This window comes from Aulonocara stuartgranti (genome assembly GCF_965226115.1).
Source record: "Aulonocara stuartgranti genome assembly, chromosome: 3".
Classification (NCBI taxonomy): Eukaryota; Metazoa; Chordata; class Actinopteri; order Cichliformes; family Cichlidae; genus Aulonocara; species Aulonocara stuartgranti.
Window position 1 is genome coordinate 51,106,906 of NC_138941.1, and position 144,179 is coordinate 51,251,084.

Consider the following 144,179-nt stretch of genomic DNA (forward strand, 5'->3'; position numbering starts at 1 on the left):
CCCCAGCAGAGATGCTGCCGCCCCCGCAGACAACACCGTAGCAGATGGCCTAGGCCAGGGGTCAGCAACCTTTAACACCCAAAGAGCCACCGGGTTTCCACGCAAAAAAAACACTGGGAGCCGCAAATACTTTTTGAAATCTAAAATGAAGATAACACTGTATATATTGTTGTTTTTTTACCTTTATGCTTTGTGTGAACAACTAAAGTAAGTAAGTAAAGTTTATTTATTAAGCGCTTTTCACAGACAGTCAGTCAAAGCGCTGTACACAAATATTAAATTAAACAATACAATCAATAGACATTGTACACAATGTAAAAGATCAAATGTAAATAATATAAAGAATATAAAATATGTAGATCAACAAAAGGCTTGTTTGAACAGAAAAGTTTTTAACTGCTTTTTAAAATAATCCACAGAGCAACTAAGGTGTGTTGCTTATGAAATCCATGAAGTGCTACAGAGAAAATTACATTTTATTTATGTAATTAACACATTTTGAACTCTTAAAGGAATATAACAAAAGGAAAGACACCCAGCTGAACTAATCCATGTAGCAAACAAAAACTGTTGTGAGCTGCCACCCTCATTTCGCCTTTGGGCTTTTGGAGCCTTGACCTGACTTTTAAAAAGTAATTGGAAAAAAAGCACTATGCTTCTAAAAAAACTAGATGTTTCCAAAATTCTGCCTAAATATGTATTTTACCTGGTTAATGTGTGTGGCGGGGCGTGGTCTGCAGGGGAGTCGGACGCACCTGAGGCGCAATCACGCCTCGCCGCCTTAAAGTCTGTGCTCTCTCTGCTGTTGTGTTGTCGGGCTGTGAGCTGAAAAGCTACAGCCGGCTGTATGCGTACAGCAACCGTGTGTGAAAAGTGGTCAATAAAGAGAAGCTGAAAAGCATGTTGATGGAAACATCGCCGGGTCTGCCGTGGTATGTTTACAATAAGACTTATGGTCCCGAACCTCTGCGCACATCGGGGCTTTCATCTTTACGGAGGACTAAGCAGTCATCATTCAATATATTAAAATTTTATGAATAAAAGGGGAACTTGTGATATTATTACTTGTGACTGCATTAGTATTATAATTATTTGGCAGAAAGTTTATTTCAGGGAGAATCATACCTTATTTCCCCCCTTTCCCATGCTTCCTTTTCGCAAACTTACTCATGTCTCACAGTCACAACATAAATTATATTTTTATAATGTAAAATTAATCTGTGCAGCATTGGTGATGGGGTGTAAAAGTAATTTCACATATTAAAATTCAGGCTGTGTTATAGTAGTAAAAAAAGATATGATAGATCATCATCAAGGACATTTATATATGAGTTGTTTTCCTATGGAAATAGCGCCACCGTGTGAAAAATTAATTATAGTACACTTATCCTGCGGCCACTATAAGCCATCACAGAGAAAGATGTAGGGAAACTTCCAATAACACACTCAATAAAACATTTAGAACTCACAGTTGTATTTTTCTAAAAAGTAAACAAATTTTAAAAAAGAAAAACAAGTGCTAATTCCTTATAATAATAATAATAATAATAATAATAATAATAATAATAATAATAATAATAATAATAATATGATGCATGGAATGCGTTAGTGGAATTACGACAGTATCTTGAAAGTTGTCGTTTCCCTTCGTCCTTTTATTTTGAAGGCAGACCACTGAAACGGAACACGTTGCGCTGGGTCACGTGGTTAGCGTTTCCTTTCCGTTAGCAACGCTGTAGATTGCAAGAAGTTCTTCGTGAGGATTCATTTGAGCACATCAGAACAAACGGATTCCACACATATAAAGCACGGTATGTACCCCGAGTTGTTGTAAAAAAAAAAAAACCCCAAACAAACCTGTAAGCGATCAGCTTTTCCTTACAGCCGCTGTTTGTCGACTTGTGGTGGTAGTTTGTAAGCGGGCCTGCAGGAGGTTGTGGTGCTCCTCGGTAGCTGCATACATTGCCTTGCCTTTTTTGCCTCCTTGTGGCTGGACTGGTGGATTATGGTCTCGCCTCATATCTCACTGCTGCACGGATTTTGCGCAATCCGACTTAACTCAGTGGCATGACTGTCGTTATCCAACGTATCCCCACAGCCACCGTTTTCCTTTATTTTCATTCCAAGCTAGTTAGGTGGGAGAACCCACGGTAACAGCCACACTACACAATCCCACAACACATTTTAAATGCATTCATAAAAGGCAGCATTTACAACAAATACTGACAATATGAATTCTACTGATTGAGAAAAACAACCACTTGTCCTTCACTTTGTCCTTCACTTATGATAAGCCCACACTCCACAGACCTGGCTTGTATTAAAGTTTTCTCTCCTTTAGTGATGCACGTTCAGGGCTCGCAAAATTTCAAAATCCCTGGTAGACCTTCGGGCAGGGACTCTTCAGTTTTTGGTAGCCCAAAATAAATGTAAGTAGCCCGAATAAAAAAGCGAGCAATTTTTTGATTGATGTTTTGTTTCATTTTTTGTTTCCTTTACAATATTATACTTTAATGTATAATATTGTAACGGAACCAAAACAATCAAAAAATTGTTGAAACACAAATTACAACATTGTATAAAAATTACAATCATCAACTCAAATACTTGGTTCTAATTGAACAGAAATTTCTATAAACTTGTAAGAACTGTGTAGAACATCAATCAGTCTGTGTCAGATCCTGAATTTGAAATTTCCACTGAAATCACAGGTAAGAGGCAAGTGGAACCAAGATCGAGGACATTTGCTTTTTTTTAAAGTTTGCAAAGACTGCTAAATTTTGCCAGTGGTAGTTCACTCTTTGCAACATAGTACGCTGTTCTAAAGAGATTTTTCAGGTTTATTTTTAGTATGTTATTTGCAATTGGTGTTTGTTCTGGGAAAGATATTGCAGACTGAGCAATAATGCATTTCTCATGGGTTCTAATGGGGGCCTTTCTTAAAATTACTGGTCCCAGTAACAAAGGCGCTTGTCGACTCAGAAATCGAGAGAAAACCAACAACACACCCGGCAGAACATTATGTTATTTACACGGGTGCACATAAGTGGTCCGCATGTGCACATTCACTGTCAAAATAAAAGACGCGCACCAGATAAGAAGTTGCAACGCGCGTTTGCGTCCATATAAAAGGCACTGTTTTTGTCCGCTAGAGTGGGATTTTCACAGTACATTCTGCACCACATCTCTGTGCGTTCATCATTTGTTTGAAGCCAGCTCACCTCCTGCAACCACTTTTCTGAGAATACGTGCTTCTTTTGTGGTTCGGACTCCTGACATTTCTTTGGAGGTGGAGGAACATCACAGTAATTGCTTAAAGGAGCTTCTTGACATCTTTAAGAGTTCTAAACAAATGTCTGTCCTCCTCCAGAAAATCCTATGTGCGCAAACACGCGTTGCAACTTCTTATCTTGTGTGCGTTTTTTATTTTGACAGCAAATGCGCACCTGCGGACCACTTATGTGCAGCCCTGGTTATTTAGCTCGTCATATTGCAGCCACAGAAATTCTTTTGTCCATGAAACCATAAAGCTGCACTTTCTTTTTGCCTTATAGTCTGATTTGCCATAACTTTTCCGTTTTGTGGTAAGCTTTTCTTTGGCTGTCACTTCTTCACCCTGACCTGTCTTATTTGGCTCAGCAAAACTAAAATATATATCCTGCTGCTTTTACACACGCGCTCACATAACGCTGAGCGATTCTCTGCGCGATCAACCTATCACATGTTTAAGCTTGCTGCGGGAGATTTCACTTATCATGTTTGCATAGTAGGCTAACGACTGATAAGACGATGTCAGAGGAATTGGTGCGCAAATGATTGTCACTCACCAATCAGTACTGTCGCTCTCCATACACAGTTCGCACGATTGCAAAGTGAAAGCAAAAAACAAGCGCAAATTCTGGCTCACTGATGCCAATGACATAATTACCCAGCTACATTTCCGAAAGAATGCAAAAGCATTGACATATATTTTTCCTTCCTACAATAGCCCGACGGGCAGGGCAGAGATAGATTTTGGTAGCCCGACTGGAAAAATCGCTAGCCCCGGGACGTCGGGCTAGCGATTTTGCGAGCCCTGACGTTAACCCCGCTCTTAAGACTCATCCCAGACGTGATGGTATTGGTTATCAGTGGCCTGGCATTAGACATAGAGCTGGGCGATATAAGATTTTTTCATATCACGATATGTTTTTTTCATTTCAGGCGATAACGATATCTATCACGATATAAGCCAAATAACTATATTTGTAAGATTTAAATGTGCCGTTGCTCACAAGTAAAATGTGAAATAATCAGCAGCTTGTTTTTATTTAAATATTTATTTCCCATAATAAGTTCAACAGGATAGATGTACTTAAGGAACATGAGACTTTTTCAGATAAATAAAGGCAAATATTGCAAACTACACAAAAGGCAGCCGCTAAATCGTTTAAGTTTCAAAAGAGAACAAACGAAACAAACTAAATTGTCAATTCCACTTAGAAACAAAATATTAATTCTAAAAATAAATCTTAGTTTGTTTTACAGAAGAACAGACAAAACTGACTAACTTTTGTCAATATCAAATAAACTGAGAACTAAAAGGAAATTCTCAATCTCTCCTTGTTGTATAGCTTAGCTTTTCAAACAGTTTTAACAGTTACTTTAGTCTGACAAAAGCCGAATGACGAATTAGCGCTTCCAGTCAGAGACTGAGGCTACGTCCACACGTACACGGGTATTTTTGAAAACGGAGATTTTCCGTTTTCGTTTTAAAAAATAATCCCGTCCACACATAAAGGCAGAAATGAAGGAAAATGCTGCTATGAACATGCCAAAGCAGCAGGTGGCGCTAGATTCCTAACCGTGCAGAAATGTTGGCCAATCAGAAGTCTAGAAGCCTCGGTGGGAAAAAGTAAACAAAGCTGGGGCATAGAAGCAGAACCAAGTCGTATGTGTGGACGGACAGTAACTGTGTGTATATGTAAGCATTTAAACACTGCAGAGAGTAGAATTAACAGTATTGTAGAAATTCATTTAACCGAAACAATAACGTGGCGCACAGTGTGACGCATGCACCAGTTCATTGTATTTCCAGACTTGCTTTCGGCACAATTTACAGTGCACGCTACTCTGTTTTTTGTCAGACTTGAAATAGCCGAAATACCTTCACACTACAGAACTTCTATGGCTCTTCCGTTCGACAATCTCTCCGGCATTGGAACCATCATCTGTTTTCTCTTCGGTCACGCTCGGTTGATTTTTCTAGTCGGCACACTCATTTCCTCCATTACCCGGGCGGTACGGTGGCTGGCTGCTTCCCAAACAAATACACATGTGCGGCTTGGCACTTGTGCTATACGTAACAAGTCACGTGACGTGACGCTGCGGCTGTGATTGGTTCGGCTCTGCGCTACTTAATTTGGATTGGCTGACCCTTTTTTTTTTTTTTTTTTTTTAAGAGGACAAGAGCGGCGAGGTCTATCGCAATAGTTTAATTTCTCTATCGAGTAAAAGGTATATCGCGATACATATCGTTATCGTTCTATCGCCCAGCTGTAATTAGACATTAAGACAGTTGGACGCTCAGACTATGGAAAAGATCCCCTGTCATTAACCTGCTCCCACGCATGTGCAGTGAGCAAAAATCACTTTTCCACTGCTGCAGGTGCTTACTTAAAGGCAGTGTAAAGACGGCTGCAATGTAGGGTAGGCTGACTAAAACTACAGATGTCATTAAGGCCTGCACAATAAATTGAAAATTTATTGTCATCGCGATATCAGCCTGCGCGATGGGCCCATCGCAAAAGACGACGTAAACTGCGATAATTGGGTACCTTAAAATGTTTACACACGTGCTTTAAAGAATTTACCAATCAAAGAAACCCCTCGTGCCTAAAAAAAAAAAATAGTACCTCGCTTATTTGGAGGTACTTTGGATTTGATAAAGACGACGTTCTCCAAACACAGGTACTCTGCAAAACTTGCCGAACACTCGTGGCAACCACCAGAGGAAACATGACTAATCTGAACCATCATCTTCAATACAACCACAGAGAACTGTTTGAAGAGTTCCAGAAAGACAGGGCTAGCCAAACAAAGGTTGCTAATGTTAAGACAAAGAGCACCGCAGTCCAACAGCCGTCTCTGTATTAGAGTTTTTCAAGTGGGACTCCTTATGAGAAAACGTCAAAGCGCTACAAAGAAATAACAGAGGCCATTACACATTTTTTGACAAAGACATGATGCCTATAAATACAGTTAGCAGAGAGTGCTTCACCAGTCTGATACATAAAGTGGACCGGAGATACCGCATCCCCTCACGAAACTACTTTTCACATGTCGCCATTCCACAAATGTACGAAACATGTCGCAAAACCGTCATGTTTGAACTGAGCCAAGCGGAAAACTACGCAAGCACTACAGTAAAGTTTCCTCTCCAGTTTTGACTTACATCATAACTACTTGGTGAGTGGTAAAATGATGAACAACTGCATTGAGATAATTTGCAGTATAATTTAAGTTATGTATTTAAAACTAATTCTAGAGACCAGGAAGGATGTCTTTCAGAATTCAAGCCTCAGAAATCTTTTTATGGGGGCAATGTTTCAATGTTAAAGTGCACTTTGTTGTTACACTGCTAATACAGCAGCTTTCTTTAAATAAAACTTGCAGTAAAACAGAAATTATGTATTTGGTTTTTTTTATATTTATTTTATCGCAAGTCATATCGTTATCGCAGTATTGATCATAGTTATCGCACATCGCAGGTTTTCCTAATATTGTGCAGCCCTAATGTCATTAACAACTAATCATGTTGTGTTTAGCTGAGCTGTTGGTTAGTTGTGTTGTTCTATATTACCACTTAAGGATCTATGTTTTTTTTAAACATTTATTTCATTCTTTTCTCCTATTGCGTTATTCTTCTTTACATCTGGTAGGTGTGTGTATCTATGCAATTCACTTTCTCTTAAATTACTTTTAAGCATAACCTAGCTAACACAAGCAATACAACCGCCCGCCCCACCCCCCAAAACATACAAACAAACAAACAAACAAAAAAAAAAAACAGTAACATTGAGGGAAATCTGTTGTGTTCACTTTTGGCCTCCAAATATTGTCATTGTCTCTTATTTTGGCATTGATGTCATCATTGATGTCATCATTGATGACTGGTAGCAAGGATCTATATAGAAGACATGCACCAGTCCAGTTTTGCACTGGATAACAGTTTGTCCCTAAAATTAGAGAGCCATCATAGCACAAAGGGAGCAAACAGCAAACGTTCAGTAGTTTGTAGCTGCAGTTTTACAAACTAATTTTCTTTTGAGGTTTGCAAAGGTTTTCAGAAAATCGTCATTGGTTTTCATTCGTGACAATGCTTTCTCTCACTGTTGCTGTTGTTTAATGTAAGAATTGTTGGGACGCTTTTACTGCACTTCTCGGAACATAGCCTGTTGCATATGTGAAAAGTTTGTAAAAAGTACTTGCATAATGATCAGGTACACGGTCTGTGCAGATAGTGTACGGATTAATTAAATTATTCCACGGTGCAAAATGATTTTACAGTGACACTAAAGTCACTGAAAGTGCAGAGAGCTTATATAACCAGTTAAATTAAGTGCAAGCAGACAACAGAGCATCAATTATGGTACTCAACTTGAGTCCCTTATCTGCTGTAATTCAAGATGAGCGGAGGAGTCTAATCGTGTCCTCTGAGGAGACAGAAGATCATCATAAGCTGCTCTATGCCACCAACCTGCCACTGAGCATGCTCCTTTGGTTTATGCGATCATGTTTAGGGGGTAGGAGGATGTGTTCATGACAATGGCAGTTTGCACCGGTTGAGGTCCATCTGTGTGCTGTCATTACCAGAAAGTCAACAGCAGATCCAGCTTCCTTCACCAACTTTCCAAGCCATACGTCATCTCTCTTCTGAATGCTGCCTACCCAGCACAGCACTGCAACTTGTGGACTGGACTTGGAGATCGTCATAATAAAAAACCACACCCGTGTAGCAAAATTTGTGTGCATATGTTAGTTCGACCTTAATGGGTACTAATCATGGGTCTTGTTAGAAACATCTAGATGTTGGACGACTAGCGTGTATGTTCTGTGTCTCTATCCACAGATCAGGGACATGCAAAAGATAGAGGAGGATAAGATAAGCTGCTTTGGAAGATCTATTAAGCTTATTCTTCTAAGATTAACACCTCCTTTCTATTTTGTTGTTGTTGTCTCCTGTGTCTCTATTGTTTAAATCTCATGTTTTCTCTGTTTCTCTGTTTTTGATGCTTTTGTTTCCACCTTTCCTTCTTACTAGTTAAGACCTGAAGATGATACTAACAGAATGAATCCGTATGAATGAATGATCTTCGGGAAGCAGAGTCTGCAAATTAAGAAAAGGCCTCCCGGACGATGGATTTCATCTTTCCAAGATTCTGAGGCCCAGTACAACTGATTAACCTTTATTCTTTGTTTTCTTTATTTTTAACTTTCCAGCTTTTCCATTGTCATTGAAGCGTTACGCCCCTTCTCCTGCACCAGGGCCCCAACAGAGCCCCCTACTGGGTGGGCTCCCAGGGAGCTTTTTACTGATCGGACAGCAAGCTGCATGCTTGCGGCTGGCTCAGCTGAAAACCCACCTTGCGTTGACACAGATAAATAACGCTATTGCTGTTGATGGTCGAACCAACACACCTGCCCCATTTATACCCACAACACCCCCCTGCCCGACAGCTGCAGCCATCAGTCTACTAAACCTTCTGAAGGTTGCTAACACCATGTCCCATCCCTCATATAACCCCTATGCCTCTGGGAATCAAAGTTCAGCCCAGGGGCGCTATGGACAGTCCAGTATGCAGGCAGAGAGAGACTCTCATAAGACATCTCCTCATCTTGGGCCTGGGTCCAGCTTTAGCTCTTCTGGAGTTTCATCTGCGACTCCTGCAAAATCTGGGGGAATAATGAGCTACAGGCCAGAAGGGAGTAAGACTTCAATGGAAGAGGACATAAAGAGGTCCATAGACATGCATATAAGCAGAGCCAGAGAGGAGGTGAGAAATCAGCCTGTAGACAAGAGCAGTCATTTTACTCAAAGACATGAGTATGATTCTTCAGGCAAAGATGTGACTTCCTACATGTTGTCCTCAAACTCTCAAAGACCTCCTGATGTTGCAAGTAGCACTAGCTCCATGGACTGGTTGCCAAGCTACAAACGGAAAACTGAGGATGATTCGTCTAAATACTGTTCATCATCTGCTTCATTGAGCTATCTAAGCACTGGTGACGGTAGGTTTAATGCCTCGAATGAAAGAGAGCGCAATGTGCAATCCATTCCAGGCTTAGGTGATTATGACTACCCAGTGCCAGGCAAACCTGTGGGTTCTGCAGAGTCTACTCGTCCCAAGTACACTTCAGAAACAGCTGTGAACATCCTTATGCAGTTTGGACTTGAAAAAGAGGACCTGGAACATCTGATCTCATATCCCGAAGATCAGATGACTCCTGACAACCTGCCTTTTATCTTACGACAAATCCGCATGGAAAAGGCAAAGAGATCTGCAACAGCAGATCCATCAAAATCCTACTATGATCCTCATTCCACCACAAGTATGAGTGGAAGGGAAAGGTTGAGTACTTCAAGAGGGGAAGGGATGCGTCAGGATGAATTGTCACCTATTGTCCAACCAAGTAAAGTGATTGATTATGGACATACTGGAAAATATACTGGGAGCTTTGGGGATGAAATTGGAAGGAGCAGCAGTGGAGCTAGTAGTGGTGGAAGTGGAGGTACGCTGCTGATGGGCTCCTATGATAGTAGCGGTCACAGTCGAGAACCACTGCAAAAAAGTATGACAGAGGTGAAAAACAGCACCTTGGTTTCTTCCTGTGATCAAGGCAGCTCTTTTACCAGTCATGGCTCAATGCGAAGCAGCGATCCAGCTCAACAACTGCACACCCAACCGAACCAGTCATCTCAAGAAATCTTCAAAGGTTTCTCTCTGCCAAAGACAGACACAGACATAAGACCTCTTAAAGCAGAAGTCACTAAAGCCCTTCCGTTGAAAAATCCAGAGCCAGATCGCCATTCAGCATCAAAAAGCCAACTAACTCCTAATATAGTTCGTAGTGTGCATCCAAGCCGACCTGGCCTTGTACTCATTGGCAGCAGCAGCAGCAGCGACAGTCACATCAAAGAAAAGAGTAAGACTCACGGGCAAGTATCAAATGTTTCTGAGCAGATGAAAAAACAGCAAATGCAGCAGAAGCAGGTACAACAGCAACAGGTGAAACAGACAATGCAACAACCACCACCAAAGCAGCAGCAGCAGACGCAACAACTGAAGCAGCAGCAGACGCAACAGCAACAACTGAAGCAGATGCAACAACTGAAGCAGCAGCAGACGCAACAGCAACAACTGAAGCAGACGCAACAGCAACAACTGAAGCAGACGCAACAGCAACAACTGAAGCAGACGCAACAGCAACAACTGAAGCAGACGCAGCAGCAGCAACAACTGAAGCAGCAGCAGCAACAGCAACAACTGAAGCAGCAGCAGCAACAGCAACAACTGAAGCAGCAGCAGCAGCAGCAACAACTGAAGCAGCAGCAGCAGCAACAACTGAAGCAGCAGATACAACAGCAGCAACTGAAGCAGCAGCAGCAGATGGCCCAGGTACCTAACCTGCCGATTGGGTTGCAGCAGATGCAGAATCAGCCAGCTGTGCATATGGGACAAGCTTTGCAGTCTCAAGTTTTTTCGGCTGCAAAGCCAGTTCCACAGCCGTCCCTCATGCCAGGGCTCATGATGCCCGTTCCTCCGGGTCTCTCTCCCCTAATGCAGAACCTCATGAATTTCATTCATATACCGCAGCCCGCTTCCACCAAGCAGCTTCCAGCAAAGGTAGAAGTGACAGGGAATATCCCAGTGCTGGCCCAGATGCAAGACTACACTGCCGCTTCACCTAGGGTCTTTCCTCATACCTGCTCTCTATGTAACAAGGAATGTACTCTGATGAAGGTAAGTGGAAGATTGTTCGATGTTTTTGCTTTCTGTCGGTTTTTATTTATTTGACATGCAATGTTTTTTGTTTTTGATTTGATTTTGGATCCCATTATAGGATTGTGGTTTGGGAAAAACTTCATGTATGCTACTTTAAAGTCTATTTGGTTTGTTTTATACACTATTCCTGCATAATGATGACTGTAGGAAGACTACCAACTTGGAATACAAACATTTGGACAAATTTTTCACATATTTCTGCAATTCAGTATTCTGTACCAGAATTTCTGAAGGATTACAGTGCAGACTAAACTTAACTATATGTCTATCAGATATTGTAATTGAAAAACACTACTAATAAGAGACCTTCAGAATCTTCAGTGGTCTGTACTTGCAATTGATAGATTTAATCTCTTTTAAATTGACATAAACTGATGCGAAGACATTCAAGGCTTTTGCTAACAATGGAACCAAGGCCTCAGATGACGTGATGAGGAGAAACCTGCAAACCTGAAGAGCCTGTGCATCAGAAAATGTTGGAAGACGGCTGTTTTTTCATTTGTCTCTGTTCTTGGGCTGCTGTTCCACAGTGCACATTCAGCTTTGCTTTTTCTGGAACTGTTGCTGAATGTGAAAGTTCCCCTTTTTGTCTTTTGTCATTAGAGTTAAGAATAGTGTGTTTTGTCCTTTATTTCACATTAGTGGGCACCTTGTTTTTGTGTAATACTCGCTTCTTCTTTTTTTTTTTTTTTACTCATACTTTCTTTTTAAGTTAGTGTTTCTGTGTCCCAAAAGGCAACATCATTTACTACCACAAACATAAGCACCCGCTGCGCCCAGTCATGAGCTACACAAGCACCAGATTTGATTTGATTTGTTGTTGAATCTCTCTTTATGGATCGGCCTTCCTTCGCTGCATCAAATTTCACATTTGAGCTCCTCGTCAAAGAAACAGCACCTTCCTCTTCTGGTCTATTTCAACGTCATCTTCCTGTCGCTACTCCAACTGTGATCGTCATAGGTGGTGCATTTTGTCCTAATCCAAACTACTGCGCTGACCTTCTTGGAGCTTCGGGAAAGTTTGATGCCATAAGAAGAGCCTGAGAGTCCAGAATCCAGAGCCTAATTGACCTTTTGTTTTGGTTGTTTGTAATCAGATGTTTGACTTGTGTTTTCTATATATACTAAATAATTTCACTTTTAAAATTTTATCCCAGGAAAGGTATGATGTGTCACGCTTATTTGTTCCTGGTTTTTGGCCTATGAAGGTTTAAATACAATCCAGGCTCCTGGCTAATGTTATAATGCTCCTGCGTTCAGTGAAGGACTAACTGTTAATATTTTAAGAATTTTTTTAAGGCCACTGCAAAGTTTAGTGACCTTTTATCAGCAAGTGATGTCAATGACAAACGTTGCTCCTGATAATAATAAACCTTGTCTAAATGTTTGTTTTTTGTTGTGACCACTAGGATTGGGTCTCCCACCAGAATACCAGCCTTCACATCGAGAACTGCAAACTTCTGCGAAAGCGGTCAATCTTTCTTCTCTGTACTTCGTGATTATGAACCGATATCTTTGGGGCAGCACAACCATGGGTGTGCCAAAATGATGCCAGGGTTGTAATGCTAGGATAGCTCCCTAAGAACTGTTCATTTGTATTTTTTTAATTTAAAGCACCTTAATGATTTGCAGCATTTACCATGAGCCATTTTCCCTAACCTAAATTGTTGAAAGGCTGAATACATTTCTGAGTTTCTGGATTAATGAACAATAATATATTTTTAAGGACATTCTACCTTGCAACATCTGACAAAAATGTATCTGTGTTTTTCCACAGATACCCAGAATGGAACGGTGAAATTGCATCACTGCTAGGGTAATTATCTTCATTTCAAGTCATTTGGCGAATAAAAAAACATGCCAGCATTGGAGGCTTTCATTTTCTTTGATTTAACATGTGCCTTTCTTTTTATATGCAATTGTTAGTGCATCAGGTGCCAAGCCCTCTCCCTCAACTTCTGCTGAGACTTCCCAGAAGAAAACCAGACATGAGAGTCGTTCCCGTTCCTGCAGCCCCCGGAGCCATCGTGACTCGGAGCGTAGCAGGGACAGGCAAAGTAGCCGTTCCCGCTCTCGCAGCCCCCGCACTCATCGTGACTCGTTGCGAAGAAGAAATAGACGAAGTAGCCGTTCCCGCTCCCGCAGCCATAATGACTCGGAGCGTAGCAGGGACAGACGAAGTAGCCGTTCCCGCTCCGGCAGTCCACGTCGCCGCCGTGACTTGGAGCGTAGGAGGGACAGACGAATTAGTCATTCCCGTTCTCGATCACGTAGCCCCCGAAGGCAGAGACACAGAAGCCGATCACGATCTCCCTACAGCTCCAGACGTAATCGCAGGTCTGTCCAACATACATTTTGAGAACTAGGATCAATCAAAAAGATTTAGCTCTCAAGTGGAGAGGGCGAAAAGTAATTTATTTAATAATGTAAATTTAAAAACACTTAATTGGTGGACTATTTACCTTTTGTATCCATGCTGGATGTGTGCTTTGAGATGTTTATGAGTCATTAAGTTCTTTGATCCATACTTTTTTCAGGTCCCGGTCTCATTCTGACTCCTCATGGTATGACCGTCCTTCCTCTTCACGATATCGATCACGCTCAAGGGGACGCGAGAGACGATCCTCGCCGAGAAGAAGAGATGAGAAACGTTCATCACCAAGGAGAAGCTGGGAGAGGCGATCGTCGACAGAGAGGTCATCTCCTATGCGAAAGTTGAGCAGCTCGAAGATCTTGGCAAAGAAACTGCTGGAAACATCAGGTTTGAAAATTGCTTCATGGTATTTTTTGGTATGTACTCATTAGGTTTTTCTAAGATCAAAGTTGCCCCCCCCCCCCCCCCCCCCACACACACACACACACACACAACATTAACTTTACTAATGCAAATTATAAATAAAGACCAGTACCACCAGAAAATGTCAGTATAGTTTTTTCTACGATTATAAAACTTTCAGAAGCAGTAGATGATTTTTGAGACTTGGGACCCACCAATGTGCGAATCTCTTTTGTACCTGTGGTCTTTTAGCTCTCCAGTCCTTATCAAAACAGTCTGACCTGGAGACTGTCGTCAAAACTTTGGCTCCTGCCCTGCTGGCTGAGCTAGCCAAGATGAAGTCGTCCCCATCAACATCATCGTCCTCACGTTCTGCATCTCCAGAATCAGTTAAAGGGAGGCCTAGCACAGAGAAGACCAAGGTGACTTCACATGATGCCTTTTTTCATGAATGGACAGTTTTGGACAATTTATAATGTGGTCAGTGACAGTGACGTGATTGTTGATGCCACAAAACCAAGATTAAATCCTTCAACACAAATTTATACAAGCACAAACTTTGAGTCAAATTGTCATGATGAAATCTGCATTTGGTTTGTTCATATTTTTCTTCGCTGTGTTTCCACAGGCTGCTAAATCTTCCCCTCCAACCATGGTGAGGCTACAAGGGATTGTCAGTAGTCTCTCTCACAGTGAAGTGATTTCTGCTGTGGAGAAATTTGGAAAAACCAAGTCAGTTGTTTTGTTTAGGTCAAGATTACAGGTATGTACACTGAAATTTGCTCACTGTTATAGATGGATGAGTTCATTGACCTACTTGTGAATCTAGAGAAAATGTGTCTCCTGGTTTGCTTCTGCAATCTAAGATAGATATTTATGCACCGTAGCTACAATTCTCTATAAATGTACTGTCCATTCATTAGTTGTAGTCATGCATTCATCATGCGGTTTAAAGTCAGTTGGTTATCCTTACTTTTCTTCTGTGGTCTTGCAGCCCTCACATTCATGGCTACTTTGGATTATACTGAGGTTTTATATAGACATCGCAATGTCAGAAAGTTTCTGCTCAAGTCTAATCCTATGAAAGCATACACAATGTATTTTGTTTTTATTTTGCTGCTTTGCATTATGCATTTTTTTAATCTATATATACACATTGCACTAAAAACATCCTTGGAATCACATTGGTTGCTTGCAAGTTGTCACCGTTGCTTGTAGTTTGCTTGGAAAACTCAAACTTGTCATCAAATACTTGTAAGCTACTGACAAGTGCTCATATATGATTTTTAGTGTGAATGTAGTAACGTAATAGTTTTGGTAGTAATCCAAATTAATGTGTGTGTGTGTGTGTGTGTGTTTGTGTTTGTGCACACCCAGGCAGTTGTGTGTTTCGAGAAACAGGAAGATGCTGAGAAACTGAAGAGCTTAAAGAACTTTGACATAAAAGAAGTAACTGTCAGTGTTGTTAATGAAAAGGTAACTTTGTTTTCCCTTGAGAAATACAAATATTAACATCACTGCTCTTCTGTGGCAAAATGATCAGTAATCTGATTAATCCAAAATTATCTTTGTTTACAGGAAATTGCATCCAAGAAAACCACAAAAACTAAACTGGAAACTACAGCAAAAGTCTCTGTTTCCAAAGCGAAAAACATCTCAGCTGAGCAAAAAGCTAAAACTGTAAAAACTGGTGATAAGGCCGAAGAAGCAGCTTCAAGCCTCGAAAAATCTAAGAGTAAATCTACGAAGAGTCCCGAAAAGCAGCATAACACCAGTGATTTGAAAGGAAAACGTAAACCCAAAGGGTCTCAAACCGGTGCTAAAAAAGCTGTGGTGGCACCTAAAAATACAGCCAATACTATGAAGGCTGTTGAACCAATTAAAGGTGCTGCAGTTGATGGTGAGCCAAAAGTCTTGACTTCCAAAGGAGAAACGGCCTCAACGACGCAGAAATCTAAAACAGCAGGAACTCTGAAAAAAGAAAAAGTGGATCCTTCTAAATCAACAACGTCAGAGGATAAGCCTGATGTAGAGACAAAACACAAGAAACCTGAAACAAAGATTCATGAATCTGCGATGGGGCCTAAAGGTGAAGCACGAAAAGCATCAGCTTCTGAAAGGGAGGACCACACAGAAGTTGAAACTTCTACTGACGGCAAAGATAATCAGACGTCACCAACTATATCGAGTGAGAATCAACTACCAACTAGTGCAGCTGAGACCAAGCCAAATACATCGCCACCAAAACCCACTGATCCACCTCAGAAACCACAAACTGTCATCAAAAGTCCAGAAGATTCACTCAAAGCTTCAGAACAGACCGAGCAGAGCTCAGATTCTGCTCTACAAGAAGAAACACAACAGCAGACTGCAGGAAAATCACCTGAGATTTCTGTGGAGGCAAAGCAAAGAGTTGAAAGTGTAGAAACGGTTACAAAGGACAAAGGTAAGTGGACAGAAAACACCTTCAAGTGTGGAGTATCTTTGACAGCAGGATGTTGGACGGAATCAAAAGCTAAAGACTGTGCTTCATGACGAGAACAGTTTTCAGATTTTTATTTAAATCAGCTGGGTAATTTGCATCCTATCTAAACTACCACTATTTAACTTAACTACATTTCCTTTATTCTAAGTCTCTGTGACTGCAAAGAAGATCTCAAAGGATCAGCCGGTCGCTCCTACCCACCCAACATTTGGGGAACGGATACAAGAGCAACTGCGTCCAGAAAGAATCCGTAAGAAATCCCCAAAGATCTGTATGAAAGATTTCTCAATGTGAAGATATTTTCTATTTTATAATTATTTTCTGTTTTTCTTTTGCTCTGCACTTTACAGGTTGTCTCAAGACAGTCAGACTTCCCCATTCAAAGGTAACATTAAAAAAACACTTAAATTATACCTGTAAGAAAAACATGCTTTGTCAAAGTGGTTAAGTTTTGATCTGAAATAGTTCAATTTGTTTTAAAAGTTTATAGTTGGGTTATATCTCATTGTCAGGTGACACTCAAGTAGGTGTAAATGTAGAAAAATGTTAAAAATTCAGTAGGGATGTCGCAATAACAGAGATTTTGTAGTCAGTATAGACACTTAATAGAATTGCACGATTCTTGATTACCAATTTAGTATTGTAATAAAACAATTATCTCATGTACTAACACATACTAAAACTCCTTTATTAAAAAGCTAGTTTAAAATGTTCAAATTATATGCACAGTAAAAAGAAAGTTACCATCAGAAACATTTTGTAATAGGTATTTTATTCTGATGTACCTCATTGTGTTCATAGTTGTAGACAGTGCTCAAAGTGAGGCACAGTTTATAAGTTAATGTTTGCATTTTTCAGATTTCTGTCTGGAATTTCTTCAATTGCAATTGTAAACAGATTCTGAATTTCTTTTCTTTTGCACAGCTTGTTTCGCTTGATTACAAGGTGCTGTTAATAAGCAACCTGCCAGAGTATCACGATGGCTGTTACGCAGAGGAGGACATCGCCGGTCTGCTCACTCGACACAGATTTGAATATTACGACGATACGATCTACGTTATACCACAGGCGCGCATGGTAAGCACCAGGCCATGAATTTGCATTGGGCTGGATTATTACCTTCATTTTAATGGGATTCTAAATGTCTTTTCTAAGACGACCTAACTAACATTTAGTTAGTTAATACATATTTTGTGAGTGCCTGTCTTCATGATTATTCAGTTGAAATCAGTGTTTGGTGGTTTGTTTTTCCTTCAGGCTTTTGCCCTCATGCCGACAGCAGTGGCAGCTAAAAACATCGTGCTAGCATCAGAAAATCATGATTTTATTCTCAATGGGTCTAAACTTCGACTGCAGGTTGAGAAGGGCGACATTTTAATGACGCCGGTAAGCAATGTGTGTAGATAATGCACTTTACTGTTGTGACAGATGTTATTAAAATTATTCGAAAATAATCGGTTTCTGCTTCTTCTTTTTTTAAAGTGTGATTATAAATTTTTAAAAATATTTTCTTTTTGTAGAAAAAAAACATCTTTAAGCTGAAATAAATCAAACAATCCAAAGTGATGTAATGATTTTTAACTTTTTTTTCTTTTTCTTTCAGCTTGAGTTTTATAAGTCTCTGATGAAACGGCTGTGCTATGTAAGTAACACACATATCTCAGGAACAAAGACTACGCTAGAATACCTTTAGATTTATTGGTCAGAGGTAGAGCTGGGCGATATGAGATTTTTTCATATCACGATATGTTTTTTCATTTCAGGCGATAACGATATCTATCACGATATAAGCCAAATAACTATATTTGTAAGATTTAAATGTGCCGTTGCTCACAAGTAAAATGTGAAATAATCAGCAGCTTGTTTTTATTTAAATATTTATTTCCCATAATAAGTTCAACAGGGTAGATGTACTTAAGGAACATGAGACTTTTTCAAATAAATAAAGGCAAATATTGCAAACTACACAAAAGGCAGCCGCTAAAGCGTTTAAGTTTCAAAATAGAACAAATGAAACAGACTAAATTGTCAATTCCACTTAGAAACAAAATATTAATTCTAAAAATAAATCTTAGTTTGTTTTACAGAAGAACAGACAAAACTGACTAACTTTTGTCAATATCAAATAAACTGAGAACTAAAAGGAAATTCTCAATCTCTCCTTGTTGTATAGCTTAGCTTTTCAAACACTTTTAACAGTTACTTTAGTCTGACAAAAGCCGAATGACGAATTAGCGCTTCCAGTCAGAGACTGAGGCTACGTCCACACGTACACGGGTATTTTTGAAAACTGAGATTTTCCGTTTTAAAAAATAATCCCGTCCACACATAAAGGCAGAAATGAAGGAAAACGCTGCTATGAACATGCCAAAGCAGCAGGAGGCGCTAGATTCCTAACCGTGCTGAAATGTTGGCCAATCAGAAGTCTAGAAGCCTCGGTGGGAAAAAGTAAACAAAGCTGGGGCATAGAAGCAGAACCAAGTCGTATGTGTGGAGGGACAGTAACTGTGTGTATATGTAAGCATTTAAACACTGCAGAGAGTAGAATTAACAGTAACAGTATTGTAGAAATTCATTTCACCGAAACAATAACGTGGCGCACAGTGTGACGCATGCACCAGTTCATTGTATTTCCAGACTTGCTTTCGGCACAATTTACAGTGCACGCTACTCTGTTTTTTGTCAGACTTGAAATAGCCGAAATACCTTCACACTACGGAACTTCTATGGCTCTTCCGTTCCACAATCTCTCCGGCATTGCAACCATCATCTGTTTTCTCTTCGGTCACGCTCGGTTGATTTTTCTAGTCGGCACACTCATTTCCTCCATTACCCGCTGGCTGCTTCCCAAACAAACACACGTGCGGCTTGGCACTTGTGCTGTACGTAACAAGTCACGCGACGTGACGCTGCGGCTGTGATTGGTTCGGCTCTGCGCTACTTAATTTGGATTGGCTGACCTTTTTTTTTTTTTTTTTTTAAGAGGACAAGAGCGGCGAGGTCTATCGCGATAGCTTAATTTCTCTATCGAGTAAAAGTTATATCGCGATACATATCGTTATCGTTCTATCGCCCAGCTCTAGTCAGAGTATAAAGTCGTAACTGGAAGCACTCACATCCAAGTCAAAACACCTTGAAAAATGGGGACATACCCGTTTTTTCAGATATTCATACAGGGTTAGGAAAGGTTTGGAGAACTTTTTTTCCTGGAATAAAAATTTAAAACTGCATTTTGTATGGTTTTTTTTTAAACATTTGTTTAATGATTTGAAACGTGTGCAAAAAAACTACAAAATTGGGAAGGCGCCAAATGCGTTTTTCACAGCACTGTGTGTACATTGGTTTAAATATTTTTTCAACCAGTGTTATCAAAAACAGCACGAGCTGCAATTATAAATTTGAATAAAGAAGATAGCTGCCAGGGTGCATACCTGCTGTGTGAATATAAGTGCAAACTTATGACCTTGATCTTGGAACTGTAGTATGAGAATGTTTCGAATGTCATACTGTTTGTGGGTTTTTTGTTTTTTTCACGTTAACCCGGTTTTCTCGAAGCAGCAAGTGACTGACAATGGAGCACGAACAATCTACATCAGGAACATCTCACCAGGCGAGTCCCGGGATCTCAGAGAAGCTTTGAAAAAAATGGATTTTATAAGAAACTACCTGCCTCTTCTCAACAAGGTATAAACACTCATAAATGCCAACAAGTGCATGTGTTAGAAGTTTGTGAAAGGCCGAATGAGATATGTGCTTGTGTAAGTGTATTCTTAACCATACAGAAAAATTGACAGATTAACTGCTTACACACCAAACTAAATGACATGCACCAACCCTCATAAATCCATCCTTAAAAAGAGATAATGTGTCTGGATTTGGATGCTACTTATCTTGAGGAAAGCACAACCGCAAAACTATAGAGATAGTAAAGACAGATTGCTGTGAAGCACTAGTGTTCATCACATTAGAGCATTCGTGCAGGGGTCACGTTGAGCACGGCTCCAGTGCATCATTGAGCCAGGATTTCTGACTTTTGAATCCAGTGAACTCCACAATAAAGCTGTGCTTAGTTCACTCTTTCCACGTGTGCTTAGCACTTATTTTTAACATTTAGAAGATAAAATTAAAATGTTCAGAATAAATTTTCTTTCTTGTGTTTCAGGTGTTTATCGAATTTGAGTCTCTTCGTGATGCTGATCGCCTTGGTGTTTGGTACAGCCTTCTAAAACAGGCCACCGGCCACAAATTGTCAAGGCTGGAAATACCACACAGTGGATGTACCTCACTGCGTAAGTGTGTTTTAAATGGGATTTTAAACAAATATGATTTTTTTTTTTTTTTTTAAAGATAGGTAAAGTTAATGGAAGGTCATCTGGTAAGGCCTTTCTTTAGCTTTCTGTTTGTGAAACACTTTTGAATATATGTCTGTGAAGGTTCTCAGTCATCCAGGTCATCGTAGTCAAAGGAGCTTGCAAAGAAAGGCGTCTGGACTTCTTTAAGTTGCTTGAAGACGTTTCACCTCTCATCCGAGAAGAATATATTTTTCTCTTGAATATATTTGTCAGTTCTCCCCTGGACTGTGGATAAAGTGAAGAAAAACTCCTGCTTTATTGTTGTCCACAATAAATTATTGTGACACATTCCTTCAACTTTGATTCACTAACACTGTGATTCTCCTTCCCACAAATCCTTTGATGCTCATTTGCCTCGTTATCTCTCTGACCTCTTTTCTGGCCCCTCCAGAAATCTTTGCTCCATCAGCGGTCAATTCCCTTCTGCTTGTCTCTGCCCTAGACACATGAACCAGAGCCATTACTTAAACTCCACTTTTTCAGACTGGCATTTGATCTAACTCTCTAATCATTTTTTTTCTGATGCCTATGATACCTTGGGTATCTGTAAAGGTGCTTAAAGTTAAAATAAAAGTCAAAACATTGAAATTACTGGATCACTGTAAACATTGGGGTGGCTGTAGCTCAGGTGGCAGAGCAGGTCAGCCAGTAATCAGAAGGTTGGTGGTTCGATCCCAGGCTGCATCCTGGCTGCATGCCAAATATCCTTGGGCAAGATACTAACCCCATGTTTGCCTACTGGTGGTGGTCAGAGGGCCCGGTGGCGCCTGTGTCTGGCAGCCTCGCCTCTGTCAGTGCGCCCCAGGGCAGCTGTGGCTACAATGTAGCTTGCCATCGCCAGTGTGTGAATGTGTGTGTGAATGGGTGGATGACTGAATGTAGTGTAAAGCGCTTTGGGGTCCTATGGACTAGAAAAGCGCTATACAAATGCAGGCCATTTACCATTTACCATTAAAAACCTGTTGTGCTTTTTCCTTTTCTTTCCCCCACAAAAAATTAAACAAAACGTATTTTTGCTTGTGCAGCACCAAGATTGCCACACAAAGCTTTGCCAGACAGCGATGTTGCTGTTGACGGGGCAGCTGTCCCAACAGAAGATGTGATCATCCCACAACGCAGCACTTCACCATATTGGATCACAATGACAACTAGTCCCTTTGTGTTCCCCACTGTCGCTCCTTGGTTCACAATCCCAGGTGAGAGAAACTAAAATTAACCTCCAGATATAAAGTGTTGACTGTTACTAACTGTGTGTGTTTTACACTTCTAGAGTATTTAACTGTCAGGGAACCTGATGACATTGAGGTGAGTGCATTTTATAAACCAAGGTTTCATGTGTTAAACAGGAATCCTTGAGTAAATACCAAGAGGCGTCCATTTTTCCAAATACCGACCTCAAAAGCCACATTTCTCTTTTTCTGCTAAACTTGGTTTCATTTTGTCTTCTCTATGTGGTCAGTTATAGTAATATATTTTTTTAAAAAGTGCTGCAAAGTTTCTCTTCACATAAACTTTGGTTCTTGAACCTTGTGTCTTGTAGAAAGCCCAATCTCAAGGTTCTACGTTCTCCACGATCATGTTGACTGGTTTGCCAGAAGGAAACTACAGACAGGAGGATGTCACCAAGCTGGTGTGGCGTTACTTCCCTGATCAGACTGTTCAGACTCTGTACTACAACATAATCGTTTTATCACTGCAGAGGAGGGTGAGGAGTAGACCCAGCAGGCTGATACAGAGAAATTTGCATTTGCAAATTTAATTCAATTTAATGATTAATATTGAATGTTTCCTCTGCATCATTTTGTCCCCTTTCTTCCTCTCCAGGCCTTTGTGTTTTTTAACAGCTGGGATGCGTGCTGCGATTTCGCCAGAGATTACCTCAAAGATCCAGTTACAGTTGGAGAGTGGATGCTCAAAATCCACGTTGTTTTACAAGACGTGCATCCTGGTTCAAGTGAGGTATTAATATTGGAGCTGAAAAATCGGGGGCTGTTAAATCAGGGGCATGCTCCTGTTTCACTCAAACTATACAGATCCCAATCAAAAAAGATTCCTCCTCTAAGGAGTGAGCACAGCATCATCCTTCTCTGGGCTAATATTAATAGAATGAGACTCAGAATACTTTATTGATCCCTAGGGGGAATTATGTTGGTTACAGTACAAACAGTAACAAAGACAGATAATACAAGAAGTAAGAAATAGCACAATATATACATACATATAAGTCACTTATTGATAAATATCTGAATAAGAAATGGAAAAACTAAAAATATGCATGAATTTCATATCAAGCATTTATTATTATTTTGTCTGTATTTGTTCCTTCCTTTTTGCGACAGCAGCACAAAAGCTGCATGAACTTTATCCACTTTTCTGTTCATAGACGACAGCCCACGTCATTCCACCACCACTTTAAAGTTTCCACAGAGCTTCTTGTGAAGTCAGTCCTGTGTAAACGTTAAAGACCCAGACATAGGTTATGGAGTGTTTCACTGACTATTAAGCAATGCCCTCACTTATTTTGAAACTTCAGTTGCTGCTAACCTTCTAGCTTCAGCGTTTCCCATCTTAAGGTTCCTTGCGGGCTAGCTATTCAGGCCCTTTGTGAGATGTCTCTCCACAGCTACATGTTAAGAGGAATTGAGGTCTGACGACTGTTGCGGAAAGTCACTGAGACTCAAAAAGCATCAAATAGTTCCTGCAAAACTTTGGTTATATATTATGTCGTTACTGTCCTGAACTATGAATCCTTTGCCACAAAGATGCAAACCAGGATCGAGTTACTTCTCACTTACAGTGGAGTCCAATCTTTATCTTATCAAATGGGGTCAATAAAACATTAAAAACACTCTAACCAGGAGGAGAGTTATTCAATAGTTATTTTACAAACAGAGGATAAGTAATTGATGTGAGCCGCTTTCATCTTCTACTCTTTTCACAGGAGAGCATGTACAGAAGCATGATGAAATGGAGCAGCACTGTAAGTCAGCAGTCACATAAATCTGTCCTGTAAAAGCAGCAGGCTCGGGTCTCCCTGATCTTAACACTGGTTGTTTTTCAGCATGTTCCACAGTCTGAGTCTCTGGAGGACCGGCTGCTGATTGTGGAGGTCTCCGAGGTGAATGTGGACCTTGTCATGATGATCATGGAAGTGGTGGCGTCCATTGCTGCTTTTGTCAGATTCTTGCCGCTTGCCAACAGGGTACGATTTCATAAACACCTGCAAATTTTTCATGTTTTACATCTGCAAGGCTTGTCATGGTGTCTGCTGCTCTTTTAATATTGAGAAAATTTTTAAATGAGTCTGAAGGAGACTATATTTTTTTAACACTAGTTGAGCAAGTTTAAATATTCCATGTACAGCCAGTCCCTGCAGCAGGCAATCTGAATTTTACATGCCTTTGCAAATACTGGTGAAGGACTGCCTGAAATGCACTAAGTTCTCAACCAAGTGATAATCTTATGACCTGTTCAGCCTTTCGTCCTGGCCCATCTAGCAGGGAAGATGCCTGCAGTTTGAGGCAGCACTAAGTTATTCTTTTAGTGTTTCTTGTTCCGTGGTTTTATTGTTCAATCAAAAACTTGCAAAAGTATAGAAATATGTTTGCACTTATTTTCCATTTGCAATTTTAAAACACCAAGATTTTTTTTCTTTGCCTTGTACTATCGTAGAGGGCAGTAAAGAAACTCGCCAGGACCTCTGTCCTGTTACTTTCACAAATTGGGCCTGTAGCGCACCCTTTGAGTACCACTGTGTTGCTCGAATATCCTCAGGAAGAAAACAATTGTACTGTCACTGATGTAATATCTTTCTGTTTTCTCAGATATGCATTGAGATGGCTGAACCTGGTGGATTAACACAGGTGATGGAGAGCAATGTCACCAAGGACTATTTATCTTCTTGGTAAGTGTGTCCCACAATCAGAAGTGAGACAAAGAGGAAATTGATTTTAGATTGTGTGTTTTTTTTCTTTAAAGTGTCTTCATGCTTGTCTGACCTTGTGCTTTTTTCTCTCCTCTTCATAGGAGTAAAGTCGGACGTATTGAGTCGTGAGTATCTTTCATTTTCAGGTTTAGTGGCAGAGTCAAAACAGTCATGATGACTGCTGCACTCCTCAAGGTTGTGCTATAGTAAACAGTTCCCAAAGATGCAAAAAGAGAAGAGTGTGATTTAGACATAAGCAACTCTAGATTAGAAATTTGAAATGGAATTTCTTATTTCACATTAACATTTTGTGACAACAAACTTCTTTTCATAGTAACCTACTGGCATCTTTGCTTTTAAATTCAGTTTGAAGAGTCTGAAACAGCGTCTGCAAGACTCGGGTGAGAACACACTTAACCTCGAACTGGAAACCGAGAAGGCCGCAGAATCGACCGCTGTCCCGCAGCCAAGTGAGGAAGGCCAGAAAGCAGCAGTGAAGGAAGAGGGGCCACCACAAACTTTGGTCACTACTCCTGATGCAAACGCCGCCCCCGCCGCTTCTAGCGCTGCTCCTTCAGCAACAAGCCCAGTCAAGTCTGAGGAAAAAGACTCAAAACTTCCTCACATCAACGAGGACGTTTTCATGGCCATTACAGCGGCGCTTCGTGAGCATAGACAGGGTCGAGAAAGTAGGGCACAGAGCAAGGACAGAGAGGTAACACTTTAAATTTCACTGTGTTGTCCCAAAATATCTTAAGACACTAAAAGCCTTATGTTGGAGATCACATATGAGCATTGTATAGTAGTACACTGTCGATTGTTGCGGTAAAGCTGCAGGCTGTGTGAATAACTAATGCTGATGATACAGTTTTTAGATTTGCATTATTTCTGGAACTGATAAATTAAAGCGAAGGTCATCATTACATATAGTCTTATTTATTTTTTTGTAAGCTTGTGCATGTCCAGTCCTTAGCATCACCACTCACTAAACACATTTTAGGCCATATTTTAGTGCTTGCCAAAACCAGCACAGAATAACGCAAAATCAGTTCGGTTTAATCTTTTTTCTTATCTTATCTTCATTTCTAGAGCAAAAGCAGCAGCCCTAGTAGGGCACAGGATGAAGACGCACCAAACAGAAAGGTAAACGTTCATCAGACCCACGAGGATTTAAAATAGTAATGAAGTATTAATGTTTGGTGTTTCTTTTTGTTTTGTTTTGTTTGGTTATTGTGGGGGGGGTTGTTGGTTAACTCAAACACTTAATCACACTGACAAAATTCAATGCTGTTTTTTCAGTGTAGATTGTCTTTCACTGCCTATTCTTACATGGCCTCTTAACCATTATTGTTGTTAAATTAAAATGTGATGCTTTTCTAAGGTGTTATAGGTATGTAAATGCTACAAAATGGCCATTTCTGAGGGGCATAATTTGTTTACTGACATCCTGATCATATAGGAGGAGACATTTGGTATATTATAGTAAGTTTTCTACATACAAGGAACCATATACAATGTCAGTAAGGTTATATTTGTGATAGTTACACTCTGATTACAGGGTAAGCTGTTTCATGGCTCCACAGACTGTTTTTGGTTTTTCCATCTAGGTTCAAGTTGATAATTTAGAGAAGAAAGTTTCTTCAGAGAGCCGCCCTTTTGGTGAGCCGGATTTCAATGTAGACGACTTTGTCACTGTTGATGAAATTAACGATGACGCAGCAGACGCAGACCCCAATGGTGAAAGCTCCTCTTCAACTAAGCCAAAGTCCACAGAGAATGCGGAAAGTCAAAGCTCAGCTGCATCTCCTGCTTCCAAACGAACTTCAGCAGGGTCCTCCAAAGACTCCAGCAGCTCAGCCTCTCCCTCATCCAAGCCCACGGAATCTTCTGAGAAAAGCAGTTCAACCTCCTCACTACGAAAAAGTAAAGACTCATTTGACTCCACCAAACCCGAATCCTCTGTGAGTGTCAGTAAGCCTGTTTCCTTTTCTGGTGAGAAAACGCAGCCAAGCAAACCTCCAGACAAATTGCCGCATTCTTCGTCCTCGGGTTATAGGACCCGTTCAAAAATGGCATCAACCACTGCTGCAGAGCTAACAGAGGAGAGTGCAGCAACAAAGTCTGACCTCAAAGTGTCAGCAAAGGAAAATCAAACTAAAGTGGAAACATCATCAGAGACACAGCCACCTGCAGAGGGAGAGGGATTAGGGATGAAGAGCCAAACACAGACTCTGGAGACTGAATGTAAGGACGCACACAAAGAGTCAAAGAAAAGCAAAGGAGATGGGGAAAAAGACAATGTGGGGAAATATCCACAGGAGGAGGAGGATGATGGTGAAAGTTACCAGATCCTTGATTCGATCGATGAGCCAACAGATGAACAGATAGATGAAGACTCAAACCAAGAGACTAAAACAGAGTCATCAGGGCCTGAGCAAACCCAGAGTTTGCATGAGGGGGAAAGTCAGGTCTTGAACAGCATTGATGATAAAGGCTCAGAGGAGTCCAGTAAAACAGAAACGGATGCTCCTCTCTATGTGATAGACAACGTTAGTGAAGACCAAGCCAGTACAGTCCAAGAGGACAGTCATCTGGTCAAAGATGAAGTTGCCACAGCAAAGCAGCCGTCTGAGGAAAAGATTCAAGAACCAGATGCAGCTGATAAAAAAGAAGGGTTGGATCCAAGCATGAACCAAACTCCAAGGTCCAGTGGAGATGGAAAAGAAATGAATGAGGAGATGCTCTCAGAAAAATCAAGCAAAGCTTCCAAAGCATTTTGCCAAACTCCAAATAATGAAGAACAAGAAAACAAAGGCAGTTCAGCAGATGTTACTAAACAGAAAGCCTCTGAGAAGTTAGATTCAGTCAATGATTACACCAGAGGAGAAGATGACGAGAAGAAACTTAATACTTCGAAAGCAGTCACTGAAGGAACTGAAGAAGAGGAAGAAGCTTACCAGGTAATTGATTCTGTGGAAGAAGAGCCACCGACCACAGAGACCGAGGCAGAGGCTGAGAACAAGGAGGAAAAAACCAAGAAAGACGTTGAAGTGGCTAAACAAGCTGAAAGACCAACAAGGAGGGGTAGACCGAGAACAAGAACATCTAAAAGAGAGGAGAAAGAGACACAGGAGGAGATGATCTTTGAGGTAGTGGATTCTGTTGAAGATGAATTTGTTCAAGATGTCTCCACCACAGAGAGGCCTGGTAGAAGGAGGTCGGCCAGAGGAAACAAAGACAATAAAAAGACGCCAACTTCCACAGTTGCATGTATAAAAACCGTCAGGGAAGAGGAATCTACGTCTGAGATCCTAGACTCAGTGGAGGGTAAGGCTGCCATGAACGAACCAACCATCACAACAAGGTCAACCAGAGGAAGAAGAGAAACTAAAGAAGACGTCTCAAAAAAAGACAAGACACCAACGAGGAGGCGGCCGACACCTGCCAGAGATTCTCAGGAACCAAACAAGGAGGAACCTCAGCAAGTGAAAGAGAGCACACCAACAAAGAAGAGCGAGGGGAATGCCACCTTTACAATAGTATACCCAGTGCAGGATGAAGTTATTAAGGATGAACGGGCCATAACTCCGGAAAAAAGAAAAAGGGGAAGACCAAAGAAGGACACTAAAGTAACTAAAAAACAAGCTGCCATGAAGAATGCTGCATCTAGTAAAGTGGCTGATGAGGAGGAGGCCATTTATCAGATTGTTGACTCAGTTGAGGATGAGACGGCTGACAATGAGCCTTTGAAAGACCAGAATACAGAAGAGCCAACAGTGCCTAAAGACGATAAAGACTCAGCATCACCAAAAAATGCAGATGAGGAGGAGGTGGTCGATAAAGAGGAGTGTTTGGATCACACTGCTGAGGTTAGTGATGCTCTATCTGCTGAAGACGAGTCTGGTACAGCAACGAAGGAAGAGAAGCCAAAAACAGATACTAAAGAGGCCACTGGGTCCCAAAGTGAGGCTGCTGCACCAGAAGAAAAAACAAATCTGGAGGAAGACACCCTGGAGCTGGTCACTCTGGATGAGGTGGGAGCAGATGATGCTGGGGAGGAAAGAGCAGTGGAGGGTCAGGACTGGAGCAGGGAGATCACCAAGGGAGAACCTGCAGAGCTCATCACTCTGGATGAGATTGTTGAAGAAGAAGAAGAGGAGGAGGGGGAAAAGGCAGAGGAAAGCACAGTGGAGCCCCGCCCACCAACACAGGAGAGCCAATCGGTGGAGGCCGCAGACATAGAGGTAATGTTGAGATTTATTTGAGCATCTTTGTTTCCTCTTTAGTAAAAACAGAAAACTCGATGGTCGTGATTTTGTGTCTTTGTTTTTAGACTTTTGCGACAGCAGCTGAGGTAGAAGAGGAAGCAGAGAAGACATCAGGATCTGCTAAACGCAAACATGATGAAACAGGTCAGTTTCATTCTCCATCCATCCATTTTTTTAACTGCTTGTTCGAGTTCGGGTCGTGGGGGCAGTCGGAAGTTCAGACTTCCCTGATAGTCTCATTGCTGGATCTGCCCCGGGGCCTCCTCCCAATAGGACATCAAATGACCTTGAACAAGAAAGCCTGCTCTGCTGTTCAGTACTGAACAAATGTAAACCACAGCACCTAGGAGTTGCCCAGGAGGCATCCTAGTCACATACTCAAACCACCTGAATAGAGTTCGATTTGCACGGTCAGATTTTGTGGAGGAGAAGCGAATGTGTACAGCATAGTTTTTGTTGGCAGGGCTCTAGAGTGCGTCACAAATGTGACCAAATTTTTCAATGGTGCGACTAAAATAAACCTTAGGTCACACCGGTGCGACCAGCTGTTCGAGTAACAAAAAAAGTCTGCAACTCTTAAAGTCTCCGTGTGGTCAACAACAGACACATGATGCCCACATTATGGTCCAGATAGTCCTTCGTGTACGTTTGAAAGTGCAGGTGGATAGAGAGAGGTGAGTAGCTTGAATAAAGCGATATTGATTCATTAAATCCTGAATAGAGTTTTAAATATAAATGTATTTTGCCAGAAACGCGAGAATCTCAGGTTAAAGCTCACAAAACTATTTCAACAACCACCAAACAGTAAAAGAGAGCAGGTAAATGGATTCCACACAAAGATGTAAACACACGTATCACCCCGTCGTATCAGAATCAGCTTTCTCTTTCTCGGCTTTCTCACCGACGGCACGTAGACGGATATGCAGTCAGGACTGGGAGCCGGCAGCTCACTGATTCTGATGCGTCGGGTTTGCGCTTTGTGTTTACGTCTTTTTTTTCTAGATTCTGAGCTGCAGGTTTTGTCTCTGTCCAACCAAAATTCACTGAACCAGCAGCAAAAGAAGATCCAAACTACGCTACAGATTTGATAAACATCGTCATGAATTCCCTCTTACTTTTGCCGTTTTGCTTCCACCACAATAAAAATCGCACGTCATGTACACACTCTCTTTCTCTCTGTACTTCAAGAACAGTTTCCCATCTCAAATTAGTTTTCTGCATTATTCATTCACTTATTACCCACCAGTGTACAGCTGTTTACAGCGCTGTCGGCCGCTGTCTGTTTTTTTTTTTTTTTTTTACTTAAATGACCTTGGAGAACAAAGCCTAATTTCTGCTGTTCAATACTGAAGAAATTTAAAAAATTTTAAATTATGTAAAGTTGCAGAATATTTTTAAGGTTATCTGCTATGAGAAGCCAGGCCAGCAAAATCTCCTTCATGTTTTTCTGTGTTTTATTCTCAGTTACTTTGACACAAAGGCATCTGCTGTGATGCTCACACCTCTGATAAAGTCTCACAGTATCGGTACTGATAAATGATCAGAATTATAATATTTCTGACTGTCTGAGGCAAAAATGAGTCGAATCGAATTGGGACCTCGTGAATTGGAATCGAATGGATTATAGAAATCAGTGATGATACCCAGCCCTAGTGAGCAGCCTAGGCCTGACAGAAGTGGATGTAGCTGTGGGTAATGAGAAAAGATGAAAAGAACTATTGATACATTTTTTATTAAGGCCTGATCCATGTGAAATTCATAGCCAGTGCTCTGACACAGAGCCATCAACCTCTGAACGTTGAAAAATGTATCCAGAAAACACATTGTTTTTTTATTTTTATTATTTATCACATATGTCGTGATAAATGCACGTCCCAAGTGTCCCCTCTCCCCACTGCCTTTCAGCGGCAGCCAGCAGCAAACAGGTCATCAGAGGAGGCCAAGATGATTAAGTTTAATGTTGTCTACAATATTGCCAAAGCACTTTAAGCACAAGCACAAGATTGTTAGTTAATCATTATACAAATCAATATTGTCTGTATGGACATCAATCCCCCCCCCCCCCCCCCCCCCCCCCCCAAAAAAATGCACATGTAAAACTGCGGTGTTAAGTGATGCAGTTGAAAAATGTGGGTGCGCCTAACTTTTGTGCTGGCACCAGTGCAACCGTGGAAACAAGTTAGTGTGGAGCCCTTGTTGGTGTCATGTATTTGGATTTATCAGTCCATTTAAATAATTTTAAAGTATCTTCAGGTGTTTAAAGGCTGTTCAAATTCACTTTTTCTGTGTATTTGATCCAAAGGAAGAATCTAAAAGACTAAAGAACATGAAGTTAAAAGACAACATTAGTTTGTGTGGAAGCCGGGTTACGATTTATGGGTTGAATAACCAGAAAATCTGAAGTTTAAATCAGTTTGCTTCCATCAAACTTAATAGAGACATTAAGAGCAATCCCTGCTTCCAAAAGTGAGTTAGATTGATATTTTACTGATCCAGAGCACAATGAAATAGAAATAAAGAGCAGGAGCTGCTGATAAAGCAATAAAAAGTATTAGTGTGCAAAAACATTGCTCTACAGCGACGTGAAATACAGTCACAGTAAAGTCAACAAAGTTTGATTCATCCGTGTTTTGACAGACAACGCAAAAGACTGTTGACAATCAGACACTAACCTAATCATGTGGTTAGACCAGAGTTAGGAAGTCCTCTAGGAAAGTTGGAAAAACAGGATTTGTCTTGCTTCTGAGCAAGGTAGTCATCTACCCTGCTAAGAATTGTCTCATTCAACTAGTTCAACTTCAACAAAAGCATTTAGATTAAACTTAATCCTATATCATCTCTTAGGAGAAACAGGAAACTTTATGCTTGACAGAAATAGTTTTATTTAAATGGAGATTTTCCCACATCGCCCTCTTAGAAGACAGCATTTAACTTGGGTATATTTCAACACGAAATGAAAGTTTTTACTGTCAATACTGCCTGTGACCTCTCATTTCTTGTTTTAGAGGAGAGTTTCAATTTTGTGATGGTGGACGAGGTGGGAGAGACTGTGGAGAAGGAGGCGGTAATTACCAGGACAAGAGGTCGACCCAGGAAGAGAACCAGGCAGACCCCGGGTCAGTGTTGGGAAGGTTACTTTTAAAATGTATTCCACTACAGATTACATAATACATGCACCAAAATGTAGTTTGTAACGTATTCTGAATACTTTGGATTACTTAATATACTGTCATTGCTTTTCACAACTACATGAATGTAGCAATCACATCCTGCAAATTCCTGTTTGTTTTTGGCTTGTAAGCCCAAATCTGTCTGAATAGACAATATATTTACTGTAGGGGAGAAAAGACTTATGTTAACATACAGGGAGTGCAGAATTATTAGGCAAGTTGTATTTTTGAGGGATAATTTGATTATTGAACAACAACCATGTTCTCAATGAACCCAAAAAACTCATTAATATCAAAGCTGAATGTTTGTGGAAGTAGTTTTTAGTTTGTTTTTAGTTTTAGCTATTTTAGGGGGATATCTGTGTGTGCAGGTGACTATTACTGTGCATAATTATTAGGCAACTTAACAAAAAACAAATATATACCCATTTCAATTATTTATTTTTACCAGTGAAACCAATATAACATCTCCACATTCACAAATATACATTTCTGACATTCAAAAACAAAACAAAAACAAATCAGCGACCAATATAGCCACCTTTCTTTGCAAGGACACTCAAAAGCCTGCCATCCATGGATTCTGTCAGTGTTTTGATCTGTTCACCATCAACATTGCGTGCAGCAGCAACCACAGCCTCCCAGACACTGTTCAGAGAGGTGTACTGTTTTCCCTCCTTGTAAATCTCACATTTGATGATGGACCACAGGTTCTCAATGGGGTTCAGATCAGGTGAACAAGGTGGCCATGTCATTAGTTTTTCTTCTTTTATACCCTTTCTTGCCAGCCACGCTGTGGAGTACTTGGATGCGTGTGATGGAGCATTGTCCTGCATGGAAATCATGTTTTTCTTGAAGGATGCAGACTTCTTCCTGTACCACTGCTTGAAGAAGGTGTCTTCCAGAAACTGGCAGTAGGACTGGGAGTTGAGCTTGACTCCATCCTCAACCTGAAAAGGCCCCACAAGCTCATCTTTTTTTTTCTTTTTCTTTTTTTTTTTTTTTTTGCCTGTCCCGTTTGGCTCTTTTGCCATCAGAATTGTTGTCTAAAGGCAAAGAAAGATGCCCAACGGATTTACTTTACCAAACTGACCATCCCAGCCTTGCCGTAATGGTCCATTTGATTCACCTTTTATTGTTTTTATTTTCACTTACTGAATACGGGACAGACTTGACTGGGGGAAAGAAGGGGAGAAAGAAAGAGGGAAAGAGAAACAGCTGAGAAGAGGGACGGGGGAGAAGGGCAAAAGACAAAAACCAACAGAACGGGCAGAGAAAAAAAAAATGCATATATCAATCACCTGGATCACCTGCTGAGAAAGAAAAAAGAAAGCAAGCAGAAGAGAACAAGAGTAATAGAATAAACAACATCACAATGATATATGGGAATATGACAGTAAATACTAAATGTTAAACATTATTGTGCAGCACATAAGATCAACAGAACACAGTGTGCTTTGAGGTAGGAGCCAAAAAGGGTGTAGTTTGTGGGTGTGATCACCCGTGTGTACACCTGTGAGCATGGACGCGCTTGTTTTTTGTTTTTTAAAAGGTTCCTTCATGTAATAATCTGCTAGAGGGTGTGGGGGGGCCACAGCCCCGTCCTCCAGGGCATGAAGCAGGTGTGGAGGAGATCAAAACTCCAGACATCCAGAGGCCCCCAGAACACAAGAGACCAAGGAAGACCAACAGAGGGGCAGCCGCGCCACTGTCCCGGAAAGAGCTGAGGAGAGTCCCAGATGAGGGCTCACTCAGCAGCCGCGGAGCAGAAGCCAGGGGGAGTTGCAGTGACGCGCCCGTGAGCTCCGCCGGCAGCCAGCTGCGCCTGAGTGACCGAGCCCCAGGCCGAGAGGCCGGGGGCACCCCACCTCCGAAGTGGCCCGAGCGAGCCCCAGGCTCCAGGCCCCGACAAGCGGCCGCCAAGGAGTGAGCCGGTGTGTACCTGGACGCCCATCCCCGGACACAAAGAACCACCAACGCACCGATGTCTGAGGGAGTCTGCCACTGGCAGGGGAAGTGGTGGTAGGGGGAGACAGGCCTCCAAACCTTGGAGGGCCTGAGATGTCCCCAGAGAGGTGGCGCCTGACACCCAACCTGACATATAGACACAGACATACAGGCACACACAGACACAAACATCCATTCCCACCCTCATGCTCTCATATGCACTTACTCCACACTCAACCAACGTGGAGACAGACATAAAGAGACGTTGTACACACGATCACACTCCCCAAGCGTACTCTACAAACCGGGTCTAGGTGCCCCCGCCCCTGGAGGGGGGAACTGCACCCAGACCCAGGTGGTGTTTCCCTTTTCCCTCCGGTGGGGGGAGGCAGACCGCCCCGACTCCGCAGCAGCAGGAAGGCTCCACACTCCAGACCGCAGTCGGACGGCCAACTCCTCCTCCTAGTCCTAGCCCCCCTGCTCCAGCAGGTCGCAGAGAATGGGGGTGAGAGAAGACTCCAAACCTCCCTCCACCCGCTCATTGTAATGTTGATGCATGTGTGTTCTAAGGTGCATTTAAAACCCAGGAGGGCTTGGAGCTACCTGCCAGAGAGCAGCAGGTAAGCGCATGGTCCCTCCTGCTAGCCCTCAATGTCTACGTGTATTTAAAATTGAGAGGTGGGCAACGATGCCAGGGGTGGGGTGTACACCCTGATGGTACTTTGGACTCCGTGTATCGTGCCCACCCCCAAGATCCTATATGTATGTGTAATGAGAGTGTGAGTAATGTGAATGTCTAAGTTGTGGGATAAAATTGAGGCAGAGGCAGCCAGAAGGGGACAGAGGGGGGGGGGTAGCCTCCTCTGCACCCTGGTGACATACCCCTACTCCAAGGCCCTGCATGTGTGGGTGGTTGTGGTGGAGCGGGAAGAGGGAGGCAGCTGGAGATGGGGAGGGAAGGAAGGGAGGGGCAAGTGACCCCTCCCTGGGGCCAGCTCCCCCGCTGACCCCAGTAGGCACCCCCATACTCCGCGACCCGCCAGGGAAAGGGGGCCCAGGCCCATCCAGACCGGGCCCAGTGCAGCAGCGCCGCCCGGCCCCACAGAGCCCGGGACAGTCCACCCAACCCCACCACAGAGAAAACTGCACCCACCCCACCATCCACTCATCTTCCAGACTACATAAGACAATAAACACCCAGGCTGAGATCTTCCTCCACCTCTCCTGTATCTCCCCCTCCTGCAGAGGGAGCTCCTGAGGAGAGGAAAGCTCCTGCAAGATGTGACAATCTCCCCCACCAGTTGAAGAGCCCCCCAGGTGGCTCGATGCACCGGCGGCACCCCGCTCCAGGGCTGGGCCCCCATGCACCCACCCGCCCACAACCCCGGCAACACACCAACCAGGACCCAAGCCCCCGAGGCCCGGTCCGGGTCCCAGCCCAGAGACGGAGCGCCCCCAGAACCTCACGCCCATCCCGGACCCACCCAGGGGCAGCCAGGCTACCAGGTCAGTAACCCACGTCCGTCAGCACAGACCCTCCCCTAGCCTCCCACCCACAAGCTCATCTTTGATGATACCAGCCCAAACCAGTACTCCACCTCCACCTTGCTGGCGTCTGAGTCGGACTGGAGCTCTCTGCCCTTTACCAATCCAGCCACGGGCCCATCCATCTGGCCCATCAAGACTCACTCTTATTTCATCAGTCCATAAAACCTTAGAAAAATCAGTCTTGAGATATTTCTTGGCCCAGTCTTGACGTTTCAGCTTGTGTGTCTTGTTCAGTGGTGGTCGTCTTTCAGCCTTTCTTACCTTGGCCATGTCTCTGAGTATTGCACACCTTGTGCTTTTGGGCACTCCAGTGATGTTGCAGCTCTGAAACATGGCCAAACTGGTGGCAAGTGGCATCTTGGCAGCTGCACGCTTGACTTTTCTCAGTTCATGGGCAGTTATTTTGCGCCTTGGTTTTTCCACACGCTTCTTGCGACCCTGTTGACTATTTTGAATGAAACGCTTGATTGTTCGATGATCACGCTTCAGAAGCTTTGCAATTTTGAGACTGCTGCATCCCTCTGCAAGATATCTCACTATTTTTGACTTTTCTGAGCCTGTCAAGTCCTTCTTTTGACCCATTTTGCCAAAGGAAAGGACGTTGCCTAATAATTATGCACACCTGATATAGGGTGTTGATGTCATTAGACCACACCCCTTCTCATTACAGAGATGCACATCACCTAATATGCTTAATTGGTAGTAGGCTTTTGAGCCTATACAGCTTGGAGTAAGACAACATGCATGAAGAGGATGATGTGGACAAAATACTAATTTGCCTAATAATTCTGCACTCCCTGTAAGATAAGATGTTAGCCCGGTGGCGAGTAGCCTTCAGTAATAGTAATAAGTCACGTAGATACTGAAGTGGTGCATAACCCAGGAAGCTACCACAACTAAAGCAAGGTAGTTGCAGCAGGCTAACGTTAGTTTTTAAAAAAGAACTTCCAGACCTTTCTTTAGGTTGCAGTCTTTGGATGCTGAGAGCACCTTGGTTGCTGGCAAAGAGAGTTTGCATTACACTTTCAAATTCCCTTTCTTCTTTATGAAGTGGTGTAGGAATTTCCAAGTAAGAAATGCATTCCTGCCCATGCACTGCTGGTTCCGTTGTGCTGTCTCCGGGTCGTGTAACTGACGCACATACACAGGATGCTTACATTAGACCCTCTTATTGTGTGTTTTGTTTGGGTTTCCAGCAATGTACCAAAAGTAGAGAGGGCCTAACATATGAAACAGAAAAATACTGCAGTTTAATCCATTTATTTCAATAAATTATCACCTATTTAAGCGGTAACTATAATGGAATACAGTTACTCATATTTTGTATTTTAAATATGTAACATCCGTACATATATTCTCCAGTGGCTGGCATCTGGGATAAAGTCGTGTCAGAGCTCTGAGACATGAAGCTTAATTAATCTGTTGTTTCCTCCCACAGTGAGAAAATCTGCTAGAGGGAAACCAGAGAGCACAAAAGAGGAGACGGAAGAGGAGGAAACAACAGAACCACTGCTTCCAGCTTCTGTTAATCCCACTTTATCACAGGACCGAGACTCATCTGCGCCGCCAGGTGACGGCCAGGCGGAGAGCCAGAGGACCGAAGAGGAAGCAGAGACCCAGCCTGATGCTGCCCCTGCCCCTGCTGGACAGCAGCCAGAGTCTAAGTGTCCTGATAAGGAGGCAGAGCAGGGAGAGGAGAAGGATGGATGGAGCACGGTTGGCATTAAAGGTACAAAGAGCTGCTTTAAATCAACAAAATACATCACTCTGACAACGAAAACACAGTAAACTGAATATAAAAAGAAAAATTGTGATATTTTATGGCTCTGATCTCATGTTTGTGTTCCTCACTGTGCTACATACATTCAGCCTGCGTGATGCCTGGTAGTTTTTTTCCTTCTTCAGTGATTACCAACATCCTTGAGATGCATTACCACTACCTTGTGGTGGTAGTAATATGTTTTACATATGTGGTTGGTGCTAAGGGCCCCAGTGTGTGCCAAGAATAATACAAGGGAGGATGGATCCAAGCTTTCTGACCCTGCCATCCTAATGTCACAGCAGAAATTGAGACTTTTTTTTTCTTTTACAGCGTTGCTGAACTTGTGTGAATTGTGCCCTCAGTTTTGCGTTCTTAACTTAGAGAAGTTGAACCCAGTGTTCTTCTTCATTCTGATGCTCAGTTTGAATTTCAGCAGGTCATCTGACCATGTCTACATACCTAGATCACTGAGTTGCTGCCATGTGATTGGCCGATTAGAGATTTACATTAATGAGCAGTCAAACAAGTGTACCTAATAAAGTGGCTGACAAACATTTCACCTTTTCAAATAAATCAAAAATCATTTGTTTAATTACTTAAGTTATAATTTAATATTTTATAAACCCGGTGGCTCCTGCAGCAGATTTGTTGATGATTAAGGTGTTGCTCTTTCCATTTTCAGTTGTGGGTAAACGCAGGAGGGAGCTTGTTGGACCTGAGGCAAAGCGATCTCGCTCTCAGTCTCCGTGTGTTGTAGCAGACTTCAGACTGCCTCAGTTCAACCCCAATAGCCCCCTCGGTGAGACACACACATAAACACACATGCACGCGATTCAAATGCTGTGTTAACACTTGTCTAATTTTCCTGTTTCTACTCCTCTGCAGGTCAGGAGTTTGTGATCCCAAAATCAGGATTTTTCTGTAACATCTGCTCTGTTTTCTACCTGAATGAGAAGACCGCCAAGGAACTCCACTGCTGCAGCCAGAAACACTACAACAACCTGCAGGTACGCATGCGCACACACCATTCAGTACACAAAATCACACTCTTGGCCTAACGATGTTTGGTTTCTCACTTTTCTGTTTTTTTGTAGAAATATTATGAGAAACGTCGACAAAGAGCTTCAACAACGTCATCTCAGATGTCTCAAGGCTCCGTTTCTGACTGATGGACCTGATCTGATTATTTTAACACATCACTGTGGAGAACAAGCCAATGTTTTTGATCCTACTAGTTCAGAAACTAAACTAATCACCGTGTGGTACCTTTTGTTGTAAATGATATGTCTTCATTCATAAATTGTCTCGCAGCCTTTCAGTTAATGTTTTGTTTTTGTTTGTACAGGCTGGTGAAGAGCACAGTTTTAATTTTCTGTTTTCTATTATTCTATCTTTTATGTGAAAATATTATTGAAAAATTGTCCCTATTACTTTAGTTAACAGGTCATCAGGAGGTACCTGACAGGTGTTGATAGTTTATTAAACTTTTTTCTTTTTTTTTTTGCTCATTTAGATCTTTGGCTTCAGTTTCTTAAAAAGAAAAGGTTCCAGCATTATATGTTTGCTGCTGTTCTGTTAAACATCAATTAAAACCTGAACAAACCACCAAATTCATCGAGACATTTGTGCCTGTTGTGTTCATAGTTTTCTGGACATCAAGAAATGCTCTGCTTTTCTTTTTGGAGAGGGTTAGTTTTACAGCTCAGTTTGCAAGTTTTTTCTCTAGCCAGTTTATTTTTTTATGTTACTTGAATCCTAGCATATTGTATAAACTGCTGCATTGGGCCTGCTTTATTATTATTATTATTAATGAATCAATAAATCAATTAGTTTGTTTATTCAAGTGTTTATTAGAGATGGCACGATACCAGTTTTTAATGTCCGATACCGATATCATAAATTTGGATATCTGCCAATACCAATATGAATCCGATATAGTGTATTTCTTAATCAATAAAATGTTTTTTTTATATATTGCTGCATTTTGTATAAGTTCATACTCAAGTTTAAATAAACAACAACACTAAAGCTATGCTGTTATACCTGTATGTAAAAAATACACTACACCCAAAATATTTCATAGTTCAGCAATACTGATCAATCTAATAAACTTAAACCTACACCATCCTCCCTATTCTGGGATTTTAAAGAGTGCTTAAAAGAAATATTAAACAACCTAACTAATAGGGTTGCCAACTCCCAGCAAAAAAAAAATAAAAATAGGGAACCACCCTCCACCTTGTGATACTTAATCGGGGTAATCAACTTTAACGCATGTGGAAAAAAAATGCACAGAAATCAATTATTTTTCCACAATAATTAAATAGATTCAACATCTTTCTTCAACAAAATTGCAGACTGCACAGATGATACCGTCCCAAAGGAAAAAGTACTATAGCTTACTAGGGTATATTAGACTTAACAGTTACTATATACAGTAATGGACTTCTATACATTTTAGGTCAGATTAAAACTTTGGGTGTAAGATTCAGATAATTATTTATTAAAAGCTAGACATTTTAAATGAGAATAAGAAAGAAAAGTATGTCTTTGTGCCCCCTTTTCCCTGTTCATGCCCTATCGGCCCCCCTGGCAAAACTTTGCTAGACCCGCCCCTGCACAGTTACCAGCATCAGCTACGTAGAAAAAGATCCTGAAAGTAATATTAAATAATTTCTATGACAGCTTATCAAGCTTAAAGGTGCGGCTATTGTTTAGCCGCTGGTTTCGTCTTACTGGTGCAAAGTGGGCCAACAACAAACGAGAGACGGACTTGCGACAGAAAAGCCGATCAGCTGATCACTGATCAGTTTCATGATTGAAGTAGCAGCAGGAGAGGGAGGGGAGAGAAGAGGCAGTCGCTCCATATATCGCTTGTTAAGCTTAATGCCAGAATGCTTTACAAACATTCAGAGATGAACTTACACACACTTGCTTTACTTCTCTCTGGGATCACTTCCTCGGAGATGAAATGCTGGATGAGGCTACAAATACACACAGCCGCTCTATCACGTGAGCACACTGCTCCGACGTGCTACGGTTATGAGCCGAGTTACGCCGTGTCGAAAGTTTTGTGAGGTGCTTTTTTTGAAACATGAAAGGGAAGGGAAGAATCAGAGCTGAAATGAAAGATCCCACGACCAGGACAACTAAAACAAGCAGAAAATCGTTAAAGAACTTCTGATCAACAAAACAGATTTTTCTTTTAAAAGCACACAAAGATTTAGTCAACCTGATTGGCTGACAAATGCTGTCACAAAGTTAAGAATTATATTTATATCACCTCTGGTTACATTTAAAAAGGTGCTGAATACATAATTAAAGATAAAATAAAGTCTGGGTGGTTCTTTTATAAAAGCAGGGCCATGGCAACACAAATCCTTTTATTAGCAGGTAATATTCACAATCAGCCATAAAGTTGATTCAAAATAAACTCCGTTTTAGTTAGGTGTAGCCTTGTTAGTATTCTCCCAGTTAAAATTCAACGGTCAGATATTCAGGAACACTAGTGGTGTAGATTTGTGCTGATCTGGAAATTATTTTGAACCACCAAAAACATGTTTTTATTTATAATTGGGCTACAAGGAAACCATGTTGCTTAATGCTTAATGATCCCCCTGTTAGAGGAGGAACAGTGAATTTAAAAATGGCAACAGTGTGCCGCACCTTTAGCAGCGACTTTTTAAATTTGGTATCAAGTCTATAATGTTTTTAACAGTCAGTGTTCTCCATTTAAGTTAGTGATGAGTTTCACACTGCAAATTTTGAGGATGAAATGTTAAATATGATAACGGCCTGTTAACAGCAGAATGCGCTACTAGCAAGTTAGCTGGTAAACACCAGATCTTTCCAAAACTGGCTAACAGAAAATAATTCCTGAGCATGATAATCTATTTTCTTGGAGGCAGAAATGATTTTCTGTTAGCTATTTGCTAGCTATTTGTTGAACAGTCTGGTGTTTGCTAGTGTGGAACTTTACTTCTTTTTAGTCTTAGCTACAGTTTGATTTTAGCTAACAGGTTGAGAACAAATCAGTGGCATTTGTATAGATTTATTGAATTTAGGTATTGTGTTTTCTGTTTAATTTTGAATCCTCTGACCAGGGAATAAAATGTTAAGTGTTTAACAATTTGAATATTTTAAAATTTGAACATTTTTTTCTTGCTTTGGCTCTTGGAGGAGGTGGACGCATCTTTCACCCTCTCCTTGCCTTATCTTCCCTGCTGCTACTTCTATTTCTTTTGTCTAGTCTCGTCTAACTCTAACTCTAACCCTCAAAGAGTCTCTCAGTCTTGTTCTCTAAAACCTAAAGAATTATGGATTCGATTAACTGGTCCCGTAACGAAATTGACACCCTCCTGGGCTTTGGAGAGCCCATTGTCCTGCAGAGATGTTTGCTGTCGGATACTCGATGGTTGTTTGCATTGTGTGTCTCGCGACACTCTCGATGAAGGACAATGAATGACATCTACCAATTTGAAACCATTATAACAGAGTTCTGGCTGATTGGAGCTGGCTCGGACCTGGTTTATCGAAGAACAAGAAGCGGCTAGAGCTGTTCAAAATCCCACAAGGCTGGCCGACATGATAGACGATGGGCAGGGCTGTCAGTACTCAGACTGTGTTTACTATTGAACGCAATATGAATAACATCTTGGAGAAGAAGAACGGGAATTGAGAGAATTGGTGACTAGTGATGGACATTAGACCAACTGTAAAAACTGAATGCAGTTGTTCGCACTAAAACAAAACATTCACCATCTTCACTCATGCGGCTATCTCACTGGCACCAGCTGAAGGCCTGGCAAGTTGAAGCTGACTGGAACAACAAAAATTCTTCCCATGATAACAGGACTGTTGTGAGAACTATTTGTCCCACCTTCAAGGCCACTTGGGTCCACTGGAGACTGTTGACCTTCGCTTAACCAAGCGTGGTGACACTTTCTCTCAGCTGAACATGGGATACACGCACACACATGTACACTGATACTGATATGCACTATCACCCTCCCTCCTCTAAATCCAACGCCTCCTCCCATGCTTACCATCCGATGTGGACAGCGGATCAGCTGGAGGCGTGATCAAAGATTGCAGCGGTCCCAGATCCAGCTGTGCACTCTGGAATACTCTCCCATGTTGCTTGTCTCTGTTTTATTGTGTTATAGTATGATGATATCTGTGCATTAGTGGATTATCCTTTTGTGTTACACATTTCACTGTTTTTTTGGTTTTTTTGCTACCTAGCCTGACCTGTCTCCCCAATGTGATGATGTGTATTGCATGTATGGTTGGCAAGGTCTGTCATCTCGGTTGTGGGCAACTGCAACTGACAAATAAAGGCTATCTCTTCTCATCATCTCATAATCGACAATGATTTTAGGCTTTTTTATCTTTTCATTTCTTTTTTTTTTTAATATATATTTTTATTAGTTTTTCTGTTTTCACAAATAGTACATAATTACATAACATAATAAAGTGTACAATTCAGAACCAAAAATAAATTAATAAAAATAAATAAATAAATAAACAAAACAAAAACAAACAGACTGATAACTAAGCACAGAACACCAGCTCAGTTCCATCTAAAAAATAAATAAATAAATAAATAAAGAGAGAATACAATACAGTACAATACCTGTGGTCCCAGTAGTACATTGCAGTTTGAACACTCAAGAGAATCCTTGTGACATAATATTAGAAACATTAGGTTCCACATAATTCAAGTATGGTTCCCACACCTTAAAGAATTGATCTGTTTTTGAGTGCAGTATACATGTAAGATATTCCAATGGCACTAGATCCAACACTACTCTTTGACAACCTTTAATAGTTCGTGCTTTTTCATAAATTCATTGGAGTAGTATATTCTTCCTCGCCGCATAGGTGAGAACACAGTACAATCTCCTATTATTCTTGGATATTAACCGCCGGCTGGGGAGGCCCAGTATGAGAGACAGAGGGTCCATCTCCAATTCACAACCGAAAATCTTCTCCATTTCAGATAACACATTAGACCAATATTCTTGCAATTTCAAACATGACCAGAAGCTGTGAGTTAGGGTACCAATTTCTGTCTTACATTTGAGGCACATGGGTGAAATGGTAGGATTATATTGATGTCTGCGAGATATGGATATATGCATTCTGTGTATGATTTTTAACTGTATATCTTTTCATTTCTAATTATTGACTCTTGCAACAATATCAAAATTATTTAGAAATACCCAAATTACCGTAGTTTGAGTTGAATTAATTGAAACTGACAAAAAATGTTGCTGTTTTTATATATTTGTTAACAGTTACTTCCTGTCATTGATACTTAGAAGCTGAAGCACTGGCTGGGGCACCATTTCAAACAGTCAGACTGACACATCGAATATCTGAGTGATACTTGGTTTACCTATGGACATGAATCAGAACAGTGATTCCATTATTTCTTTCAGATTCCATTTTTATTATTATTTTAAGATTGTCTTTCCAGTTAAAGACACAAATGACATGTAGTTTGGGTCTGTTTGTTGAACATTTCAAGATGACCCTTAGTTTGATGCCAATAGAAGACTCATACACTGATCTGCCTGATTAAAGCATTTTCTGCACTGCAACTTTAAAGGACTTTTGCAGCGAGGAATGCTGCAAAAGTCCGAGACCTCTACATTGGAGAGACCAAACAGCCACTTCACAAGTGCATGGCACAACATAGAAGAGCCACATAGAAAAGCCACCTCCACAGTACAAGACTCAGCAGTCCATCTGCATCTTAAGGATAAAGGACACTCTTTTGAGGATGCCAATGTTCACATTTTGGACAGAGAGGACAGATGGTTTGAAAGAGGAGTGAAAGAAGCCATCTATGTCCACTGTGAGCGACCATCTTTGAACAGAGGCGGTGGTTTACGACACCAACTGTCTGCCATCTATAATCCAGTTTTGAGTTCCGTCTTAACGCCCACTCACATCCTGGGCCATCTGACCACAGGAATTCGCATGATAAGGTGGGGCCAGGTTTCACAACGAGCTCATCCGAAACCCTGGCTGATTGGGACCCACACCCAGTTTCACACCTTGGCTCAGGCGATTAGAGGATCATCAGGTGGTCCTTTTGTCCCTCTGTGGTGGGATACTCCCACTAGGTTTATATCTGGGACTCTCCACCATTTGATCTTAGAACTGAAGAAGCTTCTCGGATGAGAGGTGAAACGTCTTCAAGCAACTTAAAGAAGTCCAGACGCTTTTCTTTGCAAGCTCCTTTGACTACGATGACCTGGATGACTGAGAACCTTCACAGACACTTTTGCTTTCCTTTCTAACAGGTAAGATATTTTTCCTGTTTTAGTATGTTTACTTGTCTTCACGTAATCTTGTAATCTGCTCAGATAAAAAAAACTGTGAGGACAGCTAAACCAGTCAGTCAGCAGCCTTGGGTGCAACACATTCCAAAGTAACGTGTTACTGTAATCAGATTGTATTTTTCACTAAAGCAATAATATATTTTACTGTTCTAAATTTAGTAATAACATATATAGTTACAATGTTGTTGAAGGAAATTGCCTTCCCGGGTTTCCTCCGTGGCGTGAGCGATAAGCAGAGTTCTGTCCTTTCCTTCTAAGATTCCTAATTATTTAAAGTAACACTCAGGTATGCCATTCAGCGTGTTAGTACGAGCTCGGGAGCAGCTTGGGAGAACAAGAAAACAGAGACTGCTTTAGGTTGCCTTCCCAATCGACTCAAAGGTTTATTTGATACACAGCAGTTTATATAGAGGAAAAAAAGGTTCGTGTGTCAGCTTTCCCAGTTCAAACCGGTACAGACTAAATAAGGAAACGTCTTCCTGCCTTCTGAGCAAAGTATCCCTTGTGTAGTTTATCAGTTCAGCTATAATTTATGATCATCCCAGCAAAATACACTCCTAGACATAAAATACAGAGTTCTTTCATTAGTGAATTCTGAAACAAACCACCTAGCCTTTAACGAGCCTTTTCCAGGAGATAAAGAAAAAGGGAGGATGGGAGTAAGGAAGTGGTCTCATCTCTGTGGTGTTTTCGACCTTGGGGTACCAGCTTGTGAGTCCTACACATTAATTCTTGGGTCACAGAGAAAGAGAAAAACAACTAGTAGTTGGGCCTTATTGAGTAACAGTTTTCCTGTATAAAACAATCTTCTGTAAATGCTAACCGTGGTATCAAAATATCATAACAGTTCTCCCCTTTTATCATGAAATGATAACATAGTATAAAGACAGAATGTAATAACATAATATAAAGACAAATCATAAATGTGAGACAAATCATAAATGTAACTAGTCCTTTGAGGAAGCTTAATATCAAAATTTTAAAAAGAAGAAAAGAAAGAGAAGAAAACGTCATTCTTTTCTTAGACAATCGAGTAATTTACAATCTAATGCTCAATACATACATCAGGATCATCATTGATGACATCTGACACATAATCTGGGTCAATTTGTGCCAATTGCAAATACATTGAAGTAGCTGTACTAGTAGCTATACGGGTTATCATTGAACGTACACAGGGTACCACACAACAGACAATAATCATCAAAAACATGCTGCAACGGTTACAAAGGCTACAATTAGTTCCTTCCATCTTCCAAACGTGTCCTGTAGCCACTTATGTAGCCACTGACCGTGACCTGTATTGGCAATTAGTTCTATCTGCAATGCTTCAAGTTTATTCATAGCTTGTGTGAATGAACCGTTAGGGGCGGTATTATTGGGAATGAAAGTACAGCATACATCAACGGTTACTAAACCACAGGTACCGGTCCAATTAACAGGTAAAGCTAATCTAAGGGTATTATTGCACAACCAATAAGCATGTGGGATTGGTCTGGTCAGGCGCGTGACCATGTGTGATTTAACTAACTCCCCCCAGTCAGTGTCATTTAATACACCGTCTGGGGGAACAATGATCGAGTCTCTGCTCGAACTTGAACTGTGTGTGTGTTCCTCCAGATATGATAAAACTTCAGCCATAGAGACAGCTAGCCATGTCTCATTACAGCGTGCACCTGGGGAGTCAGAGAAGAATGTATAGTTATCCTTTGTATAATCTATGTGTGTGTCTGGGCCAGTTAACTTTAGTCTGCGCAGACATATCATACTAGTATTAAAATGGAGAGGGATCTGTCCTAAGGGCAGTGAGGGCTTTAACCTATTCTTAGGGCGTTTCATTGGGGCGCAGGTCCCTGCGGTGTCATTAGATAACTTCAATAATTCGCCTAATGGAGTCTCAGGGTTAGTTGGTGTGTGTGTGTGTCTAAGTAGGCAGTCGAGAGGGCTCAGAGTCAACTGTAAAGTGTCTTTAAAGAGAGCATTATTTCCGCTGATTTTCTCTAGTCCCTCAGTGAGGGGGAAACCGGATATGGGGTATCCTACTATTACCTGTTCTGGATTAGCCTTTGAACAGACATAACAGTTACTGTTTCCTAAATCACGAGCGGCTGTTCTGGCATTTTCATACCAGGCGTTAGCTCCTGTTCTAGAGGGCGCATAAGATGGTTTATTAGTGGCGTCTATGTTGCTATTTACTGATTTTAGGGAACGTGAGGAGTGCATTAAGTAGGTGTCTTGCAAAATGGAGCATGAGGTATAGTCAGCAAAATATGACCTGCAGAAATGTGAACATGGTTGCAGTTTACAATACAAAATAGCAAAGAGAAATCCTAAGGTTAATGCGATAGATATGATAAATAACCTAAATATATAAGACAATATATAAGAAAAACAGTTCTTCAGTCGTCTCCTGGCCTGGTCCCAGGTTCGAGAGACATAGAATAAGCGTCGTATGATGACAATGGGCATTTCATTTTCTCCATTATCAGGATGAAATGAGTCTGGCTTTATCAGGTTAGACATCATGTGGTACTTTTGGCTTTCTGTTCCTGCTGGATGTTTGAGTACCTTGTTGTTGTTCTTTCAGACGTTGTGTGTTAATCAGTGATTGCGTGTGTGTATGTAACTTTTGGATCCGGGCGCTGGCTCGCCTGAGATGTCATCTACCCGTGTGTGTTTATTTGCTCTGGATCCGGGCGCTGGCCCGCCGGAGATGTCATCTGCTTGATCCGACGCCTGAGATGGTCCGATTGGGCTGGTCTTAACCCTGCTGGCATGAATCCACTGAGGTTGTCCGTCTGTGAGGATGCTGGTTCTTCGTCACTGCCAGTAAAGCCTGGGGGCTGGAACACGCGCGGCCTCCCAGAGTGTCCTTGGGTTTAGTGACTTCTCCAACATGCATCTCCTTGTCTCCACTGGTGGAACTGTGGAGGGGAAAGGCTGAGAGAGACAAACTTTCTGATAGTTATTATTCAGTTTTTCTACCAGGTTGTGAACATCAGTGGACAATGCAATATACATCACCTTCTACTAGCGGTGCCCCTCTGGAAGCTGACCATGGTTTTGGAAATAGTCTTATTTCAAATGGAAATAATTTGGTTACTGCAGATTGAGTCATTCTAATCTCACAGAGGACTTGAGTAAGTAATTTGACCCAGGTCATTAAAGTTTTAGCACACTTTTGAATTACTTCTGATGTGAATGAAGATCCTCTATCACTGTTAATCTGGTGAGGTATTCCGAATCTGGGTATTATTTCATTGCTCAACTTTTGATAGACTACTTCTGCAGTTTCTTTTGAGGTTGGATAAGCTTCTACTCATTTACTAAATTGATCCACTATTACCAGTAAGTACTTGATGCTTCCTTGCGCTGGCATGTGTGTAAAATCAATTTGTAATGTATGAAATGGAAAATCTGGTTGTGGTAAATGCTGATGTTTTGCTTTTGAGCTACCTACATTAGTTCGTGCACATGTTAGACAGGTTGCTAATATGCGTTTTACTGCGTGTGATGTTTTCTCAATTACAAATCTTGATTTTATTGCCCCTATTACCCCTCTTTGTCCGACATGACTCACACAGTGAAAATGTCGGGCAAGGACTGGCATCAGGGAATATGGGAGGGCAATCAAACCCTTAAGATTTTGTATAAGCCATCTCTGTCATCTAAGGTACAGTCATTATTCTCCCAATAGGTGTAATCACATGCAGAGGCTTGCTCTTGTATAAATTTTAAATCAACATTTGTGTCTAAATAGTCTGGGAGTGTAACAAGTGGCAGCTGTATGGGCACAGATAATACTTCCTGCGGAGGTGGGAGCTGTGATGCAGCTGCAGCCTTGGCTGTCACGTCTGCTAAGGCATTACCTGTTGCTTCGTCTGTGTCAGCTGTACTGTGTCCTTTCGTTTTTACAACTGCAACGGCCGATGGCAGCTGTATAGCCTGAAAAAGTCTTTGAACAAAATCACAATTTAGCAATTTATTTTCCATCAGCAGATCTAAATCCTCTCTGTCTCCACAATGTGCCAAAGTCATGCACAACGCCAAATGCATAGCGGCTGTCTGCGTAAATTGTCACATGCTTATCCAAATGTAGCTCACAGGCGCGTATTAAAGCCATGAGCTCTGCTTTTTGTGCTGAGTGAAATGGTAATGAGTGAGCCTCTAGTATGATGTCAGGCACTGTTACCACTGAATAGCCACAAAGAAATGAGTTGTCATTCGGCCTTGAACAGGACCCGTCCACATAAACCGTGGCTGAGTCTGAGATAGGTGTTTGCTCTAAATCTGGACGTGGTGCTGTGGATTCCTGTATACGTGTCATGCAGTCATGAACGTCAAGCCTGTCTGAGCCATCCTGTCGGTCAGAAGAACACAGCATAGGATCAATAAATGTGCTGGCGAATCAGGTGTGCTGCTCGCTTTTATAGTGAGATTTGCATATGTTGTGTAGTTATGTTTGCTAGAATGGTCGTGACCTGGTGATTGGTGTATAGAATAGTGTCATGTGAGAGTGTGAGCTTCTCGCAGTCCCTTATCATGATAGAGCAAGCTGCTACTGCTCTCAGGCAGGCCGGCGGAGGTCAGCACTCCCTTTAATGCATTGAAAGAGGCAGTCATTTCTGTGGATCACAGTATTCGAGGAGGCTTCTCTTTTTTACAACAGTCACGCAGAATGTGGTCATGAAAAGAACAGTCTGGTATCCACTGTCTGCAATAGTTCACCATGCCTAAGAAGGACGACATTTCCTTCTGTGTAGTGGGACGAGGGACGGAGGTCACAGCTTTGACCCTGTCTGCAGTCATGGAACGTTTTCCGTGAGACAGTGTGAATCCCAAATATTGAACAGAAGTCTGACAGTACTGCATTTTCTTTGCAGATGCTTTGTGGCCAGTCTTTTGGAGGTGCTGGAGAAGCATGTGTGTAGCAGTTTGACACAGTTTTTCACTTTCAGCACAGAGGAGGAGGTCATCCACATGTGGATCAGGGTGCAGCCCTGGAGGAGTGAAGCACCACTGAGAAAGCAGCAGAGCCGTCCATCATGCCTTGGGGCAAACGAGTCCAAGTGTACTGCTTATTTCTATGTGTGAATGCAAATAACGGCTGTGTGTCTTCATGAGAAAAAGGAGCGGAGCATAAATCCACCACGGTAAAATGTGTATGCAATGCATGTCAATATGCTGTGAACATCTGAAACGAGAGGTGGCAGAGGAATGTTGACTGCATTAATTTGCCTTAAGTCTTGTATGAAACGCCATACGCCAGGTTTGTTAGGCTTTGGCACAGGATTGACAGGAGTGTGGGCTTTATTGCTCCTGTAGTCAATAAATCTCCTATCATGACATCTAGGACTGCGGCTTTTTCGGCAGAAATGGGATGTTGCTTGACATATACTGGCTCGTTGTGTTTTAATAGGTGTACGTGATAAAGTCAATAAATCATATATCATTCTCACTTTTTGACCACAATGTCATATTCTGGTATTCAGCTGGCAATGTAACTGCAGAAATAGTACAGTGGATAGGGTAGGTTAGATCTATGTGTCGACATATTTCGTAACTTATGTCTGAGTTATGTAACAAAATCACTGTTTGACCTTCACTTGTGTGAGCAGTTATCATGTTGTTGAACAGTGTGAGAGAAACAAAAGTGTGGCTCCCAGTCATGGGATTACCTGGTAGTGGCGTCTGCACACGTTTTTTTTTGTTTGGCACAGTGTGTGACATAGAGTACCGGACAAAAAGGATGTTGAGTTCATTCTCTGCTGAGGGTCCAGCTGACACAGAGGATGTTCCTTCTCCATCATGTCGGTACATAGGGCAGAGAAAACATAAGCTGTTATCAGTGTCAGCAAACATTTCACCCTTTGTGTTAAATTAAATACACAAATTCATTTTTGCTTTGGGTGTCTGCGGCTGCTGGAAAACTGAGCTAAATTTGCACCTCTAGCTTGTCCAACAGTGCATAAAGCGTTTTATGAATACTAGGATGGATTCATCAGGCTTCTGTTTACACATAGTTACTGCATTTAAGTCAATTTTGTCTCTGGACATTGTTAGCAGGAATTTCTTTAGATTCTTAAAGAAATCGGCGACTTTGTCATTATTTACCCTCCTTTTGTCCATAGCGGTAACATTTGATGCATCACGTCGCGGCATTCTATCATATATTTTCTACAGGACTTTTTAAGCAGACTACTTTTCTTATCACAAATGATATTCAACATTTCTACTGACCTGTTTTCTGGCGATAATCGTTCGGGATAAGGCTCCGGAAATAAATTAGAATGCATTGAACTTCTTAAGTTGTAAACAAAGTCAGTCACATAAGCACTCCCGCATGTTCTGGATACGTGATCATGGACGTCTTCACCGATTCGCGGACGTAGGTTACACGTAACCGGAAATGGGAGTTGTACTGAGCCGTTATTTGAGACTTTATTTGGTATTTTATTAATTTTTGGTTTTACAGGTACTTTAGATTTTTTTATCGGACCTGTCTGTGGTCTTTGAATTATTCTGACCCATGTTCAGTGATTTCCAGAGGGGTTTACACGCTAGGAGGATTTATGTTAGTATTTTCGCTGCGGCACAGCTGAGGTCACTTTAAATTTATTGCTAGCAATTTTTTGTTTGTGTGAGCAACTCTCACTTAGCGAGCAACTTCTCGCTTAACGAGCAACTTCTCGTAAAACAACAGGCAACTTCCTGTGTCTTTCTGCTTTTAATTTACTGCTTTTAACCCTTGTATGGTAATCGGGTCTGTGAGACCCGTTTTCAGTTTTCTTTCGTTTTTTTTTTTTTTTTTTTTTTTAACAAAATTAAATTTAATTATTTACTAGCTTTCTGTGAGTGAGCAACTTCTCACTTTTTAACGTACGTTTCAAGATAACAGGCAACTTCCTGTGTCACTCTTTGGTGAGCAACTTCTCACTTAACGAGAAGTATTTAAGACAACAGGCAACTTCCTGTGTCACTCTTTCTGAGCAACTTCTCACTTAACGAGAAGTATTTAAGACAACAGGCAACTTCCTGTGTCACTCTTTCTGAGCAACTTCTCACTTAACGAGAAGTATTTAAGACAACAGGCAACTTCCTGTGTCACTCTTTTTGAGTGAGCAACTTCTCACTTTTTAACGTACGTTTAATTAAACAATTAATTATTATTATTATTATTTTTTTTTAAACAAAATTAAAATATTCAAGACAACAGGCAACTTCCTGTGTCCACCAACACCACACAAGGGTTAATTTACTTTATTCGGGGACTGAGGAAGTCGTCAGTGTATCTCTCTGGATCACTAAGTGAAACTTCGTCAGCATATCCCGTTTCTTTATGGATCGATCACTGAGAGAGGTATAATAGGTCTTTATATAAATATGAAAGACGCATATTTACCTTCTGTCAGCCATCCCACTTCTGACACCAAAATTGAAGGAAATTGCCTTCCCGGGTTTCCTCCGTGGCGTGAGCGATAAGCAGAGTTCTGTCCTTTCCTTCTAAGATTCCTAATTATTTAAAGTAACACTCAGGTATGCCATTCAGCGTGTTAGTACGAGCTCGGGAGCAGCTTGGGAGAACAAGAAAACAGAGACTGCTTTAGGTTGCCTTCCCAATCGACTCAAAGGTTTATTTGATACACAGCAGTTTATATAGAGGAAAAAAAGGTTCGTGTGTCAGCTTTCCCAGTTCAAACCGGTACAGACTAAATAAGGAAACGTCTTCCTGCCTTCTGAGCAAAGTATCCCTTGTGTAGTTTATCAGTTCAGCTATAATTTATGATCATCCCAGCAAAATACACTCCTAGACATAAAATACAGAGTTCTTTCATTAGTGAATTCTGAAACAAACCACCTAGCCTTTAACGAGCCTTTTCCAGGAGATAAAGAAAAAGGGAGGATGGGAGTAAGGAAGTGGTCTCATCTCTGTGGTGTTTTCGACCTTGGGGTACCAGCTTGTGAGTCCTACACATTAATTCTTGGGTCACAGAGAAAGAGAAAAACAACTAGTAGTTGGGCCTTATTGAGTAACAGTTTTCCTGTATAAAACAATCTTCTGTAAATGCTAACCGTGGTATCAAAATATCATAACAGTTGTTACTAAGGTTTTTAAATTGTTTGAAAACTAAAATTTAAAAAAATTAAGCAAAACGTTTTTGGGTTTTTTCCCCACCATAGTTGCACTGTAACCAGCTGATGTCAGGAGGAAAGGGGTGGAACAACCTTAATCCTCATGAAATTCTCATGTGGATATCATTTCTGAAAACGTGTTTGGGCTTATCAGTAAATTCACACGTACTCCAAATATCATGATCTAAAGTTAAAATTTAACCATGTATAACCATATTGGAGCATAAAAGCATCACATCATAGCTTCAACAGCACAACTCCCATTTAATGTATACGATGCAGTGTAACATAAACAAGCATTGGCGTCCTGGATGCTCTTTTTATTTTCTGATAACTCACTGATCAAGTGTGAGACAAGTAACTATTCAAGAAAAGCATGAGTGGTCATCATTTTACTGTTTGATATTTGGGTAATTTTCTAGCTATGATTGGGACGGAATGGTTTTCTGATAAAGTAAGACTTTAACATTCCTGAATGTAGTTTACGGCTGGAAAATGAAGAAATGGCATCAGCCTTTTTTTTTCAGCCTCAGTTTTGTATGATAAGACAATTAAACATATCACATTCATAAAGAAACTTTCTACTTTCTCTGAATGATTTCACATATCCTCGTTGGGACTTTTTAAGGTTAACGTAAAAGTAAGGTAAAAGTTACTGACTTGGAAAGTGTGTGGACAAAAAAGCAGAAGGGCTGACTTTCTCCATCCTGTCTTTCAAACGGTGTCCATCTCAGGGTGAACTGTCCTGGTCCAGTTGTACTCAGAATTGTATTATACGGTCCAGCGATCAGCAGCTCAGAGATGTTTCAACAAAAAGAAAAGCAAAAGATTCATTAACTTAATTTTCAAAGCCTCCTCAACTACAAACAAAGTGTTTTTCTGTGAAATAGCACTACATCTCTTCTTTTCTCCTGCGATCTGAGTAATTTGACTCTTGTGTTGTCCTCGGGATTCCCATATACTTGTTTGCCATTCACCTAGGGGTCATTTTTGACCCGAGGACAACACAAGGGTTAAGCACATTTATGTATGACTAAGTTAATGAGCTAGGTTTTACTAGTGTACTTTTGCTATTCATTTATATAAAAAAAATAGCAGTATGGTGAGCTGGTTGTTAGCACTGAAGGTCCTGACTTTGACTCCACCATCTGGCATTCTGCTCCCGTGTGTGAGTTCTCTCTGGTTAGTGCGGCTTCCTCCCACAGTACAAAGACAAAAAGTCAGTGGGGTTAGGTTAACTGGTGAATCTAAGTTGCCCATAGGTGTGAGTAAATGCTAAAGGTTGTCAGTCTCTCTGTGTTAGCCCCGCATCAGGCAGGTGTACCCTGTCTCTCGCCGTATTGTGGCTAATGAGAAGCAGAGGATGATAGATGCATTAAAGTACTATTAAACGTAAAAAGCATTTGATTTCTCATTAGGTTAAATGTGTGTCTCTTGATATATGTTGCTGTATTTGTATATATCTGACCGTGTTACGCTCGTATGTGTCTTGTTAAACCTATATTGTGTGCCAGTGCAGGACTGATGCACAGATTAAACACAAAGCAACTGATAGAATCTTGACTTGATAAGTTGACAGAAACATGACAGGAACCCACTGATGTGTGAATGTATTTCTTGTCTAACCTGAAACAGTAGTACATAGTAGTTAACCTTACTGTAACATGTAACTTGTGTGTTTTTCTTTGACTTACGTGGAGCTTTGTGCATATATATATATATATATATATATATATATATATATATATATATTACTTTTAAAATGTATTCCATTACAGATTACAGAATACATCCCCTAAGATGTATTCTGTAACGTATTCCGTTACGTTACTCAATGAGAGTAACGTATTCTGAATACTTTGGATTACTTAACAAATTATCATGCATTTTACAACTACGTGAATGTACTATTGCTGTGATTTATTACTGTTACTGAAGGTCCGCGGCTCCGAACCATAGTAAAGGGACCTCTGACTAATATGGGTTCCGTGTCGGGCTCGTAGCCGAAAACTAGCTTTACTTTGTTGTCTGGGTCAACTCTGCTTGCGAGAGACAGAGAGAGGCGTTGAAAGGCTGCTCCAACGGAACTTATTGTTTCGGAGGAAAACACGAACACGGTGTACAGTCGAGTTTTAATCTCTCACCGAGGAAACACGCAGAGCGAGAGCGTCACCCTGTAACCATGGCAACCGCAACGGTGCCGCCTGGAACTACAGAACGTAGCTGTCAAACAAAACCCAAACAGTCCTGATCCGCGACAATATGAAACAGGAAAGTACCGCAGTGTAATCCATTTATTTCAACAAAGTAACTGTATTCTAAATACCACCTTTTTAAACGGTAACTGTAACGGAATACAGTTACTCATATTTTGTATTTTAAATACGTAACGGCGGTACATGTATTCCGTTACTCCCCAATATATATATATATATATATATATATATATTAGGGGTGCAACAATACACAAAATTCACGGTTCGATATTTTTTCGACACAAAAAAATTTTCATGCCTTTTTAATTTGTCATTTATTAAAATTATAAATATATATTTTAACTCAAAAGTAGAGTTTTTAAATTTAACCCTAACCCTTGTGCGCGTTTTTTATTTTGACAGCGAATGCGCACCTGCGGACCACTTATGTGCAGCCCTGGTTATTTAGCTCGTCATATTGCAGCCACAGAAATTATTTTGTCCATGAAACCATAAAGCTGCACTTTCTTTTTGCCTTATAGTCTGATTTGTCATAACTTTTCCGTTTTGTGGTAAGCTTTTCTTTGGCTGTCACTTCTTCACCCTGACCTGTCTTATTTGGCTCAGCAGAACTGAAATATATATCCTGCTGCTTTTACACACGCACTCACATAAGCTCAGCGATTCTCTCGATCAACCTCTCACATGTTTAAGCTGCGGGAGATTTCACTTGTCATGTTTGCATAGTAAGCTAACGATTGATAAGACGATGTCAGAGGAATTGGTGCACAAATTATCATCACTCACAGATCAGTGCTGTCGCTCTCTATACACAGTTCGCGCGATCGCAAAGTAAAAGCAAAAAAACAAGCGCAAATTCAAACGCGATTTCAATATGTCACATATTGACAGTGGCCCACCGATGCCAATGACATAATTACCCAGATACATTTCCGAGAGAATGCAAAACCATTGACATATATTTTTTCTTCCTACGATAGCCCGACGGGCAGGGAAGAGATAGATTTTGGTAGCCCGACTGGAAAAATCGCTAGCCCCGGGACGTCGGGCTAGCGATATTGCGAGCCCTGTATCTGATTGAGGAATCACTCATCTTTGGAAAAGAGAGTTTATTACAGAGAAATGGCTCTTTCCAAAATAAAAGCTATACTATCCGCTTCTTCTGGGCTATATTCTCAGCAGCATATTAAACATATCAGGTCCCCATAAGGAGAATCATATGCTAACGGCTGTCTAAATGACTCGGGTAAAGTTTGTAGCATGCGTGCTTGTTGTTTTTGTCTGCTTCCACTTGTCTTTGCACTAGGATGATGTCCGCGTAAATGTGCAGTCATATTCGTTGTGTTCCCGCTAGTGTTTTCAGGTTAATCTCGTTGAAATGACGTTAACGCCACAACATGGCAAATCTCCGTTAACGAGCTACCGCTGATCGCCCCGTGCATGGGGCTAGACGGCCAACACGTTAACGAGCTAACTGCGCTAACACACTAGCTCCCACCCATGTAATTGAGCATTGCGTGGCACATCCAACATACTGTTTTACTTTAGTCCATGACGCGTTTACCTTCAGGGTCATACGTCACATGAAAAGCAAAATAATTCCAAAACCAGATCTGAATGAGGGTGGGGGAGGTTCAATTTGCCATGTTGCAAGGAGAGCTTAACTTCTGTCTTGCTAGCTTGCCCTGTGCTCCTCCTTCTCCATGCTGTCTGTGTTGAGCGCTCAGTGGATCTGCGCTCGACAGTGCAGCCTAGGTGGAGTAGTCAAACGCAGATTCACTGAGTGCTCAACACAGACAGCATCGTCAGAAGGAAAGTTGATAAAATAAATTACAAATGTTGTATCGTTCGATACATATGCGTACCGAACCGAAAGCACTGTATTGAACGGTTCAATATCGATACGAATATTGTTGCACCCCTAATATATATATATATGTATATGTATATATACATACATATTTAATATACATATATATATACATACATATACATATATATATATATATGTAGGGTTTCACTTTTCTCTCTCTTTTCGCTTTGTCTCAGAATGGGAAGGGTTTGAACACAAAGAGAGGAGTTTGAAACCGACGAATAAAACAAAATGTCCACAAGAAAACCTAGAAATCACAAAATAGTCCAAAACAAAAGTCCATGAAAGGCAGTGGAGCAGAGGAAACAGTCTATAAGTATTTCAGGGTGGCAACCATAACTCCAGGCGAAGAAAGTTCAAAAGCACCACTCAGGAGGCCGACCCGGAGGACAGCTGCACAGGAGATTATAAAGTTCAGGGGGCCGACGGCTCAACAGTCCATGAATGAACAGTCCATGAATGAACAGGGGGCCGACCGCGGAGCCAGCGGTGGCAACGAAGCAGGTCAGGAGGCCGGCCATGCCGGCGAAGAAGTCCAGTCTGGAAGGTGGCCGCTGATGGCAGGACCAGGCAGGGCAGGACCAGGAGGTGGCGCCACAGATGGTGGAACAGAAGGAGGCTGGACGGGCTCCTCGGGCCCTCCAGCTGACGAGGCACGAGGCTTGTGCGGTTCTCTTGAACCCCCAGCTGACGAGGAAGGCTGCTGGAGGGGCTCTCCTGGGCCTCCAGCAGGAACAGGCAGCTGGTGCGGTTCTCCTGAACCCCCAGCTGACGAGACAGACACAGAGCCAGCAGGTACGGAGACCTCTGGCTGAAGGGATGCTAACTGAAGCTGCACAGGGCACACAGGCAGCTCAGGATGCAACAGCTGGGGATGTGCAGTGCATATTAACAGTCTGTCCGGAATTTATTAGAGAGATGCGGTCCCCTTCTGGCTGAATAAGCTCACTGGAGCTTCCAGCAGAGGATGGAAGTGACTGAGCAACTGACTGAACTGATGAAAGAGCTAATGACTGAACTGGAAACAGAACTGATGCCTGAGCAGGTAGCAGAGCTGACAACAGAGCTAAAGACTCAGCTAGAGACTGGAGCAGAGTGGTGGTTGTTGTAATGAAGTTTGTGGTGGATAAGCATTAAGCTGAACTAGTTCTCCTAAGCCTCAAGGAAAACTGCTGGACGGGCTCACTTGAGCCTCCAGCGGAAACAGGAACGGGTGCAGGCACCTGCTGGACACTAGCCACTTCCACCCGAGGAGTAGGTACGGTTGCGAAGACGGGCTATATCCTGGCTGACCTCACCCTGGGGACCGGCATGGGTGCAGGGGTGGACTGGTTCATGGCCCACCTCACCCTGGAAGCCGGGACAGGCACCGGCTGGGCAGCTGCCGTTCTCACCCGAGGAGCTGGTATGGCTGCAGACACTGACAGAGCCTCAGCGGGCCTGGAAACCAGAGCAGGGACCAACTGGACCCCAGCCTCCCTCACCCGAGGAACTGGTACTGGTGCAGGGAAACGCTGGGCCCGAGCTGCCCTGGGAGCAGGAACACGAGTAGGCAAAGGAGCAGGCTCAGAAAAAACTGTCTTAGACTGGGCAGGCTCAGGGTTAATATGTACCAGGTTAACAAAAAAAGACATATCAAAAATAAATTTAGCATTTTTCCCACCACGTTTTACAGTCTTTGTTTTAGCAGTTTTTGACGTCCTTGGGTTAACAGTCTTAGAGAAGAGCTGACTTGGGGATGACTGAAACAGACTTGACAAAACCTGAACTGAGTGTTTTAGACCTGGTAACATTGCTCACAGTTTCTCCTTTAACAGCATTTACAGCCTTTGGCGAATGATTATTGTCTTTGATTTCTCCCTGTTCAGAGGGAGCAAAACGAAAAAACTTTTCCCAGTCTATGTCATCATCCAAAAGGGAGATCCCAACAGTGTCTGGGGTGAGTTTATTGTTCTTTTCAGTTATGGCTTCAGGTGGAATGTGTGAAAGGCAGTCATTATAACTCACCACCGGGAGTTGCTCAGCAGGTGAAAAGTGACGGCGGCGTGAGCATCGCTTCCTCTGAGGTGAGGAATCTGACGGGGTGTACAGCTGAGCAGACATGACAACCTGAACTTGACAACGTAAGACACAGACATGAAACACATGAAGGGCAAGGGAGACTTAACAGGGGAGACTTAACAGACACAAGGGGAATCTAATAACAAACTATAACAACCTAGGCATGATAAAAAATGAACTTAGAAAACCTGAAGGGCTTAAACATAAACCATAAACTAAAACTCAAAACGCTGGGTCAAAAGACCCAGGATTGTGACAAGTATAGTAAAAATATTTATTTAATCATTACTGTTTAAATGACTAATATGCAACATGCATTAGTAGTGATGTTGTGCTGAGGGTTTAAATGCCTTTTTGTCTTTTCCACTGATTATTTTCATTTCATTTGATTCATGTGATATATTTTCATGCCTTTTGTTATTAATTTGAATGACTATTTAATGTCTCAGTGCTTTGTGGACATTCTCCTGTAGATTTCTTCTGTACTGGCTTCTCTTCATTGACTTCCTGTTGGCAAATAGTGACTGGTTGGGGTGAGGAGATGAAGGAGGCTTCTTGATGCATGCTCAGTGATCCTACAAAATGAAAATAAACCAGTAATATATGTCTATGCTGTGCTCGTATTTATTTTACCCTACTCAAATTCAATTTCTGATACATTTTATTTTAAAAGATTTAAGATGGTTCTTTAAAGAACCACTCAAAAAAGCTTCTTTAAAGAACAGAATCAACTTTTGGACATTTACTTACCTGGATCACTGAGCATGCATCAAGAAGCCTCCTTCATCTCCTCACCCCAACCAGTCACTATTTGCCAACAGGAAGTCAATGAAGAGAAGCCAGTACAGAAGAAATCTACAGGAGAATGTCCACAAAGCACTGAGACATTAGATAGTCATTCAAATTAATAACAAAAGGCATGAAAATATACCACATGAATCAAATGAAATGAAAATAATCAGTGGAAAATGGCATTTAATATCTATCTATCTATCTATCTATCTATCTATCTATCTATCTATCTATCTATCTATCTATCTATCTATTTTTCTTGCATTTGCGGATGTGTGGGTGATTCGATGCTTTCAGCAATATAGTGTAGGTTTCACCTAACGCTTCACGGGCTGTTCGTGAGAAGGTGATTATGAAAAATGAAAAGTGAAAGACAAAAATCAAGATTTTTTAAAAACATTTTTATCTTTGGTTTGCAAAGGAATGTCATTGTTGCAATGACAGGTAGTTAAGAGATTAACATTCCCTGCACATCACCACCTGTCATGAATTACCACAGTGCCATGAGACACTTCCTCATACCAAATCATTCAGTGAATAGAAAGCAGATAAAATGTGTGTGAGTCAAAGTGAGGCTGTGTTTGGAGGTGTTTGCGCAGAGAGATGAACACATTTATCATGTCTCTCTCTTTGCTACTGCTGCTGCTGGTTTGCAGCACGCAAGCTACTCATTTTTATGGGACAGTGATGACCTATTACCCAGGAGACACTTATGCAGATGGATCAGTTATGGTATGTAAATTTTCTTCATAAAACTATTTACTTAGCTTTTGAAATTTGACAGTGCTCAAGTACTCTTTCCACTGTAAATTTGCAGGCGAATATTCAATACAAGCTGAACTTCCACGACTGCACAAATGGTGACACATGGAGTTGCCTCCGTGGTGACTGTGGCTCTGGGAACAACACACTATATGAGGTAAAACAGGAAAGCAGTGGAGAGTGGTGTCAGAGAGAGGGAATCATGACTCGACGGGCTCCCAGCAATGCTCCGTTCGAGCTTTGGTGAGTATAGATCGCCATTTAACAAAATTAAATTTGTTGCACTTGTTTTCTAAGTTATCAGCAGAAGGTGACAAAATCCAAAGCAACTCATTCACATAATAATTAAACTGAACTGAGCTTTTTGAGAATTCCTTCAAATGCGTTTTTAATCTGGGAGATTTATAAAAAACAAATTATTGGGGTTTGGGGTAGGTCTTAATATCTACACATTCAGTTCACTCTGACTAACTTTCCCATAAATTTTCAACGAAGGTTGGATAGTGGTAACTGGATTAATGGCATTGTAAATGGCATTGTATCATGGAGAGCTGTGACTCTAGTGGAACTGAGGAACAGATCTGACACCGGCAAAGCCAACTCGTCACCCCAGACCACCATCATACCTGCTGTAAGGTAAGCCTGCGCACTGTTGTTTTATTTATATAGGTACGGTATGTATTTTTAATTACTGCAAAGAAATTACAAAATAATTCAAAAGAATCACTTGTAAATAAACTTTATCAGTTTAGAATTGAATTCTGTTAAAGTGTGCTTTAAATTCACAGAATTATTGTTGGTGACTTTCCTCTGAACTCCTTTAGGAACTTGTGAATTGAGTAACGTACAGTAAAAAATGCCAAGCTAAATACTTTCACTCAACTGAAAACTAAAATATACCTAGACATACCTTTGTCTAGTGAAGAGAGATTGAATCTCTGCTTTATTAGTGTGAACAAAGACTGTCAACAACTCTTTTTAATGCAGACTAAATGCAGGCAGTTAACCCTTAAACAGGTGAGTGCTGGTGCTGATCAAGTTTACATTCAGTAAATGTAAATGTGTAAAATCTGTACCAGATTTGTAGTATATCAAGTTTTCTAGGTCCTGTGTTAGTGTAGCTGTAGTCTGACTTCCATTGACTAATGGCATCATAATAATTGCATTTTGCTAAAATGCAATTTATAGAAGTGAACAGCAAGTGTGTTAAAACCAGCAGGTTAAAAACCTAAATGACACATAAGCAGAATTAATCTGTGAAAGAGCCAATGGAGATGGTATAAATTCTGTGGAAAAGCCTGGAGGCATCTGAGGATAGATGGAGAATGGCAGGTCTAGAAAGCCCTCAAGAAATCCACCTGGCTGAAAGAAGGTTAGGATAGGAAACCTGAACAACATAAAAAAAACCCCAATTCTGATAATCCTTTTCTATTTCTCTCTCAGAGTTCCCTCAAACTGTCAGAGAAATTTCGTCTTGTTGGCGTTCGACCCTGATGGAGATGTGGTTAAGTGCAGAAATGGAGATGCATTACTGTCAGAGTGTAATCCATGCACTCCACCATCTGTCCTCAGCCTTTCACCAGTAAGTAACTAGAACAGCTCCTTATGTTATTCTCATTTGTTTTTTTTGGTTTTTTTTTAGCGATAGACACTGGTGGCTGAGACCGAATTGAGGCAGCTACCAAGGACCCAACATCTCATCAATTTATTTTTCTTTTTTGGAGTCTTGTACTCTGTCATTCAGACCCACTGATAGCAGTAATGAAGGTCCATATGCAGTACAGCTGGTGATGGAGGACTTTCCCCGGCAGAACATAACCCTGACTCAAACCAATGGGACACAGACTAATCTAACTACCAATAATGCAATCAGCAAAATACCGGTCCAGTTTGTTATAAGGGGTAAGATTTCGTTTCTTGGCTGCTTAAATTTATAACCACAAAGAGCTGCTCTGAAATAAGAAATGATGAAAGTTGCTGAACTGAGCAAAAACATGTAGGTGTGTTTGTCTTAGTTGGTGTTGCAGTGTTGAGTCTGTTACCAAAAATATTAGGCACAATCTTCAGGAGCAATAGTTGAACAGATATTCTACTTTGGACCATCTGATGGATCAGTTTTCATTTCCATCCTATGAAGACCGGCTGAACATTGTTTCTTTTCTGTAATATTTTAGTGGATCCTGCAGTGCCATCCTGCACAGACGGACTATATCTGCCCAAGTTCCTGCCTCCAACTCCAGCCAACGGAGCTCAGCTGTATACCCCTGTTGGACAAACTCTAGAAATCAGCATCAAAGCAGAGGCAACAAATTCCATGTACGTGAAAGAGAAAACAAAATTAGAATACCAAAGTTTAAAGATAGGTTTTGTTACTGGCAGTGGTTGGACAAGAAATACCACTCTACGTTGGAAGACTTTCTATACTCTCCAAAATGTGATACAGGAAAAGACAAGACCAAGCACAAACTTGAATACCACCTAACATTCAGAGTAGTGCTGTCAGCTTTAATCTCGTTAAAATGGCGTTAAGGCCATAACTGCATTAACGTGGCAAATCTCTGTTAGCGAGTTAACACGGATTGCCCCATGCGAGGTGCTGCGAGGAGCTAACGCGTTAACCGTGCTAACGCATTGGCGCCATGCAGCCCTCGAGATTTGCCACATTAATGCAGTTATGACATTAACGTCATTTTAACGAGAATAACGCTGACAGCACTAATTCAGATACATAAAAAACTTGATAAATGTTGATTTGACTACATTTAAGTTGTAAAAAAAAAGGCTTAAAGTGGAAAAAAACAGCAACACATGAAAATTTTATCTACTGCAGCTTTCAAACCTTTTGAAAAACACTTTAATCTTCTTTAATGTAGAAATCTTACGTATTCTGTTTGTTGAAGGATCTCTGAGCTGCTCTACAGTGGGCCCTACACTATATTTCAAAATAAAACAGGACCAGAAGAGTTCATCCTCACGTGGACGCCATCTGAGAGCGAAGCGGGAGAAAGCCACCCCATCTGTTTTGTTGTCCAGGCAGTTTCTGGGTCAGTATGTTGTCCATAAATATTATCCCATAGAGAAATACAACACTGTAAGCAGTATTTGAAAAGTAAAAAAAAGCAACATTAAACAGCATAAAAGATGGATGCAGCCTCTGGGAAGTGAACCATTGGTTGTTGGACTCTGCTTTAATTGTAGTGTTTTGGTGACCTCCGTGTTGGCTTTTATGAGGTTATCATATTTGAAAGTTGTGAATTTGTTTCTTTTGTCAAGATGCATTCATAAACTTTAATGCTGGAAAGCCTGACTGTGCCTTAATGTGCCACGTTTGTAAGGACGTAAGTAAGTCAAGTATGTGAATTACACCCATGTTTATGGAAAAAAAAACCCCACTAACGGGAATCAGTGGACATAGACAATAACAGTGGTACTGAGTTCTCAGTTCTTCAGTTCCTAGCAACATAATTAAATAAATAAACCAAAACAATAAATAAAAAAAATACATTTTAAACAGGAAAACAAAAGAAAGACCTAGCAAAAAAAAGTAGATGTGCATAATTCCAGTCTAGTACTATAAAACAGAGAAAGCCTCACTTACATCCATAAATAAAATACTGTGTTGCGTGCTTGCAAGGTTGTGTGATCACATGTACACTTTATATGCTGCTTTAAACAGGAATTTTAAAATATATAAAACATATTTTTACTACATAAAACTAATGGGGCTGATTTACTTTTTACAGTATAGCGAAGTATCACTCTGACTTTCGATGCATCATTGTGACTGTTGAAGAGGGTGAGTTGAGTTTTTCCTGATTTTCGTTAGTCACCTTTTAAAATGCCATTGCCGATTTCCTTCATCATTTTTCTGCACTCGCTTCATATTTCAGTTAATTTTTAAACACACCTCTACTTTGTCTCTAGTTTATGTCGCTGCCCTGAGTGCGAGGATCTCTTTCTCATTGCCTTTTACTGCAGACAACGTTAACAGTGTCATCATACAGAAGGTGAGTCCCTTTTCATCTGTCAGAAGTACTCGTAACAGTGACAGTAATAATTAGCACCACTGCATGTTTCCTGCTGCAGATTAAAGAAGAACTGGAGAAACGAGGTCTGCCGCCAGATGCGAGTCTACGCCTAGTGAGAGGAGACCAAGTATAAAAAAACAACCACAGCGCCCTCTCACTGCACATGAGTGCACAGCTCAATAGCCTGAGAGTGTTTCTCCTGGGTGTTATAATGTGACACTTCTCAGGGTGATTATGTTTATTATCTGCACTCTGTTCAGAAAAATAAATACCAGATTATGAGCATATCTGGTATTTGAGTCTGTAACTCTGTTTTAATAACAGATGTAAACTGATCAGACTTGTACCTGAAATGTTTTTCTCCGGTTTTTAAAATGTAATTTTTTAAAGAATATTTTTTATTGTATCGCATTGGTTTCAGCTGATTATGTGTTGCATGTGTATATCTGGTGGATTTCATATATAGGTAACTGCACTTTGCAGCATCTTTCTCTAATTTCTTTAATCACCGTGAGGCTCTCTTCTGCATCTGAAATGAATTAAATTGGGCCTTGAGGATTCAGTGTTACAATAACTGATGTTAAGATGCTCACGGTGAATTCTGAGTAAATATCCATCATTACGAGTTATCCAGTTCAGGGTTGTGTGAGAGCTGGAGAACAATCTGTCAGTGAATAAGAGGCAGAGTAAACCCTGGATTGGTAGCCGCTCCATCACACAAAAAGACACACCTATAGCTAACTTGGAATCACCAATAAACCGAGCATGTGCGTTTATGGACTGTGGGAGGAAGCCTGAGTACATGAACTCGAGGCAGGCACAGGGAGAGTATGCCTAACTCAACACAGGAGCTGACTCTATCTCTGTGGAGCACTGCAAAAGAACTTCTGGTGGAGGTGTTGAAGAAGTTGCTGTTCTTTAGCTGTATTAAGTATTTAATAATGAGGCATTTAAAACATTTAGTTAGACAATTAAATATCTGCAAAGAATTCAAAATGACTAAAAGAAATATGAACATAAATAAACACAAAAGACAAAGTGAAGAAAGTGTCGTGGTCCCAGGTCATGTGACCCAGTGTTTTGTGTTGTTGTATTTTTATGTCATTTTGTCTTATAGTTTATGGCTAAGTTCATTTGGTTTGTCTTGAGTTCGTTCCTACATTGCCTAAATTGTTCTGTTTAGTTCATTGATTATTTAGTAATTTCCCCTTGTGTCTTTGCCTTCTGTGTGTCTTTGTTTAAATCAGTTGTGTGAGTTCTTGTGACTTGTTCCTCTCCTCGTGTTTCATCCATTTTTTCAGAGTCTCTCTCTGTCCCCCTCATGTTCCTTCGTGTTCCCTCGCTCCCTCTCCTCTGCCTTTCCTCTATTCGTGTGTCATGTTCCTCAGTTTCCTATACTGTGAAAGTCCGGTGTTTCCATGTTTGGTATGCTTCCCCTGTGACATCATGTTTATTCGTGTCAGTGTGTTCCCCGTGTGTTCTCACTTCCTCGGTGTTTTTATGTCAGCTTCTCCCTTGGTCCTGTGTTGCGATCTCCCTTATTTTTGTGCGTTTCCCTGTGTGCCTCTTTGTGTCCTTTGTTCATATACATTTCCGGTTTAGTTTGTATTTCCTTTGGTCTGGCAATAAAGCTCTGTTTGAGTTACTTTTGCCTCCGTGAGTCTGCATTTGGGACCTTTCCTGCCTGCTGCACAGCCAAATTCATGACACAAAGACCAAAAACACTACAAACGTTGCACACTTCAACACAAAGAAACTTCCAGGTGCACATAGGTTTATAATCCCTCAGCACAACATGGTTGCAATCTGCAGGCTGTGCACTGAAAAACACATGCATCATAAACAGTGATGAGAATAATGGTGTTAAAAGTAGCGGTATTACTTTTTTTCAGTAACTAGTAATCTAATTTCTATTTCTGTCGTTACAACACCATTACCGTTACTAACAAGAAAAAGTGGTGCGAACACGTTACTGTTTTTCAACACACAGTTGAAGTTGTCTTCAGGTTAGGGAGCTGGGGGGGTGGGGGTGGGGGGGGGGTGGCTAAGTACTGCTGATTGACTAAGGAGAAATGAAGTAGTCATGCTAAACCAATCACATAACCAATTTATATGTACGTATGGGTGTATCCGTATGTATGCAGGTGAATGTATACCTTGTACATATCTCTCTTGTGTGAATGTAAATTTGTCTGTGTTATTGTGTAAATACTTACGCTACATGGAGAGATGCCAAACTGCCTTTCATTGTTTTTGTAACAATGACAGTAAAGAGCTATTCTATTCTATTCTATCTCGTTCTCGTTGCTGGTTCGTTGTCTCCCTGAGTCTCCCTGTATCTCTGTTTAAAGGTTTCAGGTCAGTTTTGTTAGTTTCTCCAGTATAGTGGATGGGAATTATGGCTCTTTTTAGAGAACTGGCTGTTTCGGTTCAGCTCACTAAAAAGGTTCTTTGGGCTCCCAACCGGATCTTCAGGTTCTTTTGTTGCTTTATTTAATTTATTATCAACAGCAATACAAAATTATGCACAAAATGAATTACTAATGTAAAAAAAAAATGTTGTTTTATTTATATATATATTTATGTATGTTTATACATAAATATATACGGTGGCCCCTAGAGACAAAAGACATACAAACTCCAAAACAAGTACAAATTCCAAAGCATGTACAAAGCTACCTAGATCACTTAAATTACACAATTGAAAGCATATGTGTATTGTTTGTGTATTTATATACAAACACTCATTAAATTTAATAAAAATAAAATAAAAATATTGTTTTACCTGTTACTACAACACACCAAATCCGGTCATTGGTACTTCCCAATGACTGTAGAAAACATGGCTGACGCGACAGCAAGTCCTCCCATTGTGCAAAAATGAAGCCAAAATATCCCGCTTGTGGAGGCTGCCATCTTGCATTTTTGGAGCCAGCTGTGTCCCAAAACGTCGGCTGCATCCTCCGGAGGCCGCATTTGAAGGCCGATTACGTCACAGCCAGGCGATGAAGGCTGTCCCAATTCGTCGACTCCTTCAAATGCGGCCGACAAATGCGTCCTTCATTTCCCCGAATTTGAAGGATGGGTCGGGTGTGTCCTTCGTGGCCCACCATATCCCAGAATTCATAGCGCGGCCCAGCCAAATTTCAGCTGCCAACAATGGCGGGCGCTACTAAGTTTTAAAATTAGTCTTATTATTCTTTCTGGGCCACAAAATAAAATTTTAACATATTTTCAGGCGAGAAAGTAGCTGTGTAAACTTCAAATATCTGCTTGGTTTATCAAGACATCGCATATTTGCAAAAGTGTGCCGACGTTTTCGGAGACGTCTGTTACCCACCCGCTTGATAGCAAGCCGGGGGGTTCAATGGCCACTCCAGCCGGCGAGAGCAGCGGACTCCCGGCTTCATCGTTTTCAGACCCACGCTTTTTCGCTACTCAGGTTAAAACATGACATATAAGTCAATAACTTAAAAATGTAATTATTTTCCTTTTTTCTGTGTTTTATTTGTTCCGGGGTAAATCGGTTTGGCTGAGATCAGAGTTATTAGATTATTAGATTAAATACAACTTTATTAATCCATCGGGTGGGTTCCTCCGGGATTTTCACACAGCTGAATAAACATTAAACAGAAAACTGATTGAACAGAAGTGTGAGACGGTCAAGAATTTATGGCAGTCTCCTGTTATATTTTAGATAGCAAGGAGCAGACGGCAGAGTTTATAGAGATTGAAAATGTGACGTCATTCAGGGGTAAAACCGCAAAGAATTCTGGGAACTTGTGGCAAGAGGTACTAGCGCACGCAGGCTTTCAATTGAACTCAGTTATACAGCGATAAAAAGAAACACAAAAAATGGCAAGAAGCTGTTGTATTATTAACTGCAATAGCCGGTCGCATGCCAGCCACGGAAAGCCGACGGGTAAAGAGATCGATTGTTATCGGATTACGTCGTTGAAGAGAAATTGTTCAGCCATGTTTCCGAAGTAACAAAGACGCGACGGATGGCCTGGATTGCAGCCATTCAAAGACAAAATATAACGTCTCAGAACACTCCAGCTCACAGGTTAGTCTGCTCCAAGCATTCCCACAAAGGTCAGTCTGCTGTAGTAGTTAATACGTCATTTTCATAACATAATTGGTGATATAGGTTACAAGCAAGTCTGGCGCTGAACAGAAATTGTCGTGCTATGCTCCTTTGTTTATTGTGCATAAATAGTGAATTGTCCTGACACAATATTGCGTTTCGCTTCTGTTATTACCATGGTACATTGACAAAAACATATACTTTTATTCACAGGATAAAACAGGTTTTTTGTATCACTAATTGTCCAGTGCAATTACAGCATACAATATTATTGTCACTGCTACATTTCTGTAACGGCGTACCAGAAATTATTTCTACTACTAATTAATTACCATTGAGCTCAAAGGTTATATTAATAAACGTTAACGAATGTGTATTTATGAAGACGATTTGTGAGACTGGTAAACTTATGATACGTACGATGGTCTTTACTTTCTACACGGTACATTTCAAGGTCCTGTACCCATCCGTCGGTAAACTGTACCTGGGCTTGTTGCAGTGACCTGAAGTTACTAAACTTCACGAGTGTATGCACTCACTCCAAGAACCGTATGATTATAAATATGAGCGTGGTGAAAGTTGGGCAGCACGCTAACGTATTTTGCCCCTCTGTGTGCTCGCAAGGATCTAACACTTTCACTGGTTTGATTTTTTTCCTCGTATCTTTTCTTTGACTTTTCATCAAGTCTGTCTTTGTACGGACCGGCATGGTTCTCCTTCGTTTTGTACATAACTTTTTTGGGGGACAAAGAAAAAGCAAGAATTTATTGGAACCGAAGAATGAACGTTTTGCGGTGCTGCAAATGCTTGCATTTGATGGGGTACTTGGATTGTTTTGCCACGAGTTCCCAGCATGCAATGCGTGAAAGTCACGTGGTCTGTCAATCTCTATTAAACTCCACCGACACAGCGGTGACGCAAATCTGAAGGCTAGTCCGTCCCATTTCATAGCCTCGCACTTCCGGCCTTCTCGGTCTTCGAAGGACCCAGCCCACGTAGACCACGAAGGCCGGGTCCTCCGAAGGAAGCAGCCAACGTTTTGGGACACAGCTAAAGTCTGCTAGTAGTGACTTGAGGTGGAACGACTGCGTCACACTCCCGCCCACACACCCGCTAGACGTGACCGTAAACACGCCCCCCTACACTTTTTTACGTAGCCCGGCTGCTCCATTTTTTTGCTGATGGGTTTACCGCGACTGAGGACTCGTTCAATTAAGGTAAATACAATCACGTTACTGTTATGAAAAAGACACACAGCTTATCATCTTATAGTTCTACAACATCTAAAATCAGTCTGTTGTTAATTTGTTTGCTAGATTAGCCGCTACCATAAGTACTGTGTTGGAGGCTTGTCACTAGCTAGTTTGCGATGCTACACACCTGTTACTCTAATAGTCTGTGTTATTGAATGATTCAGGACTTCTTAGGTTTTGTTATCTATTTTTAAACAGCAATGAGATCATCTGCACACTCTACAGAGGCCCAGAGTTACTGTTAATATCAAAAATGTAATGCTGTCCTTTGAGATGTTAACATTTAAGACTGTGAGTGTAATGGTTTAAATCTTCATAGCCCTCTACAGCCTGGTAACATGGAAACTTTAAAAACAGCAGCATGAGGTTTAAGTAGCGTAGTGTTATTTGTTCTTTTCATTTAATAATACAGTCCATGTTATATTAACAGCTAGATTCACCCTGGGGAGAAACCAGTGAGGGAGACCATCAGGACGAAGCTGGGTTTCCTGGGTCCAGAGGTTTGGAGAAACTTCTTCCCTTTCTTTCATCACAGTTGTCCTGTGCCAGAAGTTCTGTTGACCCACTGAGAGAGGCATCATTTAAGAAACACAAGGAACACTGAAGCTCATGGCATTGATCAACAGGACTCATGACCTTCACCAGCAGCTCCCTCACAGGGAAATCTTCAGCACTCCTCCATAGGCCCGCCCCAGGAGATGGATAAACCCAGCATTTCATGAACACTGTGATGGAGACCTTTGGTTTGTGTAATGTTATAAATACTCGGATACTCCCCAGAGGCTCTGGACTTTTAAATAAAGATATTATATTCAGTCCTGTAGAAAAATATATGATCCTCTCTGGTTACTCTGGTATGAATAACTTTGAATCACTTTGTGGTAAATAACACAGTATCTGCAAAAAACTGTGAAAGAATTCCAGATCACAAGTTTGTAGTTCAACATACAAGTGATGACCTTTGACCTTCATCAGGTTTTATTTAATTGTGTCAGAGAAACTCAAACGTGCTCTTCATGCAGCTGAGTACATAAAGTGTTTAAAACGGAAGCTGTGCAGGTCTGAGATCAGCAGCTAAGTGAAACACCAAACTGAGGTCCTGTTAATGCTGATATATAGTGACACGGTTACATGAGTGATTAATCCTTTTGTTTTTTGTCTTTAACTTTATCAATAAAACAGCTGCAGCTTTCACTACAGCACATGTGGTACTTTAACTTTTGTACTGTTTTCATCAGTTCATTTTGCAGTTAACATGTGAACATGTCGGATGATCTGTCTGCTGTCACTGGGTGGTGCTGAGGTCTGAATCTGAGGGCAGCCCCTGTAGTCACAAAGAACAGAACCATAACAAACTCAAATATAAATTTTATCCCTCAAATCTGAAATAAAGCTGATCCTTCTCTGTCCCACACTCAGGATCTGAAGCTCTTCTCTTACATTTTTTTCAGTTCTACAGTTTAATCCATAGTTACTGATTAATGAGGAGTTACTGAAGTACAACCTTAAAAAATTGTGTTATTGTCTTTACACATGTGGAGACTGAAAACATACTGTTGTTTGCACATATTTGATAATCAGCTCTGTACAGGAGCTGAAGCAGAGTGCAGCCTGTTGCTTTTACAGTATAATACTTGTATTGTACTTGTATATATCTCTTGATTTCTTTAGTCGGTGTAAATGCACGGGTTAGCTAAATGAACTTTACAAAACAAGTTTCCCCACAGTTTCCCAACAGCCGAGCGCTCATCTTAGCTAGCTAGGTCTCAGGACCGAGCTAAGGACGGTAGTTACGGATTAGCTTACAAACATGTTTAACTTACCGAAAAAGTGCAGCGGGGCCTCGGGTCCTTCTGTCGGGTAGTCCAGTTTACTGAAGAACACCTCAGGCTGTCAGGTTAAGACAGTCGGTTTTGTTTTCATAACGCACACGCTGGCCCCCCTCTCAGAGCCTACGCTCTATCTGCTATTTACGAACAGAGATACGCAAGTTTCTCCGTGACTGCAGCTGCCAGTCAAAGCTGTTATGATGACGTTACACCCCAATTTAACATCACTGCGGTAGTAATTAGAATCAAACTTATGGGAGAGGAGACCCCTTGGACATCAATCAGCGTGATGAGAACTATTGAAAACAAAAGAAAGAAAAATGTATCTGAGGAGAATTTATTTATTTTAGTCTGACCCCAGTCCCATCCGCTAACATGGAGGAGGCGGGGTTTATGTCCTATACTGCAGCCAGACACCAGGGGGCGATTAGCCACTAGGTAACAAAAGCTCAACACTGTCTCTAGCATCCTGGAGCACTTCGGTTGTGTTTTGGAGTTTTGGAGATTTCACATTCTTCGGATTTTGTACATGCTTTGTCTCTAGCGGCCACCGTAAATATATTTTTATTTATTCACTCCACATAAAATATAATAAATAAATTATAAAATACAAAAAACAACTATTTAAATTAAAATTTTAAATATTCAAATTTTCAGCTTTTTCCTTTTAAACTAATTTAAAGTGAAAGAACACAAAACACTGCAAACCACAACACAATAAAATACAAATTAAAATATGTAAAAGAAAAAGAAGATGCACATGCTCTCTTATATAGGCCTGAGATGATTTTTTAAGAGAGTGTTTTCCTACTTGGAATTGCATACATAGGACTCACTGCAGGAATAAACTTTCTGAATCCTTTATCATCCCCAGTTACAACTAGCTGTGGATGATTACTATACCTTTCTAATGTGATTATGTTGTCTCTTGTTGTCAAAGGAGCTTTGCAAGCTCCTTTGACTACGATGACCTGGATGACTGAGAACCTTCACAGACATGTTGTCTCTTGTTGTTGTCCCTGGCTCTCTTTCTCTCTTCCTCCTGCTATGTTCCTGTGCTACTGCTAGTGTAACTACCACCCCTCCCCCCTCTGCTCAGCGCAAACACAAGGCTCAAGTGTGGCGTGAAGCGAAAAAAGTGAGAGAGTAAGATAAAAAAAAACACACTTCAAAGAGTCGGTTCTAAGAGCCGTTTCATTTTCACAGACACATCGCTATTTTTCTCTCCTTGTAGCTGCTGTTGTGCTCTAAATGCAAAGATTACCTCTTCATTGCCTTGGTCTGCGGATGACATCAATGTTATCGCAGTACAGCAGGTGAGATTTTTCTCATTTTTTTAACAGCTCTAGCTTAGTTTTGTTTCATCTTATGATTTATATTATATTTAAATTACAACCACAGCGGCCCCTGCTGTTTAATTATGAAAGTGCAAGTGTTTTCTGTAATTCCTTAACTTGCTTTAAGAGTCTCTCTTCTGGGCGTTCTTATAAATTATGTTTAAGGGGGGGGGGGGGGGGTCTATCCATTTGTGGAAAAATCATGGCAAATAAGTCAAAATAACACAGTAATAAAAAAAGGGTTTAGTTATTATTATTTATTGAGTGAATTATCAAAATGCACTGCAGGAAAATGTGTTCACTTTAGTTTGGTAGTTTTTCAGTAAGTTTTCTAGAGAAGGTTTGAAGCAAGTTTAGATTTGTAAAAATTTACAAATTGAATTTTTAATGAAATTATTTTTGTGGCACAATGAGCTTGGAAATATACATAAAAAGATGGCTTTATACTTTATTTGAAATATTATTTAGATATGCATATGCTTTTTATACCATATAAAAATAGACATATGGATCTGAATTTAGATCAGATCTTTTTTTGATTTATTAATTTTTTTCATATACTTGCATATAGTACATGATTGAAAGTTTCAGCTTACATAAAATCATTCAGGAAAATTGTGAATATATTCAAATTGTAATGTTTTTGTCATGTATGCAAGTTTTTTTTTTCAGAAGAAGAAAAATTCTTCCCAATCACCAGTCTTGGTAGCCGGGAATCGGTCCGCCAAGGTCTCCGCTCCTGGCTGCCCCCCGACCCACATAGCACCCAACCCCTATGGTGCCTCCTGCGGGTGGTGGGCCTGCAGGAAGATGGGCCCATGTCCCTTTTTTGGGCTGTGCCCAGCCAGGCCCCATGGACTAAGGCCCGGCCACCAGACACTTGCCCTTGGGCACCCTCCATGGGCCTGGCTCCAGGGCGGGGCCCCGGTAACCCTATCCCGGGCAGGGTGAACTGTTCCCTCGATGGTCTTTTTATAGGGATCTTCTGAATTGCTCTTTGTCTGGTCCCTCACCCAGGACCAATTTGCCATGGGAGGCCCTACCAGGGGGCAAAATCCCCCAGATAAAACCCAGATAGCAAGGAGACATTGAACAGATGTTGATTTTCCATCTGAACCATCAGAATCGTCAGGATTGAAATGTCAACACAAAACCAATGTTGAAACAACATTGAAATACTGATGAAACCTGACACTGACATTGAAATAACATTGATTCACTGTTGTTCTGTCATCGTTGATTGTTGATCTATTTATAGTTGACAAGGTGACAACAATCACGTTGAAAAACCATCGATTTATGGTTGAGCGGGAAATTAAAGCTGCTACCACTTGGACTATTCCGCAGCACCCCTATAGCTCAGTGGACAGGGATAGCTCAGTAGGTAAAGTGGTCACCCCATGATCGGAAGGTCGGCGGTTCGAATCCACTTAACGGTTACCCTGAGGTACCCCTGAGCAAGGTACCGTCCCTATACACTGCTCCCCGGGCGCCTGCTTAGTGGGCTGCCCACTGCTTCACTGAGTGAATGGGTCAAATGCAGAGAAAAACAAGTAATTTCCCCATGGGGATCAATAAAGTATCCATTATTATTATTATTATTATCACATTGGTACATCCCTCCAGGTAACCATTGTCTTGTACAGTAGAGCGGGACATTAGATTTACTCTCAGCGGAATTGACCGGAGAAGGCATCAGTTCATGCACTGCACTGGCCTGCACCACGATTAGTATAAGGTAAGAATGAATGACTTTTGTTCTATTCGTTATTTCCACGGTTGCATTTGAATAACAGTAAAAAAAACAAACAAACTTGTTAATGTAAAGTTTCAGATAAAATGTGGGAGCCCGAAATTGTGTCTACTTTCATCTTACAATCCGGCAACAAATAAATTGCACTGCAAACAAAGTCTATCAACAAAGAAAACATTTTCGTTTCATACTTTTCCGTTATATTCCCTTATAAAGCTAGCTTTAACGCTTCGAGGGTTCCTTTGTTCTTGCCGTCGCCTCGGCGCTTGACCCAGACGTTCGCTCTGTAGTTGCTTTTTAGCATAGTACTACAAAAAATTGTAAATCTGTGATATATGATTGATAAACGTAAAGGTAACTGTATAAATGTGTTCAATGACTTTGTTACTTTTAATGATTGGTGAGCACCCGCTTCGATTCGCACTCAATTCAAACTTTACGCTGCACGCTCACCTAACTTTACGCTGCACGCTCACCTAACTTGCGTTTGCACCTTTTGTCCACACGTAAACTGCGTTTAGCATTTACGTGTGGACGAGGAAGACGGAGAAAACGCAGCGTCAAAGGTGTGCGCCTATTTTGACGCCACACTGTGCGCCAAGTTTTTGTCTCGGTGCCATGAATTCCTACAATGGCAGACTTAGACAAAATACTGTTAATTTTATTATCTTCAGTGTTTAAATGCTTACATATACGGGTTATTTATTATTTAGTTCAATCAATAGATCAAGTTTTGTAGTGACTATGAAATATATTGTAATTATCTGTTTCCTGTTTATCCTAGACAGGACAAAAAAGGACTCCAAATTAAAAAAAAGATAAAAATGAAAGACTGGTGCATTGTGCAGTTTAGCACTGGTGGTACAGAAATAGTCCCTAGATCATGGATAAATGGGGAGAAATTGTCATGGCCTCCATATCCTCCGTGAGACACATTCAGGATCCACGACGCAGTAAAGAGGAGAGTTCATCCTGGTGCAACATGGCTCACCTATGCACCAGTCCGACTTCTAATAAGCCATGGTGGGTATCATCTGGATTGGTGTTGTATAAATGTAACAATAACAAGTTTTTCGTGTCCTAATTTATGTCTGGCCATACATTGTGTTTGTACTTCCAGACACATTTCACGAAGCAGAACGCAGTCTTCAGAAATATCTAAGTGAACATTGTGATACGTCTGACCTTCAGTCCGAAGCTGAAACTCAGACCAGTCATAAAAGAAAGCACAAGTAAAACTTTTTTTATTTCACAAACATATCTTTGATTGCTAAGAATTTATGAGCTTGTCTTTTATACATATCTGTGGTGCTTGCATACTGCAATATCACCACATAATATAGTCCAAAAAGTGGAAGCTTGTAAACTTTTTATAAATGCAAAGCCGTGTACACTTGTGCACTTCAAAAATTCCTTGTATACTGTACCTTCTTGCACATCTCCGTTTCCTGTGTGTGTTGTTATAAATCAAACTGTAACTTTAGGAAAAAATATTCCAAAAGCACATTTGTAATTACTTATGACCGTTTTCAACTTTTTTTCTTTAGACCAAATCCCCTGTACACATATAGTGACTCAGAGGATGAGCAGCCCACAAAAAAAATGGTTTCCCCAGGCCCCTCGAGTGAAAATACCAGGTAATAAAATACTGTCTAGTGTCTTTGTACATATCTGTGTGTGACACAAGGAAACGTTTGACAAGTTGTCTGTATTCTTAAATACTTAAAAAAAAAATTATCTTTTTCTGTCAGACCTGACGAGAGCTGTTAACGAACTCCGTGAGGAGGTCAGAGCCATCCGCAATACCGGCTGCAATGAATCGGTAGATGCTGGGGTACTGGCTCTGGATTTGCCCTTGCACAACATTGAGGAGCTAAACAATGCAGAGCCAGCTCTTCAATCACAAGAGGCAAATAAGGCAATGGTAAGTATATAAAGGTTATGTACACTTTGTAACTATAAAGTGTAATAGCTGTCAGATGTGATTTAAATACATAACAACGGCCTGTTGGTTAAACACACAAGCACTTGCATACACATTTAAGACATGAGACACGCTAATTCCATCTCTTAAAATGTGTCTATAGGTGAGACGCTTTGCCTTGATTGGAGCCTGACGCAGCAGTTAGGGGCAAACTCTATGTCCGAGTTTGTCTTTGCACAAGCAGTGCAGAAATGGCTCCGATACGCCCCAGATCGTTTGGGTGGTGCAGGACGCACATCATGCAAAAAATTACAAACTTCTGTGAATCATATAAACGTAAATAGGAAACTGTCTTTTAATAAAGTATTTAGCAAATGAAACATGCCTATTGACCTTTTTTTGTTTATTTTTTTTCTCTCTTACATCACATGCAATGCTTTCTTATTTTAGGATAATAATATTGACATGATACATTGTGAGACATTTGTTTTTTTTTATAAAGGGTGTCCAATTTAAGGAATAAGTACAATTATGTGTTTAGGTGGTTGAAGTATTGATGGAAACATGCAGTAGTTTAGTATTGGTTAAAATACCTATAAAGAAAGGTAGATTTCCAGTCATGATTTAACTGTTGTTTTAATAAAAAGCAAATATGCGAAAGAGGTGGAAAATCAACACCATAGCTCAACAGTGTTTCAATATCAGAATCTGACATTGTTTCAATGTCAGCAGTATTAGAAAATATAACATTGAATCAACGTCAGGTTTCAACATTGATTCAACATCAAAACCTGACGTTGTTTCAACGTTAAAAAAGGGTGCAAGAGTGACGTTAGGTCAACGTCACACTTCAACGTTGATTCAATGACACAGCCTGATATTGACTCAACATTGTTTCAATGTTTCCTTGCTATCTGGGAATAGCCCCTGGGACACACAAACCCCTCCCCCACGATAAGGTAGCGATTCACGGAGTCGGGGGGGGGGGGTTTCCTCCTGGCTTTGGAACACTGGACCAGCTCTTTACCCTCTCCAGGATACTCGATGGCGCATGGGAGTTTGCCATTCGACCGTGTCCCTCGAGGGGTCCTGTGAGGGGTGCTCCGGCAGTATGGGGTGTCTGGCCCATTGCTATGGGCCATTCAGTCCTTATATGACCATTGCGAGAGCTTTGTCCGTATAGCCGGCAATAAGTCGGACTCGTTCCTGGTGGGAGATGGTCTCCGCCAGGGCTGCCCTTTGTCACCGATTCTGTTCATAACATTTATGGACAGAATTTCTAGGCGTAGCCAAGTGGCGGAAGGCTTCCACTTCTCAGGATCTCATCTCTGCTTTTCGCAGATGATGTGGTCCTGGTTAAGGTTTTCCGGGCATGTCCCACCGGGAGGAGGCCCTGGGGCAGACCCAGGACACGCTGAAGAGATGCTGCTGCCCCCGCGACCCGGCCCCGGATAAGCGGAAGAAAATGGATGAATGGATGGAGAAAAATTCTTTTGCAGCTACTGTAATGAACTCAATCAGCTAACTTGGTGAAGTGGTTTAGTTAGTTTGTTAAGTATTAGCTCGTTAATTGTTAGCTAACTGTGCTGCTGAGTGAGAATTGCTTTCCTGACATTTCACTAAAGTGGAAACCGGAAATCTAAAAGAAAATTTGAATACTTATAACTCACATTTCAGAGCAAATAAGTGCAGACACATAGGTGGGCCTCGATATGTGACAGGAAATTACCTCACTAATTATGTTTTCATTAGAAGAAATACATTTTAAAAAGTTTAAAAGCTAAATACAATAAAGCCAATTGACCCATAAGTTTACCGTATGTAAGGTTTCAAAAAAGATATGAAAGCAAGCCTTTTTTAAAATGGTAAACTTTATGCATAATATCCCAGAGGACCGGACCACAATGTTGATGTCACTTCCACCAGGATCTCAAGCCTCAATGACATTACTGCTGGAAGATGTATTGATGAATTTTCATATCACAAAACGGTGGACAGAGCTACAGACTTTTAAAGTAGATTATAGGGCTTTCCCCTGCAATTCTGGAGAACCTAAAATTCTCTAAAAACTATCTTCCATTATTTTAAATTAATTACTTTATTTTTTATTTTTATTACTTTATTATTAAACCACTTTCACCTCCTGACAATATCCTAGTTTAGTGCAGTTTAGCAGCAGTCCATCCCCAACATATACAGCGTGGGTAGGAAAATGCTTCTGCATTCTGAGTCACCTGAAGATTTGCCAAGCTAAAATCTGGTTCCATGAACTCACCAGGACTTCTCTGAAATACACCTGTAATATATATGGATATGTAGATAATTCTGCCATGAAAGAGAACAGGGATTTACAGCCAAAGAGCGAAGCAGCATCCTTTCCCAACCCCCCCGGAAGGAGCTGTAAGCTTTAAGATTTAGATTTAGTGAACTGAACAGGCCCTGTGAGCATGAGTGAAACAGTTAAAAAAGGCTTTTTTTCCTCTTAACTTTTTGCTTTCACACCTCTTTAATCTGATTATTTCCTCTCTCCAAAGGTAGTTAAAAACTCCCTGGCAGCTGTCCCCGAGGAGATTCTCCTAGAGACCTAGAGACCCACAAAATATTGTGAGGCCATCGTGGTTGATGCACCTCTGCAACATCACATGCAAGTCAGGAATACTGGCTTTTGATTGGAAGCAAGTGAAAGGAGAAGGCGATCAGCTTTCTGTTTATCTAATTCCAGGCAAATGGCTCATTTGGTTACAGCTGTCACCAGCTGAGATCATCCAGGCAAAAGTAGGGTTATTTCCTTGTTTTGCCTGTTTGAGGAGGAAGATTTTTCCATTGGCTATACATTTTGCATACACATTAGTTTGTAGCCATAAAGTGTAAAAACAACAGCTCTCTGTTTGATTCACAGTCAACTGAGCTCTTCACTGTAATCCAGATCTGATAACAACTCTCTGAACAGCTCAGGAAACTGTGAGTACGACACACTGATAATCCTTTATTTAGAAATGAAATGTACAGCAAACATTGAGTATAATGCTAGCGTAAGACTTTAATGTGATTTTCTAAAGATTCTGATTTATTAGATCAGTTAATGTAATATACTAAATAAATGTTTCTATGACTGTTGCTGGCTTCACAGTGTCCTGAGAGATGATTTACTTGGGAGATGTTTAAGGTCATCACAGAGTAAACAGAAATATCTTGCAAAGTTAACCAATGAATGCAAATTACTTTGTTGAAAAGGTCCTAATGTTTCCAACTTTCCTGCAAGACACAACAGAAAATTTCAGTATTTTGAATGTGCTGTTTATATTACAATGCCTGGAATTCATACAGGTTACCCAAATACCAGCACCAGGACAAACAAGCTTAAACCATTTAGCAGCAGTTTGCAGAATGGGAAATATCCATTGCGGTTTGGCACGTTTCACCTCTTAAGGAAAGCATATTAGAATGCATATATTCCCACATGCATCCAAATGTAAACAACATACATACAGCACCAAGTTCTTGGGTGTGCACATCACAGAGGATCTCTCCTGGACGTACAACACCACAGCACTGGCCAAGAAATCACAGCAGCGTCTCTTCTTTCTCCGCAAACTGAGAAGAGCAGGAGCACCAGCCCCCATCATGTACACTTTCTACAGAGGCACCATCGAGAGCATCCTGTCGAGCTGCATCACTGTGTGGTTTGGAGCCTGCAATGCGTCCTGCCATAGAACCCTCCAACGCATAGTGAGAGCTGCAGAGAGGATCATTGGTGTCTCTCTCCCCTCCCTCCAGGACATTTACAGCACCCGTCTCACTAAAAAAGCCCTTTGCATAGCGGCTGATCCCACGCACCCAATGCAAAGCTTCTTCAAGCTGCTGCCGTCAGGGAGGAGACTGCGGAGTCTCCAGGCCAGGACCAGCAGACTGAAGGACAGCTTCATCCATCAGGCTGTCAGGAAGCTAAACTCCCTCCCGATTCTGCCCCCCTCTTCTCCACCACGGTCTCACTGAACTCTGTCACACACACACACACACACACTCACTCTCTGACGCACTCACTGGCCTGCTCCAGTCACTTTGTGGAGCATTGGACTGCTTAAGCATTGGACCTCATAAGACTTTGTTGTTACACTATCTCTTACCGTACACTACTAAATCCCCATTTGCACTATTTGCCTATTTTGCACCACTATGCCTTCTTACTTGAATATTGTATATTGTATATTGCATAGCTTTTTTTTGTTATACGTAAAATTGTATTGTATTTATTTAAATTTTTACTTTTTAATTATTTTATTTGCATTTTTCTAATCACTAGGGTTTGAGAGTAACGCAATTTCTATTCTGTGTATGTCCTGTACATGTGGCAGAATTGACAAATAAAGTTGACTTGACTTGACTTGACTTGATTAATGAAGCATGGAGGTTCAACCCTCTGTGATCTGTTGTGCACAGAAATCCCTGATTTCTAGTCTGATTTTCTAGTCTTTGGCTTGGAAGGAAATTGGTTTGGAAACATATTTGGCGATGCTTCATCTCCTGCTTTGTGTTTGTGTAGCAGTCCCGTCACAAACCTGTCCATTATGCTAACAGTGTCCAAGAGTTCTTTTTTTTTTCGTAACGCGCCTCCCCTGTAATGGCTCTGGGCCCCCCTTAGGGGGCGGGCCCCACACTTTGGGAACCTCTGTTCTAATAGGCGTTTCCTCATTCCAGGTAATTTTCTGGTTTACAAACTGAATCAACTTCCATGTGGGAAAAACATCAGACAAAAGGACAGAGAGTGAAAGTGAGGCTGTCTTTGGAAGTACAGGTGTTCATGTTGACAGTGATTTCTGCCTTTGTAGAGAGAGACACACATTCATCATGTTGCTCTCTGAGACATCTTTGGTGCTGCTGATGGTTTGCGGCACTCAGGCTTCACATTTTTTAGGCACAGTCATGACCTACTACCCAAAGGACACTTTTGCAGATGGATCTGTCACAGTGAGTACATTTTCTTTCTTAAAATAATGTACTTACTTTTAAAAATCTTACAAGACCTAAGTGAACACTTTGTGGCTGTAAATTTAAAGGTGACTCTTCGGTATAAGTTGAACTTCCACGACTGCACATCTGATAACATATGGAGTTGCCTCAGTGGTGATTGTGGGACTGGAACCTACACACTACATGTGGTAAAACAGGAGAGCAGCGGAGACTGGTGTCAGAGAGAGGGAATCATGACTCGACGGGTTTCCAGCAACGCTCTGTTCGAGCTTTGGTGAGTGTACAACAACAGGAAAAGTAATTTAAGTGTGACAAAAAAAATTCCCCAAAACATCAGCAACTTCACTAATCATAATCTTTTTGGTGACTCATAACTAATAATTTACTAAAACATGTTGTCTTCAGAGTTTGAACTGAACTGAATTTTCTATCAAGGTTGAATAGTGGTAACTGGATATCAAACATCAATAACATCATATCATGGAGAGCTGTGACTCGGGTGGAACTGAGGAACCGGTCCGACACCGGCAAAGCCAACACATCACCTCAGACCACCATCCTACCAGCTGTGAGGTAAGCCCACTTAATGTGTGTCTATGTTTGCCTAGTTTTCTTTTATAGTTCATATTTTACATTCATCCCTTTCATATTAAAATGTATTTAACAAAGTATTTATCAAATGTTCTTTACATCGAAATGAATACAGCAAATAGAGCTACAATCTTTGTTTCTCTCTCAGAGTTCCTTCAAACTGTCAGAGAGATTTCAGCCTGTTGATGTTTGACCCTGATGGAGACGAAGTTAAATGCAGATATGGAAACTCTGCACTCTCAGAGTGTAACCCCTGCACTCCACCGTCTGTCCTCAGCCTCTCATCGGTGAGCAATGATTGTTACTCTCATGTCAGATGAGACAGGCAAAGACTAAAAGCTGGCACAGACAGTCATGCAATAATGTGATGGGAATGTTTTAATTGAATTACAATTGATCTAAATTTTGTAGAAGTGAAAGTTTATCCAAAACAAACAACAACTACATTTTTTTATATCCTTGAATTGAATTGCATAACAGAAAACATTTTGGTTATTTTAACTTCAAGCCCATTTTCGTCCTCTTGCAGTCGTCTTGTACTCTGTCATTCAGCCCCACCAGCAGCAGTAATGAAGGTTCGTATGTAGTACAGCTGGTGATGGAGGACTTCCCCAGACAGACCATCACTCTAACTCAAACCAGCGGGACACAAACAACAATAACTACCAACAATGCCATCAGCAAAATACCGATTCAGTTTGCTTTGAAAGGTACCAATATACGTTTCATTATCTTACAATGAAAGCACTAAAGAGCTGCTGACGATGAACTTAGTGCTCGGCCTGATGTACAGAGATGTTTGACCACCAGTGTAATCAAGACTGATTCTCTGGACCAACAAATATTAATCTGTCCAGCAGATATTTGTCATGGCTGTTGAAGATAAGCAGGAATAGTGGACCTGAGAGCTGAACTCGAGGAGGCAAAGTGAACTCAAAACATGCGGCATTATTGTAAGATTGCAGACAGAACAGAAAACTAACTAATCTCGGAAAGCAAAACTAACAGGCAGGCAAGTTGGCTAACAGAACACACAGTGTCGTACGAACACAGAGAAGTGGCACCAGGGCAGGCACAGAACAGAAACCAAACAAATGGCAAATCTTAATGAAAGACACAAACAGAATAAACAAGAACATAAAATATTATAAATAAACAAAACACAAAGTCATCAGACTCATGACTATGACAAAATTTACCTTGGATCATCTTTGCATCCTGTGAGAATCACCTTAACTTCTCTGTATTCTTCCAGTTGATCGTGCAGTGCCATCCTGCACAGAAGGACTCTTTCTGCCCAAGTTTTTTCCTCCAACACCAGCCAACGGAGCTCAGCTCTACAACAAAGTCAGTCAGACTCTGGAAATTAACATCAATGCAGAGGCACTTAACTCCACGTAAGTAAAAACGAAAAAAAAAAAAAAGACTTTGCCTGAAACGGTAAAATATTTATTTCAGGGCAGCCTCTAGGTAGATATAAAATATAGTCCTACAAGTCATGAATCTAATAGAAATGAGTGATGTGCAAATCTAAAATATGTTTCAGGTTATTAAGTTACATATCTGACCAGATCTTTAGTAATAAAAAACTCCAGTGCTGATGTACAAGATTACAGTCAGGTGTCAATTTAGACGACACAGTAAGTGAAACACAGCCAAAACCATACAGATTTAAGGACATAAATACTTAAAGATTAGGTAAAACAACAATAATAAACATTGAAAGTTACCAACAAGAAACATTTCCATCGTTGGTTGGTTTGAGAAAAAAACATGACTAGATAAAAGAAACAAAAGAAACATGCTCCTTTTGCAGACGTGGAGATTTTGGGAAAAGAAAATTTACAAATTTTGGATTTTTGTGTTTGTTGAAGGATCTCTGAGCTGCTCTACAGCGGGCCGTACAATTTAATCAGTAGTACATCAGGACCTGGACAGTTCATCCTGAGATGGACACCATCTGAAAGTGAAGATGGACAAACCCTCCCCATCTGTTTTGTTGTCCAGGCAGTTTTCAGGTCAGTCTCATGTTTCATACTCTGTAGAAAGTTATAATATTTTTTATTTTTTGAGATTACAGTTGTTGTCAGAAGGCAACATATAAACCAGGAACCTTCCATGTTTTGAAAACATGCTCGATTAAAATACAAAGTGTCCTTGGTTAAGTAACTTGAAGTTGTCATGTGATTGAAGGGTTATATAATGAAACATTAAACTTTATCATGATTTGCCTTGGCATCGCTCAATCACGTTATTTTATAAAAAGGCTTTAAGTCTTTTTTTTTTGTCATATTTGTTGTGTTTTGATCAAATTTATCACATTTACCTTGAAAACATTTTGGCTTCGCTGATCTTTTACACAACCATTTTTACTGAAATAATTACATTCACTTCTCAAGAGCAGTTTTTACCAAACCATCAGATTTCCATTTATTGTTAACTTTTCTTTTTGAGTGCAGTGTGTCTGTGTGAATTTTGTCTTGTGATCTAACCATCATCATCAGAATCCCTTAAGGAGTGTTGAACAGGTATATTTGAAAAAGAAACTTGCACTTATTTCTGCAGTGGGACCAAGTATCACTCAGAGCTTCGATGTGTCACTGTGACTGTTGCAAACGGTGAGTAGAGTCCTTCACCATTTCAGCCACATTTAAATCTAATTTACTGGATCAGTGTAACTGAGCTATAACCTCTAATTCTGACTGTTCATAGGACCAATAATAACCACAACAACTACCACCAGTACTCCAACTACTGTACCTGCAACAACTACCACCAGTACTCCAACTACTGTACCTGCAACAACTACCACCAGTACTCCAACTACTGTACCTGCAACAACTACCACCAGTACTCCAACTACTGTACCTGCAACAACTACTACCAGTACTACAACTACTCCAACTACAACAACTACTACCAGTACTACAACTACTGTACCTGCAACAACTACTACCAGTACTACAACTACTCCAACTACTACCACTACTCCAACTACTACAACTACTACAACTATTACCAGTACTACAACTACTCCAACTACAACAACTACTACCAGTACTACAACTACTCCAACTACAACCACTACTCCAACTACTACCACTACTCCAACTACTACAACTACTACTAGTACTCCAACTACTCCAACTACAACAACTACTACCAGTACTACAACTACTCCAACTACTACTAGTACTACAACTACTCCAACTACTACTAGTACTACAACTACTCCAACTACTACCAGTACTACAACTACTCCAACTACAACAACTACTACCAGTACTACAACTACTCCAACTACTACTAGTACTACTACTACTCCAACTACAACAACTACTACCAGTACTACAACTACAACAACTACTACCAGTACTACAACTACTCCAACTACTACTAGTACTCCAACTACTCCAACTACTACCAGTACTACAACTACTCCAACTACTACTAGTACTACAACTACTCCAACTACTACCAGTACTACAACTACTCCAACTACAACAACTACTACCAGTACTACAACTACTCCAACTACTACTAGTACTCCAACTACTCCAACTACTACCAGTACTACAACTACTCCAACTACTACTAGTACTACAACTACTCCAACTACTACCAGTACTACAACTACTCCAACTACAACAACTACTACCAGTACTACTACTACTCCAACTACAACAACTACTACCAGTACTACAACTACAACAACTACTACCAGTACTACAACTACTCCAACTACTACTAGTACTACAACTACTCCAACTACTCCAACTACTACTACAACTACTACAACTACAACAACTACCACGAGTACTCCAATTACTACACCTACATCAACTACACCCAGTAAACCATCATGTGAGTATGAATGAAATGAGGTGATGTTTACTTAGCTACTTTGTCTTAGTGCAGGATATATTACTCTCACTTTAGTTCATGTCTATTAATTGCTGGTCACATCAAAACAGTAAAATTTCATAATAATAATGGACTGCATTTATAGAGCGCTTTTCGAGACCCTCAAAGCGCTTTACAATTCCACTATTCATTCACTCACACACTGGTGGAGGCAAGCTACAGTTGTAGCCACAGCTGCCCTGGGGCAGACTGACAGAGGCGAGGCTGCCATATCGCACCATCAGCCCCTCTGGCCAACACCAGTAGGCGGTAGGTTAAGTGTCTTGCCCAAGGACACAACAACCGAGACTGTCCAAGCCAGGGCTCGAACCGGCAACCGTCTGATTACAAGACGAACTGCCAACTCTTTTTTTTTTTTCTTTTTTTTTTTAATTGAAATTCGGCCTTTTCTTTCTCTGCAGATGTCAAATCTTCCCGAGCCTTGAGGTCAGTGAAGGTTCAGCTGAGGGCAGGATCTGCAGACCTGAACGACCCCACAGTGCAAGAATCCATCCTGCAGCAGGTCAGAGGACACACAGGCCCCGATACAAGGAACAGACTGCTATGACTGTTCCTTGTAGAGAGCAGTGAGTCTGTGCAGTCCAGGTTCAGGGACACGTGACAGCACACAGCTGCAGACATACGGGGCTCATTTAATGGAATCCCATCGATTTTTGTTATTTAACCTTTTTTCATTCTTAACTTGAAGAAGTCATTTAATTTCTGATTACTGTGAGGAGACGAAGTGACCCAATGACAGGCAATGAGGCCTAATAACAAACTTCAGTTTCATCACCAGCCAGTTCATTTAGTACATTTCCCCCAGAAACAGCACGAACAACGTTTTCTGCTCACTACAGAAACAACGGCTGATTAATGAGGAGCTTCTTTTAATGTGTGAAAACTGTGTTTCAGGTGAGGGAGAAGCTGCTGGAGCAAGGGATCAGAGAAGAGGTGAAGCTGAGGTGGAAGGTGCAGCCTGATGGGAAGATTTTCCACAGAGAGGAGGAGACAGCCGGTTACTGTGAGAAGGAAGACTGTGGGTCGGTTTAGTCTGAACGTTATTGGCTGATGTTCCTCAGATGATCTAATTCAACTAATTTCCATCTCTATACTCTGACTGCTGGACTATAATAGCTTTGCATGACTGCTAGTTGGAAATAATCCTTATTTATCCTAAGCTTAGATCAAAGAGTGTCTGATGAGCTGTTTTATGCCTCTGTTTTTTCTGATTGGTGAAGCTAAAGTTTGCAGGTGGACAGGTCTTATCTTTGTTCATCTCTGTTCCTGGACTTTGTGAAGCAATTCTTACCAAAGGCCATTTGTGGACAGAGCATTTAGAATAGAAATGTACCCATGCAAAGTAACTAAATGTTTAAAACTGTGTAACCTTTGACTGAAAATAAATAAAAAATATTATACAATGGAATACAAGTTATTGACCATGTTTATGAATTTTAGGGCTTTTCAAACAACATTTTTTAAGATGTAATATCTCCCACAAAGATACAAAACACAGAAATGACAAAAGCTGTCATTGACCCTGAGTTTTTTGCCTGAGTTTGGAGTTTTTGTATTTACATTTTTGCCTTTTTCTGTACATATAGTGTTCTGAGTTTTGGGGGTCTGTATTACATTTAACAAGGTTTAGCCTTAGTTTTATCTTTAGGTTTTCTGGTTTAGTTTTCTTTGTGATTATAGATCTGTTCTAAAGTTAAATAATTTTTTTGACACATTTCATTTTATTCTCAAGAAAACTATAAATATTTTTAGTTGTTGTAATGAACTGCCAACTCTTGAGCCACGAACGCCCCAAATGTGATCATATCAGTTTTATATCACTTTATTTTACACTACATAATACTCTCAATTCACAAGTTGCAAAATACTTGGTTTTAAAGTATGCTGAGTGAATTGACTAACTGCATACAAAATCAAAAGTCCAAAATAAAGGCATGCACTAATTACAGGTGATTTTCACCAGGTCACAAAACACAGGGGTTTTATCTACAATCAGGCTACGTCCACACGTACACGGGTATTTTGGAAAACAGAGATTTTCCGTTTTCGTTTTAAAAAATAATCCCGTTCACACCTAAATGCAAAAATGAAGGAAAACACTGCTAGGAACATGCCAAAGGAGCAGATTTCTAACCGTGTAGAAATATTGGCCAATCAGAAGTCTAGAAGCCTCTGACAGGTTTGTAGCTTGAACCTATTCGCTGGAACATTGAAGACAATATAATTACACAGCAAGCAAGACACGAAGTAGGCAAAGTTCTTTATGTTTCTCGTGCACGGGAGAGAACCAGACAAACGCCGTTCCTTCGCTTGACCCCAGTTGCTCTCGTCCGCTCCCCTGTAACACTGCTCTTTTATTGAGGTTACATGAATATACATAGGTTCATTAACATATGACGTCTACATACAAACAAAGAGTACCTTGCCTGTGCGTTGTGTAAGTATGTGTGTGTGTGTGTGTGTGTGTGTGTGTGTGTGTGTGTGTGTGTGGGGTCAGAGTGTGACCCCATAAATGACTTCCCTAACTCTGCTGGTCTGAAAGTCCAGCAGTTCATCTAAACAAAAGGCACTTAGACTAAAAGAGATATAGATACGTTTATCCTACCATAAAACAATAAGAGAAGGTACGACCTCTCCCATGCTCCCAGGATGTAGGTGTGAATGCCAGAACACTCTGGAATGCACACAAAGCCTTTGCAGACTATTAAGGATCAAACATCCTATCACTACACAATCGATTATACACCTCTAAGCATATATGGTTAAATATTTCTAAGCATAAATGACAATCAACAATACAAATCTATCAGCCTCGGTGGGAAATAGTAAACAAAGATGACAAAGATGGGGCATAGAAGCAGAACCGAGTCCTATGTGTGGAGGGACAGTAACTGTGTGTGTATATGTAAGCATTTAAACACTGCAGAGAGTACAATTAACAGTAACAGTATTTTGTCTAAGTCCGCCACTGTAGAAATTTATTTCACAGAAACAATAACGTGGAGCACAGTGTGACGTCAAAAAGGCGCACACCTTTGATGCTGTGTTTTCTCCGTTTTCCTCGTCCACAGGTAAATGCAAAAACTGAGTTTTCGAAAAAAGCCACCCTGGCAGGTGTTTTTAAAAATCCCCGTTTTCAGTGACTGAAAACGCTGTTTACGTGTGGACAAAAGGTGCAAACGCATAGAAAAATCTCAGGTTTCAAAAATACCTGGGTACGTGTGGACATAGCCTCAACAGTGTGATCTACACAGTCAGAAATAGGGGTACGGAAGGAGTACATTACTGTGCCCCAAGGTACAAAAATGACATTAATACAGTCTAAGGACAAATATTGGACCTCGGGGGAACTATCTGTACCTTTTTTAGCGTCTGAAAGGTACATACATGTTCCTTAATTGTGAAAAGTACTTATTTGTACCCATTCTTTCAAAAGATAAAGTACAGGTTGATTAAGCTCTTTTTGATTAGAGGTTTTTTTTTAATTCTTTTTGACAGTAATTTATTTGCAACTGTATTGATTTAAGCATATATTTTAGTGTTTTTATTTTATTTTTTATTATTTTCATTGCTGTTGTTGTTTTTGTATTCCCTGAACCCCCCTTATTTTTAAGCTGCTTTAAGAACAACGAATTTATTTGAAAGAAAAAAAAGTAAAAATGCATTTAAACATTTTTTTAAGAGAGCGTTTTTTTTTTTAAGTATAAGTATTTGGATGAATTGCAAAAAAGCACCCTCGGAGTGCGAGTTGAGCCCATCCTCACAACATCAAACAAAAAGTAGAAGAAGAAACTCAACGAATAGCTGGTGGATTCTAGAACTTTCTTTAAATGCAGCAGGTGCCATTTTGTTTTATCAACGGACGGAGATGGATTACGAACTTGCAAGTCCTGGTGTGCTCTGTTCACTTTCAACCGAGGAACTCTTAACAAAAATACAAGAGTGGGGCTTAGATGTCACCGAAGCTGAAGCTCAGCGTTTCAGAGGTAAGTTTTATTTAAAGAAAAATGTAGCGTAATTACTAATTATTGGTTTAGCCTAGCTTAACGTATATTAGCAATTTAGCTAGTTTCGGCACTCTCTTAGCTCAAATTATGTCTTTTTACAAACGTTTTTACAAACGTTTCATGTGTAAAGTTGAGGTCACAGTTCTGAAAAATGAAAAATGTGTACACATAGTATTTGTATAAGTTTGAACTTATATATGTGGTTCGGCCACAGTCTATGGGTTCGGTAACCCCTGCGCAGCGGAACGGCGCGAAATTTGATTCCCTGGTAGCTGAATGCAGTTTACCGTTAGTGTATTAATGGTTTAATAAAATCACGTTTTTACATCCACTCCAAGGCCATTAACACACATGGGCGGCGTTTAAAGGAAATATCTTGACGCCGCACTTGTTTAAAATATAACAAGGGTGTCGCAGCTGGGGTTTGATAGTCCCGTTTTCAGCAATGTGGGAACTTTTTCAGCATGTAATCTGAGCTTGTAATACGGTCCTGCGGGTGTTATCGCTATAAGTAATCGGTCTGAAAGAACAGACGGCAGAAACTGTCGGAAATCTGGAGAAAGGAGTCACCTTAGTAGTGAATATTAACAAATTACAGCATTCTAGTCTTTTTTTTTTTTCTTCCAAACTTGAAAGGGCACAAAAGCATGCTCAGACTCTGCTCTCCTGTGTCCAGTAGTCCCAAACAAACATCTAAATTTAAAAATGAAAACTTTGCATATCAAGAGGATTCACTCTAAAAATTTGGTTTATTTTATTTAATTTACTGATTTTTTTAATGAATATTTCTTTGAACTGAAAGAAGTTGTACAAAAGGTTTTAATGTGTGTGATATACGGTTTTTACCCATGTAAAAATGTGGTGTTAAATATTCTTACATGGAATTTAGAGTTTGTACTACCATTTATCTTGCAGACAATGAGGTTGATGGTGACACAGTTGACTGCGGTCTTACTGAGACTATGGTTGCATACCTTTTCCAAGGATCCTTCAAAAAGCAGGTTAAATTCAACCAATTTGTGTCAAGGATGAAGGAATCTTCAGTGACGCTGACTCTACAGACTGTCTCTCCAGAAGACTGGCAACCATCTACTTCGTCAACTTCAATAAGGTATTTTCTTATTTATAATGAAGTTAGTATGTCTGAAACATACATGTTGGCCATTATGCACTTTTAGGATTTAGTTAATATGATCATTTTTCCTACCATATGTATTGTTACTGTAGTGTTTTATACTTCAATTCATGCAATAAAAACAAACATTTAACTGTTTTCACAGCAATGAAAATACTTTGAGACTGCCAGCCTCTTTTGAAATTCCAAGATTTCCCAAAAATCTGCAACTAAAACTGGACAACAAAGAACCGTGCCATAAAAATCCAAGGGACAGACACACAATAATCAGAGTTCTATATGAAGCTGTGGCACAGTATACTATGTAAGTTAATCAGGGTAATGTTAGCTTGTTGCTTTAGAAAAAGCTGAATCTGTCATATTGAAAATAAACGCTACATTACTAAGAAACAATAACTGACACTTGATAAAGTTTGTTTGTCAGCAGTTGCTCTAACACTTATGTTTCTTCTGATATTACAGGTATCCTACAAATTCTGAATATGTGCAAGCTGTGAAGACGCTGGTAATGAAGTATCCTTTCCTCAAGGATCGTGAGGGAAATGGTTATGTAAGTTAAATTTAAAATTTGCATAAGGTTCCTTCAAGATTACAAAGTAAAAGTGAAGCTTTTTTCAATTTTGTTTTGTTAGTAAGACAATCTGTAGCCTCTCAGTAGGTTTGTATGAAGTATGTTTACTGATTCTTTGTTGGGTGTATTTTGTGTAGATTGTTTTTACAGTAACTTATGTTTCTGTTCAACAAGCACACATGGCATATGTCTTTGAGACGTAAATTCAAATCAGAGCGGGCACCACTAGTCGACAGTGAGGCAGTGAGGCGTTGTAAGGAGAAGTTTGGTTCTACGAGGAGAGGGCAGCCTAATAAATGTCAACGAACAAGTCAGAGAAATGTTTGTCAGGTTGGTGTGAGGGACATCTTGAGCTATAAAATGTTCTTGCCTCTGTTATTACATCTAAAACTAAGGATTAGGGATGCAACTGTACCCCTTTTTTCAAACCAAAACTATACCAATACTTGGATTAGAGCACTTGCTAATACAAAGTACCAGTGCTAATACTTCTACCTCACAAAATATTATTAATTAGAAGGCGCTAAAAGAGGGTGAACTAGATTAAAAAAAACCCAACATTTTAAATATGACTCCAAAACTAAAATTTCAAGTTAACAATTAAGATTTTATGTGAAATTATTTCAGAGTTTCCATATTTTAAATATTGGTTCATGGTATCGGTTAACTTTAAACGATACGAGTTCTTTGTGATGCACAGATCGTGTCAGCTCTAATTGTATATTTAGTCTTATGTTGGGTTTCTAATCTGTTTTGACTTTCTCTTCTCACTCTTGCTTTCTTTCAAGGGACCATGCGTCCAAGGAGAGGATTTATTATCCATCGACGCCCACTTAAAGGTCTTACAGTGCCAATATCAGAAGATGCAACCAGATACCATGGTGGTTCATAACCGTATGCAGCAAACGTTTGCTTGGCGGCAAAAAGAAATTGCAGATGGTATGCCTGTGGAGGATGTGTTGAAGAAGTACCCCTTCTTAGGGATGCCTACTGGTGTAAGTCAGAAAGCTGAACTGAACTTGGAAATAGCTGTCACATTTAACATGTTTATAGTAGTAAATTTTATTTGCCCTTGACCTTGTTTTCTTCATCTGTCCCTCTTTCCTTTTTTTGTATGTTCATGTAACTTCTTACAGTATTGTTGTTAAATTCTATAAAAAAATAATTATGCAGCACCATACATAATTAATATCAACTTTAGATTATTTCATTTTCATACACTGTTATTTTGTACTGAAAATTAATTTTTTACTTGTAGCTGTGCAACGAACTCGGGTGGATCCAACCAACAACGGGTAATGTAAGCCAGCGATTTCGTGAAGGGCTCTCATGTGTTGCAGCAAAGGTGATTGACGTTACACGAGGGAAAACCCCACTCTACCAGCTCTACCTTGATGCAAGAGAGGAGGCTCTCACTGATGACCTACCAGGTATTTGCTTTCAAGGCTTCCATTTTATATAATTTTTATAGGTAACTGGAAATGCCAGATAAAATGCATGGGTGATCTTGTGTTGTTTTTGGTTTTTTTTGGCAGATCTTGACACAAGGGCTGCACTTTTATTCCTGCCATACGTCTTCAAGGAGAAACTGGATCTCTTTGTCATACTTGGAGAGGTGTGTGTATTAAAATATTTAGTCTATATAAAAGGAAAACAAATGTATCTTTTGTTAAGAGACTAAGATATTGCTTTCCTCTACCTTCTCTTTTGACTTCAAAGGTTCATCCGAAAACCCCCTATCCAACTGTGCAGCTACTTCATGAAGACTGGAAACCAGTGTTCTCCAGAAGCGCTCCAAACATTGTGAAGTTGGATGGCAGTGAAGTGTGCAGAAGCTCGTGTATTTTTGAAGGAATCATCTCTTCTTTCTGCTTGTATTTTGTCTTCAACCTTGCTTATCCAAAACATCTGAAGAACACCCTGATTTTTCTCCAAAAGTACATTGTGAAAATAGATGAGGGTGAGGACCGGCCTCTACCAATCACAGTCACCAGACAAATAAATCTTCTGTATTGACCACCATGCCTCAGCCATATCAGTGCTCCAAATGTGGCAGAAGAACCTTTAGTTTGACAAAGCTTATTCAGCACATAGGACTTATTCATTCCCATGATGCCAATTTTGATATAACCTGTGGACTCAGTGACTGCTGTTCTTCCTTCAAAAAATATGAATCTTTCAGACGACATGTGTATAGGAAACACAGAGAACAGGTGTTGTGTCCCCATAAAGACTTAGATGAAAATGAGCAGGAGGTAGTCAGTCCACACCCAAATGAATTTGCAAATGACATGACTGAAAATATTGAAACCCCTCCATCCTGGGATGAATTTTTGATAAATTTCAGAGACAATCTTTTCAAGTTCATTCTTAAGTGCAGAGAGAAAAATTCTTTACCAGTCTCTGTTCAGGAAGAAATTGTGGAAGATGTAAATTTTCTGATGTGTTTTTTCAAGGAGAACTACGATGCTTTTATAGCATATCATTTAGAGAAAATGGGTCTTGATGTGTCTTTGTGTCCAGAGCTTAAAAATGTCCTGCATTCAAATGAATTTTTTGAGAAGGCTTCAACAGCTATTCGATCTCCTTATTTGGTCAAAGAACATTGCAAATCAAAGCTCAACATGACAGAGCCTGTTCATTGCAAATTAAGAGACTCTGTGGGTCATACAGTTGGCTCGTATTCATATGTGCCTGTTGATAAGGTGCTAAAAAATTATCTTTCTCATGAAGACATACAAGATCACATTTTTTCAAGTGGCAATTTGGAAACTGATGAATTTCTAACAGATTACTCTGATGGAGAAATCTTCAGACATCATCAATTCTTCAAGGATAACCCAAATGCACTGCGACTCCATTTTTATGAGGATGAATTTGAAGTACTTAATCCTCTAGGATCTAAACGATCCAAACACAAACTTAGTGCATTTTATTACACTGTAGGCAATTTGGACAAAAGGTACACTTCTCAGCAGAGGCACATTCATCTAGCGTTATTGGTACGCTATTCTTTCGTTAAGCGGTGTTGGCATGTTATCCTTAAATCTTTGCTTGATGATTTGGAAAAACTTTCCACTGATGGCTTTACTTTTACCATTGATAAAACTGAACACACTATTCATGCTGCTCTTGCAACTTTATCTTGTGATAATTTATCAGCTCACATGATTGGTGGTTTTTCTATGTCATTTAACACTGGTAGAATTTGTCGGTATTGCATGGCTTCTTATGAAGATATGAAACAATCCTTTGAGGAAGAAAGCTTTGTTTTAAGAACATCAGAGGTTCACCAGTATCATCTTGCACGAATCCAAGAATTTCCGGATGATAAAACAATATATGGTGTAAATAGTTCATGTCCTTTTGACAGACTGAGTTATTTCAGTGTTACGCAAGCTTTACCACCTGATGTAATGCATGATCTGCTGGAAGGTGTAGTTCCTCTAGTTATGAAACTAGTGATTTGTAAAGCCCACACTGAGAAGCATATTACAATTAGAGAGATCAATGAAGAATTGCAAAAAATGCCCATCGGTCAGAATGACAAAACAAACAAACCAGTACAGTTATCAGAGAGACTTCAGAGTGTTGGTATTGTTGGATCAGCATCTCAAAAGTGGTGCCTGTTCAGATTGCTGCCATTTCTGATGGCAGACCGTGTGCCACCTAATTGTAAATATTGGCATGTTTTTCTTCTATGTCGTGAAATAACAGAGATTATAATGGCTAAAAAAGTGCGAAAAGAGAATATTTTATTGTTGAAGTTGCTTGTCCATGAGTTTCTCACAAAACTGAAAAGTGTATTTGGGGATGTAATTACACCAAAGTGTCATTATTTAATCCACTATGCAAGACTGATTGAAATGTTCGGCCCTCTACGTTTGTTATGGTGTATGAGATTTGAAAGTAAGCACCAGTATTTCAAAACGTTGTCCCGCAATTGTAGAAATTTTATGAACATTGCTACAACTTTGAGCAACAGACATCAGTTCAGACAGTGCTGGGAGTTTTCTAACAAAAGTTTACTTGGTGAATTTGAAAATGTTTTTGGAAAAAGTGTGACTACACCATTTTTGTCATTACCACTGGAACTGCAACAAGCACTGACAGTCTATTGTGGCTTTTCTGAAGTTGATAGTGCTAAGAAAGCTTTCCAGCGTGTGTCAGAAGTAATTGTGAACAGTGTCAAATACTGTGTAAGAGATGTGTTTGTCATTGATGTACTGCATTCAGAGAAGATTCCTCTGTTCTGGCAAATTAAGTACATATTTAATATTGACACAATGTGGGTCTTTTGTGGAAAAATTCTCATTCCTCTGTTATATGACAACCATTTTCATTCATACAGTGTTAGAGTTGATAGTGAATGGACGTTGCTAAAACCTGGACAGGAAATTGATGTTGCAGCTTATGACACATACTCTGTTGATAACAGTTTGTATGTAACAGTTAAGCAATGTATTTAAGAAGGTAATAAATGTGACAAGTATTTTTGACTTTGTATCTTCAATTTTTCAAATCCTGAGAGGAAAAATATAGGAAATCTGTGTGTAGATACTGAACCTTTAGAAAGACATTTTTGTACTCCTTTTAAGGGTTCTTTTTTGTACTTTATACTAAGGGTACAACTTTGCCCTTTAAAGTACAGGTTTGACGTGTAAAAGGTACAAATTACAAGGGTACAAATCAGTACCCACAGTTTAGGGTACAGAACGGTACCTTAGAGGGTACCACCCCAGTGACAAGCCATTGTACCCCTATAGGTACATTTCTGTACTTTAATTTCTGAGTGTGTACTGACTAATCTCAAGATCAGCAAAGTAAGAAATATACAATCACAATCAAAATGCCAGCAGGAAGTAAGTACATTATTAAGTAAAGCAAACTAAGCCTTCGTGGATAAACACAGGGCTTGTACCAAAACACAAAACAGAAAAAAATTTATTTGGTCTGAATTAAAAGATTATCAACAGAGTTGATGTCACTTGGAAACTTTGATGAATGCAACTACTTGCTGTAATTGTAGCTCAGCACTGAATAGAGTTCAGTGATTTCTAATGGATTCTAAAGTGTCTTTGTGTTTCTAGATGTTACAGTTCTCAAATTGAAGATGACCTCTTTGGTGGACTTGTCTAAAATTGATAGAGATACATTCCTTACACAGGTAAGTAAATGCTTACGTGAAGTCACTCATCCAAGTGACTCCTTCAGCCTCAGCTGACTGCAGTTTCCCCAATCTTATAAACACACCATTGACTGAAACCAGCCCAATGAATTGACAGTGTGGTGTGAGGTCAGTTTCTTGATCAATAATATGCCACAGGATAAATAATTGCTGTGACCCCTGATCAACAACCACTGATTCAATGGCCATGAGTACCATTCACAGAGAGTTGGAGCATTATACAGCATTTAAGATGTACCCTTAGGCCCCTTCCTGGATTCAGAGATGGCACTCCTTCACTCCTTGCACAAAGCGTTCCTCCCTGTCCTGTTCACTCATCTAAGTGACTGCAGAAGTTTTGGTTTTGTTTTTGCTCACAGGCTTTCGAGCCTTTTTCCTTATAAAACGCAGTTTTTAACGTTTCTTCCCGCAGTAAATATAAACAACGATAGTATTCAGGAAGAAATCCAAACATCGCATATTTTTATCATAACTCTGGTTTTACGTGGCCGATCAACACAATTTAAAAACTGGTATAAAGTCAACACTTTTTCCTTCAATTGTTCCGTCTGTCCTGCTCACATCTCCAATGGTTGTACACGTTGTCATTAACGTGGCTTCACTCCACATCAGCCACGCCGCTTTGCTAGCTAAAACACTGGTGTCAGCACATAAGGACGCTGTCACAGCCTGTCGACGACGTTGATTAGCTGCGTATATACGAATGTGAATCGCTTCAGTGGCTGGACTATGGGATAAGGTGGCATTCTTCTAATCCCATACTGGAGCAGCCAGTCACTGACTAACACTGCAAAACAGGATTGTTAACATATTTACTTTAATTTCAATTTAGGTTTGATTTTTTTTTTTTTTTTGTGCGCAATACAGATATTTTCTGCGCAGAGACCGTGCCAGCAGTGCGCAATTGCGCACGCGCGCAGCTTAGAGGGAACATTGCATGACAACTTCATGACATGAACCTCCATGTGCACATCGCTGATGTTAATGCCAGAGACCTTTACCCACTATGTGCCTTTGGAACCCAAAATGCTGGACTTACGGAGGCTTACATAACTCAAAATACTCAGCTTTATTGCTGGAAAGCAACTGAACAAAAAATTAACTAAACTGAGACTACAGAACAAACTAAACAAGCAGGCAGGCTGGGAAACAGAACACACAGTGAAAGTGAGGGTACGACAGGACAACGAGCAGGGGAAGATGCAGACACTAAATACAAAAGGTGAAGCGAGCTAAGAGGAGACACGGCTGACGCTGATTACACTGACAGGGAGAGCACAAAGCTGAACGCACTGACATAAGGCACTGACCTACAAAGTAAAACAGGAAGTACACGACAGACACAGAGCTCCAGACGAGACATAGAACTTAACATACACAGTCTCATGAGCAGACATAATAACATCATGGACAGACAGAGGGAACACAAAAAAGTGGGACCAGGGCAGACAGAACAGGAACTTAACAAATGGCGAATCTTAATGGAAAACACAATCAGAATAAACAAGATCATAATAAAGAAGCACAGAACACTGAGTCACCAGACTCAGGACAACGACAGTAATAATTTCCATAAAGAGCTAGGACACAAGTAAAAATACACAACCAAACTCAGCTGTGAAACTATTGCATATAAGATTGCTAACACGATTTGTAAGAATCAGAGTTTTCTTTGGACACAGCATTTGTCTGGTTGAGCAGTGTCTACATGATCCCACTTTGAGTAATGACTGTATGGGGCCATACTATAAACATCCTGATTTTCTTCACAGTGTTCACACATGATAGACATGCACAACCACACAAGTACATACTTCAACATAAATGTTTTTCCTGTGAGCACAGTTTTGTAAAACCTGTGCTGCTTCTTTCTAAAGAAGTCTCACATCTTAAAAAAAAGGGAAAATGATCATATCTCCATCCATCCATCCGTCGTCATCCGCTTTGTCCGGGGTCGGGTCGCGGGGGCAGCAGCCTAAGCAAAGAGGCCCAGACCTCCCTCTCCCCAGCCACCTCCTCCAGCTTGTCCGGGGGAATACCAAGGCGTTCCCAGGCCAGCCGAGAGATATAATCTCTCCAGCGTGTCCTGGGTCTGCCCCGGGGCCTCCTCCCAGTGGGACATGCCTGGAACACCTCACCCAGGAGGCGCCCAGGGGGCATCCTTGTCAGATGCCCGAACCACCTCAGCTGACTCCTTTCGATGTGGAGCAGCAGCTGCTCTACTCTGAGCCCCTCCCGGATGGCCGAACTTCTCACCCTATCTCTAAGGGAGAGGCCAGCCACCCTTCGGAGGAAGCTCATTTCTGCCGCTTGTATCCGCGATCTCGTTCTTTCGGTCACTACCCACAGCTCGTGGCCATAGGTGAGGGTAGGGACGTAGATCGACCGGTAAATTGAGAGCTTCGCTTTTACACTCAGCTCCCTCTTCACCACGACGGACCGGTGCAACGTCCGCATTACTGCAGCTGCAGCCCCAATCCGTCTGTCGATCTCCGGCTCCCTTCTCCCATCACTCGCGAACAAGACCCCGAGATACTTGAACTCCTCCACTTGGGGCAGGAACTCATCCCCGACCCGGAGTGGGCACTCCACCCTTTTCCGGCTGAGAACCATGGCCTCAGATTTGGAGGTGCTGATCCTCATTCCCGCTGCTTCACACTCGGCTGCGAACCGTTCCAGTGTGAGCTGGAGGCCTTCACCCGATCATATCTCTCTCTTCTTTTTCCCCCCTTTAGATAAAAAATGCACTGATATCCAAAGGGCTGCCCCAACAGACGGTCATCCGACTCATAAACAGCAAACCACAGATTGGTGCAACTGGCACAACATAAACATTTGACAGCTTCGAGAGCTTTTTCCTTTCAGCTGTTGAATGAAGTTTTGTCTTCACTGTTCTTTAACACACATTTTTAATAATTACAATCACTTCTCAAGAGCAGCCTTTAAAAGCAACACATTAGTCTGACTCTCTATAACTCTATAATCTGAAATGAATTAATATGTACTTTTGTTAGATTGTGAAGATTAAATGTTATTTTGCACTGAGTATCCTTAGTCTAGCACAGATACACTGATTGATTATCCACAGTGACGGGAATAACGGCGTTGCAAGTGACGGCGTTACTTTTTTCAGTATCAAGTAATCTAACCAATTACTATTCCTATCGTTACAACGCCATTACTGTTACTAACAAGAAAATGCATTGCGGTCACGTTAGTATTTTTCAACAGACGGTTGAAGCTGCGTCCAGCTTAACACACGGAAGTAGCTGTCTACGTAAATAATCATGGCGCTACAGCTTTAAGCAGCTGCGCGCCTTGTGTAGTTAGTGTGTAGTGTTGTGGATAGTTTTGTGTTGTGTGTCAAAACAATGAGGTGACTGCTGTCTCCTGGGGCCCGTTCTTCGTACGTCGCTCACTACATCCAAGATCAAATGACACATCCAAGATCAAACCATCGCGCTAACCGTGAGCTCGCTAATCCGGTTCTCCGAACACACCTTCCGTTGACGATTAGTACAGCTGGATGCAGTAATGTGACATCACTGGGTGTCGTAAAAGGGGCTACGCATCGATAGTAGAAACATTGATCGGCAACCCTCTGATTGGTCGGCGAAAATGTCGAAGGAGTGCGCTCGGCTCGGTATTTTTCGTCAGCAGAGCAAGAACTCCTGAGTGAGGGATTTCAGAGTTTAATCAGAACGCAAGGGAACACTGCAAAGGCTGCAAAAGCAAGGAGAGAGGGCTGGCAGAAAGTTGCTGACAAATTAAACTCGTAAGTAATTTAATAATAATAATAATAATAATGGATTGGATTGATATAGCGCTTTTCAAGGCACCCAAAGCGCTTTACAATGCCACTATTCATTCACTCTCACATTCACACACTGGTGGAGGCAGCTACGGTTGTAGCCACAGCTGCCCTGGTGCAGACTGACAGAAGCGAGGCTGCCATATCGCGCCATCGGCCCCTCTGGCCAACACCAGTAGGCGGTAGGGTAGATTTATTATATTACACTATATTATCCAATATTATATTACATTATATTATATTGTTATATTATATCCTCTTTCACATTAGAGCCACAACAGGACCCACTAGAACATGGGAACAAGTAAAAGTGAAATATAAGAATATTCTACAGAATGGTAATATTTATCACTTATATTGCTTTTCGTCTCTTGGAAAGAGACCCTGGAATACTCTGTTTGTTTGTTCATAACAGCAACCAAGAAAAGGGCAGAGGAAAAAAAGACAGGTGGTGGTCCTGCACCCCCTCGTCAACAAGTTGGTTAAGTAAATAATATCCTCACGGGAAAATCGATATCTCTCAATGAGCACACTGTCGCGCTGAGCTAAAGGATCCTGTCTGTCCCGCAATATATGCTGAATTCTGAGGACTCTCCTTATCAATCTTGCACCTTCCGCAATGGGTTGCTCGCGTAAACGGACAGGACATGGCTGCGACAGGCTTCCCAAATCCACCTTGGCTTTTATAGCCGTGGTCTCTCATCTTGATTACACGAAGTAATTTACAATTACTACTCTGAAATATGAATTACATCTGTAATAATCACATACATGTAATAGAATGTTAATAGTACATTTCCCTTTTTTAGGAAATGACCTGTATGTATCTGTGTGACATCAATAAAAGGATCAAGTGCTGCATTATCTTCAGTTACATTGATGTTATTTATTTATCGCTGTTGCTTTCGTATAAATGAAGCGGACATACCTGCGTGGCCGCGATCTAATCCTGTTTACATAAAGTAAACCTGCTCCCGAGCAGGTTTACGCTTACGGCTCTGTTGCTATGACAGCAAGTCCCGGATGAGCTTCGGGGAACCGAACGATCCAAGATCACGCGAAATCGTCAACAATCTAATCCAGCTAACTTACTTAGCGAGGTACGAAGAACAGGCCCCAGGTGTCAGGCTGTGATGTTCTCCTTTATAGTGGACAGAAATATTTGGAGTGGCACAAATAATTTGTGTGGCATCTTATTGAATAAAGAACAGCTGATTGTTCTGTAAATAGTTTGAAATGGTTATTTAAAAAAAAAGTGTAGAAAGTAAATGGCTGCAAATAACTTTATTCTTTGCAAAACTTGTGCATATGATTTTAAAATTGACAATTTACATTTGCATTTAAAGTTATGAAATATGATTCAATAAACATGTTTGTGGTTGTTACAGTAAAAAATATAACTTTTTCTATTTGGATGTTTTTTGTCTGATTTTAGATCAGTTGTGTTAATACAGTATATCAAAATGAAAACATAACTGTAAATTCAGACACGTGAGGTTGTGCTGAAAAGAATGATACCAAACAAGGCAAAGTAAATAGTTTTTAAGGGTAAAATGTGGAGGGAAAATCAAAAGCAGTTAAAAATGGACCCCATATGGTTAAACATTTTTTTAAAAGTAATGCAATAGTTACTTTTCAAGTAATTAATTACTTTTATAATCTTCTAACTCAGTTACTAACTCAGTTACTCTTTTGAAGAAGTAACTAGTAACTATAATTAATTACTTTTTCGAAAAGTAACTTGCCCAACACTGCTTATCCACAACTAGAAAACACAAGGAACAGCTCAGATAAAATAATTATAGTGGAAGATTTTAAGATTCATGTAGATGCTGAAAACAACAGACTCACTAGATGTCTTTCTGAAAGTGCTTCCTCCCTTGTGTTACAGCAGACCATTTGGGGTGTTTGAGGTGTGGACCTAAATGTAGACACAGGAGAGAGAGAGTAAGGTTTAAACAAAAGGCAAGCCTTTATTAATGCTGATATCATAAACAGAAAACAAGGCAAAGCGAGCTAGGGGAAAAAACTAAACTAAGACCTAAATTGAAACTAGTTTAACTATGAACACTGTAAAAACATGAACATGAATCTGAACAGGTGCATGAACCTGAACAGAAGATAAGATAAGATAAGATAACCTTTATTAGTCCCACACGTGGGAAATTTGTTTTGTCACAGCAGGAAGTGGACAGTGCAAAAGTTATGAGGCAAAAATTAGAATACAATAAGAATAAATACAGTACACAACTGTACAGAATAGAATAAAATAAAATACTATATACAGTAGAATAAAATAAAATAAATATACAATAAGATAAAAATAGAATACAAATACAAATACTATATACAACTGAGTAAAAATACAACGATGACAGAAAGGATTATTGCACTTAGTATTATTGCATATGTATGGATGTGTGTGCTTGATCAGTTAAAGTCTTTATTATGGAGTCTGACAGCAGTGGGGAGGAAAGACCTGCGAAATCTCTCCGTCCCACACCATGGGTGCCGCAGTCTCCCACTGAAGGAGCTGCTCAGTGCTGTCACAGTCTGCTGCATGGGGTGGGAGATGTTGTCCATCAGGGATGACAGCTTAGCCGCCGTTCTCCTGTCACTCACCACCTCCTGTTCAGTCTCTTCCTGTCCCCAGCAGAGATGCTGCCGCCCCAGCAGACCACGCGAAGTATAAAATAAACCTGAGGATTAGAGAGACATGACACAAGACAAAAATGCAACCCAACACTGACCAGAGGAAGACAGAGAACATAAAGACACAGAAGGGTAATTAGGGAAGACGAAATACCTGGGGAAACACAGCTGACACAAATGAACCTGAACACTACAGGGGAAGTACAACTAAACACACTGAACATGGAACACCAGACCCTTCAAAGTAAAGCAGGAAAGATAACGGAACATAGACAAGCTAGCTAGATAGCTAAAGATAGCTAAACTCTGATAAAACAGAAACTTTAATTATTGTTCCCGACCATATGATGTCAGAAATTAGGCAGCATATCAGCTTCTTAGAGCCTTCTGTAAAATCGAACAGTAGAACCCTCTGTGTCAAATTTGATAGCTCGATCTCAGTTATTAAATCTGATTTTTGTTCATTCTTTTGTGGCAGAGAAAAACCCGACTCAGAGTGGTCAAAACATTTATAATTCTTTATTCAATCATCTTCTGGAAGAGAGATACCTGCACAGCCCAAAGCCAGTTGCAAAACCCTAGCATTAGAAACCAAATATGTATATCATATCAGGTGTTAGTTTGGTCCTTTACACGTCACACATAGTTTCGATAAAAATAACTGTCATGGTCCTGGGTCGGTGACCCAGCGCTTTTAGTTTGTTATCATTTTCTAGATGATGATTGTTTAAGTTCTGTGTTATTTTCGATCTGCCTCTGAGTCTGTGTCTGTATCTGTCTGTCTATGGTGTCTCCCTATCTGTTTGTGAATCTGTCTGTTTAGTTCAATGTCTTGTCTGGTTCCATGTATCTGAGTTTCCTGTTTTATTGTGAAGGTCCGTGTCATATGTGAGTGTGATCAGTTTACGTTTCCCCTGTCCCGTCAGCCCAGATTCCTCCCAGCTGTGTTGCCCTCCTGTCTCTCAACCCCTGATTACTGGTGTGTGTATTTAAGCCCTGTGTGTTCTCCTGCCTGTTGCCGGTTCGTCTGTGTTCCTCCGTGTCAGTCTGTGTTCCTCCGTGTCAGTCTGTTACCCTGTGTTCCACGGTGTCCTGTTCCTCGTCTGCGTCTCTCTGCTATTCATCATCCGTTGTCATATGCTCCCAGGTCTGTTATTTTTAGTTCTCCCAGTTTAGGTGTCTTTAGTTGTTTGTTATGCCCCACTGTTTGTTTGCCACTACACCTCTGTAAATAAAACCACCGGTATCTCATCCACTGCCTGCATCTTGGGTCCTCCTTCTAAATCCACACGGCTCGCCTCGGCAGCCGTGACAATAACTTCTTCTGGCCTGAGTTGATGTGCGTGTGTGTGTGCTACTTAGTTCCGCTTTTTCTCCCTGTACTGGTTTCCTGTATTTTATTAATATGCCTCTGCATCTCTGCAGTAAACTTCCTGTTTTTTAAACTTCCCTAACTTAAGCCTCTGTTGCTAAGGCGACCTGTCACCCTCTGACCTAGTTCTCTCTCACAGCTGGCTTTGCTTTAAACTAGAGATGGCACGATACCACTTTTTTATGTCCGATACGATACCGATATCATAAATTTGGATATCTGCCAATACCGATATGAATCCGATATAATGTGTTTTAATCAACAAAACTGTTTTTTAAATATCTTGCTGCATTTTGTATAAGTTCATACTCAAGTTTAAAACAACAACTACACTAAAGCTATTCTGTTATACCTGTATGCAAAAAAACAAAAATTTCATAGTTCAGCAATACTGATCAATCTAATAAACTTAGACCTACACCATCCTCCCTATTCTGGTATTTTAAAGAGTACTTAGCGTAAATATTAAGCAACCTAACTAATAGGGTTCCAACTCCCAGCAACAACAAAAATAAATAAATAAAAAATAGGGAACCACCCCTCACGCTCCACCTCATGATGCTTAATCGACGTAATCAACCTTAATTTGATGCAGTGTGAAAAAAAAAATGCACAGAAATCAATTATTTTTCAAGAAATATTAAATAGATTCAACATCTTTCTTCAACAAAATTGCAGACTGCACAGATGGTACCTTCCCAAAGGTGTCACGGGTCTGGGTCCGTTGGACCCAGTATGTGGAGTTTCATGTTTTTGTTATTCCATGTTTGAGGTTATTATGTTTTGGTTTTAGTTTGCATCAGGGATTGTTTTCTTGTTCTCTTGTTGTGTTTATGATGATGATGATTATGATGTTTATTATTTGAGTTTCATGTTTAAGGATTTGTTCTCGGTTGTATCTCACGTTTAGTTTAGTTCAGGTTCCATGTGTCATTCTGTCTGTCTCTCAGTGTCAGGTCTGCGTCTTGGTGTGGTGTTCTCATTTCCTGTTTTATTGTGAAGGTCTGGGTCTCATGTGAGTGTGTTCAGTTTTACCTCTGTCTTGTCTTGTTGATCATTCCCAGCTGTGTCCACCACCTGTGTGTAATTCCCCTGTGTTTCTCTGGGTGTATTTAAGTCATGTCCTCCGTCATTGTAGTTGCTGGTCCGTCTGTGTATTCCACCCTGCCTCATCTGCGTTTCTACCATGTCTCACCCGTGTGTTCTCCCTGCTGTCCGCCGTTAGTCTCTTCTGGTCGTTCTCGTTAAGGTTTGTGCTCTGTAGTTTAGTTGATCCCAGTATAGTTTAGTTCTAGCTCCATTTGCCGTTTGTATTTACTTTCATGTTCAATAAACCACCTTTACACCTTCACGACTGCCTGCATTTGGATCCTCCTTCATTTCCTCCACACGGCTCACCTCACTCGCCGTGACAAAAGGAAGAAGTAGTATAGCTTACTAGGGTATATATATTAGACTTAATAGTCACTATATACAGTAATTGACTTCTATTCCTTTTACATCAAATTAAAATTTTGGATGTCAGATAATTATTTATTAAAAGCTAGACATTTTAAACGAGAATAAGAAAGAAAAGTATGTCTTTGTGCCCCCTTTTCCCTGTTAATGCTCTATCGGCCCCCCTGGCTAAACTTTGCTAGATCCGCCCCTGCACAGTTACCAGCGTCAGCTACTTAGAAAAAGATCCTCAAGTAGAAAGTAATATTAAATAAATTCTAACAACAGCTTATCAAGCTTAAACGTGCTGCTGTTGTTCAGCCGCTGGTTTCCTCTTTCTGGTGCAAAGTGGGCCAAAAACAAACAAGAGAGACGATCAGCTGATCATTAAGCAGTTTCATGATTGAAGTAGCAGCAAGAAGAGGCAGTCGCTTGTTAAGCTTAACACAGGAATGCTTTACAAACATTCAGAGATGGACTTACACACTTGCTTTACTTCTCTCAGCTATAACTTTGTCGGAGATGAAATGCCGGGTTGCTAGCGAAGCTCCAAATGCTATCCAGACCACCGACAGGTCCCGCATGCCACAGCCGTTCTATCACGTGATGCATACTGCTGCAACGTGCTAACGTTCTGAGGTGAGTTACGGCGTGTTGCAAGTTTTGTGAGGTGCTTTCGTGATATTTAATGGATCGGATTACATTTTTTATTTTTCTCCGATATCCAATCCAGTAATTTAGGTCAGTATCGGACCGATACCGATACGTAATATCGGATCGGTCCATCTCTACTTTAAACAGGCCTTTATTGTTAAAATACATAAAACAATATAATCAGAAAATAAGCACTAAGAACATATAATAATAATAATAATAATAATAATAATAATAATAATAATAATAATAATAATGGATTGGATTTATATAGTGCTTTTCAAGGCATCCAAAGCGCTTTACAATGCCACTATTCATTCACTCACACATTCACACACTAGTGGAGATAAGCTACGGTTGTAGCCACAGCTGCCCTGGGGCAGACTGACAGAAGCGAGGCTGCCATATTGCGCCATCGGCCCCTCTGGTCATGTTATTCTTTAACACAGTTAAGAATATTTCAAAACTCAGACTAATGGTGTTAAAGGCTGAACTTGAGATGATTCTTCATGCTTTTATTTCTTCCTGTGTGGATTATTGCAATGGTCCTTTTACTTGTTTTAACAAATCAGCTTTAAATCATCTTCAGACAGTGCAGCACAAATCTTAACAAGCACCAACAGAGAATCTCATATTATTCCAGTTTTAGCCTCCCTTTACTGGTTGCCTGTAAATTTTAGGTTTCATTTGAAAATTTTTGTTCTAAACTTTAGGGTCCCTGGTCAAGCTTCCCAATACATATCGACCTGCTGAAAGGTAATCAGAGACTGCTGGTAGCCACACGCCCTTGATTTAAAACTCGTGGTGATCGGGCCTTTCAGGAAGTGGCACCACAGTTGTGGAATACTCTTCGATTGTTTTTACGCTGTACTGACTCCATTGATTCTTTTAAAAAGCAGCTGAATGCATTTTTATATAGACAAGCTTTCAATTAATTTGTTATTTTTATGTTGTATTTTATTGTCATACATGTTGTATTTTCATTCTTTATATTTGTTGACATGAAGAAAAAAAATCCTTGTTATTAGTTGTTAATACTCCCACAGTTGGCTCATTTGTTCTAATTCCCTGTTTTTTCTGTGCCAGCCGGTCTACATGTGTATTGTGTTCCATGTTCATTATAAGTAAGTTCATTCCATGCATCATTAGTTAGACTAAGTTCAGCTGTGTAGTCACTGGTCTCTCATTATCATCCTCATCAGTCTGTGTATTTAACTCTTGTGTTTCCACTTGTTCACCGTCGTGTCATTGATGTTGTCACAGCCGTCATTCCTGTGTGTGTTTTTAGCCAGCCATCCAGCCAGTCATTCAGTCCGTCCTCCATTTCATGTTCTGTTCATCCACTCTCTATAATAAACACGGGCTTTAGTTTGTCACTCATCAACGAGGGGACTCGCCTGGCTCTGTGCAGGCCTCGGAGATGCCACGGTCCTCCACCAGCTGCCTCACCTGCATCGGAGCATTCGTCGCGGAGAGTGGGCGTCACTGGCCAAGCTTCGGCTGCTCACTCCCTCGCTGCCCCAATTCTCGCACGTCCGCCAGCTGCTTCTCTCACCAGACCTTCAACCTTGCCGTGCAACAACGGCTTCACCTCCCACCTTGGCTCTACGGAGGCTTCCTCGCTCAGCGGCTCAGCTGTTTCCACTCAGCGGTCCCACAGAGGGACAAAAGGACCCCCTGATGATCCTCTAATCGCCTGAGCCAAGGTGTGAAACTGGGTGTGGGTCCCAATCAGCCAGAGTTTCGGGTGAGCTCAATGTGAAACCTGGCCCCACCTTATCATGCGAATTCCTGAGGTCAGATGGCCCAGGATGTGAGTGGGCGTTAAGGCATCTGGGGGGGGGAATCAAAACTGGATTATAGATGGCAGAGAGTTGGTGTCGTAAACCACCGCCTCTGTTCAAAGATGGTCGCTCACAGTGGACATAAATGGCTTCTTTCACTCCTCTTTCAAACCATCTGTCCTCTCTGTCCAAAATGTGAACATTGGCATCCTCGAAAGAGTGACCTTTATCCTTGTCTGTGAAGGTTCTCAGTCATCCAGGTCATCATAGTCAAAGGAGCTTGCAAAGAAAAGCGTCTGGACTTCTTTAAGTTGCTTGAAGACGTTTCACCTCTCATCCGAGAAGCTTCTTCAATTCTAAGGTCAAATGGTGCAGGGTCCCAGATATAAACCTAGTGGGAGTATCCCCCCACAGAGGGACAAAAGGACCCCCTGATGATCCTCTAATCGCCTGAGCCAAGGTGTGAAACTGGGTGTGGGTCCAAATCAGCCAGAGTTTTGGGTGAGTTCATTGTGAAACCTGGCCCCACCTTATCATCGAATTCCTGAGATCAGATGGCCCAGGATGTGAGTGGGCGTTAAGGCGTCTGGGAAGGGAACTCAAAACTGGATTATAGATGGCAGAGAGTTGTCGTCATAAACCACCGCCTCTGTTCAAAACACAGACTTAACAATGTGGTGTATGCTGTACAGTGCAGCGAGGAATGCCCAGACCTCTACATTGGAGAGACCAAACAGCCACTTCACAAGCGCATGGCACAACACAGAAGAGCCACCTCCACAGGACAAGACTCAGCAGTCCATCTGCATCTTAAGGATAAAGGACACTCTTTCGAGGATGCCAATGTTCACATTTTGGACAGAGAGGACAGATGGTTTGAAAGAGGAGTGAAAGAAGCCATCTATGTCCACTGTGAGCGACCATCTTTGAACAGAGGCGGGGGTTTACGACACCAACTCTCTGCCATCTATAATCCAGTTTTGAGTTCCCTCCCCAGACCCCTTAACGCCCACTCACATCCTGGGCCATGTGGAACCTCAGGAATTCGCATTGGGACCTGGCTGATTGGGACCCACAACCCAAGCTTCTCGGATGAGAGGTGAAACGTCTTCAAGTAACTTAAAGAAGTCCAGACTCTTTTCTTTGCAAACTCCTTTGTCCTTTTTCCTTAAGATGCAGATGGACTGCTGAGTCTTGTCCTGTGGAGGTGGCTCTTCTATGTTGTGCCATGCGCTTGTGAAGTGGCTGTTTGGTCTCTCCAATGTAGAGGTCTGAGCATTCCTCGCTACACTGTACAGCATACACCACATTGTTAAGTTTGTGTTTAGGAGTTTTGTCTTTTGGGTGAACCAGTTTTTGTCTGAGCGTGTTGCTGGGTCTGAAATACACCAGGATTTCATGCTTTGAGAAAACTCTCCTGAGTTTTTCTGATACACAGGGGATACATAGGGGATGACAATGTTGTTGCGTCGCTCCCACTAGGTTTATATCTGGGACTCTCCACCATTTGACCTCAGAATTGAAGAAGCTTCTCGGATGAGAGGTGAAACGTCTTCAAGCAACTTAGTCCCAACGCTTTTCTTTGCAAGCTCCTTTGACTACGATGACCTGGATGACTGAGAACCTTCACAGACATAAGTCACAGAAACACATTCAGTTATCAGTTTCTCTTGTGGTGCTGGGTTTGTAGCCACATTTTGCATTTTGAACCTCGGTCTCTGTTGCTGGTGTGTGCGTCACATTTATAAACAGCTCATTGTGTCAGTGGCTTAACAGCATTCTGCAATTCAGAGAAGCATCATATCTGCAATTTTCATGAGTATTTAATGCAAATGATATTTGAGGAAGCAAAGTGCACTTCATGTAGCAACACTATCCTGGCACTGTTCACTGCTTGCTGTGACAAGAACAGTAGCTGGGCTAAGCATTGTACAGTGATGTTAGGATATTCTCTGTACTGTCCTGTAAAGGCTGAAGTAGCCAAAAATAAAAGTAAAATTAAATTAAAAAAAGACAGCATGTAAATTAAATTTTCTTCTGCAATTAAGCTGTTGTATTATGAGTATCTAACAGCATCTGTATGTAACCTGTTGTTTTTAGTTTATAACTCAATTTCCACTCATTCATTTTCTTGACTGCTTATCTAATTCAAGACAAATGGATCATCTGGTCACAGCTTTCACCAGGTGAGATCATCCAGACATCTATAATGTTTGATTTAAAGTTGGTTATTTTCTAGTTTGGTCTGTTGCACTTGATGAGGAAGACATTTTCATTTTTTATTGGCTACACGTTTTGCATATAGATTAATTTTCAGCCAGACAGCGTAAATATAGCAGCTCTGTTTTATTTACCATCAGCTCAGCTCTTCACTGACAATAGCTCTCTGAACAGCTCTCCAGACCGGACAGCAAACTTAGTGAGTACAACATGCTCATAATCCTTTATTTAGAAATGAAATTCACAGCAAATATTGAGCATAATGTTCCCCGTGCTTAAGACTGTAATGTGACATGATTCTACTTTACTGGATCAGTTAATCTAACATAGATCAATTTTTCTAAAACTGTAGCAGGACCGTTATGCCTCACTGTGTCTTGAGAGTTATTAGTGAGAGATAATTTACTTAGAAGATCTTTAAGTTAATCACATAGTAAACAGAAATATGTTGTAAAGTTAATTTGTAAATACAAATTATTTTTTGAAATGGTACTAATGTTTCAAACTTTCCTGTAAGAAACAACAGGAAATTTCAGTATTTTGAAAATGCTGTTTATAATTTTAATAATAAATTTATAACAATGCCTGAAATTTAGAGAGGAGACCACAATACCAGCTGCAGGAGAAAAACAAGCTCATAATACATGGCTACACAGTAAAACTGCATTGTGAGCTTTTTTGTAAAATAGCATTTTACAGTTGTCAGAGCCCCCTGTCCTCCCTAATAAAGGGGGTGATGCAGTACTCTCATCATTTAAGATGAGCCCTCTTCTCTGCTTTAAGATAACCACTCATGTTATCAGAGATGTTATCAGGGTTATAGAGTAAAGTCAAGTCCTCTTCGACACATTCATTTTTCCATCTCCCGATGGGGATATACAGACTCTCATATTGCCAGAAAAGCTCTGGTATCTTAGCAGGTTTCCTGTGGACCCATCCTCAAGATAGTATGGGCTAAAGATGGTACAGTAACTTCCTTTAGGACTTGAGTGGGACCCTAAAATCCCGTGTGAACTGGGTTCACTATTTGTGTAGTGAGAGTTTGTGAATATTTTTTACAATGGAATTTTATTTATTTAATGTCAAATGACAACAACAGTCACTTCAGGGAACTTAATGTAAGGTAAAGACAGTACTACATGTAAACTCCAACAAGTAGATGACCCGCTGTGAGCAAGCACTTTGGCAAAAGTGGGAAGGGGAAACTCTCTTTTAACAAGAAGAAACCTCTGGCAGAAGGTTGGAAAAAGAAAACAGTGGCTGGATAGGCTACTACTCAGTACTGAGCAGAGGCTTTTCATTGTTCTATTGATAGTTCCCACATGCTTTGCATTTAATCTCTCACCCTGTAGGCTGTTTTCCCAGTTTCTGCGCAAAAGACCAAAAAAGCTAGCATCAGGAATCACTGCATAGAAGCAGAAACACTTCTGACAATGTATTTTGTGGTATGAGGAATAATACGATTAATACCATTCAACTTCTCATCAGAACAGTTTCAGATATAATTTCAGAGATAATGTGTATTGTCTGTGAATCGACCATCTATACTAAATGATTTGTGATGAACTGGTGGCAACCTGTTAATATTTTATGTTTAAATTGTCTGTTTTGGTTGTGCTGATTATATCATTATTAAGACAGACTTTTCATTCATTTGAAAGCCTTGTCCACCCCAGCTGTAAAACTCAGAAACCAGTCTTACTTGTTATCATCTATCGTCCACCTGGGCCTTACACAGAGTTTCGGTCTGATTTCTCAGACTTTTTATCTGATTTAGTGCTCAACTCAGATAAAATAATTATTGTAGGTGTTCTCTGCAAAGCCAGAACATCTTACTATTCGTCCTATTATTCAACCTTGGAGTGATTTTTGACCAAGACATGTCCTTCAATGCACATATTAAACAAATATGCAGGACTGACTTCTTCCATTTGCACAACATCTTTAAAATTAGAAAATATCCTGTCTCAGAGTGACGCTGTAGAACTAGTTCATGCATTTATTACCTCCAGGCTGAACTACTGTAATTCATTATTATCAGGATGTCCAAAAAACTCGCTGAAAGCCTTCAGCTAATCCAAAATGCTGCAGCAAAAGTACTGACAGGGACTAGAAAGAGAGAGCATATTTCTCCTGTTTTGGCTTCCCTTCATTGGCTTCCTGTTAAATCCAGAATTGAATTCAAAATCCTGCTCCTCACATACAAGGTCTTAAATAATCAGGCCCCATCTTATCTTAATGACCTTGTAGTACCATATCACCCTATTAGAGCACTTCGCTCTCGCACTGCAGGCCTACTTGTTGTTCCTAGAGTATTTAAAAGTAGAATGGGAGGGAGAGCCTTCAGTTAAGTTTCAGTTAAAACTTTCCTTTTTGCTAAAGCATATAGTTAGGGCTGGATCAGGTGACCCTGAATCCTCCCTTAGTTATGCTGCAATAGACGTAGGCTGCCGGGGGATTCCCATGATGCATTGAGTTTTTCCTTTTCAGTCACCTTTCTCACTCACTTTGGCTGTATCCCAATTCAGGGTCTGCAGCCTTAAAGTACGCAGCCTCAACGATCCTCAAGGGCCGCGTACTTAAAGACCGCTAAGGCCGGAAATGCGAGGCTTGTGAAATGGGACGGTCTAGCCTCCGTTGCGCTACCCAGGTTGCCTAGCAACCATGATACTAAATCATACAGCTTTGTTTGACAGAAATGAAGGAGAAAATCTTTTGTTCATTTGTTTGTTTGTTTCTACATGAGCTTTGATCATTCTCTGTAAGATTAAGGGCAGCTATTGAACGGCGTATATTTTAAAGTAAAGGCTGTAAAACCAAGTTAGTACAAACGTCACTAATGTCACATAACTTTGCTGACATGTGGCCAACAGTAATGTTTTAATGTTGTTCGTTATTAAACATTTGCACATAAATAAGTGACATAATATTCAGTACTTACTTAAAGTTTACTCTTCAGGCGCCCCTCATCCGCCGTTTTTTTCGGCAAAATTATCCACACGCACCGCCGCGCTATGCATTCTGGGATATGTTGGGCCACGAAGTCTACAGTGCTACGTCCTTAAAATTCAGGGAAATGAAGGACGCATTTGAGGGCCGCATTTCGAGCAGCCTTCGAATTGGGACAGCCTTCGTCGCGTCGCGGTGACGTAATCGGCCTTAAAATGCAGCCTTTAAGGCTGCAGACCCTGAATTGGGATACAGCCTATGTGTTAATAGACCTCTCTGCATTGCTAACAGTTAGCATGTTAGCAGGGAGTTTGTCCTTCCCACTATCGCCAAAGTGCTTGCTCATAGGGGGTCATATGATTGTTGGGTTTTTCTCTGAATGTATTATTGTAGGGTCTACCTTTACAATATACAGTGCTTTGAGGCGACTGTTGTTGTGATTTGGGGCTATATTAATAAAATTGAATTGAATTATTATCAAACAGTACATGTATAAAGCCAGATGACACAACTAAGTTAAACAGGAGACGTCTTGAAAAAATAAAATCCAACCGTCAAGTTTCTATTTCTAAATTAAGACAATACTATTATTACACAATTACTTCTTGTATGTGGAATGTTGGAGACTTTTTATTAAGTGTGGCATGTTTCACCTCTTAAAGAAAGCATATTAGAATGCATATATTCTTACATGCATCCAAATGTGCAGACAGACATAAACGAAGCATAAAGGTCCTTGATCTATTGTGCACAGAAATCACTTTTGTTTCATAAACTGACGAACTATTGCAACTAAAAGATAAAAACAAATGTGAAAAAATAGTTTAAGAAAGTTTTGATTTATTCAAAACAACTTCATTGAAAATACGATTTTTTAAATAGTCTGATGTATGTGTTTCTTAAAGTTGGATAAGACAAGTGCATTCAGTACCCACCACCATCTGATTGTAATCTTCTAATAGGTGTTTGCTGATTCCAGGTAATTTTCATGTTTACAAACTAAATCAACTAATCCAAAAACATCAGACAAAAGGACAGAGAGTGAAAGAGAGGCTGTCTTTGGAAGTACATGTATTCGTGTTGTCAGTGATTTCTACCTTTGTGCAGAGACACACACTTTCATCATGTTGCTCTCTGCGACATCGTTGGTGCTGCTGATGGTTTGCGGCACTCAGGCTTCACATTTTTTAGGCACAGTCATGACCTACTACCCAAAGGACACTTTTGAAAACGGATCTGTCACAGTACGTACATTTTCTATCTAAAATAATTTTCCAGACTTGAAAACTTGAAAATGTTAGGTAAACACTTTGTGGCTGTAACTCTACAGGTGACCGTTCGGTATAAGTTGAACTTCCACACAGCTGTCTGCACAAATGATGAAACATGGAGTTGCCTCAGTGGTGATTGTGGGACTGGAACCTACACACTATATGTGGTAAAACAGGAGAGCAGTGGAGACTGGTGTCAGAGAGAGGGAATCATGACTCGACAGGTTCCCAGCAACGCTCCGTTTGAACTTCGGTGAGTGTACAACAGGAAAAAGTCATTTGTAAAAACAATTTTTAATTGTCACTGAAGGGCGACAAAAATGGGTCACTCGTGGTAAACTAATAATTGACTAAAACATGTTATGTTCAGACTTAGAAAACTGAATTTTCTATCAAGGTTGGAGGGTAGTGCATGGATATCCAACGTCAAAAATGGCATTTCATCATGGAGAGCTGTGACTCGGGTGGAACTGAGGAACCGGTCCGACACCGGCAAAGCCAACACATCACCTCAGACCACCATCCTACCAGCTGTGGGGTAAGCCCACTTAATGTGTGTCTATGTTTGTATTCTTATATATTTCATATTTTACATTCATCCCTTTCATATTAAAATGTATTTAACAAAGTATTTATCAAATGTTCTTTACATTAAAATGAATACAGCAAATAGAGCTACAATCTTTGTTTCTCTCTCAGAGTTCCTTCAAACTGTCAGAGAGATTTCAGCCTGTTGATGTTTGACCCTGATGGAGACGAAGTTAAATGCAGATATGGAAACTCTGCACTCTTAGAGTGTAACCCCTGCACTCCACCCTCTGTCCTCAGCCTCTCATCGGTGAGCAATGACTGTTACTCTCATGTCAGATGAGACAAGCAAACATTTTGCACAGAAAGTGATTAAATGGTTTTAACTGAGTTACAGTTCAGATCAATTTATTTTGCAAAAGTGAAAGTTTGCCCAAAAAAGTTGTTTTTTCTGCAACAGAAAACATTTTGGTTATTTTGACTTCAAGCCCATTTTCGTCCTCTTGCAGTCGTCTTGTACTCTGTCATTCAGCCCCACCAACAGCAGTAATGAAGGTTCGTATGTAGTACAGCTGGTGATGGAGGACTTCCCCAGACAGACCATCACTCTGACTCAAACCAACGGGACACAAACAACAATAACTACCAACGATGCCATCAGCAAAATACCGATTCAGTTTGCTTTGAAAGGTACCAATATACGTTTCATTATCTTACAATGAAAGCACTAAAGAGCTGCTGACGATGAACTTAGTGCTCGGCCTGATGTACAGAGATGTTTGACCACCAGTGTCATCAGGACTGATTCTCTGGACCAACAAATATTAATCTGTCCAGCAGATATTTTACTGTGGATCATCTTTGCATCCTGTGAGAATCACCTTAATTTCTCTGTATTCTTCCAGTTGATCCTGCAGTGCCATCCTGCACAGCAGGACTCTTTCTGCCCAAGTTTCTTCCTCCAACACCAGCCAACGGAGCTCAGCTCTACAACAATGTCAGTCAGACTCTGGAAATTCACATCACTGCAGAGGCACTTAACTCCACGTAAGTAAAACACAGTTAAAGACTTTGTCTGAATATATAAAAGTTTAAATATTATATTCAGAGCAGCCTATGGGTAGATATGAAATATAGGCCTCAAAGTCATTAATCTAAGAGAAATGAGTGACATGCAAATTTGACATATGTTTCAGGTTATCAGGTTACATATGTGAGATGATCTTTATTATTACAAATCTCCAGTGCTGATGTACAAGATTACAGTCAGAAGTCAAGTTAGACGACACAGTAAATAAAACAGCCAATGCCACACAGATGTAAGGACATGAATGCAAAAAGATTAGGTAATACAAAAGTAAACCACATGAACATCTAATAAAAGATATAAATATTGAAACACTGATCCAACATTAGTCTTGATTGATTGATGTTTGATGTGCTTCAGTACCCCTAAAAATGGGCTAAAAGCGCCCCTGCTTCCAAGGTTGGTTGGTTTGAGAAATAAAACATGGCCGGATAAAATCTGTGCTTTAGTTGGGAAACAAAAGAAATATGCTCTTTTTGCAGATGTGGAGATTTTGGAAAAAAACAAAAACAAAAACAAAAAAAAAACCCACACACAAGTTGATGAATTTTTGATTTTGTTTGTTGAAGGGTCTCTGAGCTGCTCTACAGTGGGCCGTACAATTTAATCAGCAGTCCATCAGGACCAGGACAGTTCACCCTGAGATGGACACCATCTGAAAGCGAAGAAGGACAAAGCCTCCCCATCTGTTTTGCTGTCCAGGCAGTTTCTCGGTCAGTCTCATGTTTCATGTAATTGACTCTGTAGAAAGTTGCAGCAGTTGAAATTCCAACACGTTCTCACTCCCAAAGCGTAACATTTTACGCTAGGTGACAAATCGTCAACATATTACGTTTTCGGCTACCCACCACGTTCCTAAATGATGACCTCGGAAAAATGAGGAAATATCAGAACCGTATGGACTCAATCTACACATGTTCGCTCTTTTTCTTCAAATCGCTTAGAAACACACTATTTAACATCATTAAAGTCCTGGTTAATGTCAGGAAAAAGGTTATGGTTAGGGCTAGGGATAAGGTTAGGTTTAGGGCTGGAATACAAGGTTGGAACGTCTGTTACCGCAGGAGCGTCATTGCATTGGATTTCAGCCATAACCCTTTCGCGTTCCTCAGGAACGCCGCGGGACGTGACAAAACATCCGCATGTTACGCCTCGGGAGTAAGAACGGGCTCGAAATTCCTGAAATGAAAAAGTTTCAAAGTAAAATTTTAACTTGTTGCCTTACAAGTTTCCTGTTTTAAGGATTGTTCCATCATTAAAAGGTAGTTAGCTCTCCTTTGAGTCAACAAATATTTTTTTGTCTTTTGAGATTACAATTGCAGAAGGCAAAATGAAAACCAAAAAGCTGATAACAAGAGAGAGAAAAAATGGAAAAGACACTAAGAACCTGGGTAGAGGATCATGATGCTCATTGGGGACTTTAAATCAAAAGAGAAGAAGAGAGAAAAGACTTAAGAAGATTCACTGATATAGTGAAGGAGGACATCCAAAGGGTTGGTGTGACAGATGAGGATGTTAGAAACAGAGTGAGATGAATGTAAATCTTCTGCTGTAGTAAAAGGTGCAGCTAAAACAAGAAGAATATAACATCTTTCTACTCAATTTTGAGCACTCAAAGCACTTTCTAGTACAAGTCTCATTCACCCTATCACACATACAGACAGACATGTGTTATACAAACATATTGTACCTAAATTACTTTCTATCTAACATTTACATGGATGTGCTGAGTAGGGCTGCTACAAACGATTATTTTGATAGTCGACTAGTCACCGATTATTTTTGCGATTAGTCGACTAATCAGATCATGCATCCATTGGATGTAAAACGTACAGCTTATTGCACCAGCATGCACCTGCTCTTATATAACTATCATTAGCTTACAGCTTTAAGTGTTTAAGGTATGTGCTAACTAAAAATAAAGACAAGATGAAATTTGCAGATTGTTTCGTTGGAGTTTAATAAACTCAGTCGTCTGCTCCTGGCTATCTAAAATATAACAGGACACTGGAGTATATTCTCGAGCATCTCACACTTCTGATAATCAGTTGTCTGCTTGACGTTTATTCAGCTGCGTAAAAATGATAACTTTAATCTCAGCCAAACCGATTTACCCAGGAACAAAGAGAATACTGAAAAAAGCCAAACAATAACATTTTTAAGCTATCTAAGTGACTTATATGTAGGGTTGCCTACCGTCCCTTGAAAAACAGAATCATCCCGTATTTAGAAACAAAAGTACAGTGGTTCTAAATACGGGACGATTCTGTTTTTTAAGGGACGGCTGGCAACCCTACTTATATATCATGTTTAACATGAGTAGCGAAAGACGGCGGTGGGTTTGAAAACGATTTGCCGGGAGTCTGGTGTTCTCACGGCTCTAGTGAGCCTTGAACCCCGGCTAGCTATCGAGGTGGTGGGTAACAGACGTCTCCAAAAATGTCTGAGCGCTTTTGAAAATATGTAGTGTCTTCAAAGGAGCTTGCAAAGAAAAGCGTCTGGACTTCTTTAAGTTACTTGAAGACGTTTCACCTCTCATCCGAGAAGCTTCTTCAGTTCTAAGGTCAAATGGAGAGTCCCAGATATAAACCTAGTGGGAGTAACCCCCCACAGAGGGACAAAAGGACCCCCTGATGATCCTCTAATCGCCTGAGCCAAGGTGTGAAACTGGATGTGGGTCCCAATCAGCCAGAGTTTCGGGTGAGTTCATTGTGAAACCTGGCCCCACCTTATCATGCGAAAACCTTATCATTCTCGGATGAGAGGTGAAACATCTTCAAGTAACTTAAAGAAGTTCAGACGCTTTTCTTTGCAAGCTCCTTTGACTACGATGATCTGGATGACTGAGAACCTTCACAGACATATGTGGTGTCTTGATAAACTGAGCAGATATTTGAGGTTTACACAGCTACATTCTCGCCTGAAAATATGTTAAACGTGTATTCTGTGACCCAGAAAGAATAATAAGAGTAATATTAAAACTAACTAGCTGCCGCCATTGTTGGAAACTGAGCTGGGCTGCGCTATGAATTCTGGGACACAGCTTCTTCTTCGGGGTTTAACGGCAGCTGGCATCCTTGTACATGTAGTGCTGCCATCTTCTGTTTCAGTCCGTTATTACTCTTAAATCCTACCACTTATTCCTGCGTCTTTTGGGAGCTTAAAAAATTTCAAACGACGCGTCGACTATTAAATTAGTCATCGACAATTTTGATAGTCGACGTAATCATGACTAGTCAACTAATCGTGGCAGCCCTAGTGCTGAGTCAGTATCATGATACTGTGGCATATGGACAGAAAGAGCTGGGGATTGATCCACCACCAACCTGCTAATTGGTAGATGACCTGCTGTACCACCTGAGCCAACTTACGGGGTTGTCCTAAATTAGTACCTCTAGGAATAACAAGGAGAAAGTTGCTGGATTGTTAAGAAAAAAATGTTATGAAAGCATGCTCAATTAAGATACAAAGTATCAGTGGTTAAGGTACTTCAAATTATCATGGAATCAGACGCCTGTATAATGAAACATTAGACTTTATTATTATTTGCTTTGACATCTTTCAGTCAAGGTATTTCCTAAACAGACTACAAGTCGGATTTTTGTCATATTTATTGTATTTTGATCACATTTAAAACATCAAATCATCAGATTTCTCTTTATTCTCAGATTTCTCTTTACTGTTAAGTGTGTCTGTGTCAACTTTTCTGCTTATACTTGTTTTTGGGTGGTGTAAGCATGATCATTGGAGAGGTATACTGGTATACTTGAAAAGGAAAGATGATGTGAAACTACAGAAAGAATCATTTTGTACTCTTAATAACAGATCTATTGCACTGACTTATTTCTGCAGTGGGACCAAGTATCACTCAGAGCTTCGATGTGTCACTGTGACCGTTGTAAAAGGTGAGTAGAGTCCGTCACCATTTCAGCCACATTTTAAATCTAATTTACTGGATCAGTGTAACAGAGTTATAAGGTCTAATTCTGACTGTTTACAGGACCAGTAATAACCACAACACCCGAAACGACTACACCCAGTGAACCATCTTGTGAGTATGAATGAAATGACATGATGTTTACACTGTCTCAGTACAAGATATATTACTCTCACTTCATATTATTATGCCAATTTTATATCACTACACAATACTCTCAATTCTTAATTTGTAAAACCAGCAAAATACTTTTGAGGTATATTGAGTGAATTTTGCAGTACTGACTAACTGCATACAAAATCCAAAGTCCAAAATAAAGTCATCAGGTGATAAGATGTGATTTTCACCAGGCCACAAAACCCAATGGTTGCCTTTGGTTGCCTTTGCAATCAACAGTGTGAACTAGTGAACAAACTCAGCAAAGCAAGAAATATAGAATGATGATCGAAAATGCCAGCAGGAAGTAAATAGATGATTAAGTAAAGCTAACTAAGCCTTGGTGGACAAACACAGGACCTTAATGTTTCATGTAGGACAACATGGTTGACATGAGTTTTACACCACCATCTTAAAATTCACAGTGCATATTTCTTTTTGCTAACACAAAAAAGAAAAAATGTATTTGGTCTGAATTAAAAAATCATCAACAGACTTGACGTTGCTTGAAAACTTTGAGAACTGAATAGAGTACAGTGATTTCTATTGGATTCTAACATGTCTGTCATGGTCCTGAGTCTGGCGACCCAGTGTTTATGTTTTTATTATTGATGTTCTTTCTTTTAGTTAGTTTTTGGTGATTTCTAGTTCTTTGGTATTGTTTTGTTGCCTCACCTGTGTTACACAGTTCCTGTCTCTTCTCCTTGACCTCTGTTTGTGCATCTCCAGTCAATCGCGTCGTCCCATGTCTCTAAGTTTCTGTGTTTCTGTTTCCATCGTTGCTAGTTTCATGCTCCTCGTTTCCTAGTGCTTCTGTTTCTAGTTTCCAATGTTTACTTCTTAGTTTCCATGTTCAAGTTTTGGTTTGTTATTCGTAAGTTTATTTTGTGGATTTTTTTCCCCAGCATACACAGCCATACATGACAATGTCTTTGTGTTTCTAGATGTTCTCAAATTGAAGATTACCTCTTTGGTGGACTTGTCAAAAGTTGATAGAAATTACTTACTTACACAGGTAAGTATATTTGTATTTATTCAGAAATCCCATCAGAGAGTCAAACAGCTGCACCATATGGACTGTATGGAAACAGCTGATCGACAACAAATTAAGGAAGCATCAAAACCGTTAACCCTTTCGACTATAAACGTGTTTGTTCAAATTTACCCTTTAACCCTTTAACGCCCAGGGTATTGTCTTTGATACATGTGTTTTGAGACTTCTAGATCATCAGCTTGACTTTTTTTATCCTCAAAAAATTATATAAATTGCGTGACACATTTTTAGTGACTAAATTGCAAAAATATGGCATATGTAGCAAACATGATACAAATTAAAACTCGTATATATGCAGATTAAAAATTGATAGATTTTTATATATTTTGTCTAAAGATTCAGCAAACACTCCATTATCAAAAAAATTAAGATGTCTTGCAGTTATTTCATGGCTCAAATTTTAAAGGGCTAATATGTCTTGAAACATGCTCAATCACTCAGGTAAGGAAATCTCAAAGTTGATTCTGTTTATCCGGAACGTTTTCAGTGGAACAAATGTTTCATTACTCGTCAAAGTGACTTCTTCAGGCTCAGCTGACTCCAGGTTTCCCCAACCTTATAAACAATACATTTGCATGATTAGCACAACTGGATAACAACGGGATATGAGGTCAGTTCTAGAGATGGACCGATCCGATATTACCTATCGGTCCGATACTGACCTAAATTACTGGATCGGATATCGGAGATACATAAAAAATGTAATCCGATCCAAAGTATCACAAAATCGCCTCACAAAACGCGCTACTTGGTGTAACCCAGCTCGGCGCATCGGCGCAGTATGTGTCACGTGATAGAGCGGCTGTTGTCTGCGAGACCTGTCGGTCTGTTGGAGCACTTGGAGCCTCGCTACATGCTTCCTAACTGCGGCATTTCATCTCGGCGAAAACTATCCCAGAGAAGTAAAGCAAGTGTGTAAGTTCCCTGAATGTTTGCACAGTATTTCCACGTTAAGCTTAACAAATGATATTGAGCCTCAGCTGGACTGGCCATTGGAGTTCCATACTGAGGTGAAAGGGAAGCGATTTTTCCCGTAATTCAGTTAGAATAAAAAAAAAAAATAGGACACAAAGCTGGAGTTATTCTGTCTTTGCTGCGCAGTTGCATCTACTTCTCTCATTCTCTCCCCCTCCCTCTCCTGTTACTTCAAACATGAAACTGATCAATGATCAGCTGATCGGCTTTTCTGCCGCAAGTCCGTCTTTCTTGTTTGTCTATCGCCCACTTTGCGCTAGAAAGAGAAGACCAGCGGATAAACAACAGCAGCACGTTTAAGTGTGATAAGCTGTTGTTAGAATGTATTTAATATTACTTTCTAGAATCAGCTGAGGTTTGCTGGAGCCACAGCTGTAAAAGCTGCTGGTCATGATGTCCGTTTGGATATGTAGTGAGAGTGAAACCTAAAGATAAAACCAGGAGATGTCCTTACTAAATCATCAGAGCTGAACAGGTGTGTTGAAGGGAAGTTATGAACTGTTTCCGAGAGACAAATAACACCGGGCTCCCTTTTTACGTAGCTGACAGCTGGTAACTGTGCAGGGGCGGGTCCTAACAGGGAGAGGGGGGCACAAAGAAATACTCTTCTTTGTTATGTCATTTAAAAACTTTGAATAAATAATTATCTGAATCTTACAACAAAAGTGGTCATCTCATTAAATGTATAGAAATCCATTATTGTATATGGTAAGTAATAAGTCATATATACACCTTAGTAAGCTATAGTACTTTTTCCTTTGGGAAGGTACCATCTGTGAAGTCTGCAATTCTGTTGAAGAAAGATGTTGAATCTATTTAATTATTGTAGAAAAATAATTGATTTCTGTGCATTTGTCTTACACTTGCATTAAATTAAAGTTAAAGTCAATTAAGCATCATGAGGTGGAGGGCGGGGGGTGGTTCCCTAATATTTTTGCTGGGAGTTGGCAACCCTATTAGTTAGGTTGCTTAATATTTCCACTAAGTACTCTTTAAAATACCACAATAGGGGGGATGGTGTAGGTTTAAATTTATTAGATTGATCAGTATTGCTGAACTATAAAATGTTTTGGGTGCAGTGTATTTTTTGCATACAGGTATGACAGAATAGCTTCAGTCTCTTGTTTTTTAAAACTTGATTATGAACTTTTACAAAATGCAGCAAGATATTTATAAAAAAAAGTTTTATTGATTACAAAATATCGGATTCATATTGGTATCAGCAGATATCCAAATTTATGATATCGGAATCGGTATCGGACATTAAAAAGTGGTATCGTGCCACCTCTAGTCAGTTCCTTGATCATTAATATGCAAATTGTTGTTACCATTGATCAACAACCACTGATTAATGCTCATTGATCAATGGATACGAGTACCATTCGCAGAGAGTTGGGGAATGGCTGTAATCACAGTATTGTAAGATGCTGTGATTGCATGATGATGTAAGATCTCCTTGTTTCAGAGATTTCCCTTTTCATATAAAAGACCTCCTTGACTCCCCACTCAAACCAGCGTTCTTCCCTGTCCTGTTCACTCATCCAAGTGACCGATAAAGTTACTTGGATGAAACGTTTTTCCCACTAAAAACGCTACTGGCTGAATTGTAAACGAGTCTTTGGATCTGTTTCAGAGCCCATTCAGTCCTTCTAATTTCTAAAATCCTTGTACTGTCCAACTCATTCTCATTCCCAGGGTGCCAAATTCTGACATTTTGACAAAGCTGCTGACTCAGCACACAGGTTGCTATAATACTGCATATAAAGAACAAAAGATCCTGCTTTAAAGATTAAAATAGTGTTGGCCATGTAAGGTATATATATCCAGTTTGGGAACTCTGTGTTTTGAGCTTTGCTTTACTTTCTGTTTTTCGTTTATCTATCAAAAAGAGAAAAGATGGTGGTCTGAGTTAAAACACACCTATTATGACCACTGACACATAATGATAAAGGGAATGAGGGCAGGCTCCTTATTACACTACATGGGCAAAAACACTGGGTCACTAACGCATTAGAAATGCTGATCTGCCAAGAAAACCCATGACATGAAGCTCCAGGTACACAGTTTTTGTGCAGATGTTAATGCAGTCCCTTTAACACTATGCGCTTCAGCATCTGTAGTCTGTAGTCCCAGCCTGCTTCAAAATGGCCACCATCGTCCCTGTACCCAAATCCTCCACCATCTCCTCATTGAACGACTGGCGACCTGTAGCCCTGACCCCCATCGTAAGCAAATGCTTCGAGAAGCTGGTCAGGGACTTCATCTGCTCTGCACTACCCGACTCACTGGACCCTCTACAGTTCGCATACCGCCACAACAGGTCCACTGATGATGCCATAGCCCTGACACTACTGCCCTGTCACACCTGGAGAAGAGAGACACGTATGTGAGAATGCTGTTTGTAGATTACAGCTCAGCATTCAATACCATCGTTCCCTCGAAGCTGGACAGGAAACTGCAGGATCTAGGACTGAGCAGCTCCCTCTGCAGCTGGATCCTTAGCTTCCTGTCTGACAGACGCCAAGTGGTCAGACTGGGCAGCATCACCTCATCCCCCATCACACTGAACACTGGTGCTCCACAGGGGTGTGTACTGAGCCCTCTCCTGTACTCACTCTACACCTACGACTGCACAGCCACTAACAACTCCAACATCATTGTGAAGTTTGCGGACGACACTACAGTGGTGGGTCTTATCACCAACGGTGATGAGACGGCCTACAGGGAGGAGGTCAGCGCCCTGACCCACTGGTGTCAAGACAACCATCTCACCCTCAACGTCGCAAAGACAAAGGAGTTGATAGTGGACTTCCGGAGGTGCAGAGAAGTACACACCCCCATCACCATCAATGGCGCTGCTGTGGAGAGAGTGAGCAGCTTCCGGTTCCTTGGTGTACATCTGGCTGAGGATCTTACGTGGTTAGTACACATAAACAAAACAGTGAAGAAGGCGCAGCAGCGCCTCTTCTTTCTCAGGAGACTGAAAAGATTCGGCATGAGCCCCTGCATCCTCAGGACCTTCTATCACTGTGCCATTGAGAGCATCCTCACTGGATGCATCACCACCTGGTATGGCAACAGCACCGCCTACAACTGCAAAGCTCTCCAGCGAGTAGTGCGGTGCTCTGAACGGATAATTGGAGGTGAGCTTCCCTCCCTCCAAGACATCTACAGGAAGCGCTGCCTGAGGAAAGCGGGGAGGATCATCAAGGACTCCAGTCACCCCAGCCATAAACTGTTCAGACTACTTCCATCAGGAAGGAGGTTCTGCAGCATCCGGTCCCGTACCAGCAGACTGAGAGACAGCTTCTTCCACCAGGCCATCAGACTGCTGAACACTTCATAGACACCTCACCTTCACTACTGGAACTTTAACATTATGCACTCCATACTGTACAGTAATGCCACTGTTTTGCACATGTCTCACTCTGTATATTTTTATATATTTTATTTATTGTTTATTCTATGTAATTTGTAAAATATGTGTATACACACACACACACACACACACACACACACGTAGAAAAATATTTAGTATACACATCCAGAAATGCATATACTATTATATATTGTACATATATTTATTAGTTTCAGATGTAGCCATTCTTGTATTTTGCTTGTTTACATTATTGTATTTTGCACAACTCTGTTGCTTGTGAAGCTCGCACACAAGAATTTCACTCACATGTGCTGTACCAATGTACCTGCACATGTGATGTGACAATAAAAGTGATTTGATTTGATTTGATTTGATCTGATAACCCTGCTCTGTACATTTACATGGTCTGCCACTCTATGACTGAGTTGTTATTTCTTCCAATTTAAGTCCAGAAATGCTAACAATTTTTTTATTTGTCATCACTGCATTGTTTTTTTTATCATCCAAAAAAACCAATAAAATAATTAACTTCTTTTTAGACTGACAGAAACCAGAGTTGCTGTCACAGCGGGGGTACGCCGGTCTGTTTGTTTTTAAGACTCAGAAGCAGACGCAGAGAGGAGTTTGTGGGAGTTAACAAAAGGCGAGCCTTTATTTGGCTGTAAGCAGTAGCATAACACGAAACTAAGAAAACAACGAAGACTGTGAACACTGTGTAAACTGAAAGAATATGAAACTCAGTGAAATAACCATGAAGAAAATAAGAAACACAGTGTAAACACGACATTTTCACTGATCCGGCCCGCATTAGATGAAAGTGAATGTGATGTAAAGTGAATTTGACGCCCCTGGTCTACAGTACCCCACTGGGAGAAATGACTGTATGGGGTCATATCTTAAACTGTTCACACATGATAGACATGCAAAACCACACAGGCACACCCTTCATCATAAAAACTGTTTATGCGAGCACAGTTTCTTAAAACCTTTGCTGCTTCTTTCTAAAGAACCCTCACATGTATAATAAAAATCAGTGAGAATATCTGTCTTCATTTTTCCCTCTCTGTAGATCAAAAATGTGCTGATATCCAACGGACTGCCCCAAGACATGATCATACGACTCATGAGCAGCAAACCACAGATTGGTGCAATTGCAGCGCCCTCTACTGGCACAACATGAACATCTACTGACAACTTCTGGAACATTTTAATTTCATCTGCTGAATGAAGTTTTGTCTTCACTGTTCTTTAAATAACTTAAGAGTAGATTTTAAAAGCAAAAATTGAACCTGATTTTTCACTGCTATGATCTAAAATTAAGTAATTTGTACTGTGTTATTTTTTACTATCCTCATTTTATTTTATTCAAGTGGTATAATTCAAATATTTTTTGTTATTTATTTTAATAATTGTTTAAATTTTATTTTATTCTCTTCACTGTGTGCAATATACTTTCATTACGCTTTTTGAGATTTATAATTTCTGTTTGAAGTAATTTGCAGTTTGGATTTGATATGTGTTATATGAAAATAAAGATATAATTTATGTTAATAATGTTATTTAATATGAATGATTTTTAAAATGAATGGTAATTAAAAGGAAACTTTTAAAATGGCACAATGGAAAAGGACTAAGGTTTTATCACATCCTGCAGAACTGCCTCTGTTCAAACACAAAATACAAACATCTTTGGATATCGTCAGTTGACCCGGGCCCTATTTCAGGAAGCCGGTTTAGAAAACTCAGAGTGAAAAACGATACTCAGGGTTGAGTAACCCCGAACTGTCCAACTCGGAATATTCGGTTTCAGAAAGGCTGATAACAATTAGTTCAGTCAACGCGGAGTTGCTTTAACCCCAAGTTAAGCGCGCGCACGAGGATACATAAAGCCCTGATTAGTGGAGCACAGATTAAGCGAGTCACCATGGAGACGGAGGGAAAGAAGGCGCGGTCAATGTATTTTACAGCGCTTGAGGCCGAAATTCTGATGGCAGCATATGCTGATAACATGCAAATTTTGCAGAAAAAAAGTAACACAGCCTCAGCTGCAAAAGAAAGGGAGCATGCATGGCAAAACATAGCCGACAGAGTCAATGCGTGAGTGTTAATTTAAACATTGATCTAGGGATTTCCACCCATTTAACACGTTATTTTATTATATTTTATTTTTTATTTCATACATTTTATTTTGTGATGTGATGTGAGCGCAGGTGCAACCCAACAGGCCCCAAACGTTCCTGGCAGCAAGTAAAAATGAAATATAAAAATATAGTCCAAACAGGTAAGGTGTAATTGTATTATGAGCCATAGTGCTTGGTCTGTTTGTCCGATGTAAATCAATTGCAGTTAGAGGCTACATTAATTTCCCCTCTGTAAGCACTTATTGAAATTATCTGAGCATTACAAGTACATATTTGCTTACTCTGTATGCTCAAATGTGACCCGTTATGGCCACTAGAAAAAAAGCGGAGGCCCGAAAAACAGGTGGGGGTCCTCCACCACCACCACTCACAGAGCCTGGCCACTTGGCTTCCACATTTGTGATAATGTTGGCAGCATCACATATGATTCACAGTGCAGAGAACACAAATTAGCATCCATTACTAATAATGAAATAATTTGTTAGTTTGAAATGCTACAGGGAACTATGTACCTGTACATTAATGCTGTGGAAATACTTCCTGTTCACATAGTCTCCTTCATTTACTGAAGGAGCAATGATTGGAATGTGAGTGCCATCTGTACAGCCAATCACGCCTGGGAACCGTGAGAATAAATGTAAACTTTAAGTAGTAGTTCAAGTATCACCACATCATAAATTAAGTTTCGTTCATCCTGATACCTGCAATTTTGTGGCATCCCTCTTTGATAAATCTTGTGGGTCTATGACCGGGGAACACCACAAACGAGTACAGGAGACGTTTCAGTGCAACTGTAACATTCCTGACTGCCCGACAGACGGTAGCCTTGGAAACGTGCTCAGCGTCACCAATATTATACAGAAAGCTCCCGTTTGCAAAAAACCGAAGTGCGATACAAATAATATGTACAGAACTGAGAGGATGTCCGCGATGTGTCACATGAGCAATATTAGGCCTGAGGATGTTATTCAAATAAATTGTAGATTGTGCTGAAAAACGGTAACGTTCACACAGAAAATCATCAGGAAATGATAAAATGTCCGAACGTGCTCTAATCACTCTCTCCCGGCGGAGAGCTCTGCGGAGAATTTGGGCTTCAACATCTACTGGCTCTTCAAGGAAGGGACACGCCATGTCTGACACTTCCTACAGTCAGGTTTCCGACAAAGAGGCGGAGAAAGTCAGGGTTAGTTGAAGTAAACCTGCTAGGGGGCAGGTTAGCTTCACGGAGTGTGTCGTCATAGTAACTCACTCAGAATTAATCTAAACTCGCTTTGTGAAACCGAAAACCCAGAGTTTTCGTTAACTCAGGGTATACTTACTCAGAGTTTGCACTAAACCGGCTTCCTGAAATAGGGCCCCGGTCAATTATGTGATTGTATATTTTGTGCTATGAAACTCCAGCATCCAAGCAAAAGTAAATACTTCAAAGACTAAAACTGCTTTGACTTAAATGCTCACAGTAAAGGAAAAAGAGAACATTCACTTTAAAAGTAAAAGACTGTCAGGGTCCCTGTGTCGACCCGGTCGGCTCAGTGTGGCTACATGTGTTTTTGTTTTGATTGTGTTCCTGCTCTGTCCCTCCTTCTCTCACTGCCTGGGCGGAGCGCACCTGTGGGCTCTTGCCCTTGGCCCACGCACCTGGTCATAATCACAAACCTGTGGCTCATCACCAAACAGTGTTCCAGTCCCTTTATAAGATGGCAGCTCTGTGTTTCTTGTTGCTGGACTGTTGCCGACTCTCGTCAGTGTTAACCCCAGCTCGGTTTATTGTCGTGTTTCCCTGGCGATCTTCCTATAGTAACCTTTTGTATCGCTGTGAATAGATTTCCGTGGACCTGCCCCCTAGATCAAGTGTGTGAGGATTGGAGCGAGCTTTTGTGTTTCTTGTGGAGTATGAAGAGGAGTGTGAGGCGTGGACGGAGTGTGGTCTTTGGAGTGTGTGTGGACTGCAAGTGTCTTTCCCCCCTGTTTGTGTGTGGATTCCCAGAACCCGTCTTTTCCCCACTTTGTAAATAGATCAACTGGTGCTTCTGTAAATAAAAACTCTTTATTGTTCTGTACTCAGTGCCTCCAGCACTGCCGTGCTCTAATCCACAGCCAGGGAGTTTTGTGACACTGCAGCTAATCACGTCTTGTTTCTCACACCATCATGCTCCACAACCTTTTCTGTGGAGGACTACATATCTGGAATATCAGGATGAAGATGGAAAAGACTTACTGTTTTCCTGGCACTTGAATTTTTGAAGTGGATTGTAGTCCATGTGGGAGCTAATGATATCCAATATCAACTTTCTCATTGGTCAACAGTATCAAGCAATGTTTTATTGCAGCTCTTAGAACACACAGTAGGGATTAAAGAAAATGCAAAGCAATGGTTTGAATCATATCTATCAGATAATTCTAGTTCATTCATGTGAATGGATAGTCTTCACACATTAATGTTAGGACTTTCTCAGTATTCCATGCTAGGACCAATTCCGTTTATGATATACACGCCTGCTTAGGCAGTATAATTAGAAGGAATAGCATACATTTATCATCGCTATGAATTTAATTGCTAACCAGCTTTATTTATCCATGAAGCCAGATTATATAAATCAATCAAGCTACAGCTATGTCTTAAAGACTTAATAGCCTGGATATCCCATATTCTATTTGCTCCAGTATCTCAGAATATATCTAGGAATCTTGGAGTTATTTTGACCAGTATATGTTTTTACAGAGGGCTTTGTAAATGAAGCTTCAAACTATATTTCCAGTCTAAATGATGATCTTCTAAATAGAATAGAATAGAATAGAATTCAACTTTATTGTCATTGCACATGCACAGGTACAGGGCAACAAAATGCAGTTTGCATCCATCCAGAAGTGCTTTAGTGATATAGATATATTACAATATATATTAGCAATAATATAGATATGTGAGTATATTACAGAAATGGGTCTATTATGGTATGTTATAATGTACACGGTATGAAGTATGTTGTGAATATTCTATAACTATAAGTATGTACAGGCTGTAGTGAGTACAAGCTATGTACAGGATATGAACAGGATATAAATATGAAAAACTATACAGAATATGAAATAAATAACTTTACAGAATCTGAGATATACAGCTATACAGAAATGGGAACTATGCAAGTTGTAAACAGTTGTAGGATTAAAGATTATCGAATGTACAGAATGATTATTTACACAGAGCTATACAGTAGTGCAGTTAAGATAAGTGTGTCACGGTCTGGCTGGGGCAGACCGTATGTGTTGCAGAGGAGGACTCAAACAAAGACCAAAACGTAGTGTGGATAAACAAAACAAGCCGTTTATTGAGGCTAGCAATGAGGGTAAAAATAATCGGGCATCGGTGAAAACTAAACAATAACCTAAACTGGGTGAAAGAAACAAGGCCACAAAAACAAAATGTCCATCAAAAACACAGAAGCGCAGCGAACAGTTCCTAACTCCTCAGGGGGCCGACCTGGAGGGTGACGGTCCAGTAGTCCATAGTCCACGAGCTCAGGGGGCCGACCCGGAGGCCGACAGCATAGCAGGTCATAGTTCCAAGGTTCAGGGGGCCGACCCGGAGGTCGCGAGCACCACAGGTCACAGTTCAACAGCTCAGGCGGCCGACCCCAATGGCAACAATGTCCAGCTAATGGCCCGGAAAGCGGCCGGCGATTCCAAGGGGCAAAACGCGGCTTGGGCGGCGGCAACACAGCTGCAGGACCAGGCGAGGCCGACACAGAAGCAGAGGCTGAAACTTGACCAGGCGACGGCGAAGCAGGAGCTGAAGCCGAGGCTGGACCAGACAAGGCAGAAGCAGAAGCCGGACCAGGCGAAGCAGAAGCAGAAGCCGGACCAGGCGTAGCAGAGGCCGAAGCCGGACCAGGCGTAGCAGAGGCCGAAGCCGGACCAGGCGAAGATGAAGACTCTGACGAAGCCGGACCAGGCGAAGATGAAGACTCTGACGAAGCCGGACCAGACGAGGCTGAAGGCTCTGAGGCTGGACCAGACGAGGCTGAAGACACGGAGGCTGGACCAGACGAGGCTGAAGACACGGAGGCTGGACCAGACGAGGCTGAAGACACAGAGGCTGCAGCAGGCGAAGCACAGGCTGGAGCTGCAGCAGACGAAGCACAGGCTGGAGCTGCAGCAGACGAAGCACAGACTGGAGCTGCAGCAGACGAAGTACAGGCAGGAGCTGCAGCAGGCGAAGCACAGGCAGGAGCTGCAGCAGGCGAAGCACAGGCAAGAGCTGCAGCAGGCGAAGCACAGGCTGGAGCTGCAGCAGGCGAAGCACAGGCTGGAGCTGCAGCAGACGAAGCACAGGCTGGAGCTGCAGCAGACGTGGACGAGGCTGCCGGTGGAGCAGCTGGTGGCTGAACGGGCCCCTCGGACCCTCCAGCGGAGACGGGTGGCTGAACGGGCCCCTCGGACCCCCCAGCGGAGACGGGTGGCTGAACGGGCCCCTCGGACCCCCCAGCGGAGACAGGAGGCTGAACGGGCCCCTCGGACCCTCCAGCGGAGACAGGAGGCTGAACGGGCCCCTCGGACCCTCCAGCTGACGAGGCATGAGGCTGGGCGGGCCCCTCGGGCCCTCCAGCTGTCGAGGCATGACCAGCAGGTGTAGAGACCACCGGCTGGACAGAAGGCTGAGCAGGTGATGGAGCAAATGACTGAGCTGCACAGTGGGTAAAGGGATGGGCTAACGGAAGCACAGGAATGTAAGCTACGGACCGGGCTGCTAACAGAGCTAATGACTGAGCTAATGACTGAAAGGCATGCAGTAGCGATGGCGGCGTGGATTGCAGACCGAATTCTCCTGAGCCCTCAGTAGAGACAGGGACGGGTGCAGGAGCATGCCGGACACTAGCCACTCCCACCCGAGGAGTAGGTACGGGTGCGGAGACGGGCTGTATCCTGGCTGCCCTCACCCTGGGGACCGGAACAGGTCCCGGCAACGGCTGGGCAACTGCCCTTCCCACCCGAGGAGCAGGTACGGGTGCAGAAAGGGTCAGAGCCTCAGCCGGCCTGGAAACCAGAGCGGGAGCCAACTGGGCCTCAGTCTCCCCCACCCGAGGAACAGACACGGGTGCAGAGGTACGCTGGGCCCGAGCTGCCCCGGGAGGAGAAACACGAGCAGGAATGGGAGCAGGCTCAGATAAAACAGTCGCAGAAACGGCAGGCTCAGGGTCAACATATATAGGGTCGACAAAAACGGATCTATCAAAAATGAGCCCGCCGTCCACTTCATGTTTAGCAGTCTTAGCAATAGCAGTCTTAGTTTTAACAGTTTTCAAAATCCTTGGGTTAACAGTTGCAGAGCGGGTTGACTCGGGGATGACTGAACCGGACCTGACAAAACCCGAACAGACGGAACCGGAACTGAAGGTGTTTGACCTGGTAGAGTGGTTCACAGTTTTCCCTTTAACCGCATGTGCAGACTTAGGCGAGCGGGTATTGTTTTTCATCTCTCCCTGTGTAGAGGGAGCAAAGCAAAACGATTCTTCCCAGTCCACGTCGTCATCCATAAGGGAAGTTCCCCACGGATCAGAAGTGAGCTGATTACTTTTAATGTCAGACGGGACGTGAGAATAAAAGTCAATGTCACTCACCACCGTGAGCTCGGCATTGTCCAGTTTATGGTGACGGGCGCGCCGCTTCCTTCGAGCGGAGGAAGCCGGCGGAGCGAGCGACTGAGCCCCCGGTGCACAACACGGCGACAACGAGGCTGGAGCATGAGCACCTGTAGCCACGCGAAAAACTCCCACTTGAAGCGGACGAGGCTTGGAAACAGGCGGGGACTTACGGCAGCTCTTGGGACCTCCGAGAGCTAGCCGAGTCCCGTGGAAAATCCGCTCATAGTTGGGGGCGCGCCACGGCTTCCAGCGGAGCTCCTCCTCCAGCTGGGCGAAGGCTGCCTCCCGACGCTCGTAAAGCTCGCGGTCTGCTGAGTCCATAGTGGTCAGGTCGTACTGTCACGGTCTGGCTGGGGCAGACCGTATGTGTTGCAGAGGAGGACTCAAACGCAGACCAAAACGTAGTGTGGATAAACAAAACAAGCCGTTTATTGAGGCTAGCAATGAGGGTAAAAATAATCGGGCATCGGTGAAAACTAAACAATAACCTAAACTGGGTGAACTAATAACAAAACATGAAAAAGCTTAACCATAGTGAACTGACATGGGTACCTGGGGATGAGACATGGATGAGCAGACGACCTGACAACAAATGACTGAAAGCACACGGACTAAATACACACAGGATGATGAGGGAAGTGGGAACACATGGGGAAACAGCTGGCACATATGAACATAATGACGTCACCGTGGGAGAGTAAAACTGAACACGATGAACACAGAAACACCAGACCTCTTCACAATAAAACAGGAAACATAAAGAGACATAGACATGACAACCCGAACTTGACAACGTAAGACACAGACATGAAACGAATGAAGAGCAGGGGAGATTTAACATAGTTGGAAACACGAGGGGGAAATAATAAGAACTAGAAACACCTAGGCATGATAACAAATGAACTTAGGAAACCTGATGGGCTTACATAAACTAAAACTGAAAACGCTGGGTCAACAGACCCAGGATCATGACAAAGTGAGGGTGTAGATAGTTTCTACAGAGGCTATATAAAGTGCTAGTGGTTGTGAGTGGTGGTTCAGTCCATGTTATTATTGTGTGTTTGAGGGTACAGTTGTCCATTGTGGGTGTGTGTATGTTCAGTCCATGAGTTTAACGTGGGTCAGATGTCAGGAGGCAGAGTTCAGGAGTCTGACAGCTGTGGGGAAGAAGCTGTTCCGGTACCTGGTGGTCTTAGTCCGGAGGCTCCTCTAGCACCTCCCAGAGGGCAGGAGGGTGAAGAGTCCATGCGATGGGTGACTGGAGTCTTTGATGATTTTCCCAGCCCTTTTCAGACACCGCTTCCTGTAGATGTCTTTCATGGCAGGAAGTGGTGCTCCGGCGATGCACTGGGCAGTTTTCACGACCCTCTGCAACGCCTTCCGGTCCGAGGCAGAGCAGTTCCCGTACCAGACTGTTATACAGTTGGTCAGGATGCTCTCGATGGTGCAGCGATAGAAGTTCACCAGGATGTCTGAGGACAGGTGGTTCTTCCTCAGAGTCCTCAAGAAGAAGAGGCGCTGGTGAGCCTTCTTGACCAGCTTGGAGCAGTTGGTCATCCAGGTGAGATCCTCGGAGATGTGGACTCCCAGGAACTTGAAGCTGCTCACACGCTCCACAGCCGTCCCCTTAATGTGGATGGGTGGATGTGGGTCAGCATTCCTCCTGTAGTCCACGATGAGCTCCTTGGTCTTCTCGGTGTTAAGCAGCAGGTTGTTTCTGTCGCACCACTCAGCCAGACGATCCACCTCCTCCCTGTAGGCGGCCTCATCGTTGTCACTGATGAGGCCAATCACCGTGGTGTCATCTGCAAACTTAATGATGGTGTTGGAACCATCAGCAGGTCTGCAGTCGTGGGTGAAGAGGGAGTAGAGGAAAGGGCTCATCACACAGCCTTGTGGTACACCGGTGTTCATTGTGATGGTAGATGAGCAGCGGTTATCCAGCCGGACATGTTGGGGGCGGTTGATCAGGAAGTCCAGTAACCATTTGCAGATGAGGGAACTGATGCCCAGGTCTGTCAGTTTCCTGATGAGTTGTGAGGGGTGGATTGTATTGAATGCTGAACTGAAGTCTATAAACAGCATTCTGGCGTAGGTGTTGTTGTTGTCCAGGTGTGAGAGGACAGAGTGCATTGCGATGGAGACTGCATCCTCTGTGCTCCTGTTCTGGCGGTATGCGAATTGGTGGGGGTCCAGGGTGGGGGGGAGACAGGATTTGAAGTGTGCTAGGACCAGTCGCTCTAAGCACTTAGTGATGACGGGGGTGAGTGCTACTGGGCGGTAATCATTGAGGCAAGATGGGTTGGAGTTTTTGGGTATCGGGACGATGGAGGTGGATTTGAAGCAGGCCGGTACCACAGCGTGGGCCAAGGACAGATTGAATATGTCTGTGAGCACTCCTGCAAGCTCCCCAGAACACGCTCTGAGAACACGCCCGGGGATGCCATCAGGGCCTGCAGCCTTGTGGACATTGATCCTGCTCAGCACCACTCCTACATCGGTGGGGGAGAGAGTCAGAGGTTGGTGGTCTGGCGTCATGTCTGCTTTGGTTGTGGTTGTGGGGTTCCCTCGCTCAAAACGAGCATAAAAGTTGTTGAGCTCGTTGAGGCATCGGAGGATGCGGGGGAGGGTTTGGTGGTCCTGTAGTCTGTGATGGTCTGGAGTCCTTGCCACATGCGTCGGGGGTTGGAGTTGGAGAAGTGTTCTTCTAAATTAGTGAGATAACATTTCTTCTCCACCTTACAGGTCATGAGCACTTTGGTGCCCGTTTGAGAAATAGAGACAAGTATTTCTGATTTGAGGCTCTCTTTTTCACAGGATCTACAGGATCCATGTATCATATGCAGTGAAGAAGGAAATTTATTAACGAGATAATCTCTATGGGAGTAGCATTCAGGTATTTGCTCTGCCCTGTGCTGGTACTGAAGATAACAGTGAATTAATTATATCCTTAGACTTATTTAAAGTGCTTTCAGAGAGAAATCTGTCCCCGACTGCTGTGTAATCTATTATTTTAAATTTAAATGTTATTAGGAAAACAGGTTTTTCAGGAAATACTGTTAAATGTTCTGCATGACTGGTTTGTTGGTGGGTCAGAATCAGAATCAGAATCAGAATCAGAATGGGTTTATTGCCAGATGTTGAGGTTTACAACATTAGGAAATTGCTGCGGTGCTTCAGTGCAGACAATAAGAATTAAAGTGCTATGTAGAAAGAAAGATATGTGCATGAGATATACATGAGATATATACATGAGAATAAGAATTATGAGTGCTACGTAGAAAGATATATACATGAGTGCAGGTGGTGATCAGTGCCAAACATATATACATGAGAATAAGAATTATGAGTGCTACGTGATGACCTTGGGAGGCATAACCATTAAAGGATGCCGCAGGTCATCTACGTGGATCATTTTAATTTCCATCAAACAATGTCTTGTCCTTTTGTTGCTAACACATTACCCAGTGAGTATAAATATGGACATTAATTTCTTTCATTCAATACCATCGTTCCCTCGAAGCTGGACAGGAAACTGCAGGATCTAGGACTGAGCAGCTCCCTCTGCAGCTGGATCCTTAACTTCCTGTCTGACAGACGCCAAGTGGTCAGACTGGGCAGCATCACCTCATCCCCCATCACACTGAACACTGGTGCTCCACAGGGGTGTGTACTGAGCCCTCTCCTGTACTCACTCTACACCTACGACTGCACAGCCACTAACAACTCCAACATCATTGTGAAGTTTGCGGACGACACTACAGTGGTGGGTCTTATCACCAATGGTGATGAGACGGCTTACAGGGAGGAGGTCAGTGCCCTGACCCACTGGTGTCAAGACAACCATCTCACCCTCAACGAGTTGATAGTGGACTTCCGGAGGTGCAGAGAAGTAAACACCCCCATCACCATCAACGGCGCTGCTGTGGAGAGAGTGAGCAGCTTCCGGTTCCTTGGTGTACATCTGGCTGAGGATCTTACGTGGTCAGTACACATAAACAAAACAGTGAAGAAGGCGCAGCAGCGCCTCTTCTTTCTCAGGAGACTGAAAAGATTTGGCATGAGCCCTCGCATCCTCAGGACCTTCTATCACTGTGCCATTGAGAGCATCCTCACTGGATGCATCACCACCTGGTATGGCAACAGCACCGCTTACAACCGCAAAGCTCTCCAGAGAGTAGTGCGGTGCTCTGAACGGATAATTGGAGGTGAGCTTCCCTCCCTCCAAGACATCTACAGGAAGCGCTGCCTGAGGAAAGCGGGGAGGATCATCAAGGACTCCAGTCACCCCAGCCATAAACTGTTCAGACTACTTCCCTCAGGAAGGAGGTTCTGCAGCATCCGGTCCCGAACCAGCAGACTGAGAGACAGCTTCTTCCACCAGGCCATCAGACTGCTGAACACGTCATAGACGCCTCAGCTTCACTACTGGAACTTCAACATTATGCACTCCATACTGTACAGTAATGCCACTGTTTTGCACATGTCTCAACTCTGTATATTTTTATATATTTTATTTTATTGTTTACTATTTAATTTGTAAAATATGTGTACACACACACACACACACACACATAGAAAAATATTTAGTATACACATCCAGAAATGCATATACTATTATATATTGTACATATATTTATTAGTTTCAGATGTAGCCATTCTTGTATTTTGCTTGTTTACGTTATTGTATTTTGCACAACTCTGTTGCTTGTGAAGCTCGCACACAAGAATTTCACTCACATGTGCTGTACCAATGTACCTGCACATGTGATGTGACAATAAAAGTGATTTGATTTGATTTTCATTGCAGTGGAAAGAATAGAAAATAATTCCTTTTCCTTAAAACAGGAATGACATTTTTAATGGTGTTGATAGCAGACCTGTTAGTCTACTCCCTGTTCTAAGTAAAGTTATGGAGAGGATTGTTTATGAGCAAATTCAACATTACTTAACAGAAAATCATCTACTCAGTTTCAACATGCTTACAAACCGCGTCTCTCCACCAGCTCAGCACTCATTGCTATGACAGATAACTGGTATAAACATCTAGATGATGGGAACTTGGTTGGTGTCACGGTCGATAGTTGACGTTTCCAAACACAGTTTATTTACAACACCAGTGCAGAATATATACAGTGAGGGGAAAATCCAGGGGTCCAAGTACTTAGTGCAAGAGCCAAATTATCCAGACATTTTGCATCCACTTTATTGTGTAATATTTTAGTAGATTGTATTTGATGGTTTGGGCCCCAGGAAGACTAGCAACTACTGTTGTGGAAGCTAATGGGGTTCCTTATAAATAAACAATAAGTAAACCACTCATACCGCTAACGGAACAAGTACCTAGCCTTACATGAAGGTAATGTTTTCAATAACAACATGAACAAGATGATAAAACAGTGAATAAACACTTTACTGAATTACCATGAAAAATTAAAACTCAACAGAAGAATTAAGAGCATCAAGATAATCGTTGCCCTGAACCAGTGGCGGTCCTAGCCTGTTTGGTGCCCTGGGCGAACACTCCCTCCCCGCAGCCAATAGCACTCTATTCTAAAACACTGTCAAGCAGATCAGCAAATTTATAAAATCCACAGAAGTAAAATGAAAAATATATTAAAACCACTAAAGGTTCAATATGTTCAGCAGGACCACTTCTGGTTAACCCTTTAAAGCCGGTCAGAGCGGGCACGCTCCGTTTTGCGTAACTATTTTTAAATCCTTGTAGAACCGGAACCGCGTAAGCTAGCACAATAATTTTTTTTGCATATGAAACCAGAGGAGTTGTACTTACATCTTATGCCATCAGCTTGTACTAAGTCACAGTTTCCTTCCACATATAGCTTTGCAAAAGCTGCATAAAAAGCGCTTGCAGGAACAATAACATAATATTCCAGAAACACGCTTTGCCGATCCGATCAGCTGTTCATAACACTTCTCACAGTGGCTGTATCCCAATTCAGGGTCTGCAGCCTTAAAGTACGCAGCCTCAACAATCCTCAAGGGCCGCATACTTAAAGACCGCTAAGGCCAGAAGTGCGAGGCTTGTGTAATGGGACGGTCTAGCCTCCGTCGCGCTGCCCAGGTTGCCTAGCAACCATGATACTAACAGCTGGAAACGTTTCATACAGCTTTGTTTGACAGAAATGAAGGAGAAAATCTTTTGTTCATTTGTTTGTTTCTACATGAGCTTTGATCATTCTCTAATTAAGGTCAGCTATTGAACGGCGTATATTTTAAAGTAAAGGCTTTAAAACCAAGTTAGTGCAAACGTCACTAATGTCACATAACTTTGCCGACATGTGGCCAACAGTAATGTTCTAATGTTCTTCGTTATTAAACATTTGCACATAAATAAGTGACATAATATTCAGTACTTACTTAAAGTTTACTCTTCAGGCGCCCCCCATCCGCCGTTTTATTCCGGCAAAATTATCCACACCCACCGTGGCGCTATGCATTCTGGGATATGTTGGGCCACGAAGTATACAGAGCCACGTCCTTAAAATTCAGGGAAATGAAGGACGCATTTGAGGGCCGCATTTCGAGCAGCCTTCGAATTGGGACAGCCTTCGTTGCGTCACGGTGACGTAATCGGCCTTAAAATGCGACCTTTAAGGCTGCAGACCCTGAATTGGGATACAGCCATTTAAACAGACTTGAGCGCAAACAATCGCATGTCCGCCATTTCCTGCCCGAAACCGGGAGTGACGTCATTTTTGCGGAAAATGTAGTTCTTTTTACTTTTAGGCCTTAAAAGCCTATACTGGTGTTTTTATAAGTCATGTTTGACTTTATGCTTTTCTGAATAGTTTCTGGGATGCTTAGAAGTCGAATTGCACTGCTGGAAATAGTTTATTTTGATGCACATGCTGTTTTCTTTGCAGATTTGCATCATAGGATTGTTTTTCGTTTTTCCTGCAGTATATAAAAATGCTGTATCTCAAAAATAAAACTATGAACACACTCAAAATAAATTTCCTGTTAATTTCTATCTATCTATCTATCTATCTATCTATCTATCTATCTATCTATCTATCTATCTATCTATCTATCTATCTATCTATCTACACTCAACAAAAATATAAACGCAACACCTTTGTTACTGCTCCCATTCCCCATGGGATGGATGTAGAGACCTAAAATTCATTCCAGATACACAATATAACCATCCCTCCCAAACAGTGGTCACAAATCAGTTCAAATGTGTGGTAGTGGGCACATCTGCTATATTGAGATAATCCATCCCACCTCACAGGTGTGCCACATCAGGATGCTGATCTGACATCATGAGTAGTGCACAGGTGTACCTCAGACTGCCCACAACAAAAGGCCACCCTGGAATGTGCAGTTTTTTGCGCTATTGGGGGTCTGGGGACCCAGAACCGGTCAGTATCTGGTGTGACCACCATTTGCCTCATGCAGTGCAACACATCGTCGCATGGAGTCTATCAGATTGTCAATTGTGGCCTGTGGAATGTTGGTCCACTCCACTTCAATGGCTGTGCGAGGTTGTTGGATATTCGTGGGAACTGGTACACGCTGTCGTATACGCCGGTCAAGCACATCCCGAACATGCTCAATGGGTGACATGTCCGGTGAGTATGCTGGCCATGCAAGAACTGGGACATTCTCAGCTGCCATCTGCCCTGAACAATGTGAACCATGATTCATCTGTGAAGCGCACACCTCTCCAACGTGCCAGACGCCATCGAATGTGAGCATTTGCCCACACAAGTCTGTTACGGTGACGAGCTGGAGTCAGGTCAAGACCCCGATGAGGACGACGGGCATGCAGTTGAGCATCCCTGAGACGGTTTCTGACAGTTTGTGCAGAAATTGTTTGGTTGTACAAACCAATTGTTCCAGCAGCTGTCTGGGTGGCTGGTCTCAGACGATCTTGGAGGTGAACCTGCTGGATGTGGAGGTCCTGGGCTGGTGTGGTTACACGAGGTCTGCGGTTGTGAGGCCGGTTGGATGTGCTGCCATATTCTCTGAAACGCCTGTGGAGACGGCTTATGGTTGAGAAATGAACATTCAATGCACGGGCGACAGATCTGGTTGACATTCCTGCTGTCAGCATGCCAATTGCACGCTCCCTCATTGCTTGTGGCATCTGTGGCATTTTGCTGTGAGACAAAACTGCACATTCCAGGGTGGCCTTTTGTTGTGGGCAGTCTGAGGTACACCTGTGCACTACTCATGATGTCAGATCAGCATCCTGATGTGGCAAACCTGTGAGGTGGGATGGATTATCTCAATATAGCAGATGTGCCCACTACCACACATTTGGACTGATTTGTGACCACTGTTTGGGAGGGATGGTTATATTGTGTATCTGGAATGAATTTTAGGTCGCTACGTCCATCCCATGGGGAATGGGAGCAGTAACAAAGGTGTTGCGTTTATATTTTTGTTGAGTGTATCTAAATAATGTGTGTCATTACATGTTCCCCCGCCTATCATGTCTCTCTCGTCTCTGTTTCACTCAGTCCAGTGTCGCATTCTCCCTCATTCATGGATGTGTATTTCTTCGTGTGTTTCGCTGTATATTTAGGTTTTGCAATTCTAGTTTTGTTTCATTTTGTATAACCTGTACGCCTGTAATTAAGTTGTGTTTTTGAGAGTCAGCCCTGCCTGTGAGTCTGCTTTTGGGTCCTATCCTGCCTGCTGCGCACAGCCAGTTCATGACACAGTAGAGGTATGATCAAGCATTTCCAAAGAGCTGTTGGACATTTACATTGTCTAAAAATGAAAGCTTATCCTACAGACTATATAAATAACATTTGTTTTAATGTCAATAGTGTAGCTACCATATTAATTTATTTTAACATATTTTGCATCAATGTGAGCATTGGAGGTGGTGATTAGAGCCAATCCTCATTGTGTCCCACCTGCATTAGGTTAGTGAATATACGTATTTTCGTAAATTCAGTCTAGTTTCATTTGTATTGCAGTCGTGTCAAGGTGCATTATGATTCTAACCTTTGAATCTACTAGTACTACAACAAACTGCCACCAATTACTATTCCTACAAGTCTTTATCAACTACACCACCAGTTACTACATCACTTGTGATGAAAAGAAGTAGCATATAGCAAACACTGAGTCCATAGTATTGGGATATTCAGTACAGATTTGAGTGTGAGACTGCTTGAATTCAAGGGGTGCTCACACCAAAATGCCAAAATATCACATCATTGCAAATGGTTGCAAATGGTTACCTGTCTCTCTGTGTTAGCTCTGCGACAGACTCTCACCCTATGGTAGCTAGGATAGGCGCCAGCCCCCAGATAAACAGATAAAACATCCTCAGGAGCGTCCAGCAGATGTTGAAAGACCTCAGCCTCCTGAGGAAATACAGTCTGAATTGGCTTTCTTTATACAGACGCTGCGTGTCACTCGATGTGTCATGAGAGTGTCTCGTTCACAGAGTCTGACGAAAAGCCACAGGCTGATGTAACGGCAGATTTCTTTATTCCATATATTGATCACATATTTTAACAATTTCACTATAGCAATAGTAGAATCATGTTGTCACCAGTTGTATGCATGTAGAATGTTATCACAAGTGGGCCTCCTGTTTATTGCACCTTCACAGGGGGGCTATTGTAGAAAGTGGAACACATCCAGGCGCCACATTTAAGGGATATTTGACGGGTGCTTGTAATTTTTTCTTAATGGAGAAGCGGGATCAAGGATTAGCTGAAATGAAGATATTGTCATGGTCTCACCAGCTGATCCCGTATTGGGCAACATGTGTTTTTGTTGTTTTTGCTCTTTCTCCCTCTCTTTCTCTCTCTCTCTCTCCTCCAGGGGCAGTCTTGGGACCCAGGGCTTGTTTCTTTGTAAATATGTTTGTTGTCTGTGTGTTGTGTTTTGGGTAGTCTCCCTTCTTTTCGCCTCCCCTTGTGTGCTTTCGTTCGCTCTCCCGGATGTTTTGGACACAGCGCGACCTCTGCACTAATCCATCCAGAAAACTCACACTGACATGTATCACCAACTACTGCTGAAAATGTTAACAAAAAAATAAAATATAGAATTAAAAAAAACTTGACAAATGTA

The 144,179-nt window shown here is 41.2% G+C and overlaps 6 protein-coding genes and 2 long non-coding RNA genes across 12 annotated transcripts; 7 read left to right on the forward strand and 1 right to left on the reverse strand.

The window, feature by feature from the left end:
• Positions 1 to 1,701: 1,701 nt before the first annotated feature.
• Positions 1,702 to 39,310, forward strand: LOC309703785 (uncharacterized protein). 5 transcript variants are annotated; one of them, XM_082528680.1, is made up of 35 exons: positions 1,705 to 1,811; positions 8,482 to 10,315; positions 10,346 to 11,003; positions 12,455 to 12,516; positions 12,823 to 12,861; positions 12,972 to 13,382; positions 13,583 to 13,806; positions 14,074 to 14,243; positions 14,450 to 14,584; positions 15,199 to 15,297; positions 15,400 to 16,267; positions 16,455 to 16,556; positions 16,657 to 16,691; positions 17,231 to 17,383; positions 17,564 to 17,692; positions 17,910 to 17,948; positions 19,862 to 19,990; positions 20,469 to 20,595; positions 21,684 to 21,854; positions 21,929 to 21,963; positions 22,199 to 22,363; positions 22,483 to 22,617; positions 23,600 to 23,638; positions 23,720 to 23,860; positions 24,483 to 24,562; positions 24,685 to 24,708; positions 24,950 to 25,298; positions 25,673 to 25,726; positions 26,191 to 28,827; positions 28,917 to 28,995; positions 31,857 to 31,967; positions 36,955 to 37,245; positions 37,961 to 38,077; positions 38,164 to 38,285; positions 38,373 to 39,310. In XM_082528680.1, exons 2-35 carry the CDS (start codon positions 8,763 to 8,765, stop codon positions 38,445 to 38,447), a joined length of 9,558 nt encoding a protein of 3,185 aa, XP_082384806.1. In that variant the 5' UTR covers positions 1,705 to 1,811; positions 8,482 to 8,762; the 3' UTR covers positions 38,448 to 39,310. The 5 variants fall into 5 exon arrangements, with proteins under 5 accessions (XP_082384804.1, XP_082384806.1, XP_082384803.1 ...); XM_082528678.1 differs by having other exon boundaries at positions 1,702 to 1,811; positions 8,308 to 11,003; XM_082528677.1 differs by having other exon boundaries at positions 8,303 to 11,003.
• A 7,028-nt stretch (positions 39,311 to 46,338) lies between these two features.
• On the reverse strand, positions 46,339 to 52,712 carry LOC309703813. Its single transcript, XR_014276041.1, has 2 exons — positions 51,865 to 52,712; positions 46,339 to 51,611 (listed from the first exon to the last, which is right to left on the reverse strand). It is a non-coding gene; the product is annotated as an uncharacterized lncRNA (long non-coding RNA).
• A 7,541-nt stretch (positions 52,713 to 60,253) lies between these two features.
• On the forward strand, positions 60,254 to 66,140 carry LOC309703769 (uncharacterized protein). Its single transcript, XM_082528661.1, has 10 exons — positions 60,254 to 60,437; positions 60,523 to 60,710; positions 60,963 to 61,103; positions 61,911 to 62,049; positions 62,192 to 62,369; positions 62,642 to 62,783; positions 63,368 to 63,511; positions 64,211 to 64,263; positions 64,392 to 64,474; positions 64,554 to 66,140. Exons 1-10 carry the CDS (start codon positions 60,309 to 60,311, stop codon positions 64,626 to 64,628), a joined length of 1,272 nt encoding a protein of 423 aa, XP_082384787.1. The 5' UTR covers positions 60,254 to 60,308; the 3' UTR covers positions 64,629 to 66,140.
• Positions 66,141 to 81,382: 15,242 nt separating this feature from the next.
• On the forward strand, positions 81,383 to 83,641 carry LOC309703105 (uncharacterized protein; the record flags this gene model as incomplete). Its single annotated transcript, XM_082527816.1, has 6 exons — positions 81,383 to 81,646; positions 81,736 to 81,923; positions 82,085 to 82,222; positions 82,389 to 82,527; positions 82,770 to 82,950; positions 83,496 to 83,641. Exons 1-6 carry the CDS (start codon positions 81,527 to 81,529, stop codon positions 83,639 to 83,641), a joined length of 912 nt encoding a protein of 303 aa, XP_082383942.1. The 5' UTR covers positions 81,383 to 81,526.
• A 519-nt stretch (positions 83,642 to 84,160) lies between these two features.
• LOC309701753 (uncharacterized protein) lies at positions 84,161 to 85,405 on the forward strand. The gene is made up of 3 exons (XM_082525970.1): positions 84,161 to 84,258; positions 84,806 to 84,858; positions 84,953 to 85,405. Exons 2-3 carry the CDS (start codon positions 84,833 to 84,835, stop codon positions 85,368 to 85,370), a joined length of 444 nt encoding a protein of 147 aa, XP_082382096.1. The 5' UTR covers positions 84,161 to 84,258; positions 84,806 to 84,832; the 3' UTR covers positions 85,371 to 85,405.
• Positions 85,406 to 85,981: 576 nt separating this feature from the next.
• On the forward strand, positions 85,982 to 99,860 carry LOC309703814. Its single transcript, XR_014276042.1, has 3 exons — positions 85,982 to 86,104; positions 96,968 to 97,044; positions 99,801 to 99,860. It is a non-coding gene; the product is annotated as an uncharacterized lncRNA (long non-coding RNA).
• LOC309703798 (sterile alpha motif domain-containing protein 3-like) lies at positions 89,905 to 94,900 on the forward strand. The gene is made up of 9 exons (XM_082528705.1): positions 89,905 to 90,150; positions 91,087 to 91,282; positions 91,452 to 91,610; positions 91,769 to 91,856; positions 92,052 to 92,207; positions 92,666 to 92,872; positions 93,136 to 93,307; positions 93,413 to 93,492; positions 93,597 to 94,900. Exons 1-9 carry the CDS (start codon positions 90,033 to 90,035, stop codon positions 93,891 to 93,893), a joined length of 1,473 nt encoding a protein of 490 aa, XP_082384831.1. The 5' UTR covers positions 89,905 to 90,032; the 3' UTR covers positions 93,894 to 94,900.
• Positions 99,861 to 115,143: 15,283 nt separating the features above from the next.
• On the forward strand, positions 115,144 to 127,655 carry LOC309703106 (uncharacterized protein; the record flags this gene model as incomplete). Its single annotated transcript, XM_082527817.1, has 11 exons — positions 115,144 to 115,188; positions 115,275 to 115,468; positions 115,613 to 115,753; positions 115,915 to 116,053; positions 116,253 to 116,433; positions 116,649 to 116,790; positions 117,400 to 117,543; positions 120,683 to 120,735; positions 120,831 to 120,881; positions 121,868 to 121,938; positions 127,401 to 127,655. The coding sequence occupies 11 exons, from the start codon at positions 115,144 to 115,146 to the stop codon at positions 127,509 to 127,511; spliced, it is 1,272 nt and encodes a 423-aa protein (XP_082383943.1). The 3' UTR covers positions 127,512 to 127,655.
• Positions 127,656 to 144,179: the final 16,524 nt, after the last annotated feature.

Coding starts and splice junctions, on each gene's coding strand:
- LOC309703785 (XM_082528678.1), top strand. CDS start 8,763: ATGTCCCATCCCTCATATAACCCCTATGCCTCTGGGAATCAAAGTTCA. Junction 16,268..16,454: donor AACGGTTACAAAGGACAAAG/GTAAGTGGACAG, acceptor CTTTATTCTAAG/TCTCTGTGACTGCAAAGAAG. Junction 16,692..17,230: donor TCAGACTTCCCCATTCAAAG/GTAACATTAAAA, acceptor TCTTTTGCACAG/CTTGTTTCGCTTGATTACAA.
- LOC309703769 (XM_082528661.1), top strand. CDS start 60,309: ATGAACACATTTATCATGTCTCTCTCTTTGCTACTGCTGCTGCTGGTT. Junction 60,438..60,522: donor ATGCAGATGGATCAGTTATG/GTATGTAAATTT, acceptor GTAAATTTGCAG/GCGAATATTCAATACAAGCT. Junction 62,370..62,641: donor GGTCCAGTTTGTTATAAGGG/GTAAGATTTCGT, acceptor GTAATATTTTAG/TGGATCCTGCAGTGCCATCC.
- LOC309701753 (XM_082525970.1), top strand. CDS start 84,833: ATGTGTCACTGTGACTGTTGCAAACG. Junction 84,859..84,952: donor CACTGTGACTGTTGCAAACG/GTGAGTAGAGTC, acceptor GACTGTTCATAG/GACCAATAATAACCACAACA.
- LOC309703798 (XM_082528705.1), top strand. CDS start 90,033: ATGGATTACGAACTTGCAAGTCCTGGTGTGCTCTGTTCACTTTCAACC. Junction 91,283..91,451: donor ACTTCGTCAACTTCAATAAG/GTATTTTCTTAT, acceptor CTGTTTTCACAG/CAATGAAAATACTTTGAGAC. Junction 93,308..93,412: donor TCTCACTGATGACCTACCAG/GTATTTGCTTTC, acceptor TTTTTTTGGCAG/ATCTTGACACAAGGGCTGCA.